Raw genomic sequence first — 130,176 nt, 5'->3', positions numbered from 1 at the left:
GCTTTGGTTATGAATGTCAAATAATTTGATATGGATAACCACGCTGTTCTAATGATCAAATATTTGTCCTATGTAAAGTGGCAAACATGTTTCATGCTCATCTACAAACATTAAACAATATAACCATGCTTTGGTTATGAATGTCAATTATTTTGACATGCATAACCACGCTGTTTTAATGATCAAAGACTTGTCCCATGTAAAGTTGCAAACATGTTTCATGCTCATCTAGAAACATTAAACAATATAACCATGCTTTGGTTATGAAAGTCAAATATTTTGATATGGATAACCACGCTGTTTTAATGATCAAATACTTGTCCTATGTAAAGTTGCAAGCATGTTTCATGCTCATCTACAAACGTTAAACAATATAACCATGCTTTGGTTATGAATGTCAAATATTTTGATATGGATAACCACGCTGTTTTAATGATCAAATACTTGTCCCATGTAAAGTTGCAAGCATGTTTCATGCTCATCTACAAACACTAAACAATATAACCATGCTTTGGTTATGAATGTCAAATATTTTGATATGGATAACCACGCTGTTTTAATGATCAAATACTTGTCCTATGTAAAGTTGCAAGCATGTTTTGTGCTCATATACAAACATTAAACAATATAGTTAACCATGCTTTGGTTATGAATGTCAAATATTTTGATATGGATAACCACGCTGTTTTAATGATCAAATACTTGTCCTATGTAAAGTTGCAAGCATGTTTTGTGCTCATATACAAACATTAAACAATATAGTTAACCATGCTTTGGTTATGAATGTCAAATATTTTGATATGGATAACCACGCTGTTTTAATAATCAAATACTTGTCCTATGTAAAGTTGCAAGCATGTTTTGTGCTCATATCACAACATTAAACAATATAGTTAACCATGCTTTGGTTATGAATGTCAAATATTTTGATATGGATAACCACGCTGTTCTAATGATCAAATACTTGTCCTATGTAAAGTTGCCAGCATGTTTCATGCTCATCTACAAACACTAAACAATATAACCATGCTTTGGTTATGAATGTCAAATATTTTGACGTGGATAACCACGCTGTTCTAATGATCAAATACTTGTCCTATGTAAAGTTGCAAGCATGTTTCGTGCTCATATACAAACATTAAACAATGTAAGCATGCTTTGGTTATGAAATGTAATTTTTTTATATGGATAACCATGCACACTGTTTTAATGGTCAAATGGTGAAGACAATGGTCTCGTAACTTTTAGGTCTGTGATTCGAATGAGACGAATATATTTTCATCATGACTTTGAAAAGGTATTTTGGCAAAAATGAATAAAATTAATGTAGCCAACACTAAGGACTGATGCTCTAGTAGCTAATCGTTGAAAAGCTTTCTTTTTTCTGCTAATTTGAAATTTGCAGACATGCGTCGTGCATGTGCGTGCACGTTGTTATTCGCTCACTATGTGCACTATTGCATTAATGAACAAAACTATAAAATTAATGTTCTTTATTCACTTCATTTCTTAACCCATCAACCTGTTTTAGCTTTTAATAATTGCAGTGAATGAAAAAGGACACTTTACGGTTAAGAAACATACTTAAACGTTATTGGAAAACAATAAAAGTCAAATTTAGTGATAAATTTGGTGGAAAAAACCCCGCGCATTCGCAGTGAACGAATAATAATCCCACAATCATAACATATAGAGCAATGTCATATATTATAAGCCTTTGCGGCTTTTGGACGTTGGAGTCGCATCTATTGGGTGACACGCCAATCTATCGGTTCTCCCTCTTGTCTTGTTTCTTCTCTTGCAAGTTTGACTGTGCATGGCACTCTAGTTTTTAGCCTGTCGCGCATGTCTTAAGCGGAAGGATTTAATTATGAAAGGAATGTTTTTTATTATGGATTTGTTACGTTAATTATCCCAAGAGCAAATAGTTTCGGGGTGACGACAATCGTCTCGCGACTTGCAAATTGATGGTTCGAATCCTGCATGGTGAAAGGGTTTTCAGACGACGTAAAAGGGAAGATTTAGGTAAGTTAGAAAAACATAGCTGTTGATCTCAAAATATTTTGGCGCGGCCCAGTGGTGATGTCGATCTTTTACCTCGTAAAAGGCGTGATTTTTTATGTGAAATATTGATAGGGTGTTCAATCTTTGCAAAATATCGAAAACTACCATACGATTTTGAGCAAACGTGACAATACTTTTTATGTTAACTCTCCTTAAGAGAGAGAGAGAGAGTTATTTAATATCTGAGCTTTATTCAGTTATAGAATTAGTTGTGAATGTTGAAACAATGTAATGAATCTACCAAATGAAATACCATTTTCTCCAAATTTCAATTTGCGACCTGAGAAATCAGACTTGACTTCATTGAACGTAAACATTCGCACCGTGACCATTAGCTTCACCTGGGCCACATATAACTAGCTTATTGTAAAGTAATTCAACTTTGCTCAAGGGATGTGCGTTTTAGACAAGAACATAAATTATCATTAATCTCTGTGCCATCCTTCGAAAAAAGGCCGCTCAATAAAATAAATAAGTGTAGCAATTCGCCACAAGTTCTGCTGGTTTAGTGGTGAGGCAATGCTCTCCCGGATCCCAAACTGGGGGTCCGGGTCCAACCATGCCTGATTTTAAATCGATGGTTCGAATCCTACCATAACCCTTCTCATTATGAATTTCGTTAAAAGGATTAAGTAAATTAAAAAACATTAGATTTTCAACACAAGATCTTGTAGTCTATTGGCGAAGACAATGGTCTCCCAAGTGGCAAATCGATGGTCCGAATCCTACCATAACCCTTTTCATTATGAATTTCGTGAAAAGGATGAAGTATATTAAATAACCATAGCCGTTAAGCACAAGATCGTGTAGTTTAATGGTGAAGACAATGGTTTCCCAAGTGGTAAATCGATGGTTCGAATCCTACCATAACCGTTTTTGATTATGAATTTCGTGAAAAGGATAAAATAAATTAAATAACCATAGCCGTTCAGCACAAGATCGTGTAGTCTAGTGGTGAAGACAATGGTCTCCCAAGTGGTAAATCGATGGTTCGAATCCTACCAAAACCGTTTTTGATTATGAACTTCGTGAAAAGGATAAAATAAATTAAATAACCATAGCCGTTCAGCACAAGATCGTGTAGTCTAGTGGTGAAGACAATGGTCTCCCAAGTGGTAAATCGGTGGTTCGAATCCTACCATAACGGTTTTTCATTATGAAATTCGTGAAAAGGATAAAGTAAATCAAATAACCATAGCCTTTCAGCAAAAGATCTTGTAGTCTAGTGGTCAACATGTTGGTCTCATGTGTCGACTGTCGAAGGTACGAATCTCGTTTTAGATGGAAATTTTAGTTATTAATATTAGTGTATTACATGGTAAGGTTATGGAGAATAAGTTGTTGTAGGCTTCCAACAATCACCAGTTAACCTTGTAGTAAAGTCGTGGACTATCAAGTACAAGATCGGGGTATCAAGAACAGTATGGTACGTTCCTCATGGCGGTGGAAAGAAAAATAAAAAAAAAATATAAAAGAAATGGTAGGAATGTTGATCGGGGGAGGTTTGTATTCGACTAATCTTTGCAAACCAAAGTTAATCTTTAGGGAAATCAGGGGATAGATAGGGTGAATGAGGGGTATATGAGTACAAAAAGACTTAGTAATTGGGCGGCCCCGGGGCAAGGGCGGCTTCGACCCCCGGGGAAAGAAAAAGGGTATAGGTGAGAAAACAGTATATAAAATGTTTAAGTCTTTTTGTACTCATTTAAACCTCTTTACCCCTATTTATCCTCCTATTTACTCCTATCTATCCCTACTTTTTCCTATCCTCACATATCCCCAACTATCCCCTAACACAATTAAATGTTTGAAGAAAGCTTGCTTTGAAAGTCAGGAAAGCCGGGGGAAAGAGAACCCCCCTCAGTCTACTCCTCGCCCAAGGCGAGGGCATATTTGCCCTCTCACACTACTCCTCTCACACTCAAAAATTCTCACTTTATTACCTTGTTGTTTTTTTTGGTTTATCCAGGGCTTGAACCATCGACCGTATACTTCGCAGATCACCGTCTTCACCACAACACCACCAGTTCTTGCGGTGAAAGCCTATAGTTTTTTATTTTACTTAATCCTTTTTTGGTAGGATCTTTGACGAAACTAAATACCTTTTGGTAGGATCTCGAATGAAAGAACGATTTAAATGAGTTCACTTTAATCAATTTTCATGATTCATTTTCTCAAATTTCACACACTGTATCTATTATTACTGTATCTATTAAAAGCTACGAATAAGATAGTAACTATCTTATTCGTAGCTTTTAATTTAATATTAGCCATTTGTGTTGTCGCTAAATTGATCACATACAGGTATGCGGCGCCTTACAGCACCATGTTTCCATAAGTTGGTTATATGCGGCCCAAGTGAAGCTAATGGTTACGGTGCGATTGTTTTGTATTTTTAATGAAGTGAAGTCAAAGTAAAGTACAAGAATTAACAATGTATTTTAAAATAGGTTCACAAGAAAGCCGTAAATACCCGTCCGAATATGAATTGGGTATGGAAAATTTTTACGTATGATGGGTTGGGTAATGCGTTATCATTAGGATAATAATTGTGTTTATTTTCCTTAGTTTTGTTCCGTCCTTGACCGCGCTGGTATTTCTGAAACTCGTCTGATTTATCCGTCTATGCGAGTTTAAGACGAGTTTCTCTTGCAGACGGGATTCCCGTCCAACTTACTCGTCTCTTAATTAAGCGGACGGGAAAGTTAGACGGGAAAATTCGGACGAGAAACCCGTGTGTGATTCACATGCATACATCAGACGAGTCCCCCGCTTTCGATGCATGAGTTTCTCGTCTCTAATATGAATCCAGTTAAAAGTATAGTCATCAGGCAACACGCTTACATCTGAAATGGCATCTGAAATTGCAAATATCCAGTTAAACAGACATTGACTATTTATTTCAAGGCTTTGTTGTATAAAGAGTCGAAACACTAGCTTGTATTGCTAGCAGGTTTGTCGAATATAAAATACGCTAATCTAATATTTGAACCTTTGTACAAAAGAGATCAACGCCTTAACAACTGTTTGACGACCACATCGTTTGTCGATAAGCTATTGTTCTCTATTTGACTTAATCGTTTCTTCGAAGGACTTTTAAATGAATAATTATGAATCGTTGCCGTAATATTGTAGAACCGCTGTTTGTTTGTTTGTTAACTGCGGAAATTGCGCTTTTGAACTGAACATCTTTTTTCTTAGCGTATTTTATATTCGACGAACCTGCTAGACAAGCTAGTGATTTCGACTCTTTATACAACAAAGTCTTGAGATAAATAGCTAATATCTGTTTAACTGGATATTTGCTTCAATTGCGATTTCAGATGTAATTTACGAGAGTGCGAGGTGCATGCTTGTTGCCTCATGATTATACGTGTTATACAAATTGAAATACATTCTTAATTCTTCAACTTTTTTCTTTTAAACCTATTTTGAAATGCATTGTTAAATCTTGTACTTTACTTCGACTTCACTTCATTAAAAATACAAAACAATCGCACCGTAACCATTAGCTTCACTTGCGCCGCATATAACTAACTTATGGAAACAATAGGGCTTTAAGGCACTTCATACCTTGTATGCGATATTATAGCGAGAACACAAATGGCTACTATGATGTTACAAGCTACGAATAAGATACAGTTGTGTGCGTGTTTTAGAGGAGAAAATAAATCATGAACATTAAAAAGAACTCCTTTAAATTGTTATTTCATTTGAGATCCTACCCATACGGTATTCGGTAATATAAAAAAGTACAGCCTTTAGTCGCAATATCGTGCGGTCTACTGGTAAAGGCAGTGCTCTCCGAGTATAAAGGCGGAGGTTCGAGTCCCAGATGGGAATGTTTCTTTTCTTCTATTTCATCAAAGATCCTTCCAAAAAGGATTAAGTAAAATAAAAAACTGTAGGCTCTCACCGCAAGAACTGGTGGTGTAGTGGTGAAGTCGATGGTCTGCCAAGTACACAGTCGATGGTTCAAGCCCTGGATAAACCAAAAAAGAACAAAGGTAAAGTGAGAATTTGTGAGTGTGAGAGGAGTAGTGCGAGAGGGCGAATATGCCCTCGCCTTGGGCGAGGAGTAGAACTGAGGGGGTTCTCTTTCCCCGGCTTTCCTGACTTTCAAAGCAAGCTTTCTTCAATCATTTAATTGTGTTAGGGGATAGTTGGGGGTATGTGAGGATAGGAAAAAGTAAGGATAGATAGGAGTAAATAGGAGGATAAATAGGGGTAAAGAGGTTTAAATGAGTACAAAAAGACTTAAACATTTTATATACTGTTTTCTCACCTATGCCCCTTTCCTTGCCCCGGGAGTCGAGGCCGCCCTTGCCCCGGGGCCGCCCAATTACTAAGTCTTTTTGTACTCGTATACCCCTCATTCACCCTATCTATCCCCTGATTTCCCTAAAGATTAACTTTGATTTGCAAAGATTCATCGAATACAAACCTCCGCCGAGCAACATTCCTTCCATTTTTTTCTTTTTTTTTTTTTCTTTCCACCGCCATGAGGAACGTACCATAGCGTTCTTGATACCACGATCTTGTACTTGATAGTCCACAACTTTACCACAAGGCTAACTGGTGATTGTTGGAAGCCTACACCAATTTATTCACCATAACCTTACCACGTTTTGTAAATAACGAAAATCTTCATATAAAACGAGATTCGAACCTTTAGCTCTCAACACATGAGATTAACATCTTGACCACAACACTACAAGAGCTTGTGCTGAACGGCTGTAGCTATTTAATTTACTTTATCCTGTTCACGAAATTCATTATGAAAATGGTTATGGTAGGATTCGAACCGTCGATTTACCACTTGGGAGCCCATTGTCTTCGCCATAACACTGTAATGACTTGTGCTGAACGGCTGTTGTTATTTAATTTACTTTATCCTTTTCACGAAGTCAATATTTTAAAAAATGGTTAACGTAGGATTCAAACCATTGATTCACCACTTGGGAGACCATTGTCTTCGCCACAACACTACAAGATCTTGTGCCGATGTGCTGTGGTGATTTATTCACGACTTGAACCATCGACTGTATACATGCCAGATCACCGTCTTCGCCAGGATCTCAAATGAAATAACAATTTTCATCAGTTCACTTTAATGTTCATGATTTATTTGCTCGTCTAAGACGCACACAATTGTATCTTATTCGTAGCTTGTAACTTAATATTACTTTATTAGCCAATTGTGCTGTCGCTAAAACATCACGTATATTTATGTGGTGCCTTAAAACCTCTCTTCCAATAAGTCAGTTATATGCGGCCAAAATAAGCCTAATGGTTACGGTGCGATTTTTTTGTATTTCTAATACTTGAACCTTTGTATTTGAAACAACGTCTTAACTGTTGATTGACGACCACGTATGATGGGTCGGTGAATCGACAAACGATGATAAATTTATCCATATCTCCATTCATATTCGGAATGGTTTTTACCTTAACTTTCCCGTCTAAGATTAGTTTTCCGTCTCTAATTGACTAATATGAATTCGGCTATTCTTAATTCTTGTACTTTTTTCTTTTAAACCTATTTCGAAATGCATTGTTAACTCTTCATTAAAAAAACAAAAAAATCGCACCGTAACCATTAGGTTCACTTTGGCCGCATATAACTAACTTATTGGAAGGCTACAGGTTTAAGGAACCGCATAACTGTACGTGATATTTTAGCGACAGCACAATTGGCTAACAAAGTAATATTAAGTTACAAGCTACGAATAAGATACAATTGTGTGCGTTTTAGACGAGCAAATAAATCATGAACATTAAAGTGAACTCATAGAAATTGTTATTTCATTTGAGATCCTGGCGAAGACGGTGATCTGGCATGTATTCAGTCCATGGTTCAAGTCGTGAATAAATCACCACAGCACATCGGCACAAGATCTTGTAGTGTTGTGGCGAAGACTGTGGTCTCCCAAGTGGTGAATCAATGGTTCGAATCCTACGTTAACCCTTTTTTTAAATATTGACTTCGTGAAAAGGATAAAGTAAATTAAATAACCACAGCCGTTCAGCACAAGTCATTACAGTGTTATGGCGAAGACAATGGGCTCCCAAGTGGTAAATCGATGGTTCGAATCCTACCATAACCATTTTTCATTATGAATTTCGTGAACAGGATAAAGTAAATTAAATAGCTACAGCCGTTCAGCACAAGCTCTTGTAGTGTTGTGGCGAAGATATTAGTCTCATGTGTTGAGAGCCAAAGGTTCGAATCTCGTTTTATATGAAGATTTTCGTTATTTATAAAACGTGGTAAGGTTATGGTGAATAAATTGGTGTAGGCTTCCAACAATCACCAGTTAGCCTTGTGGTAAAGTTGTGGACTATCAAGTACAAGATCGTGGTATCAAGAACGCTATGGTACGTTCCTCATGGCGGTGGAAAGAAAGAAAAAAAAAAGAAAAAAAATGGAAGGAATGTTGCTCGGCGGAGGTTTGTATTCGATGAATCTTTGCAAATCAAAGTTAATCTTTAGGGAAATCAGGGGATAGATAGGGTGAATGAGGGGTATACGAGTACAAAAAGACTTAGTAATTGGGCGCCCGGGGCAAGGAAAGGGGCATAGGTGAGAAAACAGTATATAAAATGTTTAAGTCTTTTTGTACTCATTTAAACCTCTTTACCCCTATTTATCCTCCTATTTACTCCTATCTATCCTTACTTTTTCCTATCCTCACATACCCCCAACTATCCCCTAACACAATTAAATGATTGAAGAAAGCTTGCTTTGAAAGTCAGGAAGGCCGGGGGAAAGAGAACCCCCCTCAGTCTACTCCTCGCCCAAGGCGAGGGCATATTCGCCCTCTCGCACTACTCCTCTCACACTCACAAATTCTCACTTTGTTACCTTGTTCTTTTTTGGTTTATCCAGGGCTTGAACCATCGACTGTGTACTTGGCAGACCATCGACTTCACCACTACACCACCAGTTCTTGCGGTGAGAGCCTACAGTTTTTTATTTTACTTAATCCTTTTTGGAAGGATCTTTGATGAAATAGAAGAAAAGAAACATTCCCATCTGGGACTCGAACCTCCGCCTTTATACTCGGAGAGCACTGCCTTTACCAGTAGACCGCACGATATTGCGACGAAAGGCTGTACTTTTTTATATTACCGAATACCGTATGGGTAGGATCTCAAATGAAATAACAATTTAAAGGAGTTCTTTTTAATGTTCATGATTTATTTCTCTAAAACACGCACACAACTGTATCTTATTCGTAGCTTGTAACATCATAGTAGCCATTTGTGTTCTCGCTATAATATCGCATACAAGGTATGAAGTGCCTTAAAGCCCTATTGTTTCCATAAGTTAGTTATATGCGGCACAAGTGAAGCTAATGGTTACGGTGCGATTGTTTTGTATTTTTAATGAAGTGAAGTCGAAGTAAAGTACAAGATTTAACAATGCATTTCAAAATAGGTTTAAAAGAAAAAAGTTCAAGAATTAAGAATGTATTTCAATGTGTATAACACGTATAATCATGAGGCAACAAGCATGCACCTCGCACTCTCGTAAATTACATCTGAAATCGCAATTGAAGCAAATATCCAGTTAAACAGATATTAACTAGTATTTATCTCTAGACTTTGTTGTATAAAGAGTCGAAATCACTAGCTTGTCTAGCACGTTCGTCGAATATAAAATACGCTAAGAAAAAAGATGTTCAGTTCAAAAGCGCAATTTCTGCAGTTAACAAACAAACAAACAGCGGTTCTACAATATTACGGCAACGCTTCATATATATTCATTTAAAAGTCCTTCGAAGAAACGATTAAGTCAAATAGAGAACAATAGCTTATCGACAAACGATGTGGTCGTCAAGCAGTTGTTAAGACGTTGATCTCTTTTGTACAAAGGTTCAAATATTAGATTAGCGTATTTTATATTCGACAAACCTGCAATACAAGCTAGTGTTTCGACTCTTTATACAACAAAGTCTTGAAATAAATAGTCAATGTCTGTTTAACTGGATATTTGCGATTTCACATGCCATTTCAGATATAATGCTTGTTGCCTGATGACTATACTTTTAGCCGGATTCATATTAGAGACGGGAAACTCATCGAAAGCGGGGGACTCGTCTGAATTTTCCCGTCTAACTTTCCCGTCCGCTTATTTAAGAGACGAGTAAGTTGGACGGGAATACCGTCTGCAAGAGAAACTCGTCTTAAACTCGCATGTAGACAGATAAATCAGAGTTTCAGAAATACCAGCACGGTCAAGGACGGAACAAAACTAAGGAAAATAAACACAATTATTATCCTAATGATAACGCATTACCCAACCCATCATACGTAAAAATTTTCCGTACCAATTCATATTCGGACGGGTATTTACGGCTTTCTTGTAAACCTATTTTAAAATACATTGTTAATTCTTGTACTTTACTTTGACTTCACTTCATTAAAAATACAAAACAATCGCACCGTAACCATTAGCTTCACTTGGGCCGCATATAACCAACTTATGGAAACATGGTGCTGTAAGGCGCCGCATACCTGTATGTGATCAATTTAGCGACAACACAAATGGCTAATATTAAATTACAAGCTACGAATAAGTTAGTAAAAATACAGTGTGTGAAATTTGAGAAAATAAATCATGAAAATTGATTAAATTGAACTCATTTAAATTGTTCTTTCATTCGAGATCCTACCAAAAGGTATTTAGTTTCGTCAAAGATCCTTCCAAAAAAGGATTAAGTAAAATAAAAAACCATAGGCTTTCACCGCAAGAACTGATGGTGTTGTGGTGAAGACGGTGATCTGAGAAGTATACAGTCGATGGTTCAAGCCCTGGATAAACCAAAAAAGAAGAAAAAGGTAATAAAGTGAGAATTTGTGAGTTGTGAGAGGAGTAGTGTGAGAGGGCAAATATGCCCTCGCCTTGGGCGAGGAGAAGACTGAGGGGGGTTCTCGTTCCCCCGGCTTTCCTGACTTTCAAAGCAAGCTTTCTTCAAACATTTAATTGTGTTAGGGGATAGTTGGGGATATGTGAGGATAGGAAAAAGTAGGGATAGATAGGAGTAAATAGGTGGATAAATAGGGGTAAAGAGGTTTAAATGAGTACAAAAAGACTTAAACATTTTATATACTGTTTTCTCACCTATACCCTTTTTCTTGCCCGGGGCGTCGAAGCCGCCCTTGCCCCGGGGGCGCCCAATTACTAAGTCTTTTTGTACTCATATACCCCTCATTCACCCTATCTATCTCCTGATTTCCCTAAAGATTAACTTTGATTTGCAAAGATTAATCGAATACAAACCTCCCCCGATCAACATTCCCACCATTTTTTTTATTTTTATTTTTTCATTTTTCTTTCCACCGCCATGAGGAACGTACCATACTGTTCTTGATACCCCGATCTTGTACTTGATAGTCAACGACTTTACCACATGGCTAACTGGTGATTGTTGGAAGCCTACAACAACTTATTCTCCATAACCTTACCATGTAATATACTAATATTAATAACTAAAATTTCCATCTAAAACGAGATTCGTACCTTCGACAGTCGACACATGAGACCATCATCTTGACCACTAGACTACAAGATCTTTTGCTGAAAGGCTATGGTTATTTAATTTACTTTATCCTTTTCACGAAGTTCATAATGAAAAACCGTTATGGTAGGATTCGAACCACCGATTTACCACTTGGGAGACCATTGTCTTCACCACTAGACTACACGATCTTGTGCTGAACGGCTATGGTTATTTAATTTACTTTATCCTTTTCACGAAATCCATAATCAAAAACGGATATGGTATGATTCGAACCATCGATTTACCACTTGGGAAACCATTGTCTTAACCACTAAACTACACGATCTTGTGCTGAACGGCTATGGTTATTTAATTTACTTTATCCTTTCCACGAAGTTGATAATGAAAAACGGTTATGGTAAGATTCGAACCATCGATTTACCACTTCGGAGACCATTATCTTTGCCACTAGACTACAAGATCTTGTGCTGAAAAGCTATGGTTATTTAATTTATTTTATCCTTTTCATGAAGTTTATAATGAAAAACGGTTATGGTAGGATTCGAACCATCGATTTACCACATGGAAGTCCGTTGTCTTCGCCACTAGACTACAAGATCTTGTGCTGAAAAGCTATGGTTATTTAATATACTTTATCCTTTTCATGAATTTTATAATGAAAAACGGTTATGGTAAGATTCGAACCATCGATTTACCACATGGAAGACCGTTGTCTTCGCCACTAGACTACAAGATCTTGTGCTGAAAGGCTTTGGTTATTTAATCTACTTTATCCTTTTCGCGAAGTTTTGTAAAGTTAAAAAAAAATAAATTATCAATTATCACGGCTTATAATTTATTTTTTAGCTCCTTGCACCTTGTGCATAAATCTTGATCAGATCTCCATTTTATTTTTTCATGATGAAGATGCTATGAAGTAAAGCAAAAGATGGTTTGTGATGCAAACAAACGTTAAAGAAATGTTTTCTGCATATCTTGAAGATCATTAATCGCCACAATTAGGAAACGATAAGTATGTAGCTACACCTTTTGAACTTTGCGATATCAGAATTTGTTGCAAGGATTTTGCTGGTCCCAGGGGCGCCGGAATATCGATAATAACGGGGGCAGATATTCATATATTCGTGTTCGCAGATCGTAAAAACAATCGATTTCAAAAAAAGTTAATAATGCAGAACACGAATATATGAATATCTGCCCCCGTTATTATCCATATTCCGGCGCCCCTGGCTGGTCCTAAACTTAGGACTTGCACGCAGGCACTCCCAGTTTCCAAATAATAGTCTTCCCTCTGCAAATCAGATTACGGCGGTCCACTACAAAAAATCACGATTTATTCTGTTTTTAAAATTTCAAGGGATGAAAACTTTAATATATCCCTAAGTGATCCTGAATATTTTTTCTCCAAAAATATACAAAGAACGGAAGAATTAAACAAAACGTTTTATTAATTAGGGTTTTTCCCGGAGCAAACTAAAGGGGTCAATTGGCTTATTCTATCGTTTCATTGTTCTATTATATTGTTCTCTATAATTTATGAATACATGCAAAACTTTTTTCGTCGCTTTTCTTAGCAAACTAAAATTCTAATTCTTCTTATTTTTGCACGATAACTCAATAAGTAATAAAGCTAACTTGATAAAATAAAAGAAAAAAAATTTGTAGTGGACCATTTAATTAATTTAGTTAATTTGAATTTATTCTTGCAAATAAATTTTAAAATAAATAAATAAATCTAAATCAATTTATTTATTTATTTATTTTATTTTAAATTCTTTGAATTTAATTACAAACGCAAAATAGCTAAATCTTCTGTATAGAAGCAGGCGGTGAGCAATAGTAACAAATAACTAGGCAGTAGCTTGTAGTGGTGAAAATATATTGTAAATATAAATATATACTACGTATATATACCATGTATAGAAATTATGAAAACGTTTTCGCTGGCAAATTTCTCACTTCAACATTCTTTACAAGTCCTTGGCCAATAATTTGAAAATCCGACAAAATGGCTTGAATATTTGGAACGACAGTATTCTTAGCACCTTTCATCTAAAAAAAAGCACGACACAATTTTACTGGTGATGTAAAAAATAGCTGAATTACAAGACTAAAACACAATAGTTTTCTTTGAGAGGGACTTCTGGACAAAATGAATTACCCGAAGAAGCATTATTAATCGCTCACATGCAATGAGATCCTCAATGAAGCCTCGCCTTCACGCCAGACATTTTTCGTAATTTTGGCAAGAAAATTAGGAGGTGAAATATATCATGCAGTTCGGTCTGTCATCACACAGCTGTAAAGAACATAGTACTACGTAGGCCTCGTACCATACAAAATCTTTACCTGGTTGTTACTTTCGGTAGGAATTCGATACTGACTGCCAAAAACCTAGAGAAGATAGTTTCTCAGGTAAATATACACGTGATAGTTTGTACGCACGTCTCTCTACAGTCCACAGTTTGTCTTATTCAGTTGCTTGAAATATACATATTAAGATGACGCTTTTTGCTATCTTCGACAATTTCTAAACCCATGCATATGAGAAATTTGTAATATAAAATTCTGTTGTAATTACCACGCAAAAGTACGAGAATCTTAGGTACTTGTCACATTATCCCACTTAGCCGGGATTAAATAGGGCGTAAACTGACTTCAAAGTCTTTAAATGAGTATATAACATTATGATCCTGGCTTGGTGTTTCATACCAATAATGGAATAATTATGCTTGCATGTTTGGCTACATCTAAAGACTTCAAAAGACTTACGCCTGTATTCTAAAAGCTCACTCACACTTAAACTCATTGAGTGGGAGATCTTAATCTTCTCATAACGTTTTCATGGCGGTATTTCCATTCGAATAGGGGCTTGATTTTCAATGTTTTACCTTAAATCATTGCACCTATTCATAAAGAACTTTCTCATTGACTAGCATTGACATAAATTTATATGTCACACTCAATGAGTCCGAGTGTGAGTGAGCTTTTTGAAAACAAGCGTTACTCTATTCCACTTCTTTAAATCTCGATCGGTTAACCTGACTCATATAAACAACCCGTATTGGTCTGATATGTATGTATTTCATGCAATAGTTTTATGCATGCAATGTTCGTTTTTACATTGTTTTTCTATGGAGGTGAAGAATATCGCCATTTCGTAACTTATATAAGAATGAATAAAGCAAAAAACCTTGAACTGAGTCGGCTGAAGAATTTCTGGTTTCCACACAACACCAATTCTGTCCCCACCATAGGTATCGCGAAAAAACAATGCCACGTCTGAGAAAGCTTCCTAAATGTTGAGATAAATACAATTCTAATTTACCATTATAGGAAAAGCGTTTGCGGCAGTCAAATTTAAAGTGCCTTTGAAGCGATATTTTATCGATAATGCAATCTCTTTGCTAGAATTTCTGTGGCTCTTTCCATTTTTGGGATATTCACTCTACATCGCAATTAGCCTTTTTAACGATGAAGAAAATCGGCCATTTTTGGGGTATCAGCACTTTTGTCAGTCAGATCGTGCTAATTGATGTTGGGATCAAAAGTAGAGTGACCAGTAGACTCACTGGGGAAATGGTTTACCTACTAACATTGATATTTGCTATCATGAAAGGTCCTTTCCGACACAAATCAATTTAGTCAAGAAAAAATTTGGGTATATTATGACATTAAGTCATCATTTGTGAAAAGCTTTTGTTCTTTATTTAACCTGATCTTTTTCGAAGAATTTCGAATTAGCTAAATAGTAATTTCGGTGGGAAAAATCAAACCTTTCCCATGAGTAAATGACGTTTTAAATACGTTTAATAATAGCAATGTAAGAAGCATTTTTTAAGAGTCTATGATTTTTGGTCACAATGCTATCTTTTAAGTTTTCTTACTTTCCTATCTTGTATATAAATAATATTGGCACACGTTTGACGAACAGTCAACTGCCTGTCGCCTAATTTCATGCAACTGAGATGCCTATGGCTTGTACGGTCATTCTCACCTGAAGCTCGTCAAAATAACATTCCGCAGGATCAAAATTGACAACAGGTAAAGACATCGTTGGAAAAGGCTTCATGTGATATACACAATTCTTGGTTGAATCAACCGCTTGATGACGTCTGGGATTTAATCTTTCGTGGAGTAAGATTGTTACATCGTAATCTTCTAACGATGGGCGGAATATTAACTAAAATTAAAGATCAGAGGCAAACTATCAATTCATTGTAAAAAACGTCTACGCTACTTACAAAACGAGATTGCAATCTTCCTCGCCAGTCAATGATACTTTCTACCCAGTAAAGATGCTAGAATTATACTGATTGAGCGCATCGCATTCTTTCCAGTAAACTATTACATAATTTGAAAATACAACGAGAAAACGTTGCACCAATGAGTGCCCTCAAAAAAATTTTAGTCCTTTTGTGGATCTATCGTGAAAATAGACACTTTGGCCGTATGAAAATATGAACTAACCAATTTTCTGATTTAAGACTGCACCTTAAACGTGGTATGCAGGGGTAATGCTTACTAATACCTTGCCTAAATTTTAAACTGCCCTTTTTCTCGAAATACGATGCATAGTCGGTATATCTGACACAAAAATGTTATGCTACATGATTCTATACATTAATATGAACCCCAGTTCGATCGTGCCATGAAACTGGAAAGAAGGGAAATTTGAGCAATTATAAATCGCCCAGACTCTTATTTCTATGAGCAGAACCGGCGCGCAGAAGTCGCCGTAAGTAACCCTCCTTGAAAAAGTCCTCAACAGATAAAAATAAGTTAATAGCATGGAATTCATACCTTGAAATCGTCAGTGCTGCTTTCAGAGTGCAACAACGTATTTTGAAGGACAGAATATGACTGTTTCGCTAACACAGTGACACGGTTTAGAATCTATAATGGAAACAAACGATCATGACCATAGGTAAAAATAGAAGGGATGAAGGGATGAAGTTACAGCTTTGGAGCTTACCAAAGAAAAGAAAATCCCATAGTTAAGAATACTAAGGTTTAATCAAAGTTATAACTTACCATTGAGCAAGGACTTTTTCTTGTCCAATACGAAGAAAATTTATCCTCCGGTGTGGCAATTACCATAGCTGGCAACCTGTTCCTGTTGTTAGTGAAATGCGATTGTATTTCCTGACAATCTACGGCTGTAAATTGAAATAATTGACGATATAATTTCGCTTTCATTCTTTTTAAAGTAGCATTATAAAAGCCACTGTTCTCTATAGATAACGATGTTATGGTATACCTTTTAACGAATCGTTGAAATTCAGTATCATTGTACTGTTTTTCCAATCGAACGTCGACAAGAGATAAAGGAACCTTACAAAACCCGTAGTTGGAGATCTAAAGAAATTCGAAGCAAGATAGAATATAAAACTGAACTAAAATACATGCGGGATAAGAGAAACTTAAACAGTGTATCCATACTCCTGTAATTTTGGACTGTAGCATGCTACCACCTGCCTCACTCAAGAGAAAGGGGTGAATTCAAATGGCAAATACTATAAAACATCCCAAATGTTGCATGCCTATTCTTTTAAATGCCATTCAATGAAGACTGTCATGCGCAAATGATATGCGACTGCTACATATTATCCGTGATCTGTTTTCGTTAACGGGCACAATACATGTATACTTCTATAGAATCTGTTGAGGCTCGTCATTAATCTATTCAAACACTTATTCACGATACTTACGCAGGCGTAGTGTAGGGAAATGGGTGAAGATATATATGAGCCATAATTAGTTCAATGCATTCTTCAGGAAAGTAGGACAACAACATGTGGGAAGAGACCCAGCGCTTGGCCAGTCGAACACTGCCACCAAAGGATGAATATTGTTGTTGAATTCTAAACAGCAAACGCACATTTAAATGGTAAGAGAGACACGAATAAAACATTGGTTTTTGCGTGTTTTTTTCCTACAATAAAAGACCACAAATTTTCTTATAAACACTGTTCACTTCCTATAACAGTTACAGCTTCATCACTGATTATAACAGTGACATGCAGCCTCTGTAATATTCTTGTAATTTTGCATGGTGATATTACAATATAAGTAAATTAGCTTATAGGCACCACGTAAGTATTTAGCACTGCCTTCATCAATGCAACTACTGGTGAACAATACGTATAGTTGTTCACAATTACCTGAGTTTCACAGTAGTTGCACCCGGGTTAACGAGCCGAAAGCTTTGCAGTATTAAATACTTACTTAGGATACCTACAAGCTACTTATATTCTGCAATGTTGGTGTGATAGATGTAATTCAGAGTGTTATTGCACACAAGCCTTTTTTGGGAGAGATGAAATTGCCTTCTTCACCAACTTCGCATTGCGATGACATACAAGTTCCTCGTGTCCTCTGCATTGTTAAACAATTTTCTTAGGAATGCCAAACTTACCCATGGATAATACTAGAGAGAAGTGGCAGATGCACTAGAATTCTCTCCAGTTCTTGTCCAGAATTCTCCATAACAGCCCCTGAATTTTCATTTCCTTCGCCGTTTTTCAACAACACCATTTCTCGATAGTGCGCTAACTTGACACGGAAAACGAAACCATCCTAAAGGCAAAAAGATGAAAAGCTTAAACGATAGACCACGAAGATGTCTTAGGTCTCTTTTTGAAAAGTATATACCTATATATACTTCAGGATCCCTCTCTGGATCCGGTATATTTTATACATGCATGCATGCATGCACGCTTCGGATGGAAAATAAAGTGCTGCTGACAATCGCTTTAAATAAATTTTCCAAAACACCGGCCAACCGAAACCCGAGTCTTGGTCGTGGAGCTGAACTGAGATTACATGTTCAATGTACACTATACCACATTTCATTCACATTTCTGCATAATCTCTATATGAGGTACGTTAGGTTATATCAAAATTTCAAAGCTTTCTTCTCTATAGCACTCACAGCGACATAGCTTTTATAATTTGCCAAATACATAGCTATAATTTTAATATGTATTTCCGATAAACAAACAAACTGTGTTTGATGTATCTTATATAAGCTCTAGCTGCGAAGTTGAGATGTCTGCCTCAAAGGAAACCAGCGGTCCCCTGGAATTGTTGAAAGAAAGGTTTTCACATTTCGTGACACCAGAAAGCAGACAGAATGGCTTAAATTTCGCTCCTCGAACAACTGATGTGATTATAAATACCCCATCAAAATGTGGCACGACTTGGATGCAACAGATTGTTCATCAGCTAAGAAGCGGTGGCGACATGAGCTTTACAGATATCGATGAAGTCGTTCCGTGGCTCGAATTTGCTCACGACCTCGAACAAGACCTCGATGCAGAACAACAATATCAGCCGCGGTGTTTCACCTCTCACATTTGGGAGGAAAGCTGTCCGAAAGGAGGAAAATACATTGCTGTCTATCGCGAGCCTTGTGCCTCATTCTACAGCGCATTCAATTTCTACCAAGGTATATTCTTCCAAAAAGGGGAAATTTCTTTGCACGAATACGTACACAGCATGCAATTGTCCCGGTGGCAACATAGCTATCCGAACTACTTCAAGCATTTGCTGAGCTGGTGGCCAAGACGAAATGACGCTAACGTGTTGTTCCTTTTCTACGAAGACATGTTGGAAGATTTGGAAAGCGCAGTTAGAGCGGTTGCATCCCTCATGGAAATCGATGATGAAGCATGCATAATGAATGCTGTGAAGATGAGCAAATTCGAATTCATGAAGGAAAACCAAGACAAGTTCTCGTCTCGTCGTGCAACGCGTTATCGTCTTCCAAAGATGGGATTACCAGATAATGTTTCGTGGAAACGCGTTGCAACAGGATCAGCAACAAAGGGACGTGATCTCATGGACGACTGCACCAGAAAAGCAGTTCAGAGAATGTGGTCTGAGGTGGTCACAAAAGAGATCGCTTTCAAAGATTATAACGAGTTGAGAAGTGCTTTAAAGAAAGAAAAACAATTTTCCTTGTAAAACCATTCCAGCGAAGTAAAAACGTTGTCGCTAAACTCTGTGAATTTTATTTATGAAATACTTATAGGCCCTTAGCTTATATATCTGTGACTTTTGCTTTTTTGAGATATATTAAACCCATGTGGAAAAATATGGAAGTAAACAACGATATTACTGAAATAAATCCTTCCTTTGATCAATAAATTTCTCGCGTATGTGAAATTCAAAATGAAATTTAGGGGATTCAATGTAATTAGTGAGCTCTAACGGAACTGGAACGATAATCCAGGGCCATGTCTTGCCAATCAATCGCCCCTACCCGGAAGTTTTTTTTGCAAGCGATAATAGGTCTCAAATAACCGCGAGTCTCGAAGCTCTGTTGTGGGGAGAAAATTACATTGACCATATGCACACGGATAATATATATATATATATATATATATATATATATATATATATATATATATATATATATATATATATATATATATATATATATATTATGTGTTTGATATATACCATATTTCATGCACATTTTTGATCTGAATCGAAGTGTTTTACAAGCTAACTAAAGTGGGACGTAGTTCACCAGTTATTGGAGGTAAACGATATATTATGTTCACAGACACGTTTGATTACATCAAAATTGATTTAAATGATTCTCTGTTATGATTGACATGTTCTCAGTTAGTTCCCAGTACATGAATAAAGTTAAATTTAAAAAAAAGGGTAGATGTATCATGGGAAATTGCAGTAAATAGCTAAGTACAATTAAAATAATTTTGACATGCTATTAAGAATTCTGTATGTCATTGCAAGAATGAAATCACACTATTACAGAACCCCGTATTTCAATAATATCGCCCTTATCATCTACGAATGCATATTTATAAAGTCGTATATTTAAAGCCGTTGCTTTTGCCAGCTTTTTGTGTAAAATACATTGATATGATACGAAACTGTCTTATATAAAATTCAAAGTATATAATATATTCATTGACTCCACAGAAAGCTCAATATATTTTATGTTTATATGTCTGCGTGTCAATATCTTTGCAAGACATCATGCAGCATCTATATGCTATATTTCATAATTTAATCTAAATGTAAAGCAAAATCAACAGTATAGCATAGCTTGAAGATTTAGACCCGTTTAAGACGGCGTATAGTTTTCGTGTGCCGAATCGAATACACACAAACAAAGATTCATTAAAGTGCCTATGAGTACATCATGGTTGCGGGTTTTGAATATATCTGTTACGCAAGGCTTTATCATGTTAAGTTATATGCATATAAAAATAGCTGTAAAGATAGGAAAGATAGGATTTTTGGCCCGACTCGCGATCATTGGTTACTTCTCATTTCATGCATGACATTTCGTGGGATCGAATAAAGTAGTAAGGTGAGAACATCAATCGCCCTGTCAGAACGTGCCCATCTGGATCAACAGTCGTATGTCATTGCCAAGTTTAACTGTTGCATTTAAAAATATGCATGTTTTAGGCAGCTGCAAAGTTCTCATGCACGGTCGAGCATTTTAGGCATTACGTCAGGGAAAGCTTAATTCGATTAAAATAGTAGTATATGTAGTTAAGTCGTAAAATAAGTTTCACAGAAGCAATGTTTGATAATTTTAATAGTTGTTGATGATAAATATTTTAAGTTGTGAACATTTTTAAGTATTGATCGATTGAGGAGAAGACCAACTCGACTAGTGCAACAACGCCTTATGCCTGGTTTCCATTTAGTCGTGAGTGTCGTGAACATGTCAAGGTGGCTGATGTGATAGAATATTATACTATACGTGTGCAGTCAACAAGGACAGATTTGAATACAGGAATGAGAACGAATTTACATCCCGACAATTTCTCATCGGCGAAAATGACATGTTCACGACAATTACGACTAAATGGAAACCAGGCTTTAAACAAACAAGATATGAGAGCTGGAACGAGCTTCTAACGCCAACTCACATTTCTAACTTACAACGCTGATTGGTTGGGTAAGAATCAGCCCACTCTGGTTTATGACGTGTGCAAGTTTCCCTCAACCGTTACTATAAAAGGGCGTATACACAACACCCGAACCTTCAGTGGACTAGCGGAGTAAAACTCGTGTGAAACGTTAGAGAAACGTTACAGAAACAACGATAAAGACAAGAACACAAAACGACGAAGATCAAAAAGAAGAGAAGAGAAAGAGCGAATCAAGAAAATATCATTAAGAACATTAATTATTGTAAAGATCTCCTACCTCGCGTAAATAGAAAATAAAGACTCATAACATATATAATATCCAAAGTTTAAGTCTTCCCTCTCTCGTGTGTTTAGCTCTCGTGTGCGGCGGACTTTAGGGGCTGTTGACATGACCTGGTTACCCGAGATTCAACACTATGGATTCAACGAAGCATGAGATGATTTTGAGTTGGTCTTAATGAAACAAAACAAGTATGATATAGAATGAATACACACACGACTGCCAGGATCATGTTATATACTCATTTCAATACCATACACAAAGTTATTCCAAGCCTCGTTCAACCTCGGCTAAATCATTAGCCTAGCTACGCCACTGAAAAATGAAGATTCTCTGAGTAAGAGTCATCATAAATCATAAAAACCTCATCCTTTGCATTATTTAAGTGCATTTTTCACTCTTTCAGACCAAGGGCGAAAGACTAAGAAATAGTTAATTGAATCGCAAGCTATATAGTGGAAAGCCCTGGAAATGCTGAAACGGAATTGGTCAGGTTTGATGACACCAGAAAGCAGGCAGAATGGTTTAGATTTCACTCCACGACCAACTGACGTGATCATAAGCACCCCATCAAAATGTGGCACGACTTGGATGCAACAAATCGTCCATCAGTTAAGAAGCGGTGGCGATATGAGCTTTTCAGATATCGATGACGTCGTCCCATGGCTCGAATTAGCTCACGATCTCGAACAAGATCTCGATGCAGAACACCAATATCAGCCGCGGTGTTTCACAACTCATTTTTGGCAGAAGATATGCCCCAAAGGAGGGAGATACATCTCAGTCTTTCGCGAGCCCTGTGCCGCGTTCTACAGTTCCTTTAATTTCTTTCAAGGGGTATTCTTTCCACACGGGCAAATACCCCTAGACGAATTTGTCAACAAGATGAAACTCTCAGGAACGAGACATAGCTATCCGAATTACTTCGAGCACTTACTCAGCTGGTGGGCAAAACGAAATGACCCTAACGTGCTGTTTGTTTTGTACGAAGACATGTTGGAAGATTTGGAAAGCGCAGTTAGAGCCGTTGCATCTTTCATGGGGATTGATGATGAAGCACGCATAACGAATGCTGTAGAAATGAGCAAATTTGATTTCATGAAACAAAACGAAGACAAGTTCTCGTCTCGTCGTATGTCGAACTACGTCTTAGGAAGATAGGATTACCTGAAAGCACTTCATTGAAGCGCGTTGCGACAGGATCTACGACAAAAGGACGAAAATTGATGGACGATTGCACCAAACAAGCCGTTCAAAAGAAGTGGTCCGAGATAGTCACAAGGGAAATCGGGTTCAAAGATTATAACGAGTTGAGAAGCGCGTTGAAGAAAGAAAAACAGTCTTCCTTGTGAAGAAATTAGTTGAATATATAAAATAATTGTACAATTTGAGTAGATTATTACGCTGAACATTTAAAAGGTCCTCAAAATTTTGTGTTCTGAACCTTTGTTCACAACAATTTTCTGCCACAAATGCAAAGTCACTTTGGCTGAAACAATATTTGCACAAATTCCACTCCATCGCCCACTTTAAATGAAGTAGTCTGCACGTTCTTGGTTTTTCGCGCTCATTTTTGATCATTTATATTACCCAATTATTTCTATAAATTGATGTTCAAATTTCCCGCCATATTTTGCTAAATTCGGCGCACGCGCAAACCAGGCAGATAGTTAATTTATGAACTAGCAGCTGGTCAAACAATATTCCGTCAAAGACAACTGGAGGTATGAAGTATGACCTTTGAGTGAGTGACGCAAATCGTGGGGGGGGTCTATTCATATATTCATCTTATGCCCAACTGATTTCTTTTGTACGCTATTGATCCTACGGTATATAAACATGAATATATGAGTATACACTCCCCCCCCCCCAAATTAACTCCGGTTTAGCTACGGCCCTGGGCTCAGGTCAGACGATGAAACACTCTGGTGGAACAGTGGTGGATCCAGGGTTAATTTTAACTCCAAATAACTATATTATGGTTAGTGGTTAATTCATTTCTAAAGAATACTTTTGAAAAAATCTACCAATGTTATTGCAAGTTAGAGCTGCCTACATTTTTTCTATCTTGCCCTCGATATGTCAATGCTCTGGCTGAGGTGTTTGTAACGAATATATTTGAATATCATAATAAGCTGCAAATATCTCATTACTGTAGTTTTCTGAAAAATTGCCGGCTAAGTTTATAATACGATCATCACCCGCCGAAAAGAATTCCTAGAAAAAAATACTCACCTTGAGAACATCAACATGTTGTGTGGTTGCTACAGCAGAAAGACGATGATCATTCTTCAGAATACTCGCAATATTCAGAAGGAATGCTGCCTTTATCCTCTGAATTGCCTCAAGGTCATCTGGCCACTGACCGCTCGTTTCGAACTGGATTAATACTGAAAGTCGATGAAAAAATAAGTTATTAGGAAATACCCATTCATGCAGTTGAGGGAAGCAGTGATCTGAGAATGAAGGGAGAGATGAATTGAGAGCTCACAAACCTTGATTGGGAAACGAGCAAAAAAATTAAAACAAGCCAAATAGATTTCAAAGTCCTCATCTCTTTTTTTTGACGCCTAGCCTGTCTTTTGCAATAAAGCCGTTTGACAATGCGTTGATGATTAAGTATTATACAAACGCAGATTATTATGAAAAAAGCATCGAAAAAAAGTATCCTGCAAAATTTGTAATTCAAATTAATACTCCAAATTGATGTGAAAGTTATCATTTCTTTTTTTTTGGCGAGCCTAGCGTGTCTTTCCTGATGAAACCGATTGACAATAGTTTGATGATGAAGTATAATACGAACGCAGATATTTATCGAGTGCAAGCCTCTCAAGTGAAGTCTCACCTTCATTCGCGGGACACCAAGGTGGACATTTCTCAGTGGATACAGGTAAGGTTGTCCTCTTAAGACTATCATGTTCAGCATTTTCTCGTACGCTCATTGGCACTGCAGGAAAAACCTAAACAGGATATTAATCGTAATCATGATTTAACTATCTGAGATTATACCAAATTCACTACGAGATGCACGTTTATTATGAAATTGGGACCCTCGGATGACCTCCATAACAAACTCCTAAATGCAAACGGCAAGCCGCGATTAAAATTAAACCTCGGCAGCTTAATTTACGTTTGAGGGAATGAGGGAAGCCTGATCAGCAACGAAAAACGCATGTGGGCTATTCTTAGCCCACAATCAGGCGTCTTTTTGGCAATGCAATGTATTCCAAATTGCTTTGATTTTTTGTTTTTATATATTGGCCCATTTTTATCACGTGTTTTGCCCTCATACAAAACATGTATCCTCCCCTATTGATTTTCATACTAATTCTCCTGACGAAGGCCCTCAGGTCGAACCGCGAGAAGTGTTTTGTCTATTTTAGGCAGTTGTTATACCACATTAAATGCTAAAATATTTTCGTGAATGTACATTTCGTTAATGGAGCGGTTTTTCACCAGCATTGTTTCACGCGCGAAGAAAATTCATTCAACTGCCTTTGGGCAATGTGTCCAAAAATGGGTGCGGACGTAAGCTCTTTAAAAAAATCGCTTGGTGGAGTGAGAGGGGCTTTCATCTGGTCAGAGCCTCTGTATATAACGAAGCGATTGCGATTGGTCAAGTCACTTGAGTATGCAATATCAACAACCACATACTGTACATACTAGTAGCCAAGATATATGTTTCGCTTAAATAGGAATGGTTCACTTACTTCAGTTCCACGTAACACAGGAGACAACCCTTGAATGGAGTGAACGGCGAGGGGCAGATCTAACTGACGCAGTAGTTTAACTAAAGATTCATAGCTTCGTATGACTGCTTGGATCGCTTCTTCACCGGTGCCGTTTTCAAAATGCTTGTCGTTCTTTTTGTTGGAAGAAGTTAGTTTGACCTTTTGTTTCAACAAAGAATCCAAACCGTCCGAGGTGAAGAGAATATTCGAAGGATCGATACAGCCATGGCTGGAAAGATGAAAGACAGAAATAGAAAAGGATTCACGGCTTACATTTTCAGTAACCCAATCAGAATGCATAAATCTTGACTAAAATGGTACATAATATTTACATGGAGTATTGAAAACTTAGGCATTATGATTGGTTTGTCCTGACAGCTTTGTCTCATTGACTACGAGTTTTGCCCATTGACTATGCTCTATTCCACTAATACATCGCAATGACGGATAAATCTCCTACCTGTGAAGGATGTATTTTATAATATTTTGGCAAATCTTTCGTTTGTCGCATGCATTTTCACAATCCCAAACAACAGCCTCGGAAATAGTGCCATCTTGAAATCTACGAAGTTCAGATTTTTCGCCCCAGAACTCACGAAACTCCTTTGCCTGGAAAAGTTATCAAACTGTAAGTTATATCAGGAAAAAAGGAAAACTAGGAAAAACTAAAAAAATTCGAGAAGAACATTATTTTCTATACCTCGGCATTGTCTGCATTTGGTCCCTTTTGCAAGACGCTGTGAGCGGCATCTGTATTCAAATGGTATCCAACAACAATGGAACATTCGCTTAATGAAGGCGGCTCTTGTTTTAATGTCCACTAAATTAAATTAAAACTAGAAGTAATCAAGGATTAGCAAGTGCGTTCAGTGATCGGATTTCTCATTGTTGAAACACTGGAAGATAGATTCCTGATACTTTGATATCCTCACTGATATTTTAAACAATTCAAAATAAAAATAATCTATATACAATTCCTACAACTTCTTAATGAAACAGGCGAATACGAAAGCCCAATTGCCCGGTCCTAACTCCCAAACAATAAGAAAATACGGAAAGCACGTGAAATTAGGACGCAACACGAAATCCGGCAGGCAAAGCAAACGCAAAAACACAAAAAGCGAGGCAAATGCCACAACACAAAAATCTCAAAACGACATAGCATCCAACCGTGATGCCACGATTAGGAAGAGTTCTCCTTCGTCGAACGCAATAAACCCGCTAACCAATGAATTTTTCTAGTTTAGCACTTCCTAGTTTAGCAGGGAAATAGTCCATTGCTGAAACCAAACTGCAGTTACCGTATGTGACGTAAAATGCAGTCGAAAATAGTCAAGAAATCACCCTCAATCATTTAATTGCAAGGCATGAGGACACCGATTTTAAACTGGCTTTAATTTCAAACGTACCTCGGGAAAACTTATTGGCCAAACGAAAAGCATGTCAATTCGTTCTCCGAGAGCCTTTAAGAGAAGGGTTTCGAGCCAAGACAAGCCCACCCGTAACCAGTCCCCTGAGAAATCGAGCAATTCAGAATTAAGCTGCTTCTTCTTCACCTCATTCTTTAACTCATCAACATCTTTCAGCCTTAAAAAATAGAAAAAATCTATGATGCCTTATGCAACTACTACAATATCCTCCAATTAATGTTTCTTCACTATTCACACATATTTCTACGATAATAATATATAATTTCAAAGTGGAAGTGAAGTCCGTAGGTAGAAAAACGGTTTGTTTATATTTTGTTTGTTTTGTATATACTTTTTGAAATACGTTGTGTTGTCTGAGAATCTAACGTTTAGGTTCGATGCCTTAAAATGAATTTGAACTAGTGTTTTTGATGAGAAAAATTCAAAAAGTGCGAAATTTGGGCAAAAATTTTATCTGAGGGCAAAAATTTTACTCCACATTGTTATGAAAAGCACGGCTTCACTTCCACTTTAACTACATGACATCCAGTTTTCATGGTTTTACTCACCGGAAGAAGCCGTCATATCTTGTGACCAGCGGCATGCTTTTCATAAACAAAAGATGAAAACTGTCAACAAATTCGTCTTGAAGGATATCCAACGCGCGCCTTGATTCCACTTGTAGCTATGTGGTTGAAAAATATGAAGAAAATAAGAATCGATATAAGCTCTTTCAATTCGCCATAAGAAAAAAGATGGCACCACGTCGGGTTTGTGTTTGTGTTATTTCGTTATTTTCGTTTTGTGAAGAGCAATGTCGAACCGATAAGAACAAAATTCTACAGTTATGATGGAAAGGCGACGAGACCCCTACTTCTAACCATAAATATATGTAAAATTATAGCACGGACCATAAAACTGAAAACAAACCTGCTGAAATGTCGTTTTTGACGAATTAGCTAGCAAGTTCAGCACTCCAGAGGGGTCGACAAAAACTACTTCAAAACTACCATGAAAATCCGTTATCGATGGCTGCAAAAATAGAAAAATAAAAATTGTTGAACTTCATGCTACGTCCTATAATATTTTTTAACGTGATTCGCAATCGATCTATTCTAACCATTCGTTCGTCGTCAGAGGTACTTCCTTCTACCATCGAAACGCCTTTTGTTGTTAAATCACTAGTTGCTATAAAATTGACAGAAAGTATTCTTTATAAACATACTTTGTTGCAAATGGCCTTTTGCAGAAAGAGCAATGTTCTTTATGGGAACAAAGTACGAAAATCTATCACAACAGCTTGAAAGAGCACCCAAACTTATAAAGTTCGGTTGTGAATCATATAGGATAACTCGTGACTTAAAAACCAGAGCTAGGCAAAACTACCCCCATTTGAATAACATATAGTTGTACAGATAATCTCATGCACTGTGGGTGTTTTCTTTAAAAAGGATGGAAGGAAAGGAGAAAGAGCTTTTATGTCTAATGTATACTCATGAATATTCAAAAAATATTCATGATCAAAGCTCTTCCTCAAAATGTACACAACCCATACGAAACATGATAAACACTTTCGTGGTAAGTATACCTAGGAATTGCCAGAAAATTCTGATGATCTGATAAGAGCTCATGTGTGGACTGATTTGATGTTTCTGCAGTAAATATGCCACGACCATAGCACAATGAAAACCACTGAATCCTTGAAGTCCCTAAAATAAAAACAAAACTTTTTACCAACTATTTATAAAACAAATTATTTATGAAAAAAGTGTTTTTCAACAAGGGGTATCACTGCTTTAATGAAATTGCCACATTTAAATTATTTATTTATATGTACTATTCTACGTTCCATAAAGGTTTCCAGACCGCCTTTTAGATTAATTTGGAATGAACGAAAAAAACTGAATGTATGGCTGGCTCATTTGCATTCCCGCCACTCATCAAAATACTGCAAAGTTTTCAAAGCAACCTTGCACTAAAATGTTCTGGAGACGGAAATGCCGTAAAACAAGTTAAAATGAGGTCGTGACCAAGGCCCCAGATACATAATACCGCGGATTAGTAGCGAACCGGATTACTTTCCATATCAGACAGGCGTTGCGGTTACACGAGATGTTCCGGTGCGCTCCATGGAATGAAAATCACTCCACTCTGGAGGTGACATGAAAATGATTCGGTACATTTCTATTTCCGTACTTGTAATCGCTCTAATCCGGGAAGTAATATGTTTGGAGGGAAAAATAAATGGACATCAAACGCTTGCAAAGGTAGCCGATTCCAAAAGAAGTTCCATTTCACTGTCTGTCCGCAAGAACTTTCTTTTGGGCTTTTTGCATGCTCTTCGTTGCCCGTCATTTTGTTTATCTTTTGAATCAATCCGATATCGTGTAATCGAGACAAATCCGATACCATATGTGTATCGAAACGACGTAGATAATCCAATACGAAATCGTGTATCGGGTAACTAGGCTATACATACGAATATTTTTGTCTATTATGCTGTTTAGACGCCCACACGTGAGGAAAAATATGCCCAATCTGTTAAGTTAAGGCCATGTTACACGGTGCAAATTTTCTTGCAACTTGCAATGCAATTCTACTTTTAAGAGATGCAAATTAGTGAAGAGTCTTCAAAATGTAAGTGTAAGAAACGACATGGAGTGTAATAAAGACAAAAGTTTGGTAGTTGCCAAATTTACATCTCTCAAAAGAATTGCATTGCAAGTTGCAGGAAATATTGCACCGTATAACAGGATTTTTAGCTTCATCTTCTATTGTAAATATGTCGGCGGTTGAAATCGTTTTGGGATGAAAACGAATGTAAAACGCTCGAAAACGTTACCGTGTGCATATAGCTTTAGACCACGCTTACATGCACTATATCGGATTCACATGGTGACGAAATCGTTCTTAAACGGCTAGTTTTGAGGTCGTGACCACACGAATGCGGTATAATGTAAACAGGGCCTTAGTAATAAATTATAGTGATCAAAGGTTGCAAACATTTTACTGATTGGTTTTTGTTTTTTGCTTAGTAAAACTTATAACGAATATCTCAAACAATTGCTTTTCAGCCTGCCGACCGTGCATACTCATGCAGAATACGACCATGCAGTAGCATCGTATTTAATGATGAATGTTTACTGCTATAGCATGCTAAATGTTGTCTGTTGTTCAACAATTAGGCGATATATAAAACCGTACCAGGCTTTGTGTTGGATTTTGGCCATAGCTATGGGCTACATACGAGGAAAAACATATCGTTGAAGGAATTCTTAGAAAATCTAAGGAAATTAGTTGGAAATAAAATATCTAATAACAAAACACTATACTGCAATGGCGTTGTTAACCTTTTCTAGATTTCTTTCCTCGCGACGGCTTCCGAGATCATCTCTTACCGTCTGGTGTCGTGGTTTATCTGCCGTGGCAGCGTCGAAGCAAAGCAAAGTGTTGCCGTTTTCTTCAATACCTGGCCCGAACGGAACACTCCGAAACATTCTGGGCTATGCACTTGGTAAAGGTTCGCATTTTGAAATCGTATCAAAACGTTTTGAAAAATTCGGCCCGATATACAAAGAGCAACTACTGGATATGCGAATTGTAAACATAGCCGATGCCAGGACGGTGGAGAAAGTCCTTCGTACCGACCAGAAATTTCAGATGCGACCTGGCTTTGAGGCGGTTGACGAGATCATCGACGAAATTTGTGAAGGCGGTGAAGGTTTTAAGATTACTTCAAACAATTACGACGAATGGCAACCACTTCGCGCTCTGGTATCTCCTCGACTTTTGCGCCCGAAAGAGGTAAAGAAGCAATTCCCTCTGCTGAACAGCGTTGCGAATGACTTTATCAAGCGATTAAACCATCTCAGAGAACATGACGGGACAGTAAGAAATCTTGAAGACGAATTAACGTTTTGGTCCATTGAATCAGCCGCTGCGTTTTTGTTTAATCATCGTCTTCGTTTCTACGATCACCCTCCGGATCCTACAGCAGTCGAGTTTACCGAAGCAGCCATGAAAATGTTGAGCAGTATGACTAAGATTCTCCACAGTGGTCCATTTCATAAATACACACGAGCCGGTGATGCATTTAAGACAAGCGTAGTTACAATGCACAATACCTATTTGAAGATTTACGATAGGTTTGGGGCGAGCGGAGTGCAAGCCAAAACCGACATGAGGCAAAAACAAACGTTTCATCAATACCTTTCATCTCAGGGGAAAGCACCGCACGAGATCGTGTGGGTGATCAGTGGATTAATGGCTGGCGGGATTGAAACAACAAGCACTACATGTCTTTGGCTTCTCTATCAACTGGCCCAGCATCAGGAAATCCAGGAAAGACTCTACCAGGAATTAGTGTCTTCCCTTGCCCCGGACGAGAAAATCTCAGCTGACAAGATTCCATTGTATCTCAAAGCAGCTCTGAAAGAATCGCAACGAATATACCCAGCCGCCTCCGTGGTTCCTCGTGCGTTTGACAAAGACATCGAGCTTCATGGATATCACATCCCAGCAGGCGTGAATATATTCATCCAGAATCATCTGCTATCAGTCAATAAGGATTGTCATGGTGAAGATGCGAATGAATTTGAACCGGAGCGATGGATGCGGGACGTTGTAACGGGAAAGAAACATAAGATAAATCCTTTCGGCTCGTTGCCATTCGGTCACGGCGCAAGAATGTGTCTAGGTAAGCGAATAGCTGAAGCGACGATCTACACTTTGGTAAGCAAAATATTACTCAGCTACCGTTTGGAATACGCTGATGAAAAGGAAGTGAAAAGAAGTCTTATTGGCGGAATAATGAGACCAGATACACCAATCCGGCTCACGTTTAAACGAAGATAGAAAATTCTCATGAATTTTTAAACACTATCTAGGATAATTATAACGATCAGATTAAATGTAGAAAAGGTTCTAACCTACATTGTAGTCCTACTCCATTTTTGATGGCGAGTTAAAGTTGAGTAAACAAATGTAGAATGCAAGTGAGTTTGTAGAGCACTAGAAATAACACTTTCGCCTGTGATCGAATAAACAGATTCGTAATGGTCTGGGGGTTTATGGCAGTCAGTTGATTCAACACTTGCCGCTCAAGATTCACAATATTAAGGCCCGTTTACACTTGCAATTATTGCTCTGAGTTAATGTGCGTTTTTCTCCTTTTGGAAGATGTAAATGAGTAATAAGTTACGAATGCTCTGATGTGTACAGTACGCGAGCTCCTATATGAACACCCGTAACTAATTCACTCGTCCGCATCTATAAAAAAATCGCAGCAAAAATTGCGAATGTGAACGGGTCTTCAGAAGAGTGAAATAGGACAAAACTATAACTTTGTTAAATAAAAAAACAACAACAAAACAAAACCGGGGCGAATTTTCAACTCCGTCGCTGACGCCGGAGTAATAATATATATTTAGAAAATAATGCATGGTTGAACGCATATGCACTTTACTAATTTTACACGTTTCTCGTTTTTTTCCTTAGAAATAGGACTTATATTAGGACCAATATCTCAAGTATTGCTTTTGAGCCTGCCAAGTGTCTATATACTCAGAATACGACTTGTAGCATCGTATTTAACAATCAATTGTTATTGTTAACTTTTGTCTGTTGCTCAAATATATAGGCTATTATACATATAAAGCGATATAACCGTATATCAGGCTTTGTGTTGAATTTTGGGTATAGATGCCCTAAAACAAGTTAAACTGATGACGTACCCATGTTAATCCGGAACAGTGTAGCAAGGGTCTATATATAAGTAATGATATACTTATAAAGTAACGCATGTTTACACGCATATATATTTTGATTAATCTAATTTTACACGGTTATTCATTTTTCCCCACAAGCATTGCTTTTGAGCCTGTCAAGCGTCCATATACTCAGAATACGACCAGTATAGCATCGTATTTAAGAATCAATGTTTACTGTTAAATGTGTTTCTGTTGTTCAAGTATAATTAGCTTATTATAAAGCGATAAAACCGTACCAGGCTTCGTGTTAGATTTTGACCCTAGCTATGGGCTATACATATAAGGAAAAACTTATCGTTGAAGGAATTATTTGGAAATCTAAGGAAATTATTGCGGAAATTACACCAACAAATAAAATATCTTTGAAAAAAACACTATAGCAATGGCGTTAATCTTTTCTAGATTTCTTTTCTCCCGACGGCTTCCGAGATCATCTCTTACCGTCTGGTACCGCGGTTCATCTGCCGTGGCTGCGTCGAAGCAAAGCTGCCGTTTTCTTCAATACCTGGCCCAAACGGAACATTCCGAAACATTCTGGGCTATTCACTTGGCCAAGGTTCGCATTTTGAAATCGTATCAAAATGTTTTGAAAAATTCGGCCCAATATACAAAGAGAAATTACTGGATATGCGAATTGTAAACATAGCCGATGCCAGGACGGTGGAGAAAGTCCTTTGTACCGACCAGAAAATTCAGATGCGACCTGGCTTTGAGGCCGTTGACGAGATTATAGACGAAATTTGTGAAGACGGTGAAGGTTTTAAGATTACGTCAAACAATTACGACGAATGGCAACCACATCGGGCTCTGGTATCTCCTCGACTTTTCAGCCCGAAAGAGGTAAAGAAGCAATTGCCTCTGCTGAACAGCGTATAGCGAAGGACTTTATGAAGCGATTAAACCATCTCAGAGAACATGACGAGACAGTAAGAAATCTTGAAGACGAATTAACGTTTTGGTCCATTGAATCAGCCACTGCGTTTCTGTTTAATAATCGTCTTGGTTTCTACGACCACCCTCCGGATCCTACAGCAGTCGAGTTTACTGAAGCAGCCATGAAAATGTTGAGCAGTATGACTAAGATTCTCCACAGTGGTCCATTTCATAAATACACACGAGCTGGTGATGCGTTTAAGACAAGCTTAGTTAAAGTGCAAAAGACCTATTTGAAGATTTACGATAGGTTTCGGACGAGCGGAGACAACTGGCCCAGCATCAGGAAATCCAGGAAAGACTCCACCAGGAATTAGTGTCTTCCCCGAAAATATCGCTGAAAAATTGGCTTGTAACTGACGCGAGTGAGGCACCAGGCCGCCAACTTAGGTGGCTTTGAATTACTTTGAATTAGCTTTAAGTTATATGGAATCATTCGTTGGCATCAGCTATTATACAATAAAAACAACTTTTTAAATATGTACCTCGTCTAGATGTCGTTGACGTAACCAGATTTTGCACAACACAATGGCATCAATAAGAGACTGGTGCTGAGCCAATTTCCCGTAGAGAAAATGAAGATGTTTTTCCATTAACATGTCCGTTAAAATCGTAGCATTATAGTGTGGCGTTGCTGGTACGGGGTCTAAAGAATGTAAAAAAATAACAATGATTAAGAACAACTATAAGTTTTAATATTATTTGGGTATACATGGCAAATTATACAGGCCTGTTTACATTTACAATCTTTGCTGCGATTTTCTTCTTTTGATAGATGTGAACAAGTGAATTAGTTACGCATGTTCATATAAGAGCTCTTTTACATCAGAGCATTCGTAACTAATTACTCGTTCCGATCTATCAAAAGAAGAAAATCGCAAATAAAATCGAACCTAAAATTGCAAGTATAAACATAGGCGGCCCAAAATTAAGCGATATTTTTTCGCGCGAAAAATTTTTCGGCAATTTGCCAATGTAGTGTATAACATTACATTGACAAATTGCCGAAAAATTTTTCGCGCGAAAAAATATCGCGCAATTTTGGGCCGCCTATGGCATAAACGGGCCATATGATTTCAATTGTTACCATTGTTATAAATTTGATATGGAATATTGTATTAAGCTTTAGGTACACGCCGTTTAATTATACCTGCCGTTTCAACCATTCCGTTTTCTTGACCGAAGAACCAATTATATTGAAGATTGTTAATTTTAGGAGACATTCTTGCCAACTTAAAAGCATCGCTTCCAAGGGTTATAAAAATCTTGATGATTACCTTATCACCAACTTGTCCTGAAAAATTTTGAAATTTCAAGGGGTGATTATATGAGCCCGGTCACCCAAGATTACTTTGCTGGGATTACTATACAACTGCCATGATCTTGTCATATACTCATTTCTATACCTGAAAGTCATTTTGTTTATTTTAACAGCCAGCCCCAGGATGATGTAAAAATCTCCTTAAACTAATGCCTAGTAAACTGTAAGTATAATTCTAACCCAATATATGACATTTTATTACTACCCTTTAAAATTTTTATAATTACCTTTTGGTCTCAATAAAAGAATAGGTTTCCATAACTCTCCGTTGTGACAGGAAAATGCAACACTCTTGAAGAGCTTGCTCTTTTTAATAAATGAAGCAAGTATTGCCAAATATATACCCCTCTTGTAGTGATAGCGTAGATTAAGATGGTCTTTACTGTGAATTAAGCTCTATGAAGAATATTTGCAGTGGTAAATCATAAGTGGTGTTACAAATTACAATTGTACATGAATATGTCCACGCTACAAGTCAGCGGTCACTGCATCCAAAATGAAGCTATACAGGGTGTCTCAAAAAAACCCGAATCCATCTTTGGCACGTTATTGTGCATAAATTAATATGTAAACGAGCGTAATTTTTTTATATTAAGAAAGACCAGGCTTTTAGCTGTCGAATGACAGATTTTTCGTACCAAATGAAGAAAAAATGAGCGAATACGAGTTCAACGAAAAATATTGGTCAAAATCGCATTCTTTCACCTCAGAGAACTGACTGTAAACGTAAGTCTCTTGGGAATTAGGTTAGTCAATTAACTTTGCATATGCAGTTGCATACGCATAATTTTGTTATTGCAAAAATGGTTCAACTCACAACAGAACAACGAATATTTATTGTGAAAACATTTCATGAAACAGGAAGTTTGCAAAGAACTCGGGAGAGTTTCAGGCAACGTTTTCCTGAGCGGCAACCGCCTGCACTCTCAACAATTTGGTCAAATGTAAGAAAGTTTTCTGAACATGGCACAACACTAAACCGAAACAAGGGGAATTCTGGCAGAAGGCGCCCGGGGAGATCAGAAGCCAACATTGAGGTGGTCAGACAGCGGCTAGCTGATCATCCTACAGACACAAGCGCAAGACGGAATGGTGTTGGCCTACCACATGCCACGTTCAACCGCATAACGAGGTTAGATCTGAAAATGTACCCTTACAGCATGCACATCCGACATTAACTCCTTCCTCGAGACTATATATGCTCGGCGTTTGCAGTTTGCGCGATGGCTGGTTGACCGTTGCAGACGAAACGAAGAATTCCTGCGATCATTCGTTGTTGGAGACGAAGCTGGTTTTGCCATGAACGGCCAAGTTAACACCCACAACGTTAGGGAGTATGCTGCTCCAGGACAACCGCCCGCATTTAACTTCGAAATCAATTCTAGTCAACAAAAACTGACAGTTTGGATCGGACTTTGTGGCAACGGCCAGATAATTGGGCCATTTTTCTTTGACGGAAATGAAAGTGGATTAAACTATCTGCAAATGTTGAACAACGACGTGGTACCACAACGTCAACAAAATTTCCAGATGTAAAGGAGAGGAGCATTCCGAAATCTCTGGTGGGTGCAAGATGGAGCTCCGGCACACCGTTTATTAATTGCCGTCCGTGACCGTTTGAGAGAACTGTTTGGTCAACGTATCATTGCCCTCTACCATGACGTGGAATGGCCACTGCGATCCCCTGACCTTACCCCTTGCGACTTTTTCCATTGGGGATACCTGAAGAACAAGGTCTACACAACACCGCCGGTTGATCTCAACGATTTGCGGAACCGCACTCGTGACGAAGTTAACGCTTTGCAAAATAACCCACCGATTATCAGAAGAGCTGTCCAGGCAATGTTAAAACGATGTCAACTGTGCATCAAAAGAGACGGTGGTCATGTCGAAGATGTAGGAGCCTAATTAATGTTCTTAAGTTTAAATTGTAAATTAATCATCAATTAGTTTTGCAGTTTTGACACATCTGTGACTAATTGGTTATTCTTTTGTTTCTCAATGCATTAATCACGCGCGGAGGTGAAAGAATGCGATTTTGACCAATATTTTTCGTTGAACTCGGCGTATTCCCTCACTTTTCCTTTATTTGGTACGAAAAGTGTGTCATTTAACAGGTAAAAGCCTGATCTTTCTTAATTAATATAAAAAAATTACGCTCGTTTAACCTATAAATCAACGCACAATAACGTGCCAAAGATGGATTCGGGTTTCTTTTAGACACCCTGTATATGTATATATATATATATGGTGAACCCTTCAACATTTGTCTTCTCGTATATAACAACGCAAGATATATGTCATCTCTCCGAACAGTTGTAAACTATCATAGACAGCCCAAATTTGCATGACAATTTGTACATAAAAATTTTCATAAATTTGTCAATTTACATACAGAATGTAATAATGTATGTGATTATATCTTGATAAACTTCCAAAAACATTCTCCTGTATAAATTGTCATGCTGCCCATGGAACGGTATAGGTACTGAATTACCAAATTTAGGCTGCCCATGGAATGGTATAGGTACTAAATTACCAAATTTAGGCTGCCCATGGAACGGTATAGGTACTGAATTACCAAATTTAGGCTGCCCATGGAATGGCCGGTATAGGTACTGAATTACCAAAACCCGCCCAAATGCTAATAATTACTGCATTGGGATCAAACCAGAGATCTTTAAGTTCACCAGCCTAATATTTACTAGCCAGTGGACTGTGACGCAGGCTAAATATTTACCTATACCTAAGCTGAGCTCAGGTTGGTTGAAGTTGTAGCTGCATGTATTATTTCCTTCAATTAGTTTAAATATCAGTCAGGCAATCACTGAGAACATCAGTACAAGTTTGACAACCACTGTATTACATATACCTTGGGTAACTGGACTGCCAGGTCTATATTGATATATTGTTTACACAAAGTTCCAAGTTGGTAACTGCCAATAACATTTACAGATTCTGGTTTCTTAAAGATGAACTTTCCTTTTACTGGACCAGGCAAGGAAGGAAGGGGAATATGAACATTCTTTGGCAGCCAACTAAGATCACTGATCTGAAAACACAAATGATTTGATCTTTGTTACTGGTAATAGAAAAGGGAATTTGAATTGTTTTTGCATTGATAAGGAGGTTGACTCACATCCTGTTGTTCTCCATCCGGCAATGATGTTAACAATTCATTCAAAAGGTGCAATGTCTGCTCTAGCTTCTTTTTTCTCTTGCGAAGGCAAACCTCAGCAAGCAGTTCATTTATCTGCATGTGAAGTAAGCTGGAATGAAACAAGCTTTCGGTCTCTTTCAATGAGTTCAGTTCCTCTGAAGTAGGGGGTCGATACAAGCTTTCTTTGTTGTCAGAGTAATGAAATGCAGGCTTAACCTCATCCTCTTTGGTGGCCTGCAATAATGTAAGAAGTCCATTGTGTCAAATGGTTTTATTCACCATGAAAGAATGCATGAGTCTCAACCAACATACTTTGCACTACTATGTTTGCAGTTGCAACTATTTATCACAATTTTGGGGCCAGTGCTCGTAAATTCATGAAGCTCATGACAAATAAGACACATTCGTTAATTTGCATTTAGGAATTGGTTTACCTGCATAGCTACAGCATGCAAGTATGTCTACGACTACCTTCTAGGAACCATGAACAAATGAAATGCATTAAGTCTATCAGAATAACTAATATGAAAATTGTAAATGTAAACAAAAATTACTATGATATTAATAAAATAATTCCCTAAACTCAGGAATAAAATGCGAACATATTAACCCATTTGGCATTAGACACAGCATAATGCTAAGGCATAGGTGGCTCAATAAATAGTCAAATTCAGCTTTGTCATAATCAAGTTCACTACGGCCATCACTATAACAATCATCGGTGGGGCATTATTGGCCTACAATGAACATGTAACAGCAAGTAGCACATAAAATTTTATATAAGGACTAAAAAGACATCATCTTCACCTTGACCCTACTATCTGGCAATATTCCTTTCTTACATTTGATGGTGATATATCAGTCTATCACATACACTGCACTGTGTCTGCGCAAGTTCTTTCCCCTTAGGCATGGAGTTTAAATATGATTTATATGAACATGCAGATGAACAAAAACATGCATTCCTTTACCTAACAATCATCGAATTTCAAAATTATACGGTTCCATACCAATGAGATGTTTATTCATACCTTGTTGACGATTTCTAAATCGCTACTATCCTTCGATTTTCGCTTCATGATTTTCAAAAATAAAAAATCAACACACTATCCGATACATTCTCTGTTTACAAAATTTGCAACACACATCACACGTGGTCGCTCCAAGTGAGCCCACAATATGACCAGTCAGTGGGGAAAATTGATGACGTCACTAGTTAATCCAAATACTCGCGACGCATTCACTGATTCACTACTGCTACGTGTTAGTCAAAAATGAAGTTAAAAACTTAATGCGATTTGATGAATGCGATATTCAGAAAGGCTGTTTCCAGCGAAGATCGAAAACTATCAGCCTCGTACCCAGGCGCTTTAATAGTAAAATATATGTTGCATTCAGTTATAGCATAGAGGTCAGTTGAATTAAGGCGAGCGCACGGGGGTGCTTGGGATGACTTTTTTTTTAACTGACCTCTATACAATAACTGAGTACAACGTTATTTATTTTACTATTAAAGGAGGCTGGAAAACTATGCAGAGAGCTGTAGAGCTTGTGAGTTCGATAGCCCCAGTCAGAGGAGAAACGAGTGTATAATGTTGTCGGGAAAAGGTTGGATCATGGTTTGGAGGCCATTGTCCGGATGTCCGGAATACTTTGCAAAGAATCTATTGAGGCTATCCGTGTGATGAAATTGGATTATAAAGAGTACGCAGCTGAACATTTTGAGAACTTCAAGAGAGAGCACGAAGCAACCCATGATTTTCTGATGGATTTGAAGCAAACTTCAGGCCTTTTTGACTACCAGGCCGTTTTAAGTTATCTCTCTAACTGGGTTAATAATCACTGAGCGAGGACAATGAGACCAAATTGACATTTTTTAATTAGGTTTATTACTATACGCTATTAAAGTGTAATGTTCCGTCTACATTCAGTTAATAAAATTGGATCATTATTGTTCTCGTTTTACATCCAGATTAGGTTTTTTGTCTAAAAGTGATGTGTCAAAGTTTTCAATCGCATCCCATATTCTCGGTTGGGGAGTATCTTCAACTGTTACCTCAATTTCAACACGATGTCGATGTCTTCTTTCAACATAAATATATAAAACTCCTTTAACTTCTTCAAAGTCTCCTTTTGCCCGGTTCGTTGAGATTTTTCAGGCCCAAACTCCTATAATAAATATTATTCAATTTAGAAAGCAATGTCGCAGCAGACTGATCATGTTCTCAGATATGAGCACATGCTCATAACTACTTATGAGAACATACTCATTGATCGCATCGCGTAGCGACAGCGATCTATAGTTTCGGCTTTTTTTTTTATTATTTTTTTCCTCTCGGGTCGACCCCCAGCGTCGCTAGCTTCAGGCCATATCACCCTAATCGGGAACCTGCGCACAGGTAAGTTGCTAGTTATATCACGTGTTGTATTCACTTTGGGAATATTTCGTTTCACCTTCAATAAAGCGATCAAAATGCTATCTTTATCTTTACACTCATTACACATACAACTAACTGCACACGCCGAGCAGAGTAAGCCTACACTTAAGGATTTCAAGCAGTTTCAAAATGGGCTGTTGTGTGTTTCTCCTGCTTTCAACATGCGACTATACTTCGGTATATTGTTCATTTTTATTATTCAGAACATTTACGACACAAAATTTGCATAGCTGGGCTGGCTACACCGCTGTGAACGACGCGATCATATAACGCTTAGTAGGCGTCTTGTTTGCTCATAAAACTGCATTAATATTACTGCTCGATAACAAGGCATTTCCACACGTCTCGTGCTAAGGGAATGACCTGCCAATTTTGCGGAAGATACTTCAGCCGCGGTTACAATCAACGCAGACACGAACGGGAACACTGTCCACTACGAGAACAAGAAGGAAGCATGTCTCAAACAGACTCATACAGTCAAGAAAGGGATTTTTCAGACGATATCTCGACAACCTCCCCACACAGCAGTCTGGAAGTTCGACGGCGACTGCCTCAAAATCTGAAGAAGAAATGGATCCCCGGATATCGTTAATAGAAAAAGCAAAACAAAGAAGTAATACAGCTTTCGAAAAAATGAAAGAAAACCCTATAAACAGAGTTTTCGATTAGCACTCCGCTAGAGAGAAAGCTTATACTTGAATGTTATGCCTAGCATTAAGAAATAATAAGAAAATATCTATTTCAAGCGCCTCGGATAAGAAAAGAAAGTTGATAAGAGAAAATTTCTTATTAAAAGGCTTTTAAACGACCACGAGATTGAAGACGATGAAGAAAATAAAGACAGTGCTGATGATGACGATGATCATGATTAGAATTTAAACTTATAGTCCAATGTTTTACCGAAGGAAACCATGGCAAACGAACAAAAAGCGATTAAAACGATGTAGAAGAAATTAATTTTTTGCTGTAACTAATTGCAAGACAAATATAAACGTTTAAAATCGTTATTACATGTCGGAAATTTTCTTTCTTCCCCACCTCAGTTTAATTTTATCGCCAAGAATTTCCAGTGGGTCTGAAAGATCTCATTTAGCATGTGAGCATCTGCTCATGAGCAGTTTTGAGCGTGTGCTCAACTGCTCATCGCACAAAAATTGTAACCGATGTACCAAACAACTTTGGATTCCGCTATGTTCTCCCGGATTCCGGGTGTATAATTCCTAATCTCCGGGCGGTATAAGTACCCTCGCACGGTGCTCCGCACCGGCTTGGGGATAAATTTGAACGATATTCAATGCGAAAGACCAAAAATGCAGTGATTCTCAATTGAAAAATCCATGCCCGTTCTTTAAAATGCAGCATATTCCGTTTATAAAACGTGCATTTTCAATTAAAATATATTAAAGAAACTTTACGGCAAGTGCCTCTGCTCTAAACATCAATATAATTGCAAATATCAATACCAATATATCATTTGATATATATACAATTTTTATATTTTCGAAAAATAAGACCGATAAACTGGATAAAGATCTTTCTTATATCATCGCTTTTGACGTCAAACACCACCTCACTTGAAACACCACCAATTCCACTAATCCCGGACGAAAATAAAATTTGAATACATAATAAACGATATTATTCGCACGTTCACGACATCAAAATTTGCCATGTCAAAGCGAGTTTTATCCCCAAACGTATGATACCATGATTGCTTCAAAACATGATCTGCCAATTTATAAAAATATTTTAGGAAAGAGATACCCTAAAACAAGTCAAACTCAAACTCACGTCGTGTGACCATGCGAATGCGGGACATTGTAACAAGGGTCTATATAATATAAGTAATGATATACTTATAAATTAATGCATGATTGAACGCATATATATTACACTAATTTTGCACGGCCCGTGTTCTCTCCTAAAAAATGGGACTTAAATCTTAACGAATATCTCAAACTATTCTAACAAGCTTAAAAAAAACACCACCACCAGTAGCATCATATTTCAATAATCAATGTTAATTATCAAATAGTTACACCACGCTTGGTGTTGGAATTTGGCCCTAGCTCGGGGCTACATATAAGGATAAACATACCGTTGAAGGAATTCTCAGGAAATCAAAGGGAATTAATGTGTATATTACACAAAGAAATAAAACCTCCTTGAACAAAACACTGTAGCAATGGCGTTCCTAACCTTGCCCAAATTTCTTTTCTCCCAACGGGTTCTGAGATCATCTCTTACCATCTTGTTCCGAAGTTCATCTGCCGTTGCTGGATCGAAGCAAAGCGAAGTGTTGCCGTTCTCTTCAATACCTGGCCCGAACGGAACAATCCGAAACATTCTGGGCTACGCACTTGGCCAAGGCTCACATTTTGAAATCGTATCAAAACGTTTTGAAAAATTCGGCCCGATATACAAAGAGCAACTACTGGGTATGCGATGTGTAAACATAGCCGATGCCAGGACGGTGGAGAAAGTCCTTCGTACCGACCAGAGATTTCAGATGCGACCTGGCCTTGAAGCGGTTAACGAGATTATAGACGAAATTTCTGAAGACGGTGAAAGTTTTAAGATTACGTCAAACAATTACGACGAATGGCAACCACATCGGGCTCTGGTATCTCCTCGACTTTTACGCCCGAAGGAGGTGAAGAAGCAATTCCCTCTGCTGAACAGCGTTGCGAATGACTTTATGAAGCGATTAAACCACCTCAGCGAACATGACGAGACAGTAAGAAATTTTGAAGATGAATTAACGTTTTGGTCCATTGAATCAACCTCCGCGTTTTTGTTTAATCATCGTCTTGGTTTCTACGATCACCCTCCGGATCCTATAGCAGTCGAGTTTACTGAAGCAGCCATGAAAATGTTGAGCAGTCTGACCAAGATTCTCCACAGTGGTCCATTTCATAAATACACAAGAGCTGGTGATACATTTAAGACCAGTTTACTTACAATGCACAAGACCTATTTGGCGATTTACGATAGGTTTGGGACGAGCGGAGAGCAAGCCAAAACGGACATAAGACAAAAACAAACGTTTCATCAATACCTTTCATCTCAGGGGAAAACACCGCACGAGATCGTGTGGGTGATCAGTGGATTAATGGCTGGCGGGATTGAAACTACAAGCACTACCTGTCTTTGGCTTCTCTATCAACTGGCCCAGCATCAGGAAATCCAGGAAAGACTCTACCAGGAATTAGCGTCTTCCCTTGGTCCGGACGAGGAAATCTCAGCTGACAAGATTCCATTGTATCTCAAAGCAGCTCTGAAAGAATCGCAACGCATATACCCAACCGCTTCCGTGGTTCCCCGTGCGTTTGACAAAGACATCGAGCTTCATGGATATCACATCCCAGCAGGTGTGAATGTATTAATCCAGAATCATCTGCTATCAGTCAATAAGGATTGTCATGGTGAAGATGCGAAGAAATTTGAACCGGAGCGATGGATGCGGGACGATGTAACGGAAAAGAAACACAAGATAAACCCTTTCAGCTCGTTGCCATTCGGTCATGGCGTAAGAATGTGTCTAGGTAAGCGGGTAGCCGAATCCACTATCTACACTTTGGTAAGCAAAATATTACTCAGCTACCGTCTGGAATACGCTGATGAAAAAGAGGTGAAAAGAAGTTTTATAGGCGGAATAATGAGACCAGATACACCAATCCGGCTCAGGTTTAAACGAAGATAGAAAACTCTGATGACGCTTTAAACAATATCTAGGATTGTCATATTAATCGCATAATCACACACTTTTTCAATTATGAAAATATCCCTCTATTTTGGCTTGTAACTGACGCAGTTAAGCTTCCAAGGTGTAGGTGCCTATAGGAAAGGGAAGTGGGCCAGATTAAATGTAAAAGGGTTCTAACCTCCCATTTGTAGTTCATATTTGTAGTCTTTCGCCATTTTTGATGGCAAATTAAAGTTGAGTAAACAAACGTAGAATGCAAGTGAGTTTGTAGAGCACTGGGGCTACCAATTTTGCCCGTGATCTAAGAAAAACATTCGTAATGGTCTGGGGGTTAATGGTAGCCAGTTGATTAAAGTCTTGCCGCCCAAGATTTCGATTTCTTTCACTGATTACGATTTTGTGGCACTTCACTCGATGTAGGTAAATTCTAAAGGTTTTAAAGGGTCTTAATTTCGAGTGGAATCCTCTTAAGCCAGAGGTTCAATTCCTGCAGGAGGACCGCCAGTTGACTAATTTTTCTCAACTGTTCCTGGCTTGAATTGAGTTTTTTACGCTACATCGAGTGAAGCGCCACAAAATCGTAATTGATCTACCCAAATTACGTAAGACCCTTTAAAAACCATCAAAAGAAAGGTTCTTCATTATTTTGACCTGTTGCAACTGACTCCGGCACATAACAAGTAATCAATGATATAACAGACCATTATATCATAGATAAGATAGCAGTTACGACGTAGCCGCATTCACCGGGGTGCCTATGCCATTATGGGAGATTTTGTCATCAAAACGCTATCAATTATGATGAAAACTCAACATATTATGAATTGAGGCATTATATATCTACTCCTTGGTGGTTTTAAGGGGGGATTATACGAGCCCGGTCCTCCAAGATTACTTTGAAGCCTTGAAAAATACAAGTCTTTAATAAGAAACAAAGCAGGAAAATGCTATTGTTAGGACGACTACACCACTGCCATGATCTTCTTATATATATACTTTTAATACCTCAAAGTCATATTCCATGCTTCGTTTAATTTTGATCTTGACTAATGCCTAGTAAACTGGAAGTATAGTTCTAACCCAATATATGACTTTTTTTACAACCTTTTAAAATTTTCATAATTACCTTTTGGTCTCAATAAAAGAATAGGTTTCAATTATACTCTCCGTTGTGACAGGCAAATGCAACACTCTTGAAGAGCTTGCTCTTTTTGATAAATGAAGAAGGTGTTGCCAAATATATATCTCTTTTGTAGTCATAGCGTAGATAAAGATGGTCTTTACTGTGAATTAAGCCCTATATATGAAGAATTATTGCAGTAGTAAATGGTGTTGGAAATTACAATTGTACATGAAATATTTTCATAAATTTTTCAATTTACATATAGGGTGTAATAATTAGCAATTATTGAATGAGGTTGAACATGATATGAAGAATTATCAAGCCGAGATTTGACAAACTGAGATTTGATAATTCTTCATATCATGTGAAAACCGAATTCAATAAATGTTTTATTATTTATTTAAAAGAACGAACATGTATTCCTTGCCGTAAAGTTGCCGAACCTTTCACTTAAAGGAAGCTATTGTGTTGATGTCTTCGCCATTCGTGTGACGTCAAACGTGGGATACTTATCATTTATAGACCTGGAACGAGGGGAATTCGACGAAATATTACCCCCAAGGGAAGCGCAGAAGCTGGGTGAAATGGCTTCTTTTGCCTCCATTTTGAAATTGTTGACAACCTCGAGTCGTGTGCGAGGCATCCACGCGTGGTACACGCAAACTCGACTTTTATAGCATAATGTGAAAAAATTCGATGGAACTCCATGATTAATTTACTGATCACGTGGTACAAATCGAGCTTTCTGATTGGATGATTTACAGTTGAGATATAATATGACTATTTATCACACTAAAAAAAGTCGTATCACACGTTATGACGTCACACGTTGGATATGACGATTTAACACATGGCTATTAGCCAATCACAGACTGTGAATTCTTTTAAATAAATAATAATGTATCTTATTATATCTTTATAAACTTCCGAAAACATTCTCCTGTATAAATTGTCAGGCAAATTTGGGCTGCCCATGGAACTGTATAGGTACTGAATTACCAAACCCCCAAATGCTAATAATTACTGCATTAGGGTCAAACTGGAGATCTTAAAGTTTACCAGCCTAACATTTACCTATACCTAAGCTGAGCTCAGGTTGGTTGAGGTTGTAGCTGTTAACTAGCTAATATGGCAAAAAAAGGTCTATTTCCTTCATTTATAATTTAAATATCAATCAGGCAATCACCTTCTTAAGGTGCTTTTACACTATGCAACTTTCCTTGCAACTTGCAATGCAATTCTAATTTTGAGGGATGTTAATTTGTAAAGAGTGTAAAGGCCCATTTACACTACACAACTTTTGCTTACAACTGTCGCATGCAACCTGCCTACAACACGACTTGCACAGTGTAAATCAAGCCCACAATACGCTTACGACAACTGCGTGCAACACGAAAAAAGTTGTACGATTTTGAAACATGTTTTAAAACTCCACGACTGTTGTAGCCAAATATGGTAAAAAAGTGGCGTATTGTGCACAAATATGCTCCTTTCTGGGGCTACACTTGGTTACAATACATGTTAACTTATAACTTCAAAATGTTTTTTAAGTTTTTTTTCGCCTTTTTATAATCGCAGTGATAGCTGTGCAAACAACAACTCTTTTAGGAATATCATCCATGTTTGTTTTGTCCTCAACACCAGTCCTTTGCGAGACAAAATCCGCGAAATTCTATACAACTCCTGGTGATTGTAAATTCAAAGTTGTACAAGTGTGGATCATGAGCAAGTCGTGTTGTAGGCAGGTTGCATGCAACAGTTGTAAGCAAAAGTTGTGTAGTGTAAATGGGCCTTAAGAAATGTTTGTATTTGTCAATTAATTTTAGATGCCTCAGGAGTAGAATTTCATTGCAAGTTGCAAGGAAAGTTGCATAGTGTAAAAGCACCTTTAGACAGACAGCTAGTTTGCACTAAATGAGAACTTCAGTCATCAGTACAAGTCTTACAGCCACTGTATTATATATACCTTGGGTAACTGGACTGCCAGGTTGATTTTGATATATTGTATACACAAAGTTCCAAGTTGGTAACCGCCAATAACATTTACAGATTCCAGTTTCTTAAAGATGAACTTTCCTTTTATTGGACCAGGCAAGGAAAAAAGTGGAATACTACCATTCTTTGCCATCCAACTCAGATCACTGATCTGAAAACACAATTGATTTGATATTTGTTACCCATTATAGAAAAGAGAATTTTAATTGTTTTTGCATTGGTAATGAGGTTGACTCACATCCTGTTGTTCTCCATCCGGCAATGATTGATGTTAACAATTCATTCAAAAGGTGCAATGTCTGCTCTAGCTTAAACCTCAGCAAGCAGTTCATTTATCTGCATGTGAAACAGGCTGGAATGAAACAAGCTTTCAGTCTCCTTCAATGAGTTCAGTTCCTCAAAAGTAGGGGGTCAATACAAGCTTTCTTTGTTGTCAGAGTATAATGAAATGCAGGCTTAACCTCATCTTCTTTGGCAGCCTGCAATAATATAAAGGTCCATTGTGTCAAATGCTTCTGTTGGCAATTAAAGAATGAGTCTAAACCATCATACTTTGCACTAGTATGTTTACAGTTGGAACTATTTATCGCCATTTTGGGGCTGGTGCTCATAAATTCATGAAGCTCATGTATAACATACCAGCGAAAAGCAATGACCAGTAAGACTCATTCGTTAATCTGCATTTAGGAATTGGCTTATCTGAATAGCTACAGCATGCAAGTATGTCTATGACTGTAGCTATCTTCTAGGAGCCATGAACAAATGAAATGCATTAAGTCTATCAGATTAACTAATATGAAAATTGCAAATGTAAACAAACATCAATTATTACTATGATATTAATCATATAATTCCCAAAGCTAAGGAATAAAATGCAAACATATTAACCCATTTGGCATTAGACACAGCATAATGCTAAGATAGGCATAGGCGGCTCAACAAATAGTCAAATTCAGCTTTGTTATAATCAAGTTCACTACCATAACTACCATCATCGGCAGGGCATTGGCTCAATTAAATACAATATGTTAATCAGGTTAACCAGTAACATCATAGGTCACCATAGGGTAGCAGTGGTATCCAATTTGAACATCACTTCACAGGTAAATAGCACATAAGGACTTAAAAGACATCATCTTCACCTTGACCCTAACTATATAACTGGCGCAATATTCCTTACATTTGATTGTAATGTATCAGTCTATCACATACACTGCACTGTGTCTGCACAAGTTCTTTCCCTTTAGGCACGGAGTTCACATATGATCATGCAGATGAATAAAAACATGCATTCTGATTCATCAGGATTCAGGATACCCTCGGGATTGACTCATTTTATTTGATGTGGTCTACTAGCCTCTATGATTTAGACAAAAATCATCGAACTCCGACTGTTTCAAAAACGGTTCCATGCAAATGAAATGTTTATCCATACCTTGTTGCTAAATTTCATAAATTGCTACTTTCCTTCAATTTTCGCTTGACGATTTTCAAAAATAAAAAATAAACAGTCTATTTACAAAATTTGCAACACACATCACACGTGGTCGCTCCAAGTGAGCCCACAATATGACCAGTCAGTGGGGAAAATAGATGACGTCACAAGCTATCCTAAAAAATCATGACGTCATCGTGGGAACCAGTACTGTTGAACTGTTGGGAACCGAACTCCGAACAGATTTGTACATTGGGTGAAACGGGAAGGTTTTAATAGAAATCTCAATCTGGACCTTTGAATTTATTAATTAAATTCAGAATCAAATAGAAATAAACGGCTCCGCAATACTAAATTCCTACGACATAAGTAACAACTACACAATCGCAAAGTGTTTGAGGAAAGTTATACGTTCGTTCTTATCACAAACTGCGTATAGATATTAATCTAACGAATTTAGCCTTTGTAATGTCGTTAATAGACATAATTCGTTTTTATAGCCCTCTGCCATTTAGGATGGCAAAAACGTAGTTAGTCATTCAAAGACAACAAAATGCAACGTACTCGGATTCTAGTAGCTGTAGCGAATTTGGCCTGTCCGGCATTTCAGAAGGGTCTTACAGTTTCCTAGCGAAAAACAAGAGATAAATTTACTAAATTCTAAAGTATACCTAAAAATCAAATTTTGCTTATACATTGCAGCTAGCTAAATCGCAAGGTTTTAAGAGTCTTTGACTGTTCTTTTAAGACTGTTTTATTCAAGCACTACCCTTAAAGCGGCAAGAAGGATATAAACGCTTGTCCATTGTCCAATGGCGCCAATTTAAGCATATAATTCAAATTTCCGTAATATTTTTCAAATTATCTGCACGTCGTCAACAGCCTAGTCGGCAACATTACAATAATAACGTTGCCACAGGAACAAAATACTAAATATGAATACATATCGATAAAGCATATTGTATGTTTGCAATTACATGATATGTATTTTGAACCACGAAGTAATTTTTGCTAGAAGTATTTCAAAGCGTGTGTATACACTCGTTATCTTGTTCCGCTCTACTCTAATTTCCGGCCTCGCTTGTAACTACATCTAGCGACATTACTCAATAGGTCGTTTGGAAACGGGTATGTCGAGACGAAATGGACTCTGCTGTGCTTCAAGAAACGCTTAAAAGATTGGATCGACTTGAGCAAATCTTAGAGAAGGTTGAGAATAACACCAGGGCTGCTCCACAGGAGATATGGCACGTTCAGCGAGAAGACAAGGTATGTATATGCTGGCCGCCAGACCATACAAAAGCCTTTGTGCTAGGAGTGTTTACAATTCGACGACGACCAAACATTATCACCGACCATAAACTAGAGTATAGACTATAGAGTATACATTTGATCATTTGGTAAACTATGAATTAGGCCGTTAGATAAGAACAAAATTGGGAACCGAAGGTTAAGCCTGTATAAATGGAGCTTGGCGTCTTCAGTTGCTATAATTATATACTCTCGGCGTGATATACAACTTGCTTAAGTAAATACAAATATTATGGCTTGGCCTTAGGGAAACACCACGTTTTTTTTATTGTAAATGTTTCGTTCGGTTACACGCGTAAAAATCATCTTGTTGATGCAAGTTGTTAAAAACAGGAGTGAACAATGTTGCGCTGCACCCTGCATGTGAACAGTATTGTTAACAATGTTGTTGAAGCTTGTTGACTCGTCAAACATCAATGTTGTTGCAACTTGTTACAACAACATTGCATCAACATTGATGATTCAACAAGCTTCAACAACATTGTTAACAATACTGTTCCCAGGCAGGGTGCAGCACATCATTGTTCACTCCTGATGCGACAACCTGATCAATTTTTGGCCGTCTACACAGCTTTCCATCACAGCCATGCCTCACGGTTTTTATATATATAATTATATGAAACGGCCGAATTCCTAATAACTTCTCCACTCTTCAGTTGCGACTTCATATTTACCTTCCAACCTCAAATATGTTCTTATATACACATACTATTTTTTGAGCAGCGAGAATATCCTTTATAAGATTATACTTTTCCTTCCTCTGCAAGCGTATATGCCGCACGCATTAACTTTAAACTCACCGTATAAACAGTCTTCAAATGTGCAATAACCCTGAATACTCGTGTATATCGGTATAAAACCTCGATCATGTCAGCTTATTTATTTTTGTATAAGAATGCTAATAAGCGATTAGCAACCAAGTGCTAGAGAACAATTTGTTGCTAACAAGTTTGTTGTACAACACAGAGCTTTGTAGCAAAACCTGTTGACAGCCTTGCATGAAAAAGCAGGCGAATGCATTCTTATAACAATTGTTGAAATTTGCCGGATAACGCTGGTTATTTACCCAGTAAACAGGCAGGATAGTCTATAGTCTGTGTGGAGAAGAGAAATTGCACTAAAAAAGGTTGCATATTCCATCTTTCTATAGGTGAATATCTCAGTACGGATTAACATTCAGACTGTTGGTGACATAGATAATGTGAATCAGCAGTTTTATTTGTACTTTATTTTGTTCTTGGAATGGAGGGAACCGCGTTTGAAGGGAATGAGTCGAGAGGTAGTTGTAAATTTGAGTTATAAATTGAAATAGGATTTCACATGCAAGGTGTTTATCTACCTACTTTAATTAGTGCATGTGTTTACTCTGTGTAAGTTAGGCGATATTATACTAGTTATTAATGCCGCCAGCCACTGGTAAATCATGAATAAATATTGAATTGTGTGAAGACGGTCAGGTAATCTGAATCCTGGTTGGATAGAAATTATCCACACCACCGCGACTTCGCGCTTAAAAACCAAGCGTGGAATTCAAATAGACTTCAAATGGTTGTCTTTTATATTCGTAATTAGTCGTGACTGAATGACTGATTTCAATATAACAAAATAAATATTTCGACTAATTCTGAAAGCGCTGGTTTTCATTTGGTTGTAAGTGACAACAAGTTAGTTCACCGATTGGAATAGCACGGGTGAAAATTTGTCTTTATTCTTAATTGAATTCATTGCACCGATAGCATTACTCAAATACATCAACCACCTTGACATCACCACGACAATGTAGCACTAAATGAAGATTTTTTATTGTTCTCAAGGATGTCGTGTGGAATGAACAATGGGATCCAAGGATTAATTTCAAAAATCAACTGACCGTGGAGAGACTGGAAAAGAAACATAAATTGAAATATGAACCCAGAAGATAACATCCCAAAAGTGAACCTGTGTATGAAATCTTTTGCATTTTACTCAGTTTATTTGATCTTTTAATGCAACAATTAAGATACGCGTGTTTGGATCGATCAATAACATGCTATCGTTTGTATTCTAAAAGCTTACTCATACTCAAACCCATTGAGCGGGCGATCATAATTTTCTCATAGCGTTTCCATAAAGGTATTCCCATTCGAATAAGAGCGAGCTTGATGCAGTGTTTTACCGTGAATGTTTCCAATGATTAGGAAAGAACTTTCTCATTGATCAGTAAAAATAAAATTTGTATGTCACGCTCAAGGAGTGCGAGTGAGCTTTTTGAATACAGGCGCATATGATAAAGGGTTTTTTTGTTATCTTTTTCGTTAATGTCTTGTTTGGAGTTTCTTGTCCAAAAGATTACTTTCTCAATGAAAATCAGCTACAAAAAACACAACTAAACTACGTTGTACGAGGTATGGCATGTTCGCGGAGTAAGGCGAAGTTCAAAGGACTATTTTGGCTCGTTTTCTGTTATTAAATTTTCACCATCGATTAGAAAATCTATTTCTAAGAATACGATTTTGTACAATTGTAGTTGATACAGGAAATCAAATTTACCTAATCATTCGATGTTCATTTTGTTTTTAATCAAGCGATTTATGTCGCTGGGACTTTCAAGGAAATCTTCGAGTTGGATGATTTTTCATTTGATTACCAGGTATATAACCGAAGCCACTGATACGATAATACACCCTTAGAATTAATAAAATCTTCAGTCGAAAAAGTAGTTTACATAACACCTAGTGCCATGTGTGATTTCTTTCACAATGCAGAACTTGACAATACAGTTGGACTCAGACTGGCCAGAATCTATTCTGTCGCTAGAAAAAAGTAATGAAATGAAAGATAGTGTTGTGTTACGGACATTCGCAGGTAATGGGGAAAATTTGAATGGGTAATGGGCAAAAATAATGTACAAGGCAGGAAAAAAGACGCATAGACCTTTTCACCTTGTATGCAAATTAACTAAAATACCCATTTCAAGTCACATGGTCTGAAATGGTTAAGTTTTATTGGTTATTCCATGGTCAAAACATCTGAAATGGGTTGATTTGAATGCAAGCTGAAAAGGTCTATTGACGTGACACTGTCGTAGATCATAATTTGTCATCAGTGGAACAGAAAGGATACTGGTAACATCTTAAATGGTCCCGGTATCGCTCTCATACGATTCTACTGCTGAACCTCATCCGTTCAGAATTTAAATCTCCAAACTGGACTTTTAGAAGTCTCGACTACCTGAGCTTCAGTGGCGTAGCCAGCACGATAATTGGGGGGGGGGGGCACATATTCATATATTCGTGATACGCAGGATTAATTTCTTTTCAAATCAATTGTCTTTACAGTCTGTTAACATGAATATATGAATATTCGCCCCCCCAATTATCGTTACTGGCTACGCCACTGCTGGGGCCGGTTGTTCAAAAGCCGGTTAACGCTAACCCAGGGTTAAAAATGCCTAACCCAGGGTTAAATTTTAAACCTTGGTTGATTTGCGTTGCACAAAGCTCGGTTAGCGTTAACCCTGGGTTAAAATTGATAAAAAAATTGACCCTGCTAGCTAGGTGGGTTAACTTTCTAACCCTGGGTTAACTTCGATTCAAAATGGATGAATAAGGAGCTGAAACACGTAAACACGTATAATTCGTCATGAATTAAACACTTTTGAAAGGTTTTAGGAATCATTTCGACAGCAAAGAATTATTTAAGTTTGACTTCGTTCGGTTTCAGCTGATGTATTGATTTATTTATCTTCGCTTCAATGCAATACATGCACGATAAATGAATACAACCGTACAAATTGAAACATCGTAATCGAAATATTTGTTTCGGATGTTTTTCGGATGCCAAAATTCGATTCTTTTGATTGGCAGCAAGTGGTAAGGCTACGTTTGTTTCTGAATTTTGAATAATCAAAGAATGTCTGAAATTTTAAAATAGATTGTTTATAATTTCCTTAATTTTATTTCACATCGACATTGTTTATCATACAAAATAGCCTTTCATTTCGAATCTTTCCAAAATTCTTTGCACGGAAATTGCTGTTCAAAACAACGTCCCTGCGACCCTGCCCTCACGGCATATAATCTTTCGACTGACAATATATCCTTGTCGGGTAAAGTTTTGACGCTCGTTTATTGACCAATCGAGAACGTTCTTATATCCATTATAGTCCTTAAAATACATTTAATCTTAGGTTAAATATTTTAACCCTGAGTTAACTAACCCTACCGCTAACCCTGCTTTGAACAACACAATTTTAACCCAGGTTTAGCTAACCTAAGGTTAAGGATTTTAACCCAGGTTTAGCACTAACCCAGGGTTAAATTTAACCTGCTTTTGAACAACCGGCCCCTGAGCTTTAGAACAAAAACCTTTAGTCAGGTAGCCTTGCGTATTACCACACTAAATTTTATTTCACTTTTTGAGAAACTGCCTACACTGGCTGTAAAATACGTTTTAATTTCCCAATATCAAAGTATATATATATGCCATGACTTATCAAAACAATCCCTTATATATCCTAATGCTAATTAATTTACATATTAAACTGTACAGTCATATTTACATAAATTGTCATACTAAATGTGACATCTCCCGTTTTTTCAGTTTTTTTCACAATAATCATACATAGTTCCTAAATTATATTACCAGTATTATAAATGATGTTCAAACCTGAACTAAATTTAATACGTCCTATTTCTACTAAATTCAAACTCAAATATACTTAGCTAAATGTTTTCAATCAATCGGGATGGTGCTCTTCGAATTCTTGTACTTCTTCTCAAAGGTGGTCGTACTCCGTCTTCCTCTATTTCTGTACTCGGGGATATAACTGGAGAAACAACTGGTAAACGTTCAATAGTTGGGGCTATAACTGGACAACATTCTTCTTCACTGACAGGTTCCATTGGTGGTGTAATGGTCATTGGTGGTTCGTTAGTTGGCATTAGATGATGGCGATTTCTACGTAACTGCGTTCCATTTGAAGTTGCCACAATATACGAACGAGGTGATTTATGTTGTTCAATGACCACAGCCGGATTCCATACACCTCCCTGTCGAACTCTCACCGACTCTTTTGGCTGTAAACTGGATAACTGTTTCGTTCCCCGATCGTATGCTGTTTTCTGACGCAACTGACGTACTCTCAATCTCTGGCGAACATCCTCAACTGGCTGTGACTTCGGCTTAAGAAGATGCTTCGGAATTGGTAACTTAGCTCTCAGCTTTCTACTCATCAACAGTTCTGCAGGCGATTGTTCCATACCACTAATTGGAGAATTACGAAACTCCAACAAAGCTAAAAATGCATCTTGTTTCGAATCATTTGATTTTTTCAACAGAAGTTTAATTGTCTGAACATTTCTTTCCACAAGTCCATTCGAGCGCGGATAGTGCGGGCTGCTTGTCACAACCTCAATTTCCCACTCTCTAGCAAAGTCTTTAAATCTAAGGCTGTTAAAAGGCATATTATCGGCTATAATCTTTTCTGGAATCCCATGACGGGCAAACATTTCTTTCATTGCTAAAATGACTGCTTCACTACTCTTGTGATTTATCCTTGTCACTTCAGGATACTTCGAGAAATAATCAACTACCAATAAATAATCTCTTCCTTTATAATAAAATATGTCCGCTGCAACGGTTGACCACGGCCTCTCTGGAATTTCCTGCGGCATCAACGGCTCTCTCTGATTCCTTCGCTGAAATTGTAAACATGTTCTACACTCTGAAACCATTACATCAATTGCACTATTCATTCCAGGCCAGAATACTGAACCTCTCGCCCGTGCTTTACACTTCTCGATTCCCAAATGAGCTGCATGTATACGATCCAACATTTCTGATCTAAGAACATGTGGAACAATTACACGATCTCCTTTAAACATCAAACCATCATAACTGCTTATTTCATCTCTGTAACTCCAATAAGATCGAATTTCTATGGGCGTTTCAGGCTTTGTCTGCGGCCAACCATCCATAACTACTCTATGCAACTGCTGAAGTTCAACATCCTTCTTGGTCTCCTCAACCAACTTCTCAAACATAGTCTCAGAAATCTGACCCGATTCCAAAACATTGACCTCGAATTCATCTGGATCTGGATCGTTTATCTGTACGGGCATCTGAGATCTAGAAAGAGCATCTGCTATCAATAACTGACTACCTGGAGTATATTTCACTTTAATCGCATAAGGTTTAATTCTGAGTATCATTTTCTGCAATCTAAGAGGAGCTTGATGGATGGGTTTCTTCATTATTGCCTCTAACGGTTTATGGTCAGTTTCCACGAGAACCTCGCGTTGCCCATATAGGTATTGATGGAAATGCTCACAACCATAAACTATTGCAAGCATTTCTTTTTCAATCTGTGAGTAGTTCTGCTGACATGAAGTTAACGCTTTCGACGCATACGCTACTGGACGATCATTCTGAAGAAGCACTGCACCCATACCTTTCGAGCTGGCATCAACCGACAAGCACACAGGTTCTTTCTGATCAAAGAATTTGAGGATTGGTGGATCGATAATTGCTGCCTTTAAAGTTGTAAACGCTTTTTCTTGCTCTTGTTCCCAAAACCATTCAACATTTTTCTCCAGCAACTGACGCAACGGAGCTGTTATCTGTGCCATATTTGGAATAAACTTGGCGACATACGTAACCATGCCCAAAAATCTCTTCAACTCTTCACTATTTGTGGGCCGCGGCATCTCTTTAATCACTTCAATTTTCCGGGGGTCTGGTTTCAGTCCATCTGAACTCAAAACATGGCCAACATAACTTACTTCAGGAACGCGAAATCTACACTTCTCTGGATTCAACTTAAGGTTTTTATCACGACAGCGTTCTAAAACCATACGAAGTCGTTCGTCATGTTTCATTACGTCTTCTCCCCAGACTACTAAATCGTCCACGATAACTTCAACTCCTTCTATATCTGAAAACATGTCCGACATAATACTCTGAAATACTTCCGGAGCCGAAGCTATTCCAAACGGCAAGCGTTTATAACTATACCGTCCAAATGGAGTATTAAAAGTGGCTAAGTCACTGCTTTCATTGGCCAATTTAACCTGCCAGAAACCATGATTCGCATCAAGAACACTAAACACCTTGGCATTGGGCATTCTGCTGACGACCTCTTCAACAGTCTGCATAGGAAAATGCTCTCGCATAATCACTTTATTTAAATCACTAGGATTCCATGCAGACTCTAATTTTGTTGTTGCTTTTCTGGCGATGACTAGGCTATGTACCCAAGCGGTGGGTTCATTCTTTTTCTCAATCACCCCCAACTTCTCCATTCGACGCAACTCTTCTTCTAGTGGCTTTCGAAGTGCCATAGGAACTCTTCGAGGAGGATGCACCACTGGATTAGACAATGAATCAATCTTAATCTGGTACTGAACATCTTTAATCTCTCCCAGACCTTCGAAAACGTCACTGAATTCTGTTTCGATCTTCGGTGGATCCATTTCCAAACTATAAACTCGCTTTACCAATCCGAGCTCTAAACAGGATTTCAATCCTAAAATCGATGGTAGATCTTGCTCAACTAGTACAAAGTCTAACACAGTAAATTTGCCTTTATACTCGCACTCTAAACTGACTTTGCCTTTCGGATTTATCTTACGGCCATCGAACATCTTCAACTTGCTTTTGCTTTTAACAATCCTTGTATTTGTTAATGACAATTGCTCAAACGATGATTGCGAAATCACATTACAATCTGCCCCTGTATCTAATTTGAAATTCAAATCCATTCTTCCCAACTTAAGCACGACATGCCAGTCATTCTTTGAGCCGCCTTCATTATTTGATTCTACTGAAAATGTCAATAAATCATCATCACTAACTTCGCCGTCTTTGAATTCCCCTACAACATTCATTTCTCTTGGTCTATAGTCACGTTGTCGTTGCTTCGCTCGACACACACGCTCAAAATGTCCCGTCTTCTTACAATAATTACAAGTTTTGCCAAACGCCGGACAAGACCTTGATGCGTGAACCATACCACAGAATCCACACTTTTCGGACTTTGTTTTTTTCACGGCGGCCGCCTGTCTGCTCTTTTCCTTGATTAGCACCATATCGAAGAACATCTACCGACTGATTTGCTTCGCTTGATTGCCCCCTAACATTCATGACTTTAATCTGTTCCTTCGACGCTTCGGCTGCTCTCGCCATACTTATAGCTTTTTCCAGTGTTAGTTTCTCTTCTCGTAATAACCTTTCTTTCACAGCTACGTCTTGTAACAACACAAACTTGTCCCTTACCATATCGTCAACCGATGTATATTCGCACGATTTTACTTTGTTCTTTAATCTTGTGACAAATTGGTCAACCGTCTCTGAATCTCTCTGTGTAATTTTCCAAAACTGATATCTCTCGAATACAACATTTTTTCTGGGGTTACAATACCTTTCAAACTTCTCGATAACCTTATCCAATTTTTTTTCATCGCCAGCAACAAACTCGAAAGTATTAAAAACTTCTATAGCATCTTCGCCGGCAAAATTCAACAATATGGCTATTTTAATTGTGTCGTCTTTGTCTTCGCTTCCCGACGCGACCAAATATATCTGATACTGCTGCTTAAATCGTCTCCAATTTTCTGATGTATTTCCTTCGAAACTTAAAGAACTCGGCTTATGAAAGCTATCCATAATCCCACACCTGACACCATGTAAAATACGTTTTAATTTCCCAATGTCAAAGTATATATATATGCCATGACTTATCAAAACAATCCCTTATATATCCTAATGCTAATTAATTTACATATTAAACTGTACAGTCATATTTACATAAATTGTCATACTAAATGTGACACTGGCTTCACGCGAATGGCGCATATTTTTGACATCTGTTTAGTTGTTTTTCTCACGTGCAGTTTATGACTCCAAAACTGTTCCACACTTGAATAGATTGTCACGAATGGACGCGCTCTGTTCTCATGCGGTGGCTGGTAGAGTTGAATCAAACCAACACCATGCCGGCTCGCACAAGAGATACCCACATTATTCAATCACGTGCCATGTCAAGAGAAAACCTAACTTCTACACGTGGAATGTTGCGCTAATTGTGGTAGGTGCCCAAATCAGACATAGCTTTCTTCTCAGGGCCGTAGCTAGACCGTTTAATTTGGGAGGGGGGTATATTCATATATTCATGTTTATCTACCGCAGGAACAATACCGTACAAAAGAAATCAGGCGGGCGTAAGATGAATTAATGAATATACACCCCCCCCCAAATTAAGCTTCCAGCTCGCCCTGTTTTTTCTGGAGAAATACGTGGAATGAAAAACAGGAAATGGTGAACTATTTACTAAATGTTCTACTACTAAATACTATTCATGGAAATAAAATTGAGGCTCGTCTTCTAAGTCTTTTCAAGCATATAGCTAAGCTCAAAGATGCAAGTCCAATTATCCACAAAAATATGACGGTATTATTATTATTAAGTTTTTAAAACTATTAAATTTTGGTTTATCTCAGTACGAGGTAAAGCAACGCCTTCGATCAATCAGTTGATATTCGATGAGTCTCACTGAGCAACCATACATTTGGACCATGAAGTTTTAATTGCTGTAAAGACATACATGGAGTGTAGTGATCATTTTAGTATCCAGGTGATGTCGTTTTCATAATTTAGGAGGCGATCAGCGTTGCGGAGGGTTTTCGAAACAGAAATTCGATCTGCAGTATTTGACTGAGTTACTCAGTATAAAACTAGTCTGAATTTTGTGATCATGGTTAGTTATATAAGAACTAAGAACTATACCATCCGAAATGTACATCCGAAGTATACTCAAGAGATATAAGTAGTTTCAGCCATTGAACTGTAACAAACTGGAACGATAATTCAGGAAGGAAAATTGAAGCCAGTGCATGTTTTTTACTTTTCCTGAGTGATGAGCTGAAATACTTGACGCCAAATATTGAGCCGTACATGAAATTAAAGCTATTAAAAAGTTCTATTCCGTATAGAAACCTCGAAACTCTAGCTTAAAGGGAAATATCTAAAAAATATTTGAAAAATTTCCGGTTATTTCCTGGTTGGTAATTGTTTTTGGTTTTTTTATATAATTCCTGTGAAGTTATTATAAGTCTTGAAATTTCCACATAAAACTTTTCAGTAGCCTTGTTTTGATAAACAGCCCAACGTCTGGCGTTTTTAGCTCATAATTCAAGCTAATATAGAGATGTTTGTCAGGAGTTGGCGTTCCAGTTTACCTACAGTGCAATGGTTTCCCGGTCCATTCCCACCATTTCATATCACCTAGATCATGTGATTCATATCATCAGACGTTAACTACCATAGTTGGGATTACTAACGAGTCCTTCAAAAATATCTTTTTAATTTATGTTTATAACCGAATTATAGTAAAATTAGGCATTTTTGGCAGTATATCAGTAGTGTAATGATCAATATAATATCACTTTCAACATCTAGAGCCTTATCATGGCACTGACGTTTTGTTCCTTCGCTGTTGACATCACTTCACCGGAAGAAAGACTTGGTGTAACTTTAACTTTGCTTCTAACATCGGTCGCATTCAAGTTTGTTGTAGCCCAGAGTCTTCCTAATGTCAGCTATTTAACATACTTGGTATGATACTTAACGTTGTATCCTAAGCATGGGCTTTAAGGCTTTATGTAAAAAGTATTTTCAATGCATGCAGGCGCCTATAATCGATTGATCATGCATTTTCAGGATCAATATGTGATAAGCCATGATACTTAACGTTCTATCCTAAGCATGTTTCGAATTCATACTAACTCTTTTGACGAAGGCCCTCAGGTCGAAATGTCGAGACGTGTTTTGTCTATTTTAGGCAGTTTTTATACCACATTTGATGCTAAAAGGCTTTGAAATGGCCTTTATATAAAAAGTATATTCAATGCATGCGCCTATAATCGATTGATCATGCGTTTTTAGGATCAATATGTGATAAGCTGTATGGTAATCCAGTGTGTTATAGCCATTCTTAACACCATTGGAGGAAAGGTCTCGGCGGAAAATCAAGACAAATTCGATACAGTTTCTTTGTGTATTCTCGGAGGAATTGTTGTTATCCTTCATCTTATTTTTACAGTCCTGCTCACGATAAAGGTAAAAATGGTAAGCCCGTAACATTAAAAGATTGTTTTTCTTATATGACTGTCATATTCACTCAATAATTGAAAAAACAATTTTCAGCATGCATGCATTTGCTATCTAAAAAATTGAAATTGTGCATTTATCAATACATATAACCTATAGTATACAAAATCTAACTTAATTTTAACCAATTTATTTATGAACCAGGCCAGCATGTTCATAATTTAACATAATTATCGCTAGTTGCGTTTCTTAATTATTACCATTCTTTCTTTCAGGTTAGGAAAATAAATACGTTCTTGAATGGAGTGACAAAAGAATATGATAGATTAGCTGCAGAATATGATGAAAAATATCAACAGAAAAAGTCTTTGAAATCGCAGAATAAACAGAAAACTGAAGAAAATGCTCAAGAGGTACTTATTGATCTATAGTTTTGAAGTGTGTCGTGTTTTAAATTTCACATTTTTGGCAGCATCTTTATGTGTGACGCCATGGCGTAGCCAGACCAAAATCTCCAGGATTGCGGGTTACTCGTCCATGCTGTTTAATCTAAAATATAAGCAATCGTTATCTCTTACCAGGATGTGTCAAAAAACGCTCTTCAAAATAGGAAAAAGGACAAGAAAATGAGCCTGGTGGAGGATTTTTACCAAGGCAATGATCTCTCAAACCAATTTCATTATTCTCTGCAGGTACAACGACTCTATTTTATAGAATACGTTTGCCTAAAACATACCTGACCCATTTTAAATACGCAACGAATAAGTGGTTTTATTGTTTACCTTGCTTTAATTTTCACTTGATTACCCAAAATAATTTAAAAAGCACTATTAAATTCAAGATTGGGAAAGTTTTGAAGATCCACACTACGAATATCCATGATGGTTGTATGTCTCCATACCATGCATGGTACCTCAAATATAAAAGAAACCATAACAACTATATATTTTGTTTCTAATTTAAGGTGGATCCATAGTCTATCTTTGCGTTCTCTTCTGTTAAACATTCCTCTGAATTCAAGGCACATTGCATGTAAGAGTCGTTAAGGTTCTTTAATAAAATCAACATGCAGAATTTAGAGTGGTTTAAAACCGCGCAGAAATTGCGCGTTGAATTTTTGCAGTATCATATTTTGAAATTATTGTGTTGGAAATACTTTATGAATATTATATATTTCAGTGATGAAGTATGTAAAGTTATTCTGGTTAAACAGATTACTTGGTTATTTCGATGACTAGTTTCATGAGATGCTGATCTTGTAAGGATAAAAACGCCAATAAAAAAGCTTATTTGCACCACCCAACTTTTATCATGGAGATCACATTAGCGGAATTTTCGATGCAACTAAATTTTCGCTTTTTTTTCGATTGGGGGGATTGCCTCCACCGGTGACAACTTTACACCGTAGTGTGAACGCGCGCGCAGGCTAACCCTGGGCTCCAACGTGTAAATTTTTTCCCGCGCCCCACGAAAACCCACATGACCTTCACACGACTCGCAATAAATGAATGCATGTCTTGAAGGGAAACGCCTATATTTGTCTGCGTTTAATGTTAAATGTTGGTTTTCACCTCGCCCTATCTTTTAAGAGCAATAACTGGCTGATTCTCACTGTAAAGCCCCAGTAAACGATTGTAGAAACAGAATTCTGGTTGTTCATTCTCCGTGAAAACGGACATGTTCCAATTGAAAGAAAAAAGCGGGTGAAAATTTTGTAGTACTTCAGTTTTTTGTTTTGAAATTTCTTACAGACAATGAAGTTTCGTCGCCGCAGGACGTAATTTTGCAATTTTCCCGTTAGGTTATCGATTTACTAGAGCCGTTATCTTACGTTCTGTAATCTTACTGAAGTAAAACAATATATATAATGTAATACAATATAATGATACACTGATTTCAACACATTCTCAGCCAACTAAGAATTAAAGAAATGTAGGTATCTCTTGAAATAAACGAGGAATAAAGTAAAGTACAGGAACTACGATGAGCGACATAAGCTTTAGGTTACGAAAACTATGTGAACTTGTTCACCGTTAATTAGTTCTGTCTCGTTCCAATGTAAGACTACGCACAATATATTGCATGCAATAAAAAGTTGTAGAGTCAGTACAGTTCTATATCCCCATAGTCCGAACCCGATACAATGTTCGGTTTGAAATTATCAATGGCACGTTCCGGATCGTCTTTTTCAAGGCAAACATGTCCCATCCTGAAATAGTTTTCGGTGCTCGATGATAGTAATAGCGACCCGTATTGATGATTATCTTTAGCACTTTCCACATCACCTCGTTGCTAGCATCACCTGGGCTATCATAGAATACAACAACGTCGTCGAGTAAATGAGAAGCGCCCTGCAACGGAGGAGAGATTTACCGATCGTTCATGATAATCACTAGCCATTTCCGGATCACCTTTGATCACCTTTATAGCAGCAACCTTACTATGCTTTGGCCCTAATTTTTCTAATCTAATTTTTAAAGCCTGTTCATGATAATCACTAGCCATTTCCAGATCACCTTTTTCACGATACACAATACCCAGGCTGTTGTATGAAGCAGCAACGTCAACATGGTTAGGCCCTAATTGTTCTAATCTAATTTTTAACGCCCGTTTATGATAATCACTAGCCATTTCCAGATCACCTTTTTCACGATACACAATACCCAGGTTGTTGTATGAAGCGGCAACGTCAGTATTGTTTGGCCCTAATTGTTCTAATCTAATTTTTAACGCCCGTTTATGATAATCACTAGCCATTTCCAGATCACCTTTTTCACGATACACAATACCCAGGTTGTTGTATGAAGCAGCAACGTCAACATGGTTAGGCCCTAATTGTTCTAATCTAATTTTTAACGCCCGTTCATAATAATCACTAGACATTTCCAGATCACCTTTATCATGATACACAGTACCCAGGTTGTTGTATGAAGTGGCAACGCCAGTATGGTTTGGTCCTATCTGTTCTAATTTAATTTTTAACGCCCGTTCATTATAATCACTAGCCATTTCCAGATCACCTTTATGACGATACACATTACCCAGGTTGTTGTATGAAGTGGCAACGTCAACATGGTTAGGCCCTAATTGTTCTAATCTAATTTTTAACGCCCGATCATAATAATCACTAGCCATTTCCCGATCACCTTTATTATAATACACATTACCCAGGTTGTTGTATGAAGTGGCAACGTCAGTATGGTTTGGTCCTAATTGTTCTAATCGAATTTTTAAAGCCCGTTCATGATATTCACTACCCATTTCCAGATCACCTTTACCATGATACACAATACCCAGGTTGTTGTATGAAGTGGCAACGTAAATATTGTTTGGCCCTAAATGTTCTAATTGAATTTTTAACGCCCGATCATAATAATCACTAGCCATTTCCAGATCACCTTTATAATAATACACAACACCCAGGTTGTTGTATGAAGCAGCAACATGAATATGGTTTGGTTTGAATTCTTCTAATTTAATTTTCAATACCTGGTGATAAAATTCCATTGAGAGTTTTCTTTCGCAAAAGTAATGAAGCGTTTCCCCAAAAAAACAATACATTTCAGAAATTTCAGTTTCGTGAAATTCGAAGCTCAAAAATGAGAGCCCTTGATTTGGAAACAATCTATAAATTTCTTTGTGCAATGCTTTTAAATGTGGAATCGTTTTATTTTTGTCTTTACGATCTTCGAAGTAATAAATTGTTTTCAAAACTTTGAACATTACAACTTTCAAATTATTTTCCGCTGTTCTTTTCTTAGTTAAAATTTCAGTCCCGGAAATTGTGTCATCTTCACATTTTGTGGAAAGAAAATATATTTTGACTGCTTCGTGCACAACACGATGTAGACGGACATCTCTCTCCATATTTCCAACATGAACGAACAAGGAGCAGAGATTTATTGCAAGAATGATATCTTCAGCATCCAGCGATTCTTCTTGCAGCTGAATGTATTTTACAACAAGGTCCAGTGGTAATGGTTCGAACGATATGAAAGAGAAAAGTGTGAATGCGTGTTCGAGAATTTTGTTGTTTTCGGTGCATTTTTCAACAGCTAAAAGCACAGCTGTCGTCATGCTTAAGGAATATGCTGCCAAATTTATCTGCTTAAGACGTTCCTCCGTCGATTTTCTCTTATCCTGTTCTAGCTTTCCTAAATAATCTTGCCAAGAAAAATCCGGGCAACTTTGGATGACTTGTTTCATGTACACGGCTGCCGCAGCCATTGCCAATGGTTGGCGATCCAACTTCTCTGCAACCTCGTCTAGTATTGCATCATTGATGTCAATTCTTGATAAGAGAGTTAGAAGTTTGCGACATTCTTGATCACTCATACCTGAACTGAGGGAAATCTGTTTATTTGAAAGGCTGTCATCAGGAAGACAATTTCTGTTTTGTGTTGTTAATATGATTTGACCGTTATTCCAAAGTTCATCGCCTAACTGTGGCAGAAGTGGGAAAACGAGCTCGGGATTTTCTACATTGTCCACGATGATCCACCACTTTTTCCAGTTCCTTATTCTGCTAGAAATTTGCGATCTTAAATTTTTGATTTTCTCATCTTTTGCTTTTGATGAATTCAACACGCTTTCCAACGCACTTTCGTTGCAATTTAGCCGGCGACAAAAGTCCTCGTATGAATTCAAAAGTGAATCTAAATCTCTTCCGTCTAATGTCATGCAAAATATTGCTTCTGTCCTCCAATCAACTGTTTTGTAAATATCTTCACAGACTTGTCTGGCAAGTTGGGACTTTCCACTTCCTGGATTCCCAGAGATAAAGAAATATGTGAGTTTATCGTCGTTATCGTGATGCAGCTTTTCCAGATCAGATTTTATATCATGTATCAACTCTGAACGGTGAACAACTTCATGAGTTGGCTTAGGAGGTAGAACTTGAAACGACTTGTAAAGATTTCGTTCAATTTTTATTCGTTCAACTTCATTGGTTGGAAGACTCAGGGCTTTAAATGCATTTTCGACACGGGTTGTCATGGAGTGAAAGTCTTTGTCGTCGAGTTCTCCTTCGGAATTATGCTTAATTTCGTTTCGTAATATTCTGATATTGTTGACTTCAATCCGTATCGTTGGATTCAGACTTGTTCCAATGGAATTGGAGTAAAGAATTGCATCAAAGAGCACAGTACAATCCCACTCATTTGTATCACCATCTTGAAATTTAGACTGGAGTGTGTTCTTGTTCGGCCTAGCGCGTGATTTTTCCCGATGGAACAACTGACTACCACTTACGTTTGTGTCATCCCATTTTCCAAAGGAAGCCTGGTAACGACTGTTCCATTCCTGAATAAATATTTTTCTCAATTCTTTACTTGCAACATTGGTGACAATATAATCCATACAGATGTAGTTTCGACTTTCCTCGCTTTCCCATGGTACAGCGGACATTTTATCTCACGTTTATCTTAGGTTTGTCCTGAAAGAATTTAAGCGCTGTGTCAACCAAAGAAATCTGGCATTTTTAAAGCGTGATTGTTTATGCGGGGAACTGGGGAAGTAGGTTACATGCAAACATAAAGTATATGAAACATGGATTTGAACATGGGAACGCAGACTATAGCTGGCCTACTACCGTTGTGTTCTCATTGCAGCGTTTCTCAACCAAGTTTCCACCATGCAGGATTAAATATTATGTCGAACATTTAGTTTGGGTGAATAATTCCCTTCAGCGGGTATCAAAGCTAAATCTCTGGGATTCCGGTGCAGTGATCTTGGGTAATAAATTAAATATAATAGAAAATTAAAACTCGCAAACATGGCAACAATCTTTGCCACGCCTTTTCGAGTTACATCTCGAGAGTTAGCGTGTTGTCATGCTCATCCACGAGAACAGCTATTCGGCGATTCCATTTAGCTTCAATCAATCAAAATGAATCAAAACTTTATTGATCTACAGCTTCGGTAGAAACATTTGGTAAAAGATAAAGGCGGCAGAAAACGTATGCTATTAGAAGACTTTCACAAAGAATTATGTTATTGATTTCATTTTAAGCTGTAGTAACTGATTCATTTTGACTTCCCCAGATACGCCACTTAGATTTCGGGCTGGTCTCTATTAGCGCATTTTTTTACGCGCAGAAAATTTTAAGTGCTTCCAAATTGTTATTATTTCACAAATGGGTCAACAAATGCACACTAAATTATGCGGAGAACTCAGTTCTTTAGATTTATTTGCCTAGATTTTTCAAATATATGACATATAATTTTAAAGATTATTAATTTACACTTTTACCTACGTGTACGTGCATATGATAAACGCGATAGTGTTTGCGCGTTTCTTCACACGCAGAAAATTTTAAATGCTTCATAGTTTTTATTATTTCATACTTGGGTCAAAAAATGTATATTAAAATTTGCGGAAGCAAGGTCTTTTTCCGAATATGACAGCTTTATCAAATATGACATATATAAGATTTAGACTGCAGCGTGCACGTGCGTGTGAAAAATGCGACGCTGGAAAGCAGCCCTAAACAATCTCAAATGCCCCATCTTAAAACAAGGAATATTTTCGCGCTTTAAAGAAATAATTTAACTGCGACTTGGGCGGACGCACATTGGTATCGCATTGGACGCACTCGCTATCTGCCGTGAAATTAGCCAAAACTTCAGTATGGGAAAAATCCGTCCTCAATTTGTGAAATAATGTCCTTATTTTGTGTAAAAAAAGGAAAAAATGAGGACATGTTTTAATGGAAACGAGGGAGGTTTGTTGATTGCGGAAATCTCGAATGATGCACTAGTGGAATTATGTTCGTTGGTAAATAACAGTTTACTTTTAATTAAGTTCTATTGCGGCTACCTAGGGACAATTTACATGATCCCGCCTACCCGTAAAACGGAGCACGAATTGTTTTTAGTTTCGATAATGTTTTAGACAGTGCGAACCCACACATTCACGACCGCATAATTATTATCACGGAATAAGGAATTTATTGCCCGCAAGCAGGCTGTATATATAGAACTTTGTTTATACTCAACTTTATGATTATTTAACAGAAAATAACATTCTCAATGATAATCAGTTTGGCTTTCGCCGAAAGTGTTCTACAACAACAGCACTCTTGAGTTTTGCTGATGAGATCCTGGCTAGCATGGAAAAGGGAGAAGTGTGCGGTGCCGCCCGTGTTCTTGGACCTGTCCAAGGCTTTTGACACGGTCGATCACACTATTATGCTGAAGAAACTGTCTGCCATTGGTGTTTCTAAGGACGATTTGGCATGGTTTGCATCTTATCTAAGTTTTCGACCGCTTCGAACTGTTTGCGGTCCTGAACTGTCTAAACCATTGCTTTGTAACTTTGGTGTTCCGCAGGGCAGTATTCTTGGCCCCTTGCTCTTTTTGATTTGTATCAACGAGATGCCAAGTTTCATTAAATATGAACAATTATCTCTTTACGCAGATGATACTGTCCTGTATTACTTTTCTAACACCTCGCAGGATTTGGGGGAGAAACTAAATGTCGACCTGCGTAATGTTTGTGTCTGGCTTAATGAGAATAAACTAACCTTGAATACAAAAAAGTCCAAATTTATGATTATTGGGAGTAGCCGCAAACTTTCTAATATTGATTCTGTCACAGTAAAAGTAGCTGGCAGTAATATAGAAAGAGTTGAAGAATTCGCGTATCTTGGAGTAACCTTCTCAACTAGTATGACCTGGACTGAACATGTTAACCAACTTTGTTCAAGTATCAGCAAACGCCTGGGGCTCCTAAAGAGAATTAAACATCTGCTACCGCGATATGCAAGACTACTTTTTTATAAGAGTCTGATTTTACCATTGTTTGACTATGGTGACCTGATATGGGGTGATAAGAACAATGACGTACTGATGGGCAATTTACAAATTCTTCAGAATAAAGCGGCAAAAATCGTCCTTGATTATCATCCATATTCCTCGTCTAGTGCTGCGTTGGGTGAGTTGGGATGGATCATGCTTCACCATCGTCGATTTTATCATAGATGTTTATTCATTTTTAAATGTTTGAATGGTCTATCTATGTCTAAGCTAATTTTGAAATCACAAAGAGAAATTCATTCCTATAACACTAGAAATAAGAACAATTTACGCTTACCTAAAGTTAAAAGAAATTGGGGCAAGCAAAGGTTGGAATATCATGCAGTAAACGACTGGAACACTCTTAATGAAGAGACCAGATACTCAGACTCAATTGTTAAGTTCAAAAGGAACTTTTTTAAAACTTATTAATATTGTATTATAACATTCATAGCACGTTGACGTACTCTCAAAATTCTATTTAGTATCTAAATATATCTATTTTATTGTTGTAGATAGCTCATAGCTCTTAGTCTTCTTGTAACTCAAACACTAGGCATACTTTTATTGATTCTTAACCTTATTAATATTTGATGTTACTAATTTTATGACTCATATTTATATATGTATATATTTATATATAGGACCTCTCTGAAAATCACTTTACGTGAGAGAGTTTCCTATTAAAATATTGTCATAAATAAATAAATAAATAAATAAATAAATAAACTTTTGATAAAACGCATATGGACAAGAACATGGACACGCCTGAGAACATTCTCAAAACCAAGTAGCCTTTAAGGCCTGGTTCACACAAATATCGGCAAAACAACCCATATTATTAGCAAAGCAACCCGGCTACATCGAATAGACAACCCATATCCGCAAAGCAATTACGACTAATGACAACGGAATTATTTGCCCACAAAAATCTACAGTAGGGCAAATACCGTAAATAACAAGATTTGAACAACGTCAATTTATGCTCATTTAGAAGTATAACCTCGTTGCTTTATACCTCAGTTTTTTATGCGCAGTTACTGCGTTTCGAGGTTCGCAAAACCTTTGCAGTTTTTGACTGACTATAATCGTCCTATTTGAATTTGAATATGATTGTTTCAACTTACATGCTGCACCTATATACAAAGCGCGTAATGGTTTAGATCTTGTTTAATTTAAATTCCTAATTCAGGGTAAAGTAAACGCAACAATGCTTTTCTCATTCTTCCTCTTCCGTCGACTTCGTTCGGAAACGATGTTTATAGTAATTTAAATTACGAGGAACGCACTGTATGTTTTTAACTGGGTATATAAATCACCACGACCTTTCGACCACGCGAGGAATTTCGACAAGTTTATATTTTTCGTTAATCACATCCGTTCCCTTTACACAAAGACGTGACCAAAATCATGAACACAATACACCTTCAAATGCTATATATTTGCTTATCAGAACGTAACGTTAAAGGAATAACTCTACATGCAAGCCAAGATATTCACATGATAAAGCGAGGGTTGAAACGAATTATAAAGATTTGTCATTCGAAACTATTTTCGAAACCTATTACGTTTGTAAACACCAAGCTACGACTGGCTGCCGAAAACACAGAACTTTAAGTTCACATGCATATGTCTCTCCACGTATTTCTATTCTTCATCTCCGACGAAAGAAAACGTTCAGTTGGATTACCTTTATATTTGTCTTCAATCTTTCCGTCCTCAGTTGTATAGACCGACGGCTAGTAATAAAGCACTTCGTCTTGCTTACACTACTTCACAGTTCACTGGTAACAGCGGGAGTGGCCACGAGAATTTATCGTATGACAAATGATGTTTATCAGCTATCGTATTACGTTAAGGAAGGGTAGGCCGTCGAAGGGTAATATTTCGGGATATCTTGTTTAGAAACAAGACTATTGTTTTTAATAGTTGTGCGTGTAGGATTGTAGTACATTTACGATAGAAAGTAGTAGCTATACTGCGATTGTGTAAGAGGACTTTAGAAAATATAAATTTCTCTTACCCATTCGAATACGAGCTCGGTTTAATTCACATTGAATTGAAGCCTTTTCGAGGAATCGAATGAATGATTTATGAAATGAAATAACTACAGTATCAATAATATTTTAGCAAGTGCGAATCTACAGGGTGTCCCAAAAAAACCGAAAACTATTGAAATCACCCATAACAATGCCATTGTTAGAGTTTGAATGCCTTAGCACTCTGTTGGGCCCACAAGTGTATAAATCGGGGTTGCCATAAACATTTTTATGCATGCATATGATGCAGTCAAATTTGCTTGTTCGCAAAAATGATATTTATTAACAATATTTCCAATTTACAAATTTGGGATAACATTATTTAAATGTGCATCTCAAGGACCATGACCTTCGACATGTCCCCTTTCTCTAGCAACACAAAGCATTTAGCATTTTATATATTGCATTAAATCCCCACGGGCTGAAATTCGTGAACACGGCATTCAAATTTTAACAATGAGTGATTTCAATAGTTTTCGTTTTTTTTGGGACACCCTGTATATACATCCATGCATGTACTATATACTATATATGCATAATCACAACTATATCTTACTATACTTAGGGAATCGCAACAGCATGCGTAGTTCCTCGCTTCGGTCCTTAAATTACCAACCCATATTGGTAAAGCAATCACCATGCACTAATGACTGCGGAATTATTTGCCCCCAAACATGAGATGCAGATAACCAGCATATTCACCAACCACAAATTAATAAAAACATGTTTACATCAGCTAATAAAAAACGGCGAGATATCTATTGGATTAACCAGATACTTTGTTATCGCACGTTTATAGTATATCATTGCATACAGTTTGTTCATTTGTAGTAATGTATATTATCATATACATATCAAGTACGAATTATGAATATATAGTATACGTTATACAGAAGCTATTCAAGTAAAGCCGCACATCAAGAATATCTGCAGTACGGCAAATACCGCAAATAACATCGGCAGTTTTTAAGCATCTAATCGTCGTATTTTTGGCATATTATCCTACTGATTCAACCCATATACATGCAGCGCCTATACAAAACACATATTTGCTTAGGTTTGGTTCCTGTCTTACAGAAATCGGAATTAAACCTAAACACTACAATGCTCAACCGGAAAGCTTCTTTTTATGCTTTGTGTCAAGTCGGGCCTTAAGTGCAACGATATTTACAGCAGTTAAAATAGGAAAAGCGCACTGTGTCACACACTCACACTGCAAAGGTCTTCACGGCTTTACGGCTTTTGTGCGCGAGGGATTTCATCATCAGTGTATTGTATTATTTTTCATATTACATCATAGTTTATATTTGCGTATTCAGAAATTATTCAATAAAATTTTCATGTATGGATTATCCATGGTTATCGCATTTATCGAATGTTATTGTTTTTGTTTATGGAAAGTTCGCTGATATTATAATAAAAAATACAGTGTATATATGTCGTGGTACCCTAGACGGAAGCCCCAGTGCATGAAAAGATTTATATAAAGCCTTATGAATAATACGTTGATGACAGTACAGCCATGTTATGTCGTTGGGATCAATGATTTAGATTTGGCCTAAACGTCGCAATTTTTACCACTGAAATATCAAAGACAGCAGATGATTTAAATGCATTAGGTATACATAAAAAGTGCGTTGCTTCGATGGAGCGTGACAAGTAAATTCTCGATGTTGCGAAATATTTTTAATTAATCACATCTGTTGCCTATATTATACCAAGACGTGACCGAAATCATAAACAAAATACACCTTGAAATGGTTCGTATATTTGCTTACCAGAACGTTTACGGAATTGCTCTACCAGCCAAAGTATTCACATGATAAGCGAGGTTTACATTATGAGAGCTTGAGAATCGATTTAACCGTGGTCAATTCTATATCAGAACGAAAGAAATCATACGGATATGTCATTTGATATTATTCTAAAACATATACGTCCGTAAACATCAAAATACGACTGCTTTAACACAGAACGCTTATTATTCTTACCTACATATCTCCCGCGAATTGTATCATTACTCTTGATTTCAAACGAAAAAGTTTAGTTCGATATTGTTGTTCTTGTTAGCATAATTATGTTGTAAGTCAGCTATTGATGTATTTACTTAAAACTGCTTTGCTAGTCATTATTTCTGGTACTGATGTAAAAAGGGGGGCGGAAACGAGAATTTATTGTGGGGTGTCACGAGTCACAGGTAATATACCATTTGAATGCGAAGGGGGGGTGAAGAACAGGTTCAAAGCGAAGTCTTCTATTAAAGTATCTCGTTTAGAAACTAGAGCACTTCTTTAACTTATCAATGGTCGAACAATAAGAACTCAACTAAAAACATCAAAAGTGTACCATGTATAGTGATTATAATTTAATTGCATGCTATTATTTATATATTGAACTTTTTGCCTGCATTGCCTATGCGTGGGTGTCATTAGGAATTTTATTAGGGAGTTTGAGAAAGGCACGAAGTACGAAGACGAAGACAAACTTCACAATTTTTTAACGTCTGCGCATCATTTTGCGCATACTCCGCCTAAGGTCAGCGGTGAGGGTTTAACGTCTTCGTCCTGTTGTCCTGGTTTAGGACGAATATTTTGACAAAGTTTGTTGTGGTCAGAACGAAGTTTTCAAGGTAAAACATATTCAAGTCAAATCCTGAATAGTTCTTGTTTGAAATATAAATGTTTTTTGAGATTTGTAAACCGTAAAGAAGTATAAAATCTTCATCTTCCAAAGCATCTTCTGAAAACATTGCTAAAATAGCCATCTCGTATTCAATTTTTTTCATGTTTACAATTTTAGTACTGTATTCGTAGCCGTATAACTTTGACAGAACCGCTGAATTCAAATATCCCGCTGCACGAAGACTTAAGACGAAGACTACTATTCCCAGTCTACCTCGGCCGAAACACGTCTTCGTCTTCGTACTTCGTTTCCTTGCTCAAACTCACTATTCAGTGGTTTAAGGGGCTGTTTACACGAGACCGGTTACCCGAGATTCAACGAAGCGTGAGATGCTTTTGAGGTATTGAAATGAGCAGATAACATGAGCAGTCGTATAATCACCACAACAATAGCATGTGCTTGTTTGGTGTAATAAAGGCTTATTTCAATACCTCAAAGTCCTCTCACGCTTCGTTGAATCTCGGGTAACCGGGCTCATGTAAACAGCTCCTAAGTTGGGCTCAGCTTAAAATTAATCCTCGCCTAGATTATGCAGCACATGAACGAGCCATAGAAAGATTGGTATAAATATGATGAAATTGTCCATGTAAAGCCATACCCTAATAATCTTGAAACATGCTATAAAATGTGTTTATGTAAACTTCATGTAACTGGCGACCATCGTGTCTAGAGTCTGAAAATCACATTTAACAATGACAACATTTACACAATATTAATCAACAAATAATACGATCATAATCCTTGCTCCACATCATTATCGGTTGAAATTTGATGCATCAGAGGACATTTTTACTTTCAAGCTTCGAGAACAGTCGAGTATAACAATGCTCCATGGCACCTTCCCGACTACTTTTCGTTTGAACTTCGACAATGCCTGTGCAGGCGTCGATACAAGTGCAAATCCACACCCATTCCACTCCACGGATGCTTCCTTGGATGTTCCACCTGACGTTGCAGCCTGGCTTACGAGGAAACTGCATAGAAAAAAGGACTTTGTTAAATTAAAACAACAGCATTAAACCAGTATCATATAGATAGCTAATTGAAAACCTTTCCTTCTTTCTCTAAAACAAATCCTTAGAAGAATTAATTCTTATACCATGATATCAGTAGCGTAACCAGCCTGTCGATTTGTCCCGCTATGCTAATATTTTAGTGTTCACTGACTGTGCAATTGTGAAAACAATAAATTTCTAAAGACATGAATAATTATAATTACTCGAAATTTACATTGCGAGACAAAATCATCAGGCTGGCTACGAGATGCATTTAGTAATATTTACGATAAAAATGACGAAAATGCAGCTTGGAATGATAAAATAAGGAGTAAAAATACACGTTAGGTTACCATGAATCCACGTGGATAGACTGAAGTCAAAGTTGAATAATCATTTCAATTACCTCTCCGTTCTCGCCAAGGAAATTATTTGCCACGTTGACTCCTTTCTTTATGTCATTTATTACACCTTGAAAATCTATTCCTTGTACGCTTGGCCAAGCTACAGTTTTGAAAGAATTGCGCATGCGGGTGATTGTAATTCGGAATGACTGAGGTTAGGTGATGAGTTATGCTCAGATTAATAAAGATAAACAGTATACAGCACAACACAACAAAATACACAAACAGTATATAACATTCATGCAGCAAAATGCAACGCTATTGTTGGAGACTGAGATTAATTCATTAACAGTACATGGATATAGGGGATTTTTATACTGTCTAATATATTTCATTATAGTTTACAAGTTAATCGTAATTACGAAGTTCATTTGACAGGGGTTGCGTAATATCCTTGTTATGATCCATATATTAGATGGTGAGAGAGAGTTGGGCGTGTAATTGTCACTAGCCGTGCGCTAGTGATCTGTGATTTGTGATCATTTAATAAATATAATCATTTATAAAACTGCAAGTGATTGTGACTTGTTGGAGACTACATGCAGTTTGGAGGCAGCGTCCTCGACACTGTACAACACAAGGAAATACACATTACAAAAAATGAACTACACAAGCTGGACTGGATTATGTGTGCTTGGGCTAACTATCTCTCCCCATCAGTAGAAGAAAAGAAGTGAAAAATTGAAAAAATAGGGCATTTAACTCCGAGTAGAACAGAGAAGAAATACAATCAACGTCAAAATCGCTATAACTATAAGAATTTCATTCCCTCTCCTATATTTATATGTTAACGTGAACGTTATTATCACAGCTTTTGGCCATGGCAGGAAAAATGGACCTCGCCACAAACGTTTAAAACATGTTTCACTGGCCTGCTCTTAAATTAATATGTGGTTTAACTGATAATGGTATCATATATTTTAAGAGAACGACTAGCGGTTTTCAATAGATACGAGGAACCGAAATAAAATTATATGAACGATATATGACGCAATTGCTATACTAGGTTAGCAGTGTTTCTATGTTTAAGACGTCACTTCGCGATTCCTAATTTCAGAATCCGAACACGTATCCAACGCATTACTCATTTGTGCAAAGTTTCAATACGCAAAGGAGAAAAAATTAAACAATTTACTTACCAATAGAAAGAACAATAAATACACTCAAGGTTGAAACGGCTAAGAACTTCATTTTCCCTTATCTATACTTGTACGTTAACTTAAACGTTCTCTTTACGTTGCTTTCATATGCAGCAAAGGCCAGCTGATCGATGATACACCAGAAGCGTCTCGGTTTTAAGCTGAATCTCTCGCTGGCTTGCTTTTATATCCTGCAGGTTTAACAAAAAATTCCCCTGACGTCATATATTTTAAAAAGAATTGCTATACACAGGACTTATAAATCTCACGTAGCGACGCGTATTCTTTGCTAACCACGCCTGTCGCCCACACTTTGCGCTTTGACCAAAATAATGAAAACAATATCACTTAAAATCTTAATTTAATTTCAAATTCTTTATCTTTGCTTACCAGAGAGTTGACAGGATTGCTCTACCGAATGATCTCAATTATCGTTGCGTCGTTTTTGTAAAAGAACGAAAGGAATTTTAACTATTTTATTATATCAACGAAACCTACTGCGTCTGTGAGCATCAAACTATCATTGCCTAATACACAGAACTTATAAATCTCACCTTTATATCTTTAGACACGTATCTTTATTCTTGGTTTCGTACAAAAAAAATTCGTGTTATTACTTTCAGTTGTGAATGTATTTAATATTGCTGTCTTTGTAAGTCGGGCTGTTGTGTGCCTTAACTGAATGACTTGACGTCTCGTTATTCCTAATATGGGTAAAATGGGGGGTGGTCACACAAGTTTATCGTATGACAAAGAAAGATGATCAGATAATGCATCATTTAAATAGGGAGAAGAGTCGAAGGGATATTTAACTTGCTTAAATTTACTCGCTTAGAGTTCTACTTGCTTATATAGTTTAATCTGTAGATAATGATGCTAACTCATTCAGTAGGCGATCTAAGTTACATGATATGATTGTATTAATAGTACCGATGCCAGATTATTGTATGAAACCAGTCGTTTGCATTAAAAATGCATTAAAACATATCCTCGACTTTACCCTCGACCCTCGCGAGACTCCTTGTTTCGACAGGCACTTTACATAGGAAAATATTTCTTCCAAAAACAACTTCTCTGTGTACACATTAGCCGAGTCTGTGCTAGTCTTTCAATTATATTCAACCAAAATCATTCCCTAAACAACAGCGAATCTTCGCCATAAACAATGTTCAATACTTGGACAACCATAAATAGTCCGTTTAATTTGCAGAGGAAGAGTAATGCATTCATCTCTTAATTGACTGCACAAAATTGCCGATGACTCAGATTATTCAAGATGATCCAGTATCGTTTTAAATTGCTAAATTTTTTATGTAACGTTACTTGGTTATTCACAACAAAAAGATGCTGATGCGTTGCTCGTAAGAGTGGTAATGATGCCGATGGATACTTTCAAAAACTGAAACAATTTCTTAATAAAGATTGATTTGCATAAATCTTTCCATATAAAGACTATAAAGACTAGTATATATCGGCCAAAAAAACCTCGTGTTCGGGCGCGGACGTTTCTTCACAGGGAGAGTTTCTATAGTAAAAGCGTTTATGTAGTTAGCGATTAAGCATTCTGTCTTTCTTTTTGCTTGTTTAAAAAACGCGACTTGTACCTAAATACGCACTTCCGACATGTTTAGGAGTTAACTCAGTATTCAACAGAACAATACATTGAATGGAGGGAGGGGTTCCGAGGGATAAACAACAATACAGGGTACAAATAAATGGTGCATACATGGCGATCCTTTTGTGGTTGGGACTGAAAAAGGTTCTTACTATCGTGTTCACACACTAGTCTGCATGTAGTTACCAGGGACCGCGCAGCAGGGTGGCTCACTGGGCTTTAGCCCCACCAATAATTTTTCCTTATTTACTCTTTAATTTTGAATATTTTTTAGTTAGCTCAAATTTACAAGCTAAAATTTACAAGCAATACAAGCGCCAAACATGCTGGAGACCGCCTTTACATTGGACAAGCATTTGGCCATTAAAACAGCGTGGTTATCCACGTCAAAATATTTGACATCATAACCAAAGCATGGTTATATTGTTTAATGTTTGTAGATGAGCATGAAACATGCTTGCAACTTTACACAAGACAAGTATTTGATCATTAAAACAGTGTGGTTATCCATGTCAAAATATTTAACATCATAACGAATACATGGTTATATTGTTTAATGTTTGTACATGAGCGCATAATATGCTGGAAACTTTACATAAGGCAAGCATTTGACCATTAAAACTGCGTGGTTATCCATGTCAAAATATTTGACATCATAACCAAAGTATGGTTATATTGTTTAATGTTTGTATATGAGCGTCAAACATGCTGGAAACTTTACATAGGACAAGCATTTGACCATTAAAACAGCGTGGTTATCTATGCCAAAATATTTGACATCATAACTAAAGCATGGTTATATTGTTTAATGTTTGTACATAAGCGCCAAACATGCTGGAAACTTTATATAGGACAAGCATTTGACCGTTAAAATAGCGTGGTTATCCATGTCAAAATATTTGACATCATAACCAAAGCATGTTATATTGTTTAATGTTTGTACATTAGCGCCAATTATGCTTGAAACTTTACATAGGACATGCAAGCTTTTGACCATTAAAACAGCGTGGTTATCCATTTAAAAATATTTGATATCATAACCAATACATGGTTATATTGTTTAATGTTTGTACATGAGCGCCAAATATGCTGGAAACTTTACATAGGACAAGCATTTGACCATTAAAACTGCGTGGTTATCCACGTCAAAATAGTTGATATCATAAACAATGCATGGTTATATTGTTTAATGTTTGTTGTACATGAGCGCCAAACATGCTTGAAACTTTACATTGGACAAGCATTTGACCGTTAAAACAGCGTGGTCCCGAACTCTCCTAGCAGGCGCACGGTTCCAAGCCTCAGCAATACGAAAAACGCTCCTTGGTTACAAGTTGGATTTACTGTGCTAATGCATTCTTTTGTAATATAAGATGCTATTTGTATGTGTTGAAAGAAAATTTATAGCTTTGTTTTAGAGTTACAGGGTCCCAAAACGCTATCCTAATTTCTACATGCGTATATTCTTTATGCAAACACTTCCAAGACTGGAATTATGAGCGCTGTTTACAGTCAAGATGAAACTGATTGAGGTCAGGTAGAAATATAATATTTATATAAAAAAATTATAATAATCCTAAAAATATACCAAGATATGCTCTATTTATTTCGCATTATTTTTTTCTGAGTAAACGGCACGGTTGAAAAAAATTGACGTGATATAATCGTATCTTCACTCGTTATTTTGTTGACTGGAGAAGAATTTGTCAGAATTTGCCTTAAAATGCGCCTCAGCGCAAGTATAGTTATAAGTAGTATCTAGGAGTTTAGGTTTAAAATATAATTCAAATTGTCAACATTGCATTAATATCAGCCAACCACCCTATGCGAAACTTATAGTATGGGTCTATGCTGTATAGCTATTTATTGATGCAAATTTGTGCTGTCTTAATGATTAGTCTTGATTAGTTGACCCAGAATATTTGGTTTATAATTATGTAATATGTGTGTGTAATATTGTATACCTAAGAATATATGCTGCCATGACAATGTTTCAGCTTTGACTGTCTTATAATGTTCATTATAAACATTGTAAGGCCAACTTTCATATTTTAGGAAATAATCTAGTCTATTTATTTTTTTACACAGTTGACATTTTACAAAACACCTCTGAGCATTGTGGAATAAAATTTTCCAAGTCACTTGTATCCATAATGCCCTGGTAATAATGACTAAAGAAGTAGTACTATAGGTAATAAAGATAAAGATGCTGTGGTAAGAATGATTTAATTTAACTGTAATTTCACAGATTATTCTACTTATAAAGCATAGGGGAATGTTACCAATGAGATAAATTGCTTTGTTTAACAAATCTATATTTTTGTCAACTTTCATTTTACTCACAAATATTTAATTTAATATAGGTTCTAACAATTGAATCTGAACCACCATGGATCTGCACAAGGCTGCCATCAGTGATCTGCATGTGTACACCCAAGACACCTTCAGTATACACCTTTGCAGTACACCTTTGCATCTACGACTGAAATACCTTCAGTGATCATCATTGACAATGAGGAAGAATTTCATTTTGACCACAAGAGTGGTATTGAATCACCCAGACACATCACCAGTTTTGTCAAGAAAAACCTGGTACAGTGATAGCACCTTCTCAGAACTCATCACCCGACTTTGCGATTAAAGAAACAAGAATCATTCATAAGCTTTGCCTTGGGTAATGGACTTCAAGCTCCCTGATACTGTAAGTTTCACTGTATCTGTAATCGCACTTATGAATTTTGTGGTGTATAATATACAGTAGTTTTTTGCTGACCTGAGCAGCATAGGTTAATTTACTTAAATGGAAGGAACAGTGTATACAAATATTATAATGTTAATGTATTGTTATGTGTCTTGCAAAAAAATGTTTATAGTGTTAAAATTAAAGAAATATTATACTATTTTTCTGTTTCCTTGTAATATTTTTGGCATTTGAATGTATGATATCATTCTGCTACATGGCACTATAGAATGATAACAAACTTGAGTGCTTTTTCAATATGATAGTTTAGTGCTTAAATAACACAGGCTGTTAACTAGTTGTAAGGTGCTAAATAAATTCTTAAAAGGAGTGTTGTTTTAATACTGCCAGTAGTGTTGAATTAACTCGCAGAAAGAGTGCTAATTAAGCTCTAGGTATGTGCTGTTTTAGCATCATATCTGGAGTTAAAATAACACTATAACCAGTGCTAATTTAGCACTAAGAAAGTGTTGTTTCAGCACCAAATCCACTAGTGCTAAATCAGCACCTAAAAATGGTGCTATATTCTACCTTTTTTTTCAGCACCACTTTTTGGTGTCAAATTAGCACCTCAAAATTAACAGTGTATCACTCACTCATCGCAAAAACTAACTCGCAAGCTCGCTGGGAGAAATTTCGTCAAATCACAATGCTTGACAGTTCATTTTAATCAATGCAAACACTCGCAGCAGGCTTACGAGTTTATTTTGCGATGAGTGGAAAACATCCTTAAGGGCTGCTTTCCATGCATGCACTGTCGCGTTTTTTGCACGTACGTAGACGCACGCGTAAAAGTTTAAAACCATTTGAATGATATACTTATAAAATCTACGATTGAAAAGAGGCAAACGTATTTTTATCAGTGACGAAGGGACAAACGCAACGAAGAATGACAAATCAAGCTTTACAGGCTGTTATGGTAATATGTGGTCGGCTCCATATCACTGTCCCATCGTTTTCTGTTGTAATAAATTGCTGCTGAAAATACGCTGAATCCAAATCCTCCAAGTTCTGATGGAATGAAGCCCTGTACCATTGCTTGAAGTATTCAAATGATTCAAATCGAAATGGGCGAACAATTTTGTTAATCGCAACATTGTTGAATAGATCAACAGCTTGGAACAAATCACGATAGTCCTCTTGGGTTAGAGGCTGGAAATTTTTTATACATTTTTCAAAATCAGTTGACGTTATCTTTTCACCACACCTGATAGCAAGCTTTCCTCCGGACTTCAAACATTCGTAAGCTTTTTGTAAATAAATCGCTTTCTGGTCATTGGGCACCCAATGAAATACACAAGTACTGACATGAGCATCATAATACGGTTGATCATCGTGTGGAAACCCAGCAACACTATCCCCAACATGAAAATGTAAATTACTGCATTCTTTGTATTTTTCAACTGCGATTTTAATTCTCGCAGCATCAGGATCAACGCCAACCGCCTCGCCATCAGGACCAACGATATCAGCGATGTATTCAGTGAGCTTGCCTGTTCCACAGCCCATATCAAGGACTTTGTCTCCCTTGGAAAGGTTTAATTGGCGAATAAAATCCTCTCCCACTTCAACTTGTGGTAGGGACAGCTTATCGTAGGCCACAGCGTCTGCCTCCATGGCTTTATCGAAATGTGTTTGTTTTATATACGAAACAAGCTGATGCAAGATTTAATTGAATGTGAGGGATATTGTTTCACCCACGTATAAATAGCGAGGTTCGTTGATCATGGAATAATCAAGAGGGGTTGATTGATCATGGAATAATTAATAAGTATAGTTGAGTATGAGTGGAATTTGTTTGCAAATATAAAATTCAGGGATTACCTCTGCATTTAACTTCTGCTTGGCGCAGCTTATCGTCAAACAGCTATACATCAAAAATCATATTTTTATCAAAAATCAGGTTTTGTAATGTGCAATTTGAGCAATATGCTCTTTCAATTGCAAGATACATTGTGTCAAACTGTCACAAACAGGGAACATCTATAAACGTTTTTCTGCTATTGAGACATATGGCATATATATGAACATATGAGGGACTGTGTCTGGAATCCTTTGCAATTAATGAAGTACTTTAAAGCGAGTGCACTCGTTATCTTTTTCCACTGTAGTTTCCGGCTTCATTCGTAACTACACTGCATGTACAATCCTGGAAAAAAATTCGTAGACTTTCCTAATTTTGATATTTCCTCCCCCCTCCCCCCCCATTACAATGTTGAACTAGTGTTGTATCTCTTCCAAATTGTCATTAAACTGAACAACATTGTAATTGGGGGAGGGGGGGGGGGAATTTATGGCAACTTGTCTTTTAGTTGAGAGAATTGGTACATTTGCTGTACATAACTGGAAATCTGATTGGACTTCGAAAAAAGTCTCCCAATATTTTTTCCAAGATTGTCTCAGTTTAAATATTCAGTTAAAAAACGTTTCGCTAGCCTATTCGTTGTTTATGATAAAGTTCTGCTGTGTAGGTCTTTTTTTTAAGTGTGAGATGCCAGGGTGCCGTAAATACAAGTTTTTGCGTTTTTAGGGGGGGGGAGCTAGAGTTTATAAAGGGGGGATACATGTCTATATAAATATTACATAACGTCTCACCACCATGTAGAAGGCTCAGTGCGATCTTTGTTTTGCATTCTGAGTGGTAACTTTAAACTATTTGTTCACGAGTTTGCTATGTTATTTAAAGTTTAATGGATGAAATTGATAAATCTAAACCAAGACGAACATATTTGGTCACTTACAGTAGAGCGGATTTGAAGAAATTTCCTTCAAGGGAATCTTTTGCTAAAGTTGTAGTCGCGGCTTTTACATCGAACCGCAGCAAAGTCGTTCCACAACATTGGGCATGTTGCTTAGAAAAGCACTCAGATGGTGGTCTTCATTACCACGTAGCCTTGAAGCTTAGTGGTCCCAAAAGATGGCTGGAAGCCAAAAAAAGTCTTGAAGCACAACACCGTATAATTGTCAATTTCTCTGACCACGATGGATACTACAGCGCGTATCAGTATGTAAACAAATGCGATGATACGGTTTATCACAGCACAGGCCACCCAAACCTGCAGGAAATTGGCTCTCCCAAAACCAAGAGATGTCAACAATTATATGCCAAACGGCGCCGTGAGAAAACGCAATGTTCAACGTTGAACAACGCTGGTGAATGTTCGACAGCTTCGAAAAGAAAGAAAAAGCTGTCGAATTTAGAAGTGGCTGAATTTCTAGTCAACGAAGGGATTAAATCTGAGACCAAATTGTTAGCGATTGCTAATGAGCGGCGCGAACAAGGAAAGAAAGATCTCGCAGATTTTGTGCTGTCGCGTAATTGTAAATGTCTTAACGACCTTATCCAGCAAACATGGAAGATGAATGACGCCTCTTCGACCCTAGAACGAGAAAAGAAATCACGAATTGACGTAATACGGAAAGCAGCTAGTGGCGAATGTGTAACGACCTGTGAAGGCCGATGGTTAAAAAGTGCTCACGAAGTGCTTATGAATAATAAAGTTCATCCGATAGTTTTTGCTGCTGCTGTGAGAGAGCTACTGTTGCTGGGAAGAGGAAAACATAGGAATATTATTATAGTTGGCCCGACGAACTGTGGCAAAACATTCCTATTGAAGCCATTGCAGTTAATTTTTAAGACATTCTTAAACCCTGCAGCCGACAAATACGCTTGGGTTGGAGCCGACACCGCCGAGATTATTTTGTTGAATGATTTTCGATGGAGCAAAGAGGTTATTGAATGGAAGAGCTTGTTGTTGCTGTTGGAAGGAGACGTTGTAAAACTACCTGCTCCAAAAAACCACTTCAGCGCCGATGTCTGTATCGATAAGGACACTCCGGTATTCGCTACTTCAAAGTGCATAATTAAGTACAGGGGCAATTACAACTCAGAAGATCAAAATGAGGACGCAATGATGGCGTCAAGATGGAAAGTGTTTTACTTTTCATATGGTATACCGGAAAGCCAGCAGAAAGATATGGCACCCTGTGCAAAATGCTTTGCTGAGCTTGCTCTCTTAGGTGAAATAAACTAGAGTACGTTATAAACTTACACCTTTCATAAGCTGTTCTGTTAGTAAGCGCTAACGGTAACAATGGAGTCTACGATACTGTTGTGTTTATTTTAATTCTCGTGTGTGAGATACTGTTTGGACTAGAAACATTAATTTAATAACCATTACTTTCGTGCTTTATACTATATACACTTTATAAGAAGTCTAAAATATACATGTTACGCCATGTTACACTACATGTTACACTACATGTTACACTAAAATTACTATATTTTACTATAGTTTTTAACATGTTACAACATGTTACACCTAGTCTTTAAATAACTATAGTTTCTTTAAAAAGTAGGTGTAACATGTTGTAACATATCAAAAACTATAGTAAAATATAGTAATTTTGGTGTAACACGTTGTGTAACACACAGTGTAACATGATGTAACATGCGATAATTTTAGTCTAAGCCTTGTATGCTTAGAGTGTTGCTAGAACTAATATTAGTTTTTACATGGAAAAGTTTATAAAAAGCAAATGTTTCTGCATAATAGTTATACATGAGTTAAAATTAGCATTAAAGCACGTATAATGTGCAATTAGCTGAGTTATTTACACTGGTAAAAGTTCAACACTCTTGTCAAAGACTACAAAGGATAAATGACATTTTAAACTATCCACTCAGTACTTGGTTCTTTGACCCTTTTCTCTTATAACCGCCGTAATCCTTCCATCCATGCTGTCAATGATTTTATCAATTTCCTCAGGACTGAAATTCAGCATGGTTGTTTTGACCCGATTAGACAGTTCTTTAATGTTTTCGTTTACGATTTGTTTTTCAAATGCATCATGATTTAAACGAACAGTAAGCGAATGAAAAAAATTTTCAATTGGATTAAGATCAGGGCTTCTAGGAGGAATTTTAAACACTAAACCACCGACTTTTTTGATAGCTTGCTTTGCCATCTTGGAATTTTGCCTTGGGCATCCATCCATGAGGAATCGTTTTCCTTTTGGGTTTGAAGATTTTTTAAATGTTTCGGGAAAAGATGACTTAACAATTTCGGCAAACTTATTCCCAGTAATCGTTCCATCATATTGCTCACACAAGACAACGCCTTTGCCGTAAGATATAGCAACCATGAAATTGACATTAATACCACCTTCCTTTTTTCCCTTGGCTGTGCAATTGAATTTTAAACCTTCTCCCCGTTTCCTCCATTCTCGAGCACCTGGTGCACGTGCTTGGTCGTAAGGATTACGTTTGTACTGAAATCCTTTCCCATCTAAATAGAAGGATATACCAGTTCTCCAAAATTCGACACCTAATTGTTGCCTTCTTATCTTTCTGCAAAAACTGGCTCTAGATTTCAGATCCTTGGCATGAAGAAGACCTTTTTTTCTTGTTTGTAAATACCAGTAGCCTTCTGCATTTAAATGATTCCGTACCGTACGGCTGGTTACATGCTTTAAACCACTGTCCAGCTGAATACGCTTGGACGTAAACGAACCTTCATTCTTTCGGAGATTTTTTAACGAGCGTACCACACTCCTTTTGTCTTGAGGGGATAACTTTGTTGGTCTTCCTTTATTTTGTCTTCTTTTATCAAAAACAGGCTCACCATTTAAAGGTTTCTTGGCATGTTTATATATAGCAGCTTTAGAGTACTGAGGAAACATTTTTAAAAGCCTCGACCCGCGGACTTTTGAAAGCTGATATGCCGCCCTAATTTGAGCAGAATGCGCCAAAGACACCTTTTTGGCAGTTTTTTTAACCATCTAAAGTACAAGATACATAAAAATAAGAAATTGCAATAAGAGTTTTTTTAAATATTGCCAACTCGCGACCTTTTATGCCAGTAAAATCAAAACGTATACAAAACGCTCATTTTAGAAAATATCATTTATGTAGAAAATTGAACGCAAATTAACCGTCCCCCCCCCCCCGATTTTCCTCCATCATCCCCAAAATGCCTACTGCAACCGAAAAGTAGTTGCCACGATTATATTACTGCAAAATTGTGGAATTATAGTTTCAAATTTATTTCTAATTACCATTACAAACTTTTAGCTATTTCCCATTCTTCAGACAATCCTGGAAAAAAATTCGTAGACTTTCCTAATTTTGATATTTCCTCCCCCCTCCCCCCCCATTACAATGTTGAACTAGTGTTGTATCTCTTCCAAATTGTCATTAAACTGAACAACATTGTAATTGGGGGAGGGGGGGGGAATTTATGGCAACTTGTCTTTTAGTTGAGAGAATTGGTACATTTGCTGTACATAACTGGAAATCTGATTGGACTTCGAAAAAAGTCTCCCAATATTTTTTCCAAGATTGTAGCAGCAATAGGTCGTTCGTAACGGGTATGTCGAGTCGAAATGGACTCTGCTGTGCTTCAAGAAACGCTTAAAAGGTTGGATCGACTTGAGCAAATCTTAGAGAAGGTTGAGAATAACACCAGGGCTGCTCCACAGGAGATATGGCACGTTCAGCAAGAAGACAAGGTATATATATATGCTGGCCAGACCATACAAAAGCCTTTGTGCTAGGAGTGTTTACAATTTAGACGAAGACGAAACATTATCAGCGACCATAAACTATAGTTTAGAGTATACATTTAATCATTTGGTGAACTATATATTAGGTCGTTAGATAAGAACAAGATTAGTAAGGTTAGGTTATTAAATGAAAGCTCTTTGGTTATCTTTGTGAAGACAGCCTTTTTATGATATACATTAAAATTGACATGGTATAAATTATAATTGAGGAAATACAACTGATACAAATATTATGTCTTGGCCTGGGTCAGAATACCGCATACGGTAACACAGTTTCCATTACAAGCCTTAGTTTTTAAATCAATGATGGAAGCAATGTGTTCGGGGAGCTTTCACGATTTCGGCAATACGAAACGGCAGAGTTCATTAATAACTAACTTAACTTGCGACTTCATATTTAACACATTAAGCCCCGTTTACACTATGCAAACTAACCAGGGGCCGGTGGTATATATAAGCCGGTTAACGCTAACCCAGGGTTATAAGTTCTTAACCCAGGGTGAAATTTTAAACCTCGGTTGATTTGCATTGCACAAAGCCCGGTGAGCGTCAACCCTGGGTTAAATTGATAAAAAAGTTAACCCTGCCAGCTAGGTTGTTTAACTTTTTAATCCTGGGTTAACTGATATTCTAAAATGTTTATAATTTGCTTAATTTTATTTCACATCGTTTAACATACAAAATGGCCTTTCATTTCGAAATTTGCAAAATTTCATGCACGGAAATTGCAGTTCAATACAACGTTACTTCCCTCACGGCAAATAATTTTTCGATTGACAATATTTCCTCATCGGTAAATGTTTTAACGCTCGTTTATTGACCAATCGAAAGCGTTCTTATATCCAATTTAGTCCTTAAAATACATTTAATCCCAACCTCGTTCCCAGGGTCTTGGGTTGATTTAATCCTAGGTTAAATATTTAACCCTGGTTTAACTAACCCTGATTTGAACAACACAGTTTTAAAATATGCAGGTTTAAATAACAAGCGTGGAATTAAATAAGCTTCTATAATGGTTCTCTGTTTTATTCGTAATTGTCGTGACCAATGACTGATTTCAATATAAAAAATAAATATTTCGACTAATTCTGAAAGTGCTTAATTTCATTTAGTATATGCAGAGTTAGTGCTAATCCTGGGTTAAAATCCTTAACTGGGTTCAAATGACCTGACCGACTTCACACAATTTCAATATTAACTTAGTATCAACTGTGGTATAACAACTACCGAAAATAGACAAAAACACATCTCGACGTTTTGACCCGAAGGCCTTCGTCAGGAGAGTTAGCTATAGTTGTAATTTTGGTCAACAAGTTACTTCACCGATGTGGAATCATAGCACCGATGAAAATTTGAATTGTCTTTACTATTCTTTGTCTATAAATTTCATTGTTGAATTCATACGGATAGCAATATTCAAATACATCAACCACCTGGACATGCATGCTCACGACAATGTACGATTAATTGTTATTGCCAAGGATGTCGTGTGGAATGAACAATGGGATCCAAGGATTAACTTCAAAAATCAACTGACCGTGGATAGACCGGAAAAGAAACATAAATTGAATTATGAACCAGGAGATAACATCCCAAAAGCGAACCTGTGCGAATCTTCTGCATTTTACTCATCAGTTTATTTGATCCTTTAATTCAACAATTAAGATACGCGTGTTCGGATCGATCAATAACATATTATATAATACTGGGTTTTCCTGTCATCTTGTCATGTTTATTATTTCTTGTCCAAAGATAACTTTGGTAGGCACATTCGCGGAGTGAGGCGAAGTTCAATAAAGGACTTTTTGGATTATTTTCTGTTCTTAAATTTTCCCATCCATTAGAGAAACTCGTCTCTGTACTTCTAAGAATCCGATTTTGTGCAATTTTATTTCTCTTATATTGTGCATGCATTATAATAACTAATTATATGATTTGATTTTATACATATGGTACCTTACATAAATTACCTTTATATCATATTTTTATCTTCATTTTTCTTTAACCTGAGCTTTAAAACAAAAGCCTTTAGTCATTACCACACTAAATTTTATCGCACTTTTTGAGAAACTGCCTACACGCGTCACGCGAACGGCACTATCTCCTCCGCAGGCCCTTTCGGGCAAATATGGCGGGCGGTAATCGCCCGAAATGCCCCCTAGCGCCTGTGGAGGAGGCAGCGAACGGCACATATTTTGTTCCTTTTTATAGCGCATAATTTTATTTTGTCATTTAGTTGTTTTTCTCACCTGCAGTTGATGACTCCAAAACTGTTTCACACTTGAATAGGTTGTCACGAGTGGACGCTCTGTCCCCATGCGGTGGCTGGTACGTTGAATCAAATTAACACCATGCCGGCTCGCACAAAAGATACCCACATTATTCAATTATATGATTTAGCAATTTCCCCGTTGTTATTCGAGATTATCAACTTACTAGAGCCGTTATCTTTCTTTCTATAATCTTACTGAAGTAAAACAAACGATAACTTTATGTCACCGAAATTTACAATAAAATGAAACAGTGCACTTAACACATTCTTAGCCATTTATATATAAAATAATGAAAAATACGTATTTCTTGAAATAAAGAGGAATAAAGTAAAGTACAGGAACTGCGATGAGCAACATAAGCTTTCGGTTAAGGAAACTGGGAGCGTGTGAACTTGTTAACCGCTAACTAGTCCTTTCTCGTTCTAATGTAAGACTACGCATAATATATTGCATGCAATAAAAAGTTGTAGAGTCAGAACAGTTCTATATTCCTATAGTCCGAACCCGATACTATGTTCGGTTTGAAATTATCAATGCCATGCTCCGGATCGTCTTTTTCAAGACAACAATGTCCTATCTTGAAATAGTTTTTGGTGTTCGATGATAGTCATAGCGCCCCGTATAGAAATTATCTTTAGCACTTTCACCTTTAGCACTTTATCATGATACACACATTACCCAGGTTGTTGTATGAAGCAGCAACGTCAATATGGTTTGGCCCTAATTGTTCTAAACTAAATTTTAACCTCCGTTCATGATAATCACTAGCCAATTCCACATTCACCTCTATCATAATACACATTACCCAGGTTGTTGAATGAAGCAGCAACGTTAATATGGTTTGGCCCTAATTTTCTAATTTGACTCTAAAAGCCCGTTCATGATAATCACTAGCCATTTCCAGATCACCTTTATCATGATACACATTACCCAGGTTATTATATGAAGCAGCAACGTCAACATGGTTTGGCCCTAATTGTTCTAATCTAATTTTTAACGCCCGTTCATGATAATCACTAGCCATTTCCAGATCACCTTTATTATAATGCACAATACCCAGGTTGTTGTATGAAGCAGCAACGTCAATATTGTTTGGCCCTAATCGTTCTAATCTGATTTTTAAAGCCCGTTTATGATAATCACTAGCCATTTCCAGATCACCTTTAACATGATACACATTACCCAGGTTGTTGTATGAACCAGCAACAAAGAGTTGGTTAGGCCCTAATTGTTCTAATCTGATTTTTAAAGCCCGTTTATAACAATCACTAGCCATTTCCAGATCACCTTTATCACGATACACATTACCCAGGTTGTTGTATGTACCACCAACGTCAATATGGTTTGGCCCTAATTGTTCTAATAAAATTTTTAACGCCCGTTCTAGATACTCACTAGCCATTTCCAGATCACCTTTATCACGATACACATTACCCAGGCTGTTGTATGTAAAAGCAACGTCAACATGGTTTGGCCCTAATTCTTCTAATCTAATTTTTAACGCCCGTTCGTGATAATCACTAGCTATTTCCAGATCACCTTTTTGACGATACACAATACCCAGGTTGTTGTATGAAGTAGCAACGTCAATATGGTTTGGCCCTAATTGTTCTAATTCAATTTTTAACGCCTGTTTAAAATAATCATTAGCCATTTCGAGATCACCTTTATCATGATACACATTACCCAGGTTGTTGTATGAAGCAGCAAGGCCAATATGGTTTGGTCCGAATTGTTCTAATGTAATTTTCAATTCCTGGTGATGAAATTCCATTGAGAGTTCTATTTCGCAAAAGTGAAGAAGAGTTTCCCCAAAATACCCATACATTTCAGAAATTGCAGTTTCATGAAATTCGAAGTTCAAAAATGAGAGCCCTTGATTTGGAAACAATCTATAAATTTCTTTGTGCAATGCTTTCAAATGTGGAATCGTTTTATTTTTGTCTTTCCGATCTTTGAAGTAATAAATTGTTTTCAAAACTTTCAACATTACAACTTTCAAATTATTTTCCGCTGTTCTTTTCTGAGTTAAAATTTCAGTCTCGGAAATTGTGTCATCTTCATATTGTGTGGAAAGAAAGTATATTTTGACTGCTTCGTGGACAACGCGATGTAGACGGACATCTCTCTCCATATTTCCAACATAAACGAACAAGGAGCAGAGATTTATTGGAATAATGATATCTTCAGCATCCAGTGATTCTTCTTGCAGCTGAATGTATTTTACAACAAGGTCGAGTGGTAATGGTTCGAAAGATATGAAAGAGAAAAGTGTGAATGCGTGTTCAAGAATTTTGTTGTTTTCGGTGCATTTTTCAAGAGCTAAAAGCACAGCTGTTGTCATGGTTAAGGAATAAGCTGCCAAATTTATCTGCTTAAGACGTTCCTCCGTCGATTTTCTCATACCCTTTTCTAGCTTTTCTAAATAATCTTTCCACGAAAAATCCGGGCAACTTTGGAAGACTTGTCTCATGTACACGGCTGCCGCAGCGATTGCCAATGGTTGGCGATCCAACTTCTCTGCAACCTCGTTTAGTATTTCATCATTGATGTCTATTCTTGATAAGAGAGTAAGAAGTTTGCGACATTCTTGATCACTCATACCTGGACTGAGGGAAATCTGTTTAGTTGACAAGCTGTCATCAGGAAGACAATTTCTGTTTTGTGTTGTTAATATGATTTGACCGTTATTCCAAAGTTCATCGCCTAACTGTGGCAGAAGTGGGAAAATGAGCTCGGGATTTTCTACATTGTCCACGATGATCCACCACTTTTTCCAATTCCTTATTCTGCTGGATATTTGCGATCTTAAACTTTTTATTTTCTCATCTTTTGCTTTTGATGAATTCAACACGCTTTCCAACACGCTTTCGTTGCAATTTAGCCGGCGACAAAAGTCCTCGTATGAATTAAAAAGTGAATCTAAATCCCTTCCGTCTAATGTCATGAAAAATATAGCCTCTGTTGCCCAATTAACAGTTTTGTAAATATCTTCACAGACTTGTCTAGCGAGTTGAGATTTTCCACTTCCTGGATTCCCAGAGATAAAGAAATATGTGAGTTTATCGTCGTTATCGTGATGCAGCTTTTCCAGATCAGATTTTATATCATGTATCAACTCTGAACGGTGAACAACTTCATGAGTTGGCTTAGGAGGTAGAACTTGAAACGACTTGTAAAGATTCCGCTCAATTTTAATTCGTTCAACTTCATTGATTGGAAGACCTAGGGCTTTAAATACATTTTCGACACGGGTTGTCATGGACTGAAAGTCTTTGTCATCGAGTTTTCCTTCAGGATTGTGCTTAATTTCGTTTCGTAATGTTCTGATATTGTCGACTTCAGTCCATATCGTTGGATTCAGACTTGTTCCAATGGAATTGGAGTAAAGAATTGCATCAAAAAGCACAGTACAATCCCACGCATTTGTATCACCATCTTGAAATTTAGACTGGAGTGTGTTCTTGTTTGGCCTGGCACGTGATTTTTCCCTATGAAACAACTGATTACCACTTACGTTAGTGTCATCCCATTTTCCAAAGGAAGCCTGGTAACGACTGTTCCATTCCTGAATAAATATTTTTCTCAATTCTTTACTTGCAACATTGGTGACAATATAATCCATACAGATGTAGTTTCGACTTTCCTCGCTTTCCCATGGTACAGCGGACATTTTATCTCACGTTTATCTTAGGTTTGTCCTGAAAGAATTTAAGCTCTGTGTCAACCAAGGGAAATCTGGCATTTTTAAAGCGTGATTGTTTATGCGGGAAACTGGGAAAGTAGGTTACATGCAAGCAATAAAGTATATGAAACATAAATTTGAACCTGGGAACGGAGACTATAGCTGGCCTACTACCGTTGTGTTCTCATTGCAGCGTTTTTCAACCAAGTTTCCACGAGGATTAAATATTATGTTGAACATTTAGTATGAGTGAATTACTCCCTTCAGCGGGTATCGAAGCTAAACCTCTGGGATTCCGCTGTCATGGCCAGAAATTCAAGACATTGAGCCTTATTATGTGCCAGCGGTTAACTGCCTAAATATTCAAAATGGCGAATTGAACGAATTGAGGTTTGTAAAGTTATTGTATTTCAAAGGCTTGTATAAATTTTGGAAAGGTTATATTAATCAATATAAACTCCAAATATAACTTAACGTCACCGTTTGTATGCATGCAATATGCCTTGAGTTGGACAAATTTGAATCATTTTACAGGAAGACTCTTTTTTCACTTTTTGTGAAATATGTATAGTAATTCCTGGTTATTTCTGGGCGCCATATTTTTTATTTGGTGCGCATGTTCAGTATACAATGTCTTGAATTTCTGGTCATGAGTGATCGTGGGTAATTTTTTTCTTGCATAAACCATAGCGCGAATGTTGATCGAAATCAATAACTCAATCGTGAAACAAAGTGCGTGCAAATATTGTCATATTGCAGAGTGCAATGACAAACCTACAAATATAATACAAAATAAATACTCGCACTGAATATGGCAACAAGATTTACCAGCATTTAACGAGTTACATTTCGAGAGGTCTCGTGTTGTCACGGCGACCGCATTCAAGTTTCGGTAGAAACATTTAGTAAACCATAAAGGCGGCAGAAAACGTAAACTAATAGAAGACTTTCACAAAGAATTATTTTATGGATTCCCTGTAGTAACTGATTCCCTGTAGTAGCTGTAGTAACTGATTCATTTTGACTTTCCCAGATACGCTACTAAGATTTAGGGCTGGTCTTCACTGGGGCATTTTTTCACAAGCGGAAAATTTTAAATGCTTCCGACTTTTGTTATTATTTCACAAATGGATCAATTAACAAATGCACACTAAATTATGCGGAAAACTCAGTTGTTTTGATTTGACCCTAGCTTTTTTAAAATATGACATATATAAGGATTATATAAAAGTTTCAGATTAAATAAAAGTTTCAGATTATATAAAAGTTTCAGATTATATAAAAGTTTCAGATCATATAAAAGTTTCAGATTATATAAAAGTTTCAGATTATATAAAAGTTTCAGATTATATAAAAGTTTCAGTTCAGTTCATAAGGATTATTAATTTACACTTTTACCTACCTGTGCGTGCGTATGAAAAACGCGAAAGTGCTTGCGCGTTTCTTCACGCGCGGAAAATTTTAAATGCTTCATAGTTTTTATTATCAACAAATACATACTGAAATTTGCGGAAGCTAAGTTTTTTTTCGAATATGACAGCTTTTTCAAATATGACATATATAAGATTTAGACTTCAGCGTGCACGTGCGTGTGAAAAACGCGACGCTGGAAGGCAGCTCTAAAGACTCTCAAATGTCCCATTTAAAGCCGGTTTTCCACTAGTGATATTTTTCGCGTGAAGCGACATATTACTTTTGTTTCAGAGCTCTCAACTGCAACCATCTGGAACAAATTGCTGAAATACAAAGGAATGAAGTCGCTTCGCGCGAAAAATATCGCTAGTGGAAAACCGACTTAAAAACAAGGAATATTTTCGCGCTTTAAAGAAATAATTTAACCGCGACTTGGGTGGACGCACATTTAATGGGTAGGGATGGAAGAATAGAAGACTAATAGCAGACTTACGAATTATGTGATGGATTTCATTTTAAGCTGTAGTAACTGATTCATTTTGACTTCCCCAGATACGCCACTTAGCCTTAGGGCGCTTTCCTTTATACGGAAAAAACGGCCAGACTGGTCCTGTTGTATTTCGTTACAGACAGATTACTGGTATTTTGGAGTGTTTCAAGAACTCTGCATTCAAGTATATCGTTATTTACATCTGCCTAGCACGGGAAATCTAGTTTCATCGCTATATTCTTAACGAAATACTCTATTTCAATTAAAAATACGACCGGTCTGACCATTTTGGCCGCTTAATGGGAAGCGCCCTTAGATTTAGGGCTCGTCTCCACTGAGGCATTTTTTACGCGCGGAAAATTTTAAAATATATTCGGGCTTTAAAGAAATAATTTAACCGCGACTTGGGCGGACGCACATTTTAATGGGTGGGGATGGCACCACGCTATCTGCCGTGAGATCAGCCAAAACTTCAGTACGGGAAAAATCCGTCCTCAATTTGTGAAAAAAATGTCCTCATTTTGTGTAAAAAAGGAAAAAATGAGGACATATTTTAATGGAAATGACGGTGGTTTGTTGATTGCGGGAACCTCGAATGATGCACTAGTATTATTATGTTCGTTGGTAAATAGCAGTTTACTTTTTAATTAGGTTCTATCGCGGCTACCTTGGGGCTATTTACATGATCCCGCTTACCCGTAAAACGGAGCATGAATTGATTTTAGTTTCGATAATCTTTTAGACAGTGCGAACCTATACATTCACGACCGCATAATTATTAATAAGGAATTTATTGCCCGCGAGCAGGCTGTAGATATAGAACCGTTCGTCAAACGCATATGGACAAGAACATGGACACGCTAGGAGGCTGAGAACATTCTCAACACCAAGTAATCTTTCAGGCCTGGTTCAAAAACAAATGCCGGCAAAAAAACCCATATTATTGGGAAAGCAACCTACATCGAATAGACAACCCATATCGGCAAAGCAATTACGAATAATGACTACGGAATTATTCGCGCACAAAAATCTACAGTACGGCAAATACCGCAAATAACAAGATTTGAACAACGTCAATTTATGCTCATTTAAAAGTAAAACCTCGTTGCTTTATACCTCAGTTTTTCATGCGCATGTAACGGATATTGGATAATGGATTAACTGTAAATATAGACTAACCTAATGGAATAAGGAAAAGCAAGTTGCCGCGGATGCACCATTGTAAGTGCTTCCGAGATTAATATATAAATATAGCAGTTAATAATAGAAAATAGCATTATAGATAATTAAAGGAAGCTAACACGCCCTATAGAACGAGAGTATAAATAATAAATGTAAAATATGAATAAGAGAGTTGGATCTAGACCTGTTGTGTGTGTGTGTGTGAAGTAAGCTCGGCTCGTTACAACTGGTGGCAGCGGAAAAGTGCATAATGTGAACTGCAATTCTTCCGGGAAAATTTGATGATGGCGATTTCGACGCTTGGTTACGAGAGTTTGATGCCTGCTGCACCGCGAACGGTTGGAAAGTCACCGAGGAAAGTGATGTAAAGATCCTTAAACTCCCCGCTTTCTTACGTGGTCGAGCCGCAAGTAACTTCCATGCTATTCCTGTGGCTGAGAGGCGGACTTACGATGATGCCGTGAAGTCGATGCGACGAGCTAAACGCGAAAATTTCTTTGCTGATTTCGAATTGCGAACCCTGCGACCCGAGGAGGATCCGGCCGTATACAAATGGGAATTAGAGAATATCCTTTCAAAAGCTGACCCATCTCTTTCCGATGATGCTAAGTCCGCGTTGTTGACGAGGCAGTTCTCGAAAGGTCTACCACCGACCCTGAAGTTAAAAATGCTGGAGCACAACCCTACACCTATTCTGGCGCAAATGGTTGAATTCACACAACGATTTCGTGCGCTTGGCCTACCAACCGTGCCAGAGACTCCTCGTGTTCACATCGACGCTATTGCTCACCCACCGCATCCACCCGATCCACAGTTATCTCACCATGGTTGCTGGCATCGCCGAGAAACAATAAGCACTCGAGAACCGCCTGAACCGTACAGAGACCTCTGCGAATCCCTCCCCTCGGCCTTCGTCCACTGGTACCTGTTATTCATGTGGTTTACCAGGACATGTCGCTCGAGATTGTACGCGTAGGCGACCCTTCAGTGCGCGTCGAACGATGACTTGCTACAATTGTGGGAAACCTGATCACATCGCACGAGAATGCCGCTCATCGCGTCATTTAAACTACTAAGGGATGGACGGAAAGTCGGTGGAAATCGCGCCCATCCTGTCGTAAGTACAAATATTATTGATAATTGTACAGTTATCCACCCATTTGTTGACTGTTTTGTCGACCAAGTTCGTGTTAGTGCTCTCATTGACTCAGGATCAATGAAATCATTTCCTAGTAAGGCGGTTCAGAGAACAATTGACTTTGATGAGCAAAAATTGAACGAAAACAAGAAAGAGAAATGTGTCTTTATTACCGGACACCCTATAAATATTCAAGGACATTTATCTAGTACTGTCAAATTCTTAGAATCTCGTGCATGTTTTAACGGCAAATTTTTAGTTAGTAATAATATACCATATGACTGTGTTCTTGGCTGGGATTTTATCAGCCAGAATAATTTATCTATATGTAAAGATGTTAACCTAGGTAATTATATGTTAGTGGACAAACATGGGGCTACCCCCATAACCCCTTTGCAATCGTCTACGAAGGCAGATCGAGCAGGAGTCATTGAGTCGAGTCCACCACATGTGCAGGCGGATTCGAACGTCGGACGTTTGTTGTGTCAATCCCGTTTTCAAGGGAACACCGGTGTTTCTTTGGTTGAGAGCGTAATGATTCCACCACGAACGGAAATTATTTTAGAGGGGAAATTGGCCAAACGTGCCAACAGTAGCATAGGTTTAATAGAGCCACGTTCTGGCGGCAGCAACGCCGCTAGACAAGGGTTTAGTATTGCACGTGTTGTCGTAAAGCCTGACAACAGACTTGTGCCTTTCCGTGTTCTCAATACGTCTAATAGCCCGATTGAATTGACTGCAAGTGAAAATTTAGCAGAACTTTGTCCTTTGATTGAGTCGTGCCTGTCTCGAACCAACATTTGCGGGGCGGTTAGGAATAAGTCACCATCGAACGTTATATCAGATAACATCGAGTCTATAATTGACTCGTCTTTACAAGGGGAAGATAGGGCCAAGCTAAGGAGTTTGTTACTTGAGTTTTCCGACGTTTTTGATAATAATCTAGGGCACACCAACATTTTGACACATGAAATTAACACCGGAAATTTCACACCAATTAAGCAACACCCTCGCCGCATTTCGCGTTTGCTCATCGTGAAGAATCTGAGCGTCAGATTGCTGAAATGCTCGAAAAAGGCATAATACGCGAGTCGACTAGTCCCTGGTCTAGTCCTATTATATTGGTTAAAAAGAAAGACGGCGAAATGCGCTTCTGTGTCGACTATAGAAAACTCAACTCTGTCACTGTTGGCCACGCGCACCCTTTGCCTCGCATTGATGATATTTTGGATTCATTAGGACACGCGCAATATTTTTCAACATTAGACTTAAAAAGTGCCTACTGGCAGATTTCTGTGAACGAAAAAGATCGTCATAAAACTGCTTTTGTCACACAACGCGGTTTATTTGAATTTAATAGAATGCCGTTCGGTCTTGTTAACGCGCCGACAACGTTTCAAAGAGCCATCTTGCCCTTAGTGGTTTTCTTAGGTAATCTGCTTATGCTACTTAGACGATGTCATCGTATTTGGTCGCGATTTTTGTGAACATTACAATCGGCTTAAGACGGTTTTAGAGAGATTGCGTTCCCATGATCTCCGCGTAAAACTTGAAAATTGTACAATTGCGGCGCGCAAAGTTACATTCTTAGGACATTTAGTTTCCGAAGCTGGTATCATGCCTGATCCCGCGAAAGCTGTCAACAACATTACCAGCCCACGCAACGTCAAAGATGTACGCAGCTTTTTAGGACTTGCAGGTTACTACCGTAAGTTTATTCCCGGTTTCTCACCCATTGCGGCGCCGCTACTACAATTAACGCAAAAAGCAGCGAATTTTATTTGGAGTGCTGCATGCGAACAGGCGTTTCAACGATTAAAACAATTATTATGCTGCTCTCCCATTCTGGCCTACGAAAGGCTGGAAGTTCGGCCATAGATTGGTGGGGCCTTATAAAATCCTAAAACGGGCTAGGGTGGACTATCGTATTGTTTCAAAGGGAGGGAAGGTGATGGTCGTTCACCACGACCAGTTGAAGCGCAGTTTTATCCCGTTTCAAGAGGGCGAACCAGTTTGCCCTATAGTAGGGAAGTAGGTGAGTTCAAGGTGGTTGATGTTACACCCCAACAAGACGGAATTGACGGATTTCCTCGTGCTCGACCTGCCAGACTTAGACAAAACATTAATCCGCCATTAAGATACGGATTTGATTAAAAGCATGTACTCGGGACGAGAACATAAGGAGGAGGATGGTGTAACGGATATCGGATAATGGATTAACTATAAATATAGACTAACCTAATGGAATAAGGAAAAGCAAGTTGCCGCGGATACACCATTGTAAGTGCTTCCGAGATTAATATATAAATATAGCAGTTAATAATAGAGAATAGCATTATAGATAATTAAAGGAAGCTAACACGCCCTATAGAACGAGAGTATCAATAACAAATGTAAAATTTGAATAAGAGGGTTGGATGTAGACCTGTTGTGTGTGTGTGTGAAGTAAGCTCGGCTCGTTACACTGCTTACCCGCAAAACGGAGCATGAATTGATTTTAGTTTCGCTAATCTTTTAGACAGTGCGAACCTTAACCTATACATTCACGACCGCATAATTATTATGACAGAATAAGGAATTTATTGCCCGCGAGCAGGCTGTAGAGGAATTTATTGCCTGCAAGCAGGCTGTAGATATAGAACCGTTCGTCAAACGCATATGAACAAGAACATGGACACGCTAGGAGGCTGAGAACATTCTCAATACCAAGTAATCTTTCAGGCCTGCTTCACACAAATATCGGCAAAACAACCCATATTATTGGAAAACCAACCTATTTCGAATAGACAACCCATATCGGCAAAGCAATTACGACTAATGACTACGGAATTATTTGCGCACAAAAAACTACAGTACGGCAAATACCGCAAATAACAAGATTTGAACAACGTCAATTTATGCTCATTTAGAAGTATAACCTCATTGCTTTATACCTCAGTTTTTTATGCGTAGTCACTGCGTTTCGAGATTCCCAAAACCTTTGCAGTTTTTGACCGACTATAATCGTCCTATTTGAATTTGATTATGATTGTTTCAACTTACATACTGCACCTATATACAAAGCGCGTAATGGTTTAGATCTTGTTTAAAATTCCTAATTCAGGGTATAGTAAACGAAATGTTTTTCTCCTTCTTCCTCTGCCGTCGGTCTCTTTCGGAAACGATGTTTATAATAGTTTAATATGCGAGGAACGCACTGCATGTTTTTAACTGGGTACATAAATAACCACGACCTTGCGACCACGCGAGGAATTTCGACAAATTTATATTTTCATAGTCCAAATTTGAACTTAACTTCACGTCTGGATTTTTTTCAAAAGGACGGTGCTGGAATAAGACCGTGACCAAAATCATGAACAAAATACACTATATATTTGCTATATATATTTGCTAGTCAAAACGTTAAAGGAATTGCTCTCTCAAACATGCAATCCATGATATTCACATGATAAGCGAGGCCGGCCTCTGTCCTACAGAAATCGGAATTAAACCGAAACACTACAATGCTTAACTAAAGCTTCTTCCCATGCTTCGTCTCCACTAGGGAGAGTGCACTGTGTCACACTGCAAAGGTCTTTACGGCTTTACGGCTTTCGTGCGCGAGGAATTTCATCATGTATTGTATCATTTTTCATATTACATCATAGTTTATATGGTTTATATTTGCGTATTCAGAAATTATTCAATAAAATTTTCATGTATGGATTATCTATGATTATCACATTTATGGAATGTCATTGTTTTTGTTTATAGAAAGCTCGCTGATATTATAATAAAAAATACAGTGTATATATATATATATACACTGTATTTTTTATTACAGTAATTCGACAACATGGCGGCAACACCTTTTGATAGCTGTGTTGAAACTTATTCATCTAAAAACGCTGGAAAGTGGAAATCCCGTCTATACAATCACATTAAATATTGCATACACCTCTCACATAATGATGAACGTTTAAAATGGTCTGGTGACCTCGATTTATTGAAAAATTTCGTCGACGATGTTATCGCAGAATCGGGCAAGTGGTCATCGCCTGGCGGCAGTGCAAAGCGATTTACGAGTTCGCTCTCAGACCTTGTGCTAACTTGGTACAAGGGTAAGCAACAAACTATGGTATTCCACGGAGAATCTGGTAAGACTTTTGAGCAAATTGTACTTGGGATCTGCCAGGAATTGTCTCTGTCAAATCCTCATATAGAAACACCCACTGAGGAAGACGCTGGAAACTCAAACCCCGTTTGTAGTCATGTCGATAGTGCAGAGGAATTAGGGGATATTAAACTAGCCTTGGAAATTCTACAAGTAAGGATTGACTCTTTGCAAAGTTTGGCAAATACGCAACAAATATGTTTTAGCAGAAGCGACGAACTTTTGGAAATAGGCGAATTAAAAGAAGAGCTTCGAAGCGAAATTAATAAAGCAAAACAACTAAGTCAAGACCTCGGGTGCTTAAACGATCAATTGCTCCAATCTTTGCATAATTTAAATGGGTATGCCGACAAAGAAACCATCTCCCACACAACAATACCTATTATGCCCTTAATTACCACAACGCAAATAGAAACACAAAAGCATATCGACGAAGTGTCATGTAATGCCATAAATGTACAACTAAACGATTACCGAGAAAAGCAAAAAAGCAACTATTTAAAGGCGCAAACCAATCTACCATCCCATCCGCAAAACCAAAAGAGAAGCTCTAATAACAGTGACGAGTCACCCCATAGCCAGATCAGTCGGGTGAATATTGGAGCGTCAAAGTCTGCTGATTCTTTCTCTGAGCAAATCTCTCAATATCGTGAAAGGCATAACAGTAGATTTTTAATCAATCAAACAACCCCATCAAGTCACCAACAGGAGAGACTTAATAATCGAAGGCAAACAAGCGTGATAGCTTATAAGAGGTCCTATAAAAAAAACGCTCACGTTCAAAAGCGTAATCCATCCAGTAGTCCTTCCAAAGAACCTATTGACCACCGTAAAAAGCATGGAAAGGGTCTTTCAAGCATATATAAGCCAACAACTACTTACCCGCAGAAGAAAAACCTCCACATCGTAGACAAAAAGGCATACCACCTGTAAACCAGACTACCCAAAATCAGAATTACCCACCTAACCAGAGCCAACCCAGAGGTCCTAAAGTAATCGAAATAAATGTACCCAAGTTTCCACCTCATACAACCCGTTTCGTACAACAACAGCTACGAACTAAACAAAATCAAACCAACCAGCTGAAAAGATCAGTTAAAAGTAAGCCACAACGCATGATCGGGATTTTTGTTGGAGACGGAAACGGGACTCAAGTTGGCAAGATTACCTGACATTTGTCCGTGCGACATTACGATAGTAAATAATGGTATTAATCATCATATCCCGGTTCGGGTAACCTCGCGAAAGTCCCACTGTTCTATATCACGTTACTCCCCTATGGTTAATAATAAAAGATTTAGAAATCCTTCTAATTTAATAAATATTAAACCAGCAACTCCAGCTACTACGAGGTCGCAACTACCGAAATTTTTGTCTGCTAATGTGCGATCCCTTCTCCCAAAGGTGGATGAACTTGATTTATTGTTACAACATAATGTCGCTGATTTTGTAGCTATTTCTGAAACATGGCTACATGACGGTATTGATAATAATCTCCTACAAATCCCAAAGTATAACTTTTTTCGACGTGATAGACTATGCGGTAGAGGAGGAGGAGTTTGTGCTTATGTATCAGAAACCATCCCTTCCAGGCGACGTGACGACCTCGAAAATCGTATGTATGAATGTATGTGGGTATGGATTAGACCCTTTCGTCTCCCAAGATCTATCACTGGGATAATAATTGGAATTGTTTACAGCCCTCCTGACAAGCCTATACAAGAGCAACGCGACCTTGTAGCGTACCTAGTTGAAACTTTGGATGTTGTTCGAAATATGCACCCAGAATGTGGCATCGTTCTGTTAGGCGATTTTAACAACTTAGATATTTCTGAGTTACTTAGCTGCCACAATTTGTCTCAAGTGGTAACCACTCCCACAAGGGGTTCCGCTATTTTAGACTTAATAATAACAAATATTTACCCATTTTACAATATTCCAACAACAATTGCCCCCCTCGGCACGTCAGACCATGAAATAGTGAAATGGCTCCCCAGAATTAATGCACATGTTAACATATCAACGACTGCCAGTAAACGACATTATCGGTGCTTTCCACAGTCCGCGCGAGAAGCTTTTGGCCGGTGGGCGACTCGCCAAGACTGGCCTGTCGATGGTCAAAACCTTACCATAGAAGAGCTCGTCAGTGCATTCACCTCAAATATTTTGGCAGCTATAGATAAATTTTTCCCTATGAAAACTGTCAAACTACATCCTTGATAAGCCTTGGATGACAACATCCTTAAAGAATCTGATTATACTACGGCAACGGGCATTTCACAGTGGAAATACAAATCTTTGGCACCACTATAGAGACAAAGTAAGATTAGAGATAATAGAAAGAAAACGGAAGTTTTATGCAGATAAAGTTCAACATCTGAAGAAGAGCGATACTAGATCTTGGTGGAAGCTTGTCAAGCGAATATCTGGTCAATCTAATAATATAGCGCCAATTCATTTCGAAAAAATGGAGTAACTTTGACGGACGATCAATTAGTAAACTCCTTAAATGAATTTTATATCGCGGTGAATGCAGATATTCCTCCCCTTGATATTCACGAGTTACCAGCATTTCTGCCAGCGGCTGAGCAAGTACCGGTGATACATTCTTATCAAGTCTGTATGAAATTACAAAATCTCAACCCTTATAAAGCAATGGGTCCAGACAATATTCCACCGCGTCTTTTGAAAGAATTCGCTCATGAACTGGCTGAACCAATTACTGATCTTTTTAACCTTTCTTTATCTTCTGGAATCGTTCCTGATACTTGGAAATCTGCGAATATTATTCCAATCCCTAAAGAAAAACCACCGAAAGAGGAAAGCGACTTACGACCAATCTCTTTAACGCCCTGCATCTCTAAAATAATGGAGGAATTTGTAGCAGAAATGATTCTTGAAGATATCGCACACAAGATAGATCATAAACAGTTCGGCGTTACAAAGGGCACATCTACAACTCTATGCCTTTTAGACATGTTTCATAATTGGCTGTTAAATCTGGACACGCCCGGTCAGTATTTGCGAATTTGTTTCTTAGACTTTAGCAAGGCCTTTGACCGCATTAACCTTAACATCTTGATCACCAAGTTGTTCCTTTTGGGAGTACGAAGGTCACTTTTGCCCTGGATATGCAGTTTCTTGTCAAATCGTAAACAACGGGTTAAGTTGGGTAAATCTTTGTCGGAATGGCTCACGGCGAACGCTGGTGTCCCACAGGGCACAAAATTGGGCCCTATATTGTTTCTTGTTATGATCAATGATCTCGCCCTACCAACCTGCGATTATTGGAAATATGTAGATGATCTCACTGCTTCCGAAGTCATACCCAAACATGGCATCTCAACAATCCAGTCAGATCTTGATTATATATCCTCTTGGGCCTCCGCAAATTATATGAAGTTAAACGTGAAAAAATGTAAAGAGCTAAGGACTTGTTTCTTCCGTGATACGCCTATGTTAGAACCGCTAACTATTGACGGAACAGCAATAGATGTTGTTGACTGCCACAAGGTTCTTGGTACCGTATTAAATAGTTCGCTAAAATGGGCTGATCATGTTAAAATGATTACAAAGAAAGCAGCTAAGCGGCTTCACATTATACGCACCTTAAAGAAAAGTGGTATGACCGCAGATGATTTATTAACAATTTATACTGCACTTATTCGTTCGGTCTTGGAGTACTGTTGCCCAGTTTGGCACACAAACCTACCATCGTATCTTAGCGACCAAATTGAACGGTTACAGAGGAGAGTTCTAAGAATAATTTACCCAAGTTTATCGTACAGAGAAGCACTGTCTGCTGCAGATTGCGTGCGGCTGGATGAAAATAGACAACGTCTGTGCTTTAATCTCTTCCAAAAGATAAAGTTAAATAGTGATAACAAACTCAATGCACTTATACCTAATTCAAGGCTCAGTGAACATGGTCGATCACTCCGCAACTCGGATAGCTTGTCTATTTTTAAATGTAGTACGGACCGATTTAAACGCAGTTTCTTTCCAGCGTTAACCCAATATTCAAATAATATATCCAGTTAATTATAATATTTTTTAACGTATGTAGGACATATAGTATATATCCAAATCGTCAATATTTTAACACTATCTATATAGTTATTTATAATCGTTACAACTTTTTGTAACATTTAATGCATGTATGTAGTAGAAATCATGTAAATAGAATATTTATATTTAAATTATCTGCTACTATATATTTGTTTTTAATAGAGTTACAATACTTGTAAATATAAAGTATTTCACTTCGGTGCTTATATATTCAATAAACCTTTAATAATAATATAATATATATATATATATATTATATATATATATATATATATATATATATATACAGAGTGTCTCAAAAAAAACGCAACCACTTAAATATGCAAGAACATTAATACAGCTCTAAAGTGCAATAGATAAGCACCTCTGGGAATTGAAAATGGCTTTTAATCCTTCATTTAAAATGCTAAAAGCATTTTAGCTGAACTATGGTGTAAACGGGAACAATATTAATATTCTTGCATATTTAAGTGGTTGCGTTTTTTTTGAGACACCCTGTATATATATATACAGCCAATGTCATTAATGTTGTCCAAATCAAGTATATCAATATACCTGTCATGTGACTTATTGGTATGCACCAACTCGAGTGTGCTTGCTATGTAAATGTATCTGCTATGCGGGTGCTTCATACATTTACATAGCAAGCACACTCGAGTTCGTGCATACCAATAAGTCACATGACAGGTATATTGATATACTTGATTTGGACAACATTAATGACAGCGGCTGTATATATATATATATATATATATATATATATATATATAATATATTATATATTAATTATATATATTATATATATATATTGTATATAATATATATTTATATTATAATATTAATATATATATTATATATATATATATGGTTATATATATATATGTATATATACATATGTATATATATATATATGTATATGTATATGTATATGTATATGTATATGTATATGTATATGTATATGTATATGTATATGTATATGTATATGTATATGTATATGTATATGTATATGTATATGTATATGTATGTATATGTATATGTATATGTATATGTATATGTATATGTATATGTATATGTATATGTATATGTATATGTATATGTATATGTATATGTATATGTATATATATATATAAATATATATATATATATATATATATATATATTTATATATATATATATACATACATATATATATATGATAAGCCTTATGATAATTATGTTGCTGACAGACAGCCATGTGATGTCGTTCGGATCAATGATTTAGATTTGGCTTAAACGTCGCACTTTTTACCACTGAGATATCAGACAGCAGATGACTTAAATGCGTTGGGTACATGAAAAGTGCGTTGCTTCGATGGAGCATGACAAGTAAATTCTCCATGTTGCGAAATAGTTCTAGTTAATCAGATCACCATTGTGAAGCTAGCCGCGGATTCGGCCTCAGATTGGGCCTCACATTCAACTGTGTTCAATCATTCAAAAGTAGAATTTGGTTATTTAATAATAACAGGTTTTTTAGCCATTTTTTCGTTCAAGCTTTAAAATTACGAAGATGTATAGCTTATTTATGCATTGCTAGACTGTAATTAGAATAAAGCAGTCGATTTTATACAGATTTACAGAGTAAATTGATTATTATTTTGGGGCACTGTGTGAGAAGTGGTTGACCCACATAAATGTGGCATAAACCGAACTGGTTTATTGCAATTTCTGTGTATACGTCTATGTTTTACAGAATTATACGGCCTTATACAAATGGCGTGCATCATTGTGCTGCACAGTCCCACATACGCGGGATTATTTGCTTCCTTGCTCAAATTAAAAATTTCATTATGATATAAATACAAAAGACTTAACTAATATATGATCCTCTCACCGACCCTATTAATGTTACAATTTGCCAAAGTCAGTTGCTACAACAGGAATTAGCGTAGATGTGCATACATATCAAAAGTATTATTGCCATATGACAAACAATGGTCCAATGAGGTTAGGATTATAAGTTAAAATATTTCTAGTTAATCACGCATATATTATACTGAGACGTGACCAAAATCATAAGCAAAATACACCTTCAAATGCTTCGTATATTTGCTTACCAGAACGTTTACGGAATTGCTCTACCAGCCAAGGTATTCACATGATAAGCGAGGTTTACATTATGAGAGGTTGAGAATCGATTTAACCGTGGTCAATTCTATATCAAAACGAAACAAATCTTTATACGCTTACGGAAATGTCGTTTGATATTATTCTAAAACATACACGTCTGTAAACATCAAACTACGACTGCTTCGAACACAGAACGCTTATTATTCTTACCTATATAACTCCTGCGAATTGTATTATTACTCCTGATTTCAGACGAAAAAGTTTAGTTCATTATACCTTTGTAGTTTGTACTTAAGTTCAATATTGTTGTTCTTGCAAGCATTTGTTCATTTTGTTGTAGGGTCTGACTTCATCAAGGCGTTCTTCGAGAGCGCCCGCAGTAACTTCGTAACGCGGATGTATTTGAATAACAAAAGGTACTTGATATAAAATGGTATTATAAACTAAGGGTTGATTGGGGTCATTTGGGTTATTTCAAGTTCTGGGGCCGCTGTTCAAAAGCAGGTTAACGCTAACCCAGGGTTAAAAGTGCTTAACTCAGGGTTAAATTTTAAACTTCGGTTGATTTGCGTTGCACAAAGCGCAGTTAGCGTTAAAATTAATAAAAAAATTAACCCTAGGTTAACTTCGATTCAAAATAGATGAATAAGAAGCGTAAACACGTACAATTCTTATGAATTAAACACTTTTGAAAGGTTTTACGAACAGTTTCGGACAACAAAGAATTATTTAAATTTGACTTCGTTCTGTTTCAGCTGATGTATTGGTTTATTTCTCTTCGCTAATTCGCTTCAATGCAATACATGATAAATACATACAACCGTACAAATTGAAACGTCGCAATCGAAATATTTGTTTTGGATGCCATTGTATCAGGTATCTTAGCTGATCATTGTTTAAACTTCAAATGAATCTCGATTCTCTTGATTGGCAATGGTAAATTTTTCTGAATTTAACAATCAAACATTGCCTTAAATCCGATTGTTTATAATTTGCTTAATTTTATTTCACATCGTTTAACATACAAAATGGCCTTTCATCTCAAAAATATTTCCCGCAATATTTTAAAGAGGACAAAGTTGAATTTTGAAAGTTCCCGCAATTACTATGAATGTTTGCCGACCGAAAAGATTGCCAGTAGCTCAGTTATCCGCGTTACAAAGTTACTGCAGGCGCTCTCAAAGAACGCCCGTGACGGCTATTATTTCTGCTATGTAAAAAGGGGGGTGGAAACGAGAATTTATCGTGGGGGTGTCACCAATCACAGGTAATATACCATTTGAATGCAGGGGGGTGAATACAGGGTCAAGGGAAGTCTTCTATTAAAGTATCTCGTTTAGAAGCTAGAGCACTTCTTTAACTTTTCAATGATCGAACAATAAGAACTCAACTAAAAACGTCAATAGTGTAGCATGTATAGTGATTATAATTTAATTGCATACTGTTATTTATTTATGAACTTTTTGCCCATGTTTTGAAAATTGGATAATCCTTTTATCTTGCTGCTTGGCAAATTTTCTTGATTGTTTTTTTTAACATTTCAAACATAAATGTATTAAAAAAAAGTAATATTTTTGAGATAGTTTGAGTCAGGGTCGAGAGTCATGCATGCATTTAGTAATATTTACGATAAAAATGACGAAAATGCAGCTTGGCATGATAAAATAAGGAATAAAAATACACGTTAGGTTACCATGAATGTGGATAGACTAAAGTCAAAGTTGAATAATCATTTCAATTACCTCTCCATTCTAGCCAAGGAAATTATTTGCCACGTTGACTCCTTTCTTTATGTCATTTATTACACCTTGAAAATCTATTCCTTGTACGCTTGGCCAAGCTGCAGTTTTGAAAGAATTGCGGGTGATCGTAATTCGGAATGACTGAGGTTATATGATGAGTGTGCTCAGATTAATAAACATAAACAGTATACAGCACATGCAGCAAAATGCAACGCAGTATTGTTGGGGACTGAGATTAGTACATGGATATAGGGAATTGTTAAGTTTTATACTGTCTAATATATTTCATCATAGTTTACAAGTTAATCGTAATTACGAAATTTATTTGACAGGGGTTGCGTAACATCCTCGTTATGATCCATATATTGAATGGTGAGAGAAAGTGGGGTGTGTAATTGTCACTAGCCGTGCGCTGTGACTTGTGATCATTTAATAAATATAATCATTTATAAAACTGCAAGTGATTGTGACTTGTTGGGGACTACATGCAGATTGGAGGCAGCGTCCTTGACACTGTACAACACAGGGAAATACACATTACAAAAAATGAACTACACCAGCTGGACTGGATTATCTGTGCTTGGGCTAACTATCTCTCCTCGTAAATAGAAGAAAAGAAGTGAAAAAATAGGGCATTTAACTCCGAGTAGAACAGAGAAGAAATACAATCAACGTCAAAATCGCTATAACTATAAGAATCTCATTCCCTCTCCTATATTTATATGTTAACGTGAACGTTATTATCACAGCTTTTGGCCATGGCAGGAAAAATGGACCTCGCCACAAACGTTTAAAACATGTTTCATGTTTCACTTCGCGATTTTTAATTTAACGATGTATGACGAAATTGCTATACAAGGTTAGCGGTTTCTCTATGTTTAAGACGTCACTTCGCGATTCCTAATTTCTGAATCCGGACACGTATCCATGGCACTACTCATTTGTGTAAACTTTCAATACGCAAAGGAGAAAAAATTAGACAATTTACTTACCAATAGAAAGAACAATAAATACACTCAAGGTTGAAACGGCTAAGAACTTCATTTTCCCTTATCTATACTTGTATGTTAACTTAAACGTTCTCTTCACGTTGCTTTCATATGCAGCAAAGGCTAGCTGATCGATGATACACCAGAAACGTCTCAGTTTTAAGCTGAATCTCTCGCTGGCTTGCTTTTATATCCTGCAGGTTTAACCAAAAATTCCCCTGACGTCATATATTTTAAAAAGAATTGCTATACACAGGACTTATAAATCTCACGTTGCGACGCGTATTCTTTGCTAACCACGCCTGTCGCCCACACTTTGAGCCTTGACCAAAATAATGAAAACAATATCACTAAAAATCTTAATTTAATTTCAAATTCTTTATCTTTGCTTACCAGAGAGTTGACAGGATTGCTCTACCGAATGATCTCAATTATCGTTGCGTCGTTTTTGTAAAAGAACGAAAGGAATTTTAACTATTTCATTATATCAACGAAACCTACTGCGTCTGTGAGCATCAAACTATCATTGCCTAATACACAGAACTTATAAGTCTCACCTTTATATCTTTAGACACGTATCTTTATTCTTGGTTTCGTACAAAAAAAATTCGTGTTATTACTTTCAGTTGTGAATGTATTTAATATTGCTGTCTTTGTAAGTCGGGCTTTTGTGTGCCTTAACTGAATGACTTGACGTCTCGTTATTCCTAATATGGGTAAAATGGGGGGTGGTCACACGAGTTTATCGTATGACAAAGAAAGATGATCAGATAATGCATCATTTAAATAGGGAGGAGAGTCGAAGGGATATTTAACTTGCTTAAATTTACTCGCTTAGAGTTCTACTTGCTTATATAGTTTAATCTGTAGATAATGATGCTAACTCATTCAGTAGGCGATCTAAGTTACATGATATGATTGTATTAATAGTACCGATGCCAGATTATTGTATGAAACCAGTCGTTTGCATTAAAAATGCATTAAAACATATCCTCGACTTTACCCTCGACCCTCGCGAGACTCATTGTTTCGACAGGCACTTTACATAGGAAAATATTTCTTCCAAAAAAAACTTCTCTGTGTACACATTAGCCGAGTCTGTGCTAGTCTTTCAATTATATTCAACCAAAATCATTCCCTAAACAACAGCGAATCTTCGCCATAAACAATGTTCAATACTTGGACAACCATAAATAGTCCGTTTAATTTGCAGAGGAAGAGTAATGCATTCATCTCTTAATTGACTGCACAAAATTGCCGATGACTCAGATTATTCAAGATGATCGAGTATCGTTTTAAATTGCTAATTTTTTATGTAACGCTACTTGGTTATTCAACACAAAAAGATACTGATGCGTTGCTCGTAAGAGTGGTAATGATGCCGATGGATACTTTCAAAAACTGAAACGATTTCTTAATAAAGATTGATTTGCATAAATCTTTCCATATAAAGACTATAAAGACTAGTATATATCGGCCAAAAAACCTCGTGTTCGGGCGCGGACGTTTCTTCACAGGGAGAGTTTCTATAGTAAAAGCGTTTATGTTGTTAGCGATTAAGCATTCTGTCTTTCTTTTTGCTTGTTTAAAAAACGCGACTTGTACCTAAATACGCACTTCCGACATGTTTAGGAGTTAACTCAGTATTTAACAGAACAATACATTGAATGGAGGGAGGGGTTCCGTGGGATAAACAACAATACAGGGTACAAATAAATGGTGCATACATGGCGATCCTTTTGTGGTTGGGACTGAAAAAGTTTCTTACTGTCGTGTTCACACACTAGTCTGCATGTAGTTACCAGGGACCGTGGATCAGGGTGGCTCGCTGGGCTTTAGCCCCACCAATAATTTTTCCGTAATTACTCTTTAATTTTGAACATTTTTTAGTTAGCTCAAATTTACAAGCTAAAATTTACAAGCAATACAAGCGCCAAACATGCTGGAAACCGGCTTTACATTGGACAAGCATTTGACTATTGAAACAGCGTGGTTATCCATGTCAAAATATTTGACATCATAACCAAAGCATGGTTATATTGTTTAATGTTTGTATATGAGCGCCAAACATGCTGGAAACTTTACATAGGACCGCATTTGACCATTAAAACAGCGTGGTTATCCATGTCAAAATATTTGACATCATAACTAAAGCATGGATATATTGTTTAATGTTGGTACATGAGCGCCAATTATGCTGGAAATTTTACATAGGACAAGCTTTTGACCATTAAAACAGCGTGGTTATCCATGTAAAAATATTTGATATCATAACCAATACATGGTTATATTGTTTAATGTTTGTACATGAGCGCCAAATATGCTGGAAACTTTACATAGGACAAGCATTTGACCAATAAAATAGCGTGGTTATCCATGTCAAAATAGTTGATATCATAACCAATGCATGGTTATATTGTTTAATGTTTGTACATGAGCGCCAAACATGCTGGAAACTTTACATTGGACAAGCATTTGACCATTAAAACAGCGTGGTTATCCATGTAAAAATATTTGACATCACAACCAAAGCATGGTTATATTGTTTAATGTTTGTATATGAGCGCCAAACATGCTGGAAACTTTACATATAGGACAAGCATTTGACCATTAAAACACATGGGTTATCCATTTCAAAATATTTGACATCATAACCAAAGCATGGTTATATTGTTTATGATTTATTATGAGCGCCAAACATGCTGGAAACTTTACATACCATCTATTATTTCCCAATAATCATTAAATTGAGAGGCATTTGCGGCGATTTCAGAGATCGATTTTTTTCCCGAACTCTCCTAGCAGGCGCACGGTTCCAAGCCCCAGCAATACGAAAAACTCTACGCGGTCCCTGGTTACAAGTTGCATTTACTGTGCTAATGCATTCTTTTGTAATATAAGATGCTATTTGTACGTGTTCAAAGAAAATTTATAGCTTTGATTTACAGTTACAGGGTCCTAAAACACTATCCTAATTTTTACATGCGTATATTCTTTATGCAAACACTTCCAAGACTGGAATTATGAGCGCTGTTTACAGTCAAGATGAAACTGATCGAGGTCAGGTAGAAATATAATATTTATATAAAAAAATTATAATAATCCTGAAAATATACCAAGATATGCTCTATTAATTTTGCGTTATTTTTTTCTGAGTAAACGGCACGGTTGAAAAAAATTGACGTGATAAAGCCATATCACTCACTCATCGCAAAAACTAACTCGCAAGCTCGCTGGGAGAAATTTCGTCCAATCACAATGCTTGACAGTTCATTTTAATAAATGCAAACACTCGCAGCAGGCTTACGAGTTCATTTTGCGATGAGTGGAAAACATCGTTAAGGACTGCTTTCGATGCACTAGCTACGTACGCGTTTTGCACCTACGTATAGAGGTACGTAAAAATTTAAAATCATTTGATTGATATACTTATAAAATCTACGGTTGAAAAGAGGCAAACGTATTTTTATCAGTGACGAAGAGACAAAAGCAACGAGGAATGACAAATCAAGCTTTACAGGCTGTGATGGTAATATGTGGTCGGCTCCATATCACTGTCCCATCGTTTTCTGTTGTGATAAATTGCTGCTGAAAATACGCTGAATCTAAATCCTCCAAGTTCTGATGGAATGAAGCCCTGTACCATTGCTTGAAGTATTCAAATGATTCAAATCGAAATGGATGAACAATTTTGTTAATCGCAACATTGTTGAATAGATCAACAGCTTGGAACAAATCACGATAGTCCTCTTGGGTTAAAGGCTGGAAATTTTTTATACATTTTTCAAAATCAGTTGACTTTTTTTTTTCAGTACACCTGATAGCAAGCTTTCCTCCGGACTTCAAACATTCGTAAGCTTTTTGTAAATAAATCGCTTTCTGGTCATTGGGCACCCAATGAAATACACAAGTACTCACATGAGCATCGTAATACGGTTGATCATCGTGTGGAAACCCAGCAACACTATCCCCAACATGAAAATGTAGATTACTGCATTCTTTGTATTTTTCAACTGCGATTTTAATTCTCGCAGCATCAGGATCAACGCCAACCGCCTCGCCATCAGGGCCAACGATATCAGCGATGTATTTAGTGAGCTTGCCTGTTCCACAGCCCATATCAAGGACTTTGTCTCCCTTGGAAAGGTTTAATTGGCCAATAAAATCCTCTCCCACTTCAAGTTGTGGTAGGGACAGCTTATCGTAGGCCACAGCGTCTGCCTCCATGGCTTTATCGAAATGTGTTTGTTTTATATACGAAACAAGCTGATGCAAGATTTAATTGAATGTGAGGGATATTGTTTCACCCACGTATAAATAGCGAGGTTCGTTGATCATGGAATAATCAAGAGGGGTTGATTGATCATGGAATAATTAATAAGTATAGTTGAGTATGAGTAGAATTTGTTTGCAAATATAAAATGCAGGGATTACCTCCGCATTTAACTTCTGCTTGGTGCAGCTTATCGTCAAACAGCTAAACATCAAAAATAATATTTTTATCAAAAATCAGGTTTTGTAATGTGCAATTTGAGCAATATGCTCTTTCAATTGCAAGTTACATTGTGTCAAACTGTCACAACCAGGGAACATCTTCAAACCAGTTTTTTCTGCTAGTGAGACATATGGCATATATATGAACATATCAGGGACTTTTTCTGGAATCCTTTGCAATTAATGAAGTACTTTAAAGCGAGTGCACTCGTTATCTTGTTCCGCTGTTGTTTCCGGCTTCATTCGTAACTAGCTACATCTAGCGGCAATAGGTCGTTCGTAACGGGTATGTCGAGTCAAAATGGACCCTGCTGTGCTTCAAGAAACGCTTAATAGGTTGGATTGACTTGAGCAAATCTTAGAGAAGGTTGAGAATAACACCAGGGCTGCTCCACAGGAGAAATGGCACGTTCAACGAGAAGACAAGGTATATATATGCTGGCCAGACCATACAAAAGCCTTTGTGCTTGGAGTGTTTACAATTCGACGAAGACGAAACATTATCACCGAGCATAAACTATAGTTTAGAGTATAGTAATACATTTAATCATTTGGTGAACTATATATTAAGCCGTTAGATAAGAAAAAGATTAGTAAGGTTAGGTTATATTAAATCACAGCTCTTTGGTTATCTTTGTGAAGACAGCCATTTTATGATATACATTACCAGAGAGGTGCTGAAATCACCTAACGCTCGCCTGCACTGTTTGTCTAAAATAAGGCTAAACTCTGTATGAAAGGTATCTGTATGAAGCACAAATTACCGATCTTTTTATTACAAATTACAACTTACAAAAGGTCATTGTATTGATATTAGTTAATTTCAAGGAAGGGCATTACTGGGTTTTATCAGGAGATATTCAAATTAGTAAAAGCAGCTTATTTATGTCTTTCATACATTAGCTTCGTTCAGTCAATAATCTAAAGGTTGCCTAATATATGTGAAACATAGACGTTTTCAAAGTCCGTATCATTTTTTGCCTTCCATAAGAAAAACGGACTTCTTAAATTCGCAGCCACTGACTCAAAAATGAGTTAGTGACGTTTGTGCAATCTTAACCAATCAGCACCTGAGGATGCTCGAACAAAGTTTTGCTATAGATACTGTAGGTCGGTTATTATTATATACTAATACTGCATGAATAAACAAGCTTGGTTGCGAGAATATTCGTGAAATTCGTGATTTTATCAAAGTGTACATTTTCGCCCAATGGCGAAAAACCATTCGGCATTGGGCTGCCTATGGTTTCTCGCAATCCGCGCACGTGATATCAACAGGTAAGTTAACGGACTAGGCAAAAGTCCCTGCTTTAAGCCGGGCGCACACACAACGATTTTACGGTAGTTGGTCCATTCAGGTTTAGATTGATGCTTTCAGCAAAAATAATCAGTAATATTATCTGTAGGCTCATCTAGATCGCCACATTTTGATGAAAACATCCATCTAGACAGGAGTCGGCCGTCGGCCGACTAAAATCGTCGTGTGTGCGCCTAGCTTTTATGAAATAAACAAGATTGGATTTTTATGTCTACACAAAAAAGGATTATGCATCAAACAACGAGAGGGTATGTACATAAATCTTGTAGGTAGTTCAAAGGGCCCTGTCTACAATTTACCGCTGAGTTTAATAATATATTTGCATGTGTATCTACATAAATAATATGCAAATATATGTCACATGCGTTTATAAAATACTTAATATGTGCTAAAGCTTGTAATTGCGAATTATCTGACAAGATTCTTTAAACTTTACATAAATAATAATCTACATAAATAATATGCAAATATATGTCACATGCATTGCCATTTGCCTTTGCATTCCAAGCCTATCGGCTTTGTACTTATAAAATACTTATGTGCTAAAGCTTGTAATTGCATAGGCGGTCTAGAACTGATCTCGCTGACCTCGCGCGACGCTCATGTTGTCTGAACAGTCTTATATTATGACAAGGTAGGCAACTCTCACGCCAAATAAGCTAAAAACGCACGACGGTTGACTCATACACCTTCACAAAACCACAAATATTTCATAAAAATATGAAATAAAAAAAAGGCTGTCGTTTAAAAAGAGCCAATCAGCTTTCTATTTTCAATTTAAAAATATGACGAAGGTATAGGCAAGGTGTCCCCAGCATAGGTTTTGAAATATATTGGCCACAAACCTAAAAAACATTCACGTTTTATACATGCATAGGAATACATTTGAATGCTAAAAATATAGTATAAATGTAGTAAAATTATTGAAGTTTAATGTGTTGTACTTTTTTTTCTTATTCGCCATATTTTTATGAAATATTTGCGGTTTTGTGAAGGTGTTTGAGTCAACCGTCGTGCGTTTTTAGCTTATTTGGCGTGAGAGTTGCCAACCTTGTAATAATATAAGACTGTTCAGACAACATGAGCGCCGCGCGAGGTCAGCGAGATCAGTTCTGGGTTGCCTATGGTAATTGCGAATTATCTGACAATATTCTTTAAACTTTAACGTTGGACTATGTTTTATATATATTCACTCCCAATCATTTCTATATTAAGTGATTGAATTTTGATACGGCATATCTGCCATATCACAACACAATCTCATAATTTATAATTGTACATGTACAATACAAATACAATACAAACAAACAAATGGTAGCATACAGGTGAAAATATTTGAAAGTTTCTCATTTGGCTTAGGATTGTACAAATACTTTGGTTAAATATGATTAAGCTACAACTTTGAACTAAAAAAACAGTGCTAGACAATACCCCTGAAAATCATAAGTAGTGCCCAAGTAAATCATTCTGTATGGTTTGCTGACAAATGATGGTTTCTTATACACTCAATTTTTTTTTTATATGCATACATAAGTAATGAGCGTGATAACTCTAACATTGACCTTATCATAATGCTAATAAGCTTAACATTAAGCCTTATCATTTGATAATTTTGAGCAAAGCTCTCTTTATTATTGTATAAATGTGTACCAAATGGCACTAAATAGTCACAATGCATATCGACGACTTATATTTATGATGATTCCTCTGATGTAAAGCCATAATATTTAATAATAATAATAATAAAAAAATATAACATCTTAACATTGACCTTATCATTATGCTAATTAGCGTAACATTCACCTTATCATTTTATAATTTTGAACAAAACTCTCTTTATTATTGTATAAATGTGTACCAAATGGCACTAAATAGTCACAATGCATATTGATGACTTACATTGATGATGATTCCTCTGATGTAAAGCCAAAGTATACAAAAAATATATAGCATTTTAACATTGACCTTATCATTATCATTATATTTTGTTGTATAATGTTCACGCCCCCCTGGTAAATGGTTCTTTTGCAACAAATAGACTCCTTAAGTAGATAAGTTGAAAATAATGGGAAAATAAAAGTGGCATCTTAACATTCTACTTATCATATAGTCTGGACGCGGACGGGGACGGGGACGGGGACGCCAAGACTATAGCAATAGCTCTCTTGCACTAAAGTGCAGGCGAGCTAAAAATTGACATTGTATACATTATAATATAATATATAATAATACAAATATTATGTCTTGGCCTGGGTGAATACAGCATACGGTTACACAGTTTCAATTACAAGCCTTAGATTTTCAGTAAATCAATGATGGAAGCAATGTGTTCTGGGAGTAAAACTTTTACGATTTCAGCAAACGAAACGGCAGAGTTCATTAACTGACTTAACTTCCGACTTCATATTTAACACATTAAGCCCCGTTTACACTACCCAACTAACCAGGGGCCGGTGGTACAAAAGCCGGCTAAGGCTAACCCGGGGTTAATTAAAAGTGCTTAACCTAACTGGCTAAGGGATATTTTAAGAAATTTACAATGGAAGGCATTAGGCTCAAAATCTCAAAATTGAAAACTGGAATCTCTGAGATGCTATTTGACGCATTTTGGAATGCTATTTAATACAATTCTTGTGATTTTAGCAGTTATCTAATCGCCATGGTTCTTTTGTTCTTGTAACTTACAGTTTTACAAACACCCAGATGAATCCCTAAAAGTAAAAAACTTTGTCGCCATTTTAAAAAGTGCAAAAGCGTGCATGAAACCTAGAAATTACCGCACGTCGATACGTCATGTATCATGGCTTTTATTGTGCAGAAAATTTTTTATATTAATGAACGGTATGCGCAATGCAACGGTAGCGTTAACCTTGGGTTAAATTAATAAAAAATAACCCTGCTAGCTGGGTGGCTTAACTTTTTATTCCTAGGTTAACTTGGATGAATAAAGAGCGGAAACACGTAAACACGTAGCTACAATTCTTTATGAATTAAACACTTTTGAAAGGTTTTACGAACAATTTCGAATGGCAAAGAATTATTTAAGTTTGACTTCGTTCGGTTCCTACAGATGTATTGATTTATTTATCTTCGCTTCAATGCAATACATGATAATGAAATAATACAACCGTATAAACTGAAACATCATAATCGAAATATTTGTTTCAGATGCCATGGACCATGGTATCAGGTATCTCAGCTGATCATTGTATTTCAAACATCAGAATCTCGACTCTCAATGTGATTGATTGGCAGTGGTAAGACTACGTTTATTCCTAAATTGAATAATCAAACATTGCCTGATATTCTAAAATGTTTACAATTTGCTTAATTTTATTTCACATCGTTTATCATACAAAATGGCCTTTCATTTCGAAACTTTCCAAAATTCCATGCACGGAAATTGCCGTTTAATTCGATGTTATTGCCTCACGCTCGTTTATTGACCAATCGAAAGCTTCAACCACTCCCCTCGAAAAATCGTTCCGATGTACTTACTATAGCAACGTTATTAGCATATTGGCCGCCGGTCAGTCAAGTTCACTTAACATTTGGCAAATATTTTTTTGCACTATATATCGAGTATGTCGACTAAAAAATGATTTGACGTGTAAGTTTATAATCATAGCTACTGCTTGGACTTAACGAGCGTTTATACTGAAAAAATGAATTAATTATAATAGAAGCGGGTTACTCGTCCGTGCAGTTTGATCTAAAATATAGGCAATTGTTATCCTTTTTTATAGGATGTGTTAAAAAACTCTGTTCAAAATAGGAAAAAGGACAAAATGACGGGCCAGGTTTACCAAGGCAATGAACTCGTCAGCTAATTTCATTATTCTCTGCAGGTAAAACGCACTCTATATACGTTTCCTTTCAAATACGCAACTATTAATTGGTTTTTGTTTACCTTGCTTTAAGTTTCGCTTGATTACCCCGAAGAATTTAAAAAGCACTATTGAATTAAAGATTAGCAAAGTTTTCAAGATCCACACTATACGAATATCCATAATAGTTGTATGTCTGCATGCGATATAAATTATATCTATAATTTTCTTACTTTAAGATAAAATCTATTTCCACAAAATTTCTATAGCATATGGTCGGGTGAAATATGGTTCTTCTATAAATTCACGAATTGTGGACGAATTAATAAAAATTGAATAACAGTAATAAACAAAATAAGATAGGTACCTCATATATAAAAGAAACCACATAACAACAATATTTTGTGTATATTTAAAGGTGGATCCATAGTCTATCTTGGACATTCTCTTCTGTTAAACATTCCCTCGAATTCAAGGCAAATTGCATGTAAGAGTCTTTAAGGGTCTTTAATAAAATCGACATGCATTTAAAGTATTTAGAGTGCTTTAAAACCACGCAGAAATTGCGCGTTGAATTTTTGCAGTATCATATTTTGAAAATAATGTTTTGGAAATACTTTGTAAATATTGTATATTTCAGTGATGGAGTATGTAAAGTTATTCTTGTAAAACAGATTACATGGTTATTTCGATGACTAGTTTCATGAGATGCTGATCTTGCAAAGATCAAACGGTTTTGTCCTAATTGTTCTAATCGAATTTTTAAAGCCCGTTTATGATAATCACTAGACATTTCCAGATCACCTTTATCATAATACACAGCACCCAGGTTGTTGTATAAAGTGGCAACATCAGTATGGTTTGGCCCTGATTTTTCTAATTTAATTTTTAACGCCCGTTCATAATAATCACCAGCCATTTCCAGATTACCTTTATCACGATACACAATACCCAGGTTGTTGTATGAAGTGGCAACGTCAGTATGGTTTGGCCCTAATTTTTTTAAACTAATTTTTAACGCCCGTTCATGATAATCACTAGCCATTTCCAGATCACCTTTTCGACGATACACATTACCCAGGTTGTTATATGAAGCAGCAACGCCACTATGGTTTGGCCCTAATTATTCTAATTTAATTTTTAAAACCCGTTCATCATAATCACTAGCCATTTCCAGATCACCTTTATCACGATACACAATACCCAGGTTGTTGTATGAAGTGGCAACGTCAAGTATGGTTTGGTCCTATCTAATCTAATTTTTAACGCCCGATCATAATAATCACTAGCCAATTCCAGATGACCTTTATCATAATACACAGCACACAGGTTTTTGTATGAAGTGGCAACGTCAGTATGGTTTGGTCCTAATTGTTCTAATCGAATTTTTAACGCCCGTTCATGATAATCACTAGCCATTTCCAGATCACCTTTATCACGATACACAATACCCAGGTTGTTGTATGAAGTGGCAACGCCAGTATGGTTTGGTCCAATTTGTTCTAATCGAATTTTTAACGCCCGATCATAATAATCACTAGCCATTTCCAGATCACCTTTATCATAAGACACATTACCCAGGTTGTTGTATGAAGCAGCAACGTCAATATGGTTTGGCCCTAATTGTTCTAATCGAATTTTTAACGCCCGTTCATAATAATCACTAGCCATTTCCAGATCACCTTTATCACGATACACAGCACCCAGTATGTTGTATGAAGCGGCAACGGCAGTATGGTTTGGTCCTAATTGTTCTAATCGAATCTTTAACGCCCGATCATTATAATCACTAGCCAATTCCAGATCACCTTTATCATAATACACAGCACCCAGGTTGTTGTATGAAGTGGCAACGTCAGTATGGTTTGGTCCTAATTGTACTAATCGAATTTTTAACGCCCGTTCATGATAATCACTAGCCATTTCCAGATCACCTTTATCACAATACACAATACCCAGGTTGTTGTATGAAGTGGCAACGTCTGTATGGTTTGGTCCTATTTGTTCTAATAGAATTTTTAACGCCCGTTCATGATAATCACTAGCCATTTCCAGATCACCTTTATCATGATACAAAATACCCAGGTTGTTGTATGAAGTGGAAACGTCAGTATGGTTTGGCCCTAAATGTTCTAATTGAATTTTTAACGCCCGATCATAATAATCACTAGCCATTTCCTGATCACCTTTATCATGATACACATTACCCAGGTTGTTGTATGAAGCAGCAACATGAATATGGTTTGGTCCGAATTCTTCTAATTTAATTTTCAATACCTGGTGATAAAATTCCATTGAGAGTTTTATTTCGCAAAAGTAACGAAGCGTTTCCCCCAAAAACCCATACATTTGAGAAATTGCAGTTTCGTCAAATTCGAAGCTCAAAAATGATAGCCCATGATTTGGAAACATTCTATAAATTTCTTTGTGCAATGCTTTTAAATGTGGAATCGTTTTATTTTTGTCTTTCCGATCTTTGAAGTAATGAATTGTTTTCAAAACTTTGAACATTACAGCTTTCAAATTATTTTCCGCTGTTCTTTTCTTAGTTAAAATTTCAGTCCCGGAAATTGTGTCATCTTCACATTTTGTGGAAAGAAAATATATTTTGACTGCTTCGTGCACAACACGATGTAGACGGACATCTCTCTCTATATTTCCAACATGAACAAACAAGGAGCAGAGATTTATTTGAAGAATGATATCTTCAGCATCCAGCGATTCTTCTTGCAGCTGAATGTATTTTACAACAAGGTCGAGTGGTAATGGTTCGAACGATATGAAAGAGAAAAGTGTAAATGCGTGTTCAAGAATTTTGTTTTTTTCGGTGCATTTTTCAACAGCAAAAAGCACAGCTGTTGTCATGGTTAAAGAATATGCTGTCAAATTTTTCTGCTTAAGATGTTCCTCCGTCGATTTTCTCCTATGCTGTTCTAGTTTTCTTAAATAATCTTGCCACGAAAAATCCGGGTAACTTTGGATGACTTCTCTCATGTACACGGCTGCCGCAGCCATTGCCAATGGTTGGCGATCCAACTTCTCTGCAACCTCGTTTAGTATTGCATCATTGATTTCTATTCTTGATAAGAGAGCAAGAAGTTTGCGACATTCTTGATCACTCATACCTGAACTGAGGGAAATCTGTTTAGTTGACAGGCTGTCATCAGGAAGACAATTTCTGTTTTGTGTTGTTAATATGATTTGACCGTTATTCCAAAGTTCATCGCCTAACTGTGGCAGAAGTGGAAAAATGAGCTCGGGATTTTCTACATTGTCCACGATGATCCACCACTTTTTCCAATTCCTTATTCTGCTGGATATTTGCGATCTTAAATTTTTGATTTTCTCATCTTTTGCTTTTGATGAATTCAACACGCTTTCCAACACGCTTTCCTTGCAATTTAGCCGGCGACAAAAGTCCTCGTATGAATTAAAAAGTGAATCTAAATCTCTTCCGTCTAATGTCATGAAAAATATAGCCTCTGTTGCCCAATTAACAGTTTTGTAAATATCTTCACAGACTTGTCTGGCAAGTTGAGATTTTCCACTTCCTGGATTCCCAGAGATAAAGAAATATGTGAGTTTATCGTCGTTATCGTGATGCAGCTTTTCCAGATCAGATTTTATATCATGTATCAACTCTGAACGGTGAACAACTTCATGAGTTGGCTTAGCAGGTAGAACTTGAAACGACTTGTAAAGATTTCGTTCAATTTTCATTCGTTCAACTTCAATGATTGGAAGACCCAGTGCTTTAAATGCATTTTCGACACGGGTTGTCATGGACTGAAAGTCTTTGTCATCGAGTTTTCCTTCGGATTTGTGCTTAATTTCGTTTCGTAATTTTCGGATATTGTCGACTTCAGTCCTTATTGTTGGATTCAGACTTGTTCCAATGGAATTGGAGTAAAGAATTGCATCAAAAAGCGCAGAACAATCCCACTCATTTGTATCACCATTTTGAAATTTAGACTGGAGTGTGTTCCAGTTTGGCCTGGCACGTGATTTTTCCCTATGAAACAACTGATTACCACTTACGTTGGTGTCATCCCATTTTCCAAAGAAAGCCTGGTAACGACTGTTCCATTCCTGAATAAATATTTTTCTCAATTCTTTGCTTGCAACATTGGTGACAATATAATCGACGCAGATGTAGTTTCGACTTTCCTCACTTTCCCATGGTACAGCGGACATTTTTGCTCCTGTAATTTTCATACTATATATTCAGAATGATTCATGAAGACCTTTTATTTAATTAGTACTAGGAATACATGCATGCAAAATCCCCTCGCCTGAAGCAATAAACATATATTTCCAATCCAGAAATTCTATAATACTCGTTTCTGCTGAATATTCAAAGTCGTATAAGTTAAATCCTATATCAAGTACAATTATGAAGTCGACTCTTGAGCTACCACATTCAACTATATTCATAATTCATTAATTGTGGTACGTGGTTTTGTGGTTTTCAATTTCTTTTTAAACAGATTCGCTTTGAAAAAAAAAACGCTTTCCCAATCAAAATCATTTTAACGAAATTGACGAATAAATTCAAAGGGGTGTCCTACGTTTGTTGATAAATCCACAAGTTAAACTTACAAAATACTTGCATGCCTTAAAATACAAATTCTATGCTGACGCGAACCAAAATTTTAATTTAGCCAGTCGCACGCTTGCAAACGTTTGCTAGTTACCAGTTTTAACTCGTCTTAAACTCACGCATGCGCATAACTTACAAAAACGCCCAACGTCCATGACATAATGGCGGACAACTTTGATTTCGCATTTGCATTCCCGGGCGTAATTAAAATCTCCGGGCGGAATTAGTACCCTCGCCCGGTACTTCGCACCGGCTCGGGGACAATCTTTATTTTTACGGGTGAGTGAACAAGACTGATATTTATTCGGTAAAAATGCTGGGAAAATTCAAATAACGTAGTTTTTTGGTGATTTGATTTTTGACATATCATAATGGGTTCAGGCTATTTTTCCAAAATGAATGAGAATTAAATCTCAGTACAACCAGAAGAAAGTCACGATAATAATCTCACTAAAATTTTGTATCCAATCAAATTTACACACTTGAAATTCATTGGACAAAATGCAATTTGTTATTAATACAACCACATTTTGACTACTGCTGATCGGTTTGGGATGAATTAGGGGACACACTTGCAAAAAAAATTACAAAAACTACAAAACCGAGCAGTTCGAGTCATAACGAGGTCAAGTTATGATGCCAACGCTTGTGCTCTCTTAAATCGCTTGCAATTAGATAATCTCTATATACGACGTAAAAAATTGAAGGCTCAGTTGATGTTTAAAATATTAAAAGTAAATATGCCTCCATATTTACAAACCTTGTTTTCTATTCGAAATCCTGAGCATGATTTTAGAAATAATCATACACATAGCTTATGCTATAACGGGGCTTTGCTTTGGAATAGCCTTCCTGAAGAAATGCGTAATTTAACCCACTTTCCTCAATTTAAGAAAGCTACAAATGATTATTTTACTAATATATATAACGACTCTCTCACGGCAATTTTGTAAACCAGTTGCATTTTTTAACTGAAGATTCCTCCGGGTCTAAATAAATTGTTTGTATTGTATAGTATTGTATATAAGAAAAGGTGGAAAATATCCCCTTGGCGCTGTTGCATTAGGCCTTTTGGTGGAATTGTTTGATGGCATAAAATACTGAGTAAAATATAAACAACTTGTAGTATTGTCGATGACTCTGATTATGGAAGATGATCGAATATCGTTTTAAATTGGTAAATTTTCGATGTAACGTTACTTGGTTATTCTTAAATAATAAAAGAGATAGAAGCGTTGCTCTTAAGAGTGGTAATGATGCCGATTGATACTTCCAATTGCAAAAACTGAAACAATTTCTTAATAAAGATTGATTTGCATAAATCTTTCCGTTGAATAATTGATGACTTTATTATTGACAACTGAACATAATTTTAAGCCATCCTGAATCGCCAGTTAAAAATGCGTTAAACAACAAGCACCGATTTCACCCTCGACCCTCGACAAAGTTAATAATAAAAGAGATAGAAGCGTTGCTCTTAAGAGTGGTAATGATGCCGATTGATACTTCCAATTGCAAAAACTGAAACAATTTCTTAATAAAGATTGATTTGCATAAATCTTTCCGTTGAATAATTGATGACTTTATTATTGACAACTGAACATAATTTTAAGCCATCCTGAATCGCCAGTTAAAAATGCGTTAAACAACAAGCACCGATTTCACCCTCGACCCTCGACAAAGTTTCCTCGACAAACTCAAATTCAAACGTTACTTTGCATAAATTTTCTTCGTCAGTGGCCGCCGATAAAACATTACTGACTGTTTGCAAAATAATCATGAGGAGAAGCCTTTAGATCTGTTTCAAACGTACGTTTTTGCACTGAACCATTCAAGAAAACAAAAAACTTCTCAATGCATTAGGTACATGAGAATTTCGTCGCTTAAAACGAGCGCAACAAGTGAAAGTCTATTACAACATATTCTTGCTTACACATCTGCCGCCTACATATTGAGTCGTAATCAAAGTTATGAACACAGTATAAATATAAATCTTAAATTCATTTCCAATGCTCTATCTATGCTTACCAATAAGTTGAGAGAATTGTTCCACGGACGATATTATTATCCTTCCGCCATTTCTATAAGAGAACGAAAAGAATTTCAACTATTTGTTATTCGACAATATCAACGAAACCTACTGCGTCTGTAAATGTCAAAATACACATGCATGCAGGACGTATAAAACTCACGTTGGGACCCGTACTTTTATTCTTGCCGTTTTCATTTAGTGTTATCAGCTACCTTTGTGATTGTCACTAATATTGCTGACTTTTTACGTCGTCTATTATTTTTCAGCTCAGAATCTCAAACTGCATGTTGCCAAACTGGTGTGCGAGGGTGGTCAGGAGAAATTATCGCGTGACAAAGCGGGGAGATGATCAGATACGCCACGCACGCCATTTTCAAAGCTTTCAAAGCGCATGGGTAAGAGGCTGGGTGGGGAGTGAAAGGGGAATTTTATTTCGCTTAGAAACAAGTTATCTAAGATTCTTGCTGAGAACCAGAGCTGGTTTAATATTATAGTGATGCTATACCTCATTGAAGTGGGAGATCTCTGTTGCATTGTATGGTTGCAAAGATTCTATCAGGTTATGTCCACTTGAATAAGAGCTTCAAACATGGCATGCTTGCCATTAAGTAAGAAATGACTTTCTAATTGGTGAGGTATACTGAATACAAATTCAAGTCACACTGGACTGAGTGTGAATGAGCTTTTTAAAAACAGACGTTAGCATTAATAATGCCAATTAATGTATCTTCGACATCACCCTCGACCCTCCACTGAACCTAAACTTGTTTGTTATTTTAAATACATTTTCTTCTTCAGTAACTCCCAACAAATATTGCTGACTTTTGACAATATAGAATCATGAGAAACGTCGAACTCTTATTTTAATGAAGCAGTCATGACAAACATATGACTGCTTAATGCATCTGGTAAATGAAATATGCAACGTTGACACGATGGTAACAAGTAAAAATCTATTACGAAATATTCTTTGTTAACCACACCTGTCGCCTACACTTTGAGCCTTGACCAAAATAATGAACAAAATATCACCTAAAATCTTAGTTTAATTTCAAATTCTTTATCTTTGCTTACCAGAAAGTTGACAGGATTGCTCTACCAAATGATCTCAATTAACGTTGCGTCATTTCTATAAAAGAACGAAACGAATTTTAACTATTTGTTATTTCATTATTCCAACGAAACCTACTGCGTCTGTGAGCATCAAACTATCATTGCCTAATACACAGAACGTATAAGTCTCACCTCCATATCTTTCAACACGTATCTTTATTCTTGGTTCGTGAAAAAGTGTTATACCTTCAGTTGTGATTGTATTTAATATTGCTGACTTTGTAAGTCTGGCTGTTGTGTAGCTAAAAGTCTCAACTGCATGACGCCTTAACGCCTCGTTATTCCTAATATGGGTAAAAGCGGAGGTGATCACACGAATTTATCGTATGACAAAGGAAGATGATGAGATACTGCATCATTTAAATACTAGGGAAGAGAGTCGAAGGGAAATTCAACTTGCTTAAATTTACTCGCTTAGAGTTCTACTTGCTTAGTTTAATCTGTAGATAATGACGTTAACCCTTTGAGTGAGTGATCTAAGTTACATGATATGATTGTATTAATAGTACCGATGCCAGATTATGGCATGAAACCAGGCGTTGGCATTAAAAATGCATTAAAACATATCCTCGACTTTACCGTTTACCCTCAACCCTCGACTCCTTGTTTCGACATGCACTTTACACAGGAGAATATTAATTGCTTCCAAAATAAAATCCGTGTACACATTAAACTGGTGTGCAGGGGTGGTCACAAGAAATTATCGCGTGAGAAAGCGGGGGAGATGATCAGATACGCCACGCACGCCATTTTAAAAGCTTTCAAAGCGCCTGGGTAAGAGGCTGGGAGGGGAATTTTATTTCGCTTTGAAACAAGCTATCTAAGATTCTTGCTTAGAACCAGAGCTGGTTTAATATTATAGTGATGCTATACTTCATTGAAGTGGGAGATCTCTGTTGCATTGTATGGTTGCAAAGATTCTATCAGGTTATGTCCACTTGAATAAGAGCTTCAAACATGGCATGTTTGCCATCAAGTAAGAAATGACTTTCTAATTGGTGAGGTATACTGAATACAAATTCAAGTCACATGCACTGGACTGAGTGTGAACGAGCTTTTTAAAAACAGACGTTAGCATTAATAATGCAAATTAATGTATCTTCGACTTCACCCTCGACCCTCGACTGAACCCAAACTCGTTTGTTATTTTAAATAAATTTTCTTCTTCAGTGACTCCCAACAAATATTGCTGACTTTTGGCAATAGAATCATAAGAAACGTTGAACTTTTATTTCAATAAAACACCCATGACAAACATATGACTGCTTAATGCATCTGGTAAATGAAATATGGAACGTTGACACGACCGTAACATGCAAAAATCTATTACGAAATATTCTTTGTTAACCACACCTGTCGCCTACACTTTGAGCCTTGACGAAAATAATGAACACATGCAATATCACTTAAAATCTTAGTTTAATTTCACTGAATGCTTTATCTTTGCTTACCAGAAAGTTGACAGGATTGCTCTACCAAATAAGCTCAATTATCGTTGCATCATTTCTGTAAAAGAACGAAACGAATTTTAACTATTTGCTATTTTATTATATCAACGAAATCTACTGCGTCTGTGAGCATCAAACTATCATTGCCTAATGCACAGAACTTATAAATCTCACCTCCATATCTTTCGACACGTATCTTTATTCTTGGTCACGTGAAAAAAGTGTTATGCCTTCAGATGTGATTGTATTTAATATTGCTGACTTTGGAAGTCGGCTGTTATTAAGCTACGAATCTCAACTGAATGACGTAACGTCTCATTATTTTTAAAATAGGTAAAAGCGGGGGTGGTTACACGAATTTATCGTATGACAAAGGAAGATGATCAGATAATGCATCATTTAAATAAAGAGGAGAGTCGAAGGGATATTTAACTTGCTTAAATTTACTCATTTAGAGTTCTACTTGCTTAGTTTAATCATATGGTTTAATCTGTAGATAATCACGCTAACTCATTCAGAGGGCGATCTAAGTTACATGATATGATTGTATTAATAGTACCGATGCCAGATTATTGTATGAAACCAGTCGTTGGAATGAAAAAATGCATTAAAACATATCCTCGACTTTACCCTCGACCCTCGCGAGACTCCTTGTTTCGACAGGCACTTTACAGAAGAGAACTCTGTGTACACATTAGCCGAGTCTGGTCTAATGTTCAATTATATTCAATCAAAATAATTCCCCCAACAACAGTGAATCTTCGCCATAAACAATGTTCAATGTATTTGAATGTGTGCAGCATAAGCAATTTACAATCAACTTTATAATGAATGATTTAACAAAACTTGGGCAACCATAAATAGTCTGTTTAATTTGCAGAGAAAACCTTTTCCAGCAGACAGTTTTGCGAAATATAAGAG

General features: G+C 37.0%; 6 protein-coding genes and 2 long non-coding RNA genes across 17 annotated transcripts; 2 read left to right on the top strand and 6 right to left on the bottom strand.

Annotated features, from left to right (window-relative positions):
* Positions 1-13,430: 13,430 nt before the first annotated feature.
* Positions 13,431-39,286, bottom strand: LOC114530752 (nucleolar protein 6-like). 2 transcript variants are annotated; one of them, XM_028552368.1, is made up of 25 exons: positions 39,148-39,286; positions 38,096-38,350; positions 37,829-38,008; positions 35,184-35,352; positions 34,786-34,929; positions 34,121-34,281; positions 28,523-28,643; positions 28,055-28,122; positions 27,865-27,966; positions 27,504-27,619; positions 26,935-27,112; positions 26,226-26,345; positions 25,986-26,134; positions 25,505-25,754; positions 24,640-24,754; positions 24,030-24,184; positions 18,010-18,170; positions 17,303-17,455; positions 16,852-16,949; positions 16,626-16,750; positions 16,395-16,487; positions 15,589-15,774; positions 14,785-14,886; positions 13,941-13,985; positions 13,431-13,643 (listed from the first exon to the last, which is right to left on the bottom strand). In XM_028552368.1, exons 1-25 carry the CDS (start codon positions 39,193-39,195, stop codon positions 13,518-13,520), a joined length of 3,420 nt encoding a protein of 1,139 aa, XP_028408169.1. In that variant the 5' UTR covers positions 39,196-39,286; the 3' UTR covers positions 13,431-13,517. The 2 variants fall into 2 exon arrangements, with proteins under 2 accessions (XP_028408169.1, XP_028408170.1); XM_028552369.1 differs by having other exon boundaries at positions 13,432-13,643; positions 39,088-39,259.
* Positions 39,287-40,010: 724 nt separating this feature from the next.
* On the bottom strand, positions 40,011-48,908 carry LOC114530692. The gene is made up of 5 exons (XR_003687784.1): positions 48,814-48,908; positions 47,617-47,857; positions 47,350-47,529; positions 45,387-45,557; positions 40,011-40,285 (listed from the first exon to the last, which is right to left on the bottom strand). It is a non-coding gene; the product is annotated as an uncharacterized LOC114530692 (long non-coding RNA).
* LOC114530688 (cytochrome P450 27C1-like) lies at positions 42,931-45,361 on the top strand. Its single transcript, XM_028552295.1, has one exon. The coding sequence runs from the start codon at positions 42,995-42,997 to the stop codon at positions 44,255-44,257; it is 1,263 nt and encodes a 420-aa protein (XP_028408096.1). The 5' UTR covers positions 42,931-42,994; the 3' UTR covers positions 44,258-45,361.
* Positions 48,909-49,673: 765 nt separating the features above from the next.
* On the top strand, positions 49,674-120,621 carry LOC114530689. 5 transcript variants are annotated; one of them, XR_003687781.1, is made up of 12 exons: positions 49,674-50,082; positions 51,275-51,403; positions 51,939-52,066; positions 52,689-52,753; positions 52,869-52,968; positions 59,029-59,188; positions 60,559-60,714; positions 61,045-61,227; positions 61,485-61,622; positions 61,791-61,901; positions 62,174-62,241; positions 62,961-63,004. XR_003687781.1 is itself a non-coding variant. In XM_028552297.1 (11 exons), exons 6-11 carry the CDS (start codon positions 59,039-59,041, stop codon positions 62,183-62,185), a joined length of 750 nt encoding a protein of 249 aa, XP_028408098.1. In that variant the 5' UTR covers positions 49,674-50,082; positions 51,275-51,403; positions 51,939-52,066; positions 52,689-52,753; positions 52,869-52,968; positions 59,029-59,038; the 3' UTR covers positions 62,186-62,323. The 5 variants fall into 5 exon arrangements, 4 of the variants coding, with proteins under 4 accessions (XP_028408098.1, XP_028408097.1, XP_028408100.1 ...); XM_028552297.1 differs by lacking the exon at positions 62,961-63,004 and having other exon boundaries at positions 62,174-62,323; XM_028552296.1 differs by lacking the exons at positions 62,174-62,241; positions 62,961-63,004 and adding an exon at positions 120,481-120,621 and having other exon boundaries at positions 49,675-50,082.
* Positions 63,089-73,244, bottom strand: LOC114530685. 2 transcript variants are annotated; one of them, XM_028552289.1, is made up of 3 exons: positions 73,034-73,244; positions 72,821-72,918; positions 63,089-66,643 (listed from the first exon to the last, which is right to left on the bottom strand). In XM_028552289.1, the coding sequence occupies exon 3, from the start codon at positions 66,613-66,615 to the stop codon at positions 63,520-63,522; it is 3,096 nt and encodes a 1,031-aa protein (XP_028408090.1). In that variant the 5' UTR covers positions 66,616-66,643; positions 72,821-72,918; positions 73,034-73,244; the 3' UTR covers positions 63,089-63,519. The 2 variants fall into 2 exon arrangements, with proteins under 2 accessions (XP_028408090.1, XP_028408091.1); XM_028552290.1 differs by lacking the exons at positions 72,821-72,918; positions 73,034-73,244 and adding an exon at positions 70,694-70,905.
* On the bottom strand, positions 74,142-78,085 carry LOC114530691. 2 transcript variants are annotated; one of them, XR_003687783.1, is made up of 4 exons: positions 76,817-78,085; positions 76,263-76,453; positions 75,126-75,223; positions 74,142-74,698 (listed from the first exon to the last, which is right to left on the bottom strand). It is a non-coding gene; the product is annotated as an uncharacterized LOC114530691 (long non-coding RNA). The 2 variants fall into 2 exon arrangements; XR_003687782.1 differs by lacking the exon at positions 76,817-78,085 and adding an exon at positions 76,653-76,770.
* On the bottom strand, positions 89,731-107,999 carry LOC114530687. The gene is made up of 3 exons (XM_028552294.1): positions 107,903-107,999; positions 107,680-107,777; positions 89,731-93,155 (listed from the first exon to the last, which is right to left on the bottom strand). Exon 3 carries the CDS (start codon positions 93,125-93,127, stop codon positions 90,302-90,304), a length of 2,826 nt encoding a protein of 941 aa, XP_028408095.1. The 5' UTR covers positions 93,128-93,155; positions 107,680-107,777; positions 107,903-107,999; the 3' UTR covers positions 89,731-90,301.
* Positions 120,622-121,107: 486 nt separating the features above from the next.
* Positions 121,108-129,572, bottom strand: LOC114530686. Of its 3 annotated transcripts, XM_028552292.1 has the most exons (5): positions 129,430-129,572; positions 129,259-129,313; positions 127,769-127,823; positions 126,691-126,743; positions 121,108-124,264 (listed from the first exon to the last, which is right to left on the bottom strand). In XM_028552292.1, exon 5 carries the CDS (start codon positions 124,254-124,256, stop codon positions 121,203-121,205), a length of 3,054 nt encoding a protein of 1,017 aa, XP_028408093.1. In that variant the 5' UTR covers positions 124,257-124,264; positions 126,691-126,743; positions 127,769-127,823; positions 129,259-129,313; positions 129,430-129,572; the 3' UTR covers positions 121,108-121,202. The 3 variants fall into 3 exon arrangements, 2 of the variants coding, with proteins under 2 accessions (XP_028408093.1, XP_028408094.1); XM_028552293.1 differs by lacking the exons at positions 126,691-126,743; positions 127,769-127,823; XR_003687780.1 differs by lacking the exons at positions 121,108-124,264; positions 126,691-126,743; positions 127,769-127,823 and adding an exon at positions 129,103-129,180.
* Positions 129,573-130,176: the final 604 nt, after the last annotated feature.

This window comes from Dendronephthya gigantea, unplaced genomic scaffold (genome assembly GCF_004324835.1).
Source record: "Dendronephthya gigantea isolate DGI-Jeju-01 unplaced genomic scaffold, DenGig_1.0 000065F, whole genome shotgun sequence".
Taxonomy (NCBI): domain Eukaryota; kingdom Metazoa; phylum Cnidaria; class Anthozoa; order Malacalcyonacea; family Nephtheidae; genus Dendronephthya; species Dendronephthya gigantea.
Note: the sequence above shows the minus strand (reverse complement) of the source record. Positions and strands in the feature narration are given on the sequence as shown.

Excerpts from the sequence above, each read along its gene's own strand:
- LOC114530752 (XM_028552368.1), bottom strand. The coding sequence starts at position 39,195 with ATGAAGCGAAAATCGAAGGATAGTAGCGATTTAGAAATCGTCAACAAG. Across the intron at positions 28,123-28,522 it reads AATTTTCTGGCAATTCCTAG|CAACTAGTGATTTAACAACA; the intron begins GTATACTTACCA and ends TCAATTTTATAG. Across the intron at positions 16,488-16,625 it reads GAAAAAGTCCTTGCTCAATG|ATTCTAAACCGTGTCACTGT; the intron begins GTAAGTTATAAC and ends TTTCCATTATAG.
- LOC114530688 (XM_028552295.1), top strand. The coding sequence starts at position 42,995 with ATGCGATGTGTAAACATAGCCGATGCCAGGACGGTGGAGAAAGTCCTT.
- LOC114530689 (XM_028552296.1), top strand. The coding sequence starts at position 59,039 with ATGGACGCGCTCTGTTCTCATGCGGTGGCTGGTAGAGTTGAATCAAAC. Across the intron at positions 60,715-61,044 it reads TCAGCTATTTAACATACTTG|GATCAATATGTGATAAGCTG; the intron begins GTATGATACTTA and ends ATGCGTTTTTAG. Across the intron at positions 61,228-61,484 it reads TCACGATAAAGGTAAAAATG|GTTAGGAAAATAAATACGTT; the intron begins GTAAGCCCGTAA and ends TCTTTCTTTCAG.
- LOC114530685 (XM_028552289.1), bottom strand. The coding sequence starts at position 66,615 with ATGTCCGCTGTACCATGGGAAAGCGAGGAAAGTCGAAACTACATCTGT.
- LOC114530687 (XM_028552294.1), bottom strand. The coding sequence starts at position 93,127 with ATGTCCGCTGTACCATGGGAAAGCGAGGAAAGTCGAAACTACATCTGT.
- LOC114530686 (XM_028552292.1), bottom strand. The coding sequence starts at position 124,256 with ATGTCCGCTGTACCATGGGAAAGTGAGGAAAGTCGAAACTACATCTGC.